The 144,179-nt window shown below is 40.5% G+C and overlaps 1 protein-coding gene across 2 annotated transcripts; it reads right to left on the bottom strand.

Annotated features, from left to right (window-relative positions):
* Positions 1–43,835: 43,835 nt before the first annotated feature.
* GIPC2 (GIPC PDZ domain containing family member 2) lies at positions 43,836–136,239 on the bottom strand. 2 transcript variants are annotated; one of them, XM_075557541.1, is made up of 7 exons: positions 135,904–136,239; positions 101,945–102,130; positions 96,334–96,514; positions 70,894–71,000; positions 67,433–67,514; positions 57,374–57,499; positions 43,836–48,797 (listed from the first exon to the last, which is right to left on the bottom strand). In XM_075557541.1, exons 1-7 carry the CDS (start codon positions 136,138–136,140, stop codon positions 48,646–48,648), a joined length of 1,071 nt encoding a protein of 356 aa, XP_075413656.1. In that variant the 5' UTR covers positions 136,141–136,239; the 3' UTR covers positions 43,836–48,645. The 2 variants fall into 2 exon arrangements, with proteins under 2 accessions (XP_075413656.1, XP_075413662.1); XM_075557547.1 differs by lacking the exon at positions 57,374–57,499.
* Between the last annotated feature and the right edge of the window lie 7,940 nt (positions 136,240–144,179).

Here is a 144,179-nt window from a genome sequence, read left to right as displayed (position 1 = left end):
TTATAGAAAAGGAAGAAAGTGGGGAGGATAAAATGGAGTACACGCAATGCATATACAAAAAGCGAGTTGCTATGCAAAATGCCATATTGGAATCTGTTTTCTTCATACATTAGCATATACCTCCATGGTATCATTTTGAATGGCTATACTGAATGGTAGTGAGTTTGAGTTATATCCAATTTTATATGTCTTTTTAATCCCATGATTTTGGATATCCAATTTTCTGTTGTTCCTATTTCTTGGGTTGTCAGGAAGAGCCAGTTCAAAAATAACAGCATCAGAAGGAAATTAGACACATGAAAATCAAAATAAAAGGGTTCACATATGCAATCCAGTGAGATTCTTGGCTCAGGAATCTGAAATTAAGCAGTTTTCCACACAGATATAGGCAAAACTGCCCCTGTGGAGAAAACATTGCTCCACAAACCTGTCTGTTTCAGGAGTCCACCGGAGCACACACTCTCATTGGGCGGGTATATCTATAAGAGAGCAGAGTGGGCAGAACCCTGGCTGACCAACTAAACAAATGGCTCTTTTTCCTCAGCAGAGATGCATGTGATGAGAGAGAGCAGAAGTATTCGATGCAGCTGTACACAGAAACAGGATGCCAGGTAAGGGAAATTACCCACCCGATGACACTTTAGAAGCAAGATTTCTTAAATTTACACCTTCTTATACTTGTCTATAGTTATAAATGTGAAAGCGGCATAGTGAAAAAGAAGAGCAAAGGAAATTTTGCTCGCTTGAAGGGTGGTGTTGATGAAGAATATCAAATAGACTGCAGACTACAAGAAGAATCAGCAATTTCTGCTTGAAGGAAGTACATCCAGAATGTTTCTTAGAAGCAAGGATCTTCTGAATTTTTGAACACAATGCTGAGAAAGATCAGTTGCTAAAAATGGACATCGTGACTGGTAAAGTGTAGGGTCAGCGATCATGAGGAAAATGCTCCACAGAATTCAGCAATACACTCAAACCCACCAACCATTGTGAGGACGGCATCGAACCAGGCAATGTTTCATTCCATTACACATAAAGCTGCCGTGAATCACAGTCAACTCAGCAGCAACGAGCAACAAAAACACCCTTTTCCTGTTACTATCCTAGGACAAATTTACGAAAGTAGGATCCCTAAATCAAAACTTAAAAGCATTTCTGAAACTCCTCAAAAGTACCATTGGATGGAAGAGCAAGATTGTACAGATTTATGTTCCCGACAGTAATGGATGAGAAAACCCATTTGCTCACACCCTTAGAAACATAATATCTCACTATTGCTTTGATTTACATCCCCTTGATTACTAGTGAGGTTTAAACTTTTCCATATTTTTAAACTTCCATTTCTCCTTTTCTAAGTTTTATGTGCATTTTTCATATGCCCTTGCCCATTTTCTGCTGAGATTGTCATTTATTCTCATTCAATTATAAGATGCAAAAATATTCAAGCAAGTCATTCTTCTTAATCTTAGAATTTCCATGCATTGGGGAACAGGTAGAATCATCACCTCAGCAAAGCATAACACTGATAGTGAGAGTGATCATTTCCACATGTATGAAAACATTTACTCATATCAAAGCAAGGGCCTATTTAAATAAAGACCTGTTTTGGAAGAAGTCAATATCTCTAAACCACAGAAGTGCTTAGAATTAATATCTTCCATATGCACTGGAAACCTTCCAAATGAAAAGAGACCTGTTTTACATGCATCTGGCCTCTTGTGTACACAATATATACTCAGTTTACACACAAAAACTGATGTTTGGTGAAGGAGAGGGGGACTGAGAGAGTAATTGTCCATCCTCTTTATAAAAAAATCACCATTGGAAATTTCAAGTCTAAACCTCCTGAATGAGGCAAGGAACACTGTTAAATGATAACTCATGCAGACATTTAGAATTAAAAGGTAGCTCCCAGGATGTTGACACAGAATTTGCCAATGATGTCTACTTTCATTTTTAACTCTTTATAGGGTGGAAGTTCACAGAACAAATCATTCGTTTTCTGTTCAACAACGGTCACTCATTGCAGTCTCCGCAATGCAACATTACATATCCCACTTCCTCCCTGTTTGCTCTGCCTTATGTTTTGGGGAATTAAAATTGACCAATGATAAACAGATTTTAAAAATAACTTTTCCTTAATTAGTTAATTTTTGTAAGAAATCTTAATGGTAAGAGGCTGAACAAACATTAACAAACATACCTTAGCAAGATATACTTAGTGCACTTTTTAAATCTACAGAATCACTGAATTTCAAATTCTGGAATTCCTGCTATTATACACTCTCCTAAAGACTTTTTTTTTTTTTAAAGACTTTTTTTTTTCTATTTCTCCACTAAATTTATCATTGCTTGGCAGTGCCCTTACCATTCACAACTATGTATTGATGCAAAGAGAATATTTTAAGAACGTATTGAACAATGTTTTTGAGGGCTTAATATGTGCTATCTAGTGAAGGCCAGGGAGACCAGTGGAAGGATGGTTACAGCAATGGACTCAAACATGGGAATCATCTTGAAGATGATGCAGGACCGGACAATGTTTCCTTCTGTTATACAGGAAATTGCCTTGAGTCGTAATCAGCTGAAAAGCAACTACCGATGTAGCTAGACTAGAACTAAGGATACAAAGACAATAATACAGTTTCTAATTTCAAGAAAAATATACTCTAAATGTTATGGACTGATGAGGAATAGAGGATTATATTTATCACTTCATAAATAAAGGCGGTAACAGAAAATAGAATGAATTATTATATGCTCAAGTACTGGGTGCTAAGACAGCACAGTAGATCACCACTACTTTATTCCAAGGATTTTCTGGATGGATTCCAATTTCCAACCTGCTAGACCAAGCTTCCCAGTTGACACACATGAGACACTTCCATGTATCTTGGGTTCTAGTCAAAGGATGTGGGAAGTAGCAGCAATCCTGCTGCTCCGTGCATGATCCATTTACGTCTGACCAGTGTTTCTCCATTGCCCTTTACTCTCTAGCTGGCTACATTGAACATGACTAGGATGCTTGTTGGAAACATGGGTTATAGATGGTAGACTCATGGGGTGAAAGAAAGCTGGATCCTTAAAAGCATGTGGTCGAAGTCCACCGTAATGGTTTCTTAGGGCTGCTGTCACAAAATCCCACAGTTGGGTGATTTATAAGAATGGAAATGTATTCTCTAACTATTTAGTAATCTAAATTCAAACGGTAGCAGAGTTCTCCCCAGGGGGGTCTAAGGAAAAATCCTTTCTTATCTCTCTCAGCCAGGGGTATCCCCCAACATTCTTTGACTTGTACCAATCTCTACCTCTACCGTAAGACAGCTTATCTTCCATGGGCTTTGGAGGCTGTCTCTGCACATATTTTTTCTTGTTTAAGAAGATGAGTCCTTCAGGATTCGACCACACACTATTCCAGTATAATGTCATGTTAAGTGATAACATCTTCCAAGACTATTTCTAAATGTCAGACCAGTTAGAATTTCAACACATGTGGAGCAGTGGAAAGGGAAGAACAGTTCCATTCCTAACAGCCATCCCCTAGGAGTGATTGCATTGACCATTGTCCAAGGGAAGGGGGAAATTTGGGGTTACGTCCCTGAGATTTTCAAGTGTATCCAGCACACGTGTAGACACAGGCCGAGAGAAGAGCACAGGCAAAGAACGGAGGATAAAATAAATGACACAGGGAGGAAGGGAAGGAAGTCCATCTGGCAGAGAAATAGATACATAGGGAGAGTGACAGAAGATTAGCTGAAAAGGCCCCTCTGAAAAAATTAAAAAGGGTTTTTAATGCCATATGAAACATCTAGACTTCATTCTGTAGAAAATGGGGAGTCATCAAAGTGCTTTTTTTAATACCTTTAGTTTAAACCTGTTCTCGTAAATGCCGCCAATAATGTGCCTTTTACGAGACAACTGAGAATCCAAACGTTCGCACACTGCTGTCCCTAGAATTGAAAATGAGACATGCAGTCATCCTGCTGGCAGTCTGTCACGGTCGATGAAAGCTGCAGCATGTTTCACGAGGGATCCTGCCCAAAGCACTGAGGACATCGAAAACCAATCACCTTCAGAGGAAAACTGAACTTGTAAGAGTCGCTTCTTTAAGAAATTGCGGTGTATCCGTGTGTGTTTCAGACATACCTTTCAGGTAATGAATGATTGTCATTAAATACAAAATTTGAAATGAGGAGTCAAATAAAGTCATATTTACCAAGTTCCTTCCATAATGTTTGTGTTATAAAAGTACCTATGTGGGAGGGGGAAATAAATGACTGACCAAATCTCCAATCCCCAAGAAACTTTGCAGATGGATTGCTTAGGATATAGCGAGACGACTGAAATCCTAGAAATGCAGTTGTTGCTGTCGCGGTTGTTGTCCTTATTATCATTGGCTGCCCGCTAGTGGATTCCAACCGTGGTGACCCTACATACAGCAGACAAAACAGTGCTGAGCCCTCTGCCACTCTCCCAACTGCTCTTATGTTTGAGCTTCTTGCAGTCACTGTGTCAACCATCTTACCAAGAGCCTTCCTTTCGCTACCCCTTTACTTTACCAAGCATGGTGTCCTTCTCCAGGGACTGGTCTCTCCTAAGAACATATCCAAAGTAGGTTAGAAAAGTCTTGCCATCTTTGCCTGTAAGGAGCATTCTAGTTGTACTTCTTGTTCTTTTGGACGTCCATGGCACTTTCAGCATTCTTTGCCAGCACCATAATTCAAATGCATCGATTCTTCATCCTTCCTCCTTATTCACGTCCAACTTTCACATATGCACGAGGCGACTGAAAATAGCATGACTGGGGTCAGCAGCACCTTAAACCTCAAAGTAACATCCTTGCTTTTTGACACTTTAAAAAGATCTCGCAACACTGAAGCTACAGCTTGGGGAGAGGGGCATGTCTGATTAAAGCACACAGGAGAAATGAAGAGGGATGCAGTATGAGGGGCCACATATCCTGGCCCACCAAGCCCCATGGATAATATTCTTGCTCAGAATAGACAATGCACAGATGGGACCCAAGAGCCGGCCTCACCACGAGACACGACACCCCTCGCTGAACCATAGCGCTATGCGGGAACAACACTGGAGACACCGTGCGGGAATTGTGCCCAATCTGACCCCATCACACTGTGATGAAACACCAAGGACATCCAACAGAGCAGCAAGGGGAGCGAAGTGGTGAAATCCCGAGGGAATATCAAAAACAGATTTTGGAGACAGAGTGTGACACCCCATCAGACTTGACTGGAAAACACTCCTAAAGATCAAAAAACAAACCTGAAACTATTGATAGGTTTTTCCTTTTTTGTCATTGGCTTCTTTGTTTTTGTTGTTACTATTTTGTTTGTGTTTTTTGCTGTAGTTGTTATTGTTTTGTTGGTTTTGTCTTCCTTTGTTGTTTTGTTTGCTTTGTCTGAGTTTTGTGCTGATTAATGTCTCTGTATGTCTATCTAGATAAGAGAGGCCAGAAAAACATCCCAATTCAGAGACGAAAACAACAGAACCGATGGTTCTGGGGGGATATGGAAAAAGGGGAGGTGGGAGAAAGGAAGAGGGAGAACCAATCCAGGGACAAGGGAACCACAAGCGAGCTAAAATCAATGAAGAGAAGGGCATAGGATGCCTAGTGGGGCTTAATCAAGGACAATGTAACAGTGAGGAATTACTAAATGCAAGTGAAGGCCGAACATGATGGTGGGACAAGAGGAAAATAAAAGGAAATAGAGGAAAGAACCCGGAGGTAAAGGACATTTATAGAGGATTAAATACAGACATGTAAGTATGTATTTATATAAGTATATATTTATATATAGTGAGACAGAAATTGATCTATGTACTTATATCTATATGTTAAAAATAAAGGGAGTAGATGGACATTGGGTCTAAACTCAAGTACTCCCTCAACACAAGAACACTTTGTTCTAATAATCCTACATTCCATGATGCTCACCTTCCTGACACAATTGCTGAAGACAAAATGGGTGCATAAACAAATGTGGTGAAGAAAGCTGATGGTGCCCGGCTATCAAAAGATATAGTCTCTGGGGTCTTACCAGCTTGAAGGTAAACAAGAGGCCATCTAGCTCAGAAGCAACAAAGTCCACATGGAAGAAGCACACCAGCCTGTGTGACCACGAGGTGTCGAAGAGATCAGGTATCAGGCATCATTGGAACAAAAAATCATATCATAGTGAATGGGGGGATGCGGAGTGGAGACCTAAAGCCCATTTGTAGGCCACTGGACATCCCCTTACAGAATGGTTTTGGGGAGGAGACAAGCCAGTCAAGGTGCGACGTAGCAATGATGAAACATACAACTTTCCTCTAGTTCCTAAATGCTTCCTCCTCCCCCACTATCATGATCCCAATTCTACCTGAAAAATCTGGCTAGACCAGAGGATGTACACTGGGAGCTTGGAACACAGGGAATCCAGGGCTGATGATCCCGTCAGGACCAGTGGTGTGAGTGGTGATACTGGGAGGGTGGGTTGGAAAGGGGGAACCAATTACAAGGATCTACATGTGACCTCCTCCCTGGGGGACGGACAACAGAAAAGTGGGAGAAGGGAGACATCGGACAGTGCAAGATATGACAAAATAATAATTTATAAATTATCAAAAGTTCACGAGGGAGTGGGGAGCGGGGAGGGAGTGTAAAAAATGAGGAGCTGATGCCAGGGGCATAGGTGGAAAGCAGATGTCTTGAGAATGCTGAGGGCAATGAATGTACAAATGTACTTTACACAATTGATGTATGTATGGATTCCAGTAAGAGTTGTATGAGCCCCTAATAAAACGATTTAAAAAGAGAGAGAGAGATGACTGAACTGTTAAACTGTAAATAAATAAATAAATAAATGAATAAATAAATAAATAAATAGAACCACCAAAAAATTATATCGTGTCTGGCGTCCTAAAGGCTTGAAGATAAACAAGTGGCCTTCTAGCTGAGAAGCAACAAAGCCCACATGGAAGAAGCACAACAGCCTGTGTGACCATGAGGTGTCAATGGGATAAAGTATCAAACATCTAAGATGTAGAACAAAATCATACCAATGTGAATTGGGTGGGGGGAGGGCTGAGGAGTGGAGACCGAAAGCCCATCTGTAGACAATTTGACATCTCCTCACAATTTTAAACTATGCAGTATTCCTTTGTTCTCTTCACATAACTTGGAGCCTTGGTGGCATAATGGTTATGGTTTGGACTGCTAACTACAAGGTTAGCAGTTTGAAATCACCAGCCACTCCTCGGGAGAAAAATGAGTTTTCTACTCCTATAAAGAGTTGAGTCTCAGAAACTCACAGGGTCCCTATGAGTCAGCATGGACTTGGCGGCAGTGAGTTTGCTTTGGGTTTAGTTTCACATAACTGCCTCTTGATCCATGCACAGATTCTGCCTGACTTTCCACAAGACTTTCCACCCACTGGCTGTGGTCTTTCTGCGTTCAGCATCATTGCATGTGTTTCATACAAGAGGAATTTATAAATTTCATGTGTTTCATGCAAGAGAAATTTGTAGATTGTTATTGTACATATGGACTAATACCGGACTTATGGATTTGATCTAGACTGGGCTGGGATGTTTTCTCAATATTCATTTGCTCTTGTATATAAAGCTCTTTCTTACACACATATGAGTGACTATGAATTTGTTTCTCTAGTCTACCCAGACAAACACGGCTCCCATTTTTCATATTATCATTGCCAGGTAAAGTATCTTATATTTACATAGAAATGCGCAATAAATGTTTTCTGAATGTTATCATTTCACTTCAAACACACTGCCTTCAGATGCTGGATCTGTATACACCAAGAGCAAGCCCCTTTTTTAAACAGAGTGTGAACTGTTGTGTGATGTTGGATGTTTTCTTAAAGGAAAGGGGAGCAACTTTCTAAGATTCCGTGGAAATGAACAGCGAGAGTGAAAACAGCGCTGCATACCTTCTTCCAAATAGTGCCTCATTTGTCAAAATTAAGATTTCAGAGACTGAAATCTCCAAAGTTTTCTTTACTGAAAAAAAATTTTGCAAAAGAACCCCTATGAACTTTTAAAATATCATATCAGCATTTTATCTTTAAAAAATCAAGCAAAGAGAAAATGGGCAGTTGCCTCCCTGTCCAATGTCAATACCATTAGCAGATGCTATCGACACGAGGGCAGCTTGGTGGGGACAATATATTGACTATCTGCACTGTTCCCACATGGTGCTGGGAGCTGAATTACAAAGACAAATCAGCATTATTCAGCATGGAATGTACAAAGCCAAAAGTAGAAATGATCAATGCTTATAAAATAATAAAGTATACAGAATTTGTTCACTAAGATCTGGAATATTATCAAAGGAGCTACACACTTCAAGTTCAAATAGGGACTGATTTAAAGTAATAGGGACTAATTTAAAGCAAAATAGGGACTAATTTAAAGTAATTTAAATCTGCACAGTTTGTTTCTAAGTGGGGTAAACTTTTTTGTTGTGAGATGCAATCATGTTGTCTCCAGCTTATATAGGTCTTATGTGTAACCAAACAAAATGTTGCCCGACCTGTGCTAAACTTAATCACTGCTGTGCTGTATCCCATTGTTGCAGTCATTGTTTCAATCCAAGGAGAAAATTTAAATGAATGAAAAAGTAAAATGCACAAATATTGTTGTAAAATAAAATTGATCATAGATTTTGATGGGAGTGATTTTCCGTCTGTTTAGTATTCAGGTCCTTGCTGCATTACAATTATTACAAGCCAAACTCAAGTAAATATACATAAGGTTCCCCAGTGGCATGGTGCTAAAACACTGAGCTGCTAATTAAAAATAAATATACATACAAAAGCATGTCGATGGATTGTACAAATGATATGCAACATATATGCTCTCCCATTTGGCACAAATAAATAAAAACTTCACTGAGGAGCAACAAGAATGTCCACCAGTTTGGAGAAAACAGGAAGGGTGTCTAGAAAGACTCACTTCCATGGCAGAAAAAAAGAGGAAAGAACTCAACTCTTCAGGGAAACAAATAATCAATGGGGGGGATGGTGATGGGGGCGCGGGTTTGAAAGATCTGATTAGAAGCAGTAGAAAATGAGGAGAAACAGCAAAATGTATCCATGCGTGTGATGACCAGTGAATACTCTCAGATCTTCAGGAAAACCACGACATTCATGAAATTCTATGTACAGTTAATTATTCATTGACAATTATGAGGGAGCTGAGCTTCTGGATTTCATTCAAGACCACTCCCAGACAGCAAACAAATGGACATTCAGGAAAGCATGCAGAATTAAAGAGAGAGAAACAAAAATATTTTGTCTGTTCAAGGTCCTGAAAATGGAGTTCAAGCTAAATTTGACCTAACTGCAAATGGCCTTGAGACCTTGGAAAATATCTGAGTTTCTTATATAAATTCACCTAGGATTATTCCTGAACCTTTTTATACTCTTTGTCATGATGTGTTTCTTCACTTACTGGACTACTATAAAACCCAAAATTCACTGCCAGCGAGTCAACTCTGACTCACAGGGACCCTACAGGGAAGGGTAGCACAACCCCTTTACTTTTACAAGACTGAAGCTCTTCACGAAAGTGGAAAGCCACATCGCTCAGTGTGCCTAGTGGTTTCAAACTGTTGGCCAATGCACAACCACTGCGCTAGCAGTTCAGTGCATAACCACTACACCGCCAGGGCTCCTTGGACTAACACAAGGAGTCCTCAAAAACGTTACAATTGTTTTTTAAAAATCAATTTTTATACTACAAGAATTAAGAATGACCAGTGTTGAGAGCAACTACTGAGCATATATGCTGTTGGATAAATAGAAACAATAGGCACAAGAAAGGTCAGAGTTTTGATCAGCAATCTAACATATATCAATGGATTGATTAAGACTGAGTTAAGCGCTGTGCTGCATATTTGCATCACTTCATTTCACCCTTACAATCATACATATAAAAAGTATTATTTTCCTGATATTAAGGATGAGAAAACTGAGGGACAGAATGCCCAAAATTACACCACTAATAAGATTCAAATACAGGTTAATCTGACTACAAAATCCAATAATACAACCAACTAGTGCATCAATCAATTGACTATTGATCAAGTATCTAACATTAGTCAATTAGTGTACTTTGGACATGTTGTCAGAAGAGCCCAGTCTCTGGAGAAAGACACGATACTTTGCTGAGTGGAGTGTCAGTGAAAAGAGGAAGACTGTCAAGGAGATGGACGGACACAGTGGCTGTGAGGATGACACAGCACCAATGATTGTGTGGAGGGCACAGAACCACGTCAGGTTTCGCTCTGTTGTGTATAAGGTTGCCGTGAGTGAGGACTGACATGCTGACCCTTAACAATGACGACGATTGAGTGTCTACACTCCCAGCATAAGGCAAGCATTGTTAGCAAATTTCTGTGTACCATATTTTAAATCAATCTCACAATCTTCTTATTTTATAATAATTTTTCATTAATGTGCTTTTTCTAATCTGGAACTTAATAGAAGTACTTTTTAGTACCAAATACTTAAAAATCCAAAATACTCTTTCTAGCAATGAATTGTGTCATTTACATGTATGTAGCTTATTATTAAACTCTAAATTTGATTTTAAATGTGGGTTTTCAATTACCGTATATATTCGTGTATATGCTGAGTTTTTCAGCACATTTCTTTTTTTTTAATCATTTTATTGGGGCTCATACAACTCTTATCACAATCCATACATACATCAATTGAGTAAAGCATCCTTACACATTCGTTGCCCTCATCATTCTCAACATTTGCCTTCTTCTTGGGTTCCCGAAATCAACTCATTTTCATTATTTCCCTCCCTCCCTCACTACTCCCCTCTCCCTCATGAATCCTTAATAATTTATAAATTATTATTTTATCTTAAGCACATTTCTTATGCAGTTTTTGTGGTGAAATTAGGTGCCTCGGCTGATATTTGGGTTGGTTTATACGCAAGTATATATGGTACTATGTTCTCAGGGAATTTCTAAATTTTCTAAACTATAAATTTGACATTTTTTCAGAGTTAAGTACATGTTTGACAGAAACTTAAGCAGAGTTTATTTTCCATATTTGTTTTTATTAGCAGCTGTCAAGTTGGTCTCCAAGCCATAGGTACACCGTGCCGTGCACGATGGAACAAGTGCTGCTGAGCCTTCCATGCTCCCCTGATCAGTTAAGGACCACTGTGACCCGAAGGATTTTTTTACAAACAATTCAGTGTCTACATAGATCTCAAAGAGTTGTGCCATCATCAACAGCATCAATTATAGAGCGTTCTCTGTATTGTTGTATCAATTATTATTCACCTCTCCCCTGTACTCCTAACACCTCTTGTCATAAGCCTAAGAAACTATTAATCTTGTAATCCCGATCCAAATTCAAGCATCATTCTTCAAAGAAATGGAAAAACTAATCATCAACTTCACATGGAGAGGGAAGAAGCCCAAGATAGGCAAAGAACACCTCAAAAAGAGCAAAGTAGGTGGTCTTGCACCACTCGATCTCAAAACCTACTACACAGCCACAGTTGACCAAACAGCCTGGTACCTGCATACTGATAGATACACCACCCAATGGATCAGGACAGAAAGCCCAGAAATAAAAACATCCACATACAGACAACTGATTTTTGACAAAGGCCCCATAAGCATTAAATGGGAAGCAGACGCCCTCTTCATTAAATGGTGCTGGAAAAACGGGATATCCATCTGGAGAAGAATGAAACAAGACCCATATCTCACCCCATGCACAAACACAAACTCAAGGTGGATCAAAGACCTAAATGTAAAACCCAAAGCTATCAGGATCACCAGTGAGAAAATTGGGACAAATCTAAGTAACCTATTATAGGGCATACACAGGCTACCAGAGATAACAAAAGAAGCAAACTCCATGACATAAAAACTAGATGAGTAGGACCTATTAAAACTACAACACTTGTTTACATCAAAAAATTGCATTAAAATAGTCAAACAAGAGTGCCAGATTGGGAATCACTTTAAATATAAATATCTTTATATTTAGCAATATAAATATAAATTGCTAAATATAAATATAAATATTTATATAATATAAATATATTTATAAATATAAATATATTTATATTTAGCAATAACATAACAGACAAAAGACTAATTACTAAAATCTACAGTATACTACAGCCTACAAAAAGAAAAAAAAAACTAACGACCCTCTGAAAAGGTGGGTGAAGGACCTGAACAGGTGATTCACAAAGGATGACACTCAAGTGGTTAATAAACACATAAAGAAAATCTCTCATGCAAGTCAAAACAACCATAAGATACCACCTAACATCCAGAACTGCAGCCCAATTTAAACAACTGAGCAAATGCTGGAGAGGGTGTGGAGAGATTTGATCTCTTATATACCGCTAGTGGGCTTGTAGAAATACAAACAGTCACCGTGGAAAGTGATATGGTGATTCCTAAAACAGATGGCAATTGAACTACCATATGACCTAGCAATACCGTTCCTGAGCATGTACCCTAAAGACATAAGAAACAGATCATGAATAGACGTATGCTCCCCCAAGCTCATTGCAGCACAGTTCACAAAAGCAAGAAGATGGAAACAGCCTAAATTCCCATCAGTCGAAGACTGGATTAAAAAAACCTCAGGTATATTCCATACCATGGAATACTGCACATCCCTCAAAACTAGCAGTGAAACCATGAAACCCCTCATGACAAGGAGGGATCTGGAAGACATTACCCTGAGCGAGTTAGTCAATCACAAAAGGACAAAGTAGAAAAAAGGACAACGTTTGCATGTCCACTGCTGTAGGAACAAGCAGCAGGATGGGCACAAGCTCAGGCTGGCAAGCCTCCCAGTCTGCCGGCAGGGGGGCCAGACAGTGTGGTAGAGAGTCTGGCTGGTGCCAATGGCCCATCCACCATCCTCTGTGAGTATGAATCTTGAAGGTCACTTTGCCAGAGTGAACCTCACATCAGCTTGGATCAATTTGCTAAGGGGGATGTTGTCTACCGAGTGACCACCATGCAAAGCCATGGCAAGGTTCCCGCAGGTGGGTAGACAATTCCTATCAGGGATACTGATTTGAAAATCAAGTCACAAGAGGGGAAAGAGCTATATTTACCTCCGTCCCGCCTCCAAATGAGGTCATCAAGCTGCGACCTGATTGACAGACTAGACTCCACCCCTTCCTGAGGTTGAAAGGAGAACTCCACAGTAGCTATTTATAACATGCATGGCATTTGAATTAGCATAGGTCTCCCACATGTTGATTTGTTGTTAGTGCCATTAAGTGGAGTCTGACCCATGGAGACCTTATGCACAACGAGGAAACACCGCACACCCCTGCTTCAGCCTCACAGTGTTCCTTTGTGCAATGCCACTGCTGCAGCCCCCGTGTCAGTCCTTCCCCTTACTGTACCAAGAAATTGATTTTCTTTCCAGAAAATACGCCCAAAGTATGTAAGACGAAGTCTTGCCATCCTTGCCCAGATGGAAAGCTAAATTCTAACACTGAACTACGATCACCCTCTATTTTTCAGATTTTCTGTTTAAATAAAAACGGGGTGCAGGAGCTGTGGGGGAGAATCCCTGAGTTGATTAAATGAGTATTCAGAGTGCAAACAAGAGAACTAGCATCTGGTGGTGATAGATAATAACAAAATTATGATAGTAGACTACGTAGATAAATTTAGAAAAAGAAGCAAACTTTAGGTCTGTGAGAATAGTGCCCAGGACAATGAGACCCCTCCTTCCAGGACAGATTTCAGGGTTCATGTTAGAAATAAGATTTGGTTATAGGTTTCAGGGTTACGGTTCCCTGCGGCTGGACTCATATTTCACACTTCGGTGATGTTGCGGGAAAGTATTTTGTTATTGTTGTTGTTGGAGGCATCAAATTGGTTCTGACCCATTGTGACCTGAACAGAAGGAAATAGAAGGGAAAAGAGATAGCTCAAATACATGATGTGTTTGGTTATTAGGTGACATGAAATCAATTTGTGACAGTCCCAATATACCAGAGTTATTTTTTTTAAAAACCCCACAGGACTTTTTACCCATGTGGCAGTTGTTCTCTTATCTTGGTGCATATAGAGCCATCTATGAGTCCGAATCAATTTGACAGACAGAATAACAATCACAGATTGCCAGATATTTTGTCCATTAGAGACACTGAGTGGGTTTGAACTGCCAACCGTTTGGTTGGCAACTAAATACTTTATCATTGCACCTCCATGGTTCCTTTTATGTGGCTTAGTTACAGGCTTATTAGGTAGAGAGTTGAGTCTCCAAGACCTTCTTCCTGGATCATTGGGAGTAGTGTTTGTAAGAAGGTTCATTTCCAATGTCTGGTATGCTTAATTAAGGTAAATCTTATATTTTTCCCTGTGGCAATCAAACATATTGAAAATTTAATATGTCTACAGATCTCCATAATCAGACTCCCCCTCCCACGCCAAAAAACTGGTTAGTAACTTTTCTTAGATCAATCTTGTTGATTTCCAATTTTCTAATCTCTCCCTTTCTTCCACCTTCCAATACCAGGGTGTAATTTTTGAAAGACTTTTTTGGAAAACACACTTGGGATCTGTGTCAGTCTCATTTATGTATCTTTAAATGTTTAATTTATATCAATCTCACTTGTATTCATTTTGAAATATTTAAGCATCTATTTTGAAACTGATTTTAGACAACAGAGAAGACAAGATTAATAATTAAAAATTCAAGGTCCGCTTCACTCTTTCCATTTTACCAATCTAAAATCTCTTCACTTCCTATCATATGTTTTCCTGAAAGAAACCCAAAGTATTTGCAATCAGTGTACATAGAGCACCAATAAACCAAAGTCATTGCCTCTAATCTTTTCAACATCAGAGCAGAATTTCTGATCTGGGATAGAGAATTGAAGATCTTTGCCTCTGAGAAAAGTGCCTAGAAATCTTTCAAATTCCAAATTCCATCCAAAATAATCAGCATGATTTACTGTGTAGACAGTGTCAGCTTACAAGGATGGAAACATAAAATGAAACTTCATTCCAATTGAGGAGTGATCAGAGAGGAATGAAAACCATTAGCCACAGCGACAGATGTTACCCAGGAATTTTTTATCCACTCTTTATATGAAGTCATAAAATCACAGAATTTTAGGACTAGAGGAGATGGCAACATATTATGTGGGTTATAGTCACTAGATGCATGACTACTTATGTTTTAGTAAATTATTTCCTATGTTTAATGAAATGTGTCTGGAGACTTGTTAATTTGGCATGTTTTAAGTTGCTGGCAGGTTTTTCAATGTTTAAGAATCTGTTTTGAAACTGATTTCTACTACAGAGAAGACAAGATTAAAGAAGAAAGAGAGTGAAAATATCACAAGCATGCTATTTCTCTGCCAAGCGATAAAATCAAGGTCACAAACATATGTCGCTGCTGGCTATAGCACCCACGGTGGGATTTAGTTATATCGAAGTCAGTGACTTGAACCTTCAAGTTCTACTAACCAGAGAGAAGACAATTTTTCCCTAATATTTCTCTATGACTCTATATTAACTAAATTTCAAAAGATGACATCTGTTCCCCTGGAATTCAAGGTTTGGTTTAAATGATGAACTCTTAGATCTTTGCCATTTCCTAAGCTTGCCTCCATCAATCAGTTATTCTCTCGTTCGGGTTCCATTAGCTAAGGCCTTCACCTGCCACGACAGAAACAGCCCTGGTGGACTCCTGAGGAGTAATGTATAGTCTGCCAGGAGAAACTGGTTTGAAAAATATGCCCTCCTTTAACAGTGAAAGTGTGCTGCTTATGTCTTTGAGATAAAGCAAAACATGAAGCAAATCACAGCCATTGTCAGGAAACCGGGATTTTCACGGAGAGTTCAAATTCTAAATATTGAAACATAGTATTGTCTAATAGGAGCTTTGTTAAATAAATTGTAATATATCATACTGGTATGCAGACATTTTAAACATGTGAGAGAAGAATATGCAATAAAAATGCTAGTAAAGTTAGTTAAAAGTCAAGTTACAAAACACTGTTAGAATATAATCTTGACATTGTAGAGGTAAGAAAAAGTCAGAGTTGGCTGGGAACTGGAAGATCAATAACAAAATAATTACAATTATATTGGCATTGTAATGTTTTGTGCTTTTTTCTTTGAGCTTTTCCATTTTCTTAACTTTTCTACAGAAAAAAGTAGCCTTATCAACATGGGTAGGTTTCAAAGACCAAGTTATCACGCAAAAGTTACCACTTGAAAAAATGGAGGATGATCACATCAGGTTACAAAGTAGATGATGACTACATCATTACATACCTGTCAAAGTCCATCATCACATAACTTTGGAACTACAATCAAGTTGACACCGTGCGACTCTCACCTCAAATCTCAGTATTCGTTTCTCTCAGGCTTACATCATTAATATGCACAAAATAGCTGGATAGCTGGGGTTTTTACTATGATCATAAATATAAAACATCAGATAAAGAAATTATCAATAAATAAGTTTGTTTCTTATTTTATTAAGTGAATTAACTATTGAAAAAAGAAAATGTAATAATTGTCAGCAATTCAACATAAAATACTCTGAAAATATAAATGATATGTTTCCTATTAGCTTCAGGATATTTTTTAGAGTCTTTAAATTTATATATGCCCTTCTTTTCTATTAAAATATACCTTGTTATCTATTACTGATAAAAATTATCCCAAAAGCTAGTGGCTTAAAACAGTACCCATAGACTACCTTGGTTTCCCTTGGTCAGAGATCCAGGCATGCCTTCTCTCGGTCCTCTACTCCATGGCCTCTCACAGTCAGTGTATACTGGGTCTGGGCCTCATCTGAAATCTCACTTTCAGATTTGGAGAAGGATTGGCTTCCCAAGTTGTTGGCAGCAATTAGCTCCTCACAGGCTATGAGACCAGGGAGTTTCACTTGATCACAGGCTGTTGGCTGAAGGTTGCTTTCAGTCCTCTGCCACACAGAAACATGCTCCATGAAAGCATGAGCCAAAATGTCAATAGAGTCTGTTAGCAAAAATGAAGTTATAATCTTTTATAATCTAATCCAAAAGGTGAGAGCCATCACCTCTGGCATATTCTACTAGTGAAAAGCAAATCACTAAATCCAGCTCGTTCCAGGGAAGGGGATTAAACGAGGCCATGAACACCAGGAGGCAAAGATCATTGTGAACTATCATAGAATATTTCATACCACATCCATTTGTCCAGTTAGTTCCTTTCTCTGATTTACCTATGAGTCAGTCATCTGCTTTTGCATCATTCAAATTCTTTTCCTTCTTAGTCTACAAATTACAAAAATCATTATAGCAAATACCATGCTTTATGTTTCAAAATTCAAAGTTTTTAGATAAAATAATTTTAATCTTGTTTTATATCATTATACATTTGTATGTATGTATGTGTACACTCCTTTAAAAGGTCTTATATTCTTTTAAAAAGAAAAACTATATCACCATGTTATAAATAATACTAAAAGATGTTTAAAATGTAAATTTTCAACATATAGAAGCTGTGGTTGTTATCAGATTGAATAATATGACAGCAATAAAATCATGTTGTATACAGACAACAACTGGATCAATAGAGTCAAATGAACATGATAGGAGAGGCTGTCAGGAAATGAGGGCCTAACAAGTGCGAAGAAGAAAAAATGTCCTGGAATTGATTATACGGATGGTTGCACAACTGTTATGAATTTAATGGAACTATTGAAATGTATAGTGTGTGAATTACTTGTCAGTGAAATTGTTAAAAATCAATAATTTCTTTAAAAATCACCTAGAATGTTTATCACACTGGAAACACTCTATTGTTGAATGAAAAAAAATCAGTATCTAAGAAAAATATAGAGAGCATAATCCCAATTTGTCAAAATATACAAGTAACAAATGAACATACTACTAGAAGTACACACATCAAGAGATCAGTGTTTACCTTTCGTTATTAAAATTCCAAGAGAATTTTTCTTCCTACACTCTTTTCAGAACTTGAATATTGTGGTAGTTACAAAATGTCAGGTCAACCTGAAGATATAAACGTGTAAGATAAGAGTCTAGCCTGTCAATCAGGTCACAGTCTGATAGTGCCTCCTTGTCGGCATGACCATCTCCAAAGAAGGGTTCTGGGAACCTCCCTCTCTCCTGCCAGAGCCCGCGCAATGTGTCCCCCACCATTGGACCACACACCTCTGCACCCAGCAGCCCGTGATCTTCCTGCATTCTGTGGCTGCGTGAGTCAAAGAGGGATTTATGGACTAGTAACTGACCTGTGGACTTGAATTAGACTGGGCTGGGATGTTTTATTGATGCACAATTATTTCTGGATATAAAGCTCTTTCAGATACATGATGACTGTCTCTGGATTTGTTTCTCTAGTCAACCCAGCCTAATACAATATTCCATGAATTAATAAATTATTTTCTTCTTCCAACAAAGCAATCATTAAAATATCGTTATTCGAATTTAAAGTATATAATTTAATAAGACTAATAATATGCATAAGTTACTATAGAATCTTTAATTAATACTTATAATACTGAATGATTCTGAAACTCAAGTGGTCTGAAAGGATTTTCAATTGAATATTAGAGGATATTACAATGATCTTACACAGTGAAGACAATATATTATCTGTTAAGCCTAAAAACAAAATGGAGAATAAATACTGTTGAATCCTTTCAGATGAAAGCTGTTTGAGACATAAGATGAGTGAATATCAATTAATAAATTTTTAACAAATCTTTTTCTTTATGAATCTTTTTTCTTAATTTTTTTGAGAGACTACTGTGTGCAAGGGATCAGGGGGAGCCCTGGTGGTGTAACGGCTTATACATTGAGCTGATAACCTCAAAGTCAGCAGTTTGAAACCACCAGCTGCTCCATGGGAGAAAGATGAGGCTTTCTACTCTCATACAGAGTTACCATATCAGAAACCCACATGAGTCACTATGAGTTGGAGTTGACGAAGGGCAGTTTGCTTGTTTGTTTGTTTTGTCTTTGAGTGATTATGTACAGGGAGGTACCCTCTTAGCTCTGAATTCACTTTGTTTGGAAACATAAAATTCAAGTTAGTATATAATTTTTTCTTTCATCTTCCAACTGTATGTTCGGATTATTTACTGAATTTATTTGTGTGTGCCTTAAACGCTTGTCAGAAACATTGCTCGCTGTTGAGTTTTCAGTAAAGCAGACTACTTTCATTTTTGTCACTTTGAGGGAAACAGACAAATAATTTTTTAACAAAAAGTTCATTAATGTTAAACATTACCAAGTAATCAGTGCTATATTTCAAATTTAGCATCTACCACAGCATCAAGTAGATAGAACTTATTTCCAAAAACAAACAAACCAACAGACAAGAACACTTAAGAAACGGAGAAAATTAAAAGAGAAATCTCACACGGCTTTCTGAAGACAAAGTTAGTCAATGAAATTGCCTATGCAACCCATTTACAAAAATAATATCAACTTTATGACATTTATCATGCTTCCATTTCTAGGATAACTACTGCCCTATTATTTAATAATGTTCCTCTGACTAAAAAGTAATACAAGGTTAAGGAAAAACACATTGTCCACTCACAGTTCATGCATGCCCAGATTTCTACCAAACAAGACATGTTTAAACCTGTCCCTACAATCAGAAACAAAGTTTTCTCAATAATACACTTGGCTTAGTCTTATTACATTGCCTTTGAAAGAAAGGGTTTTGATTTGGGTTTGGGGTTTGGATATGATAAGAAAATTGATTTTGAAGTCAGGGGTGATATAAAAATTTTAACAAAACTCAGGTGAACATCTTTCCAAATCATTAAAGCTTTGTCCCCGTTTATGGGAATACTTCCTTGTATAAAACAACTGTTGTCAGATGGATCGAGTGTTTCAGGAAGGTCAGGAAGACCTCCAAGATAAGCCAGGGGAGAAAAGGCCACCGACCTCGACCAATGAAGAAATGTAACTGAAGTCCACAAACTTCTGTGGAAAATAAACAAAAAGGTAGAATTGACGTTGATAGTTCCTGCAGTTGAGATCTCATGTGGTCCAGTCCAGCATTTTCAATTGTAAGCAAACATCTTGGCTTCAGCAAGCTTTTGGCTTCACTGGTGCCAAAGTGTTTCATGGAGATGATCTAGTTCAAAGAGCTGATCTTTCATTAGTCTTTTAAGCAAGATCAAAAAGTTACCAGGGTCCATCTGTGGGAAATTAGACATCCCTTTACAGAAGGGCTGCGGGGAGGAGACGAACCAGTCAGAGTGTAGTGCAGCAATGATGAAATATACAATTTTCCTCTAGTTCTTGAATGCTTCCTCCCCCCCACTACCATGATCCCAATTCTACCTTACATATCTGGCTGGACTGGAGGATGTACACTGGCACAGATAGGAACTGGAAACACAGGGAATCCAGAACAGATGAGCCCCTCAGAAACAGTGGTGAGAGTGGCGATATTGGGAGGGTGGAGGGAAGGTGAGGGAGAAAGGGGGAACAGATTACAAGGTCTACATATAACCTCCTCCCTGGGGGATGGACAGCAGAGAAGTGGGTGAGGGAGACGTTGGATGGTGTAAGATAATGACAATATAATAATAATTTATAAATTATCAAGGGTTCAGGGGGGAGGGGGAACAATGAGGGAGGGGGGAATGAGGAGCTGATACCAAGGGCTCAAGTAGAAATCAGGTGTTTTGAGAATTATGATGGCAACATATGTACAAATGTGCTGGACACAGTTGATGTATGTATGGCTTGTGACCAGAGTTGTATGAGCCCCTAATAGAATGATTTTTAAAATAGATTTCAACTAATAGCTACCCTATAGAACAGAGAAGAATTGTTCCATAGGGTTTCTAAGACTGCAACCTTAGGGAGCAGTCAGTCTCATCTTTTTTCTGTAGAGTAGCTGATGGATTTGAGCCCCCAACCTTGTGGTTAGCAACTAGTGTTTTACCCAGGAATGAATGCAATACCAACTGAAATGTTTCAGGTCCTCACATGGATTAAGCCTACAGTGAGTGCCCTCTGACCATAGACCAGGAATGTGCGTAGACTTGATATCATGTAGCGTGCAATGGAAAGGGGATTATGGCAGAAACCCACCGTTTGAAAAAATAAAACTTTTCAAATGATTTCACCTTTCAACTCATTTTCAATTTTCGGTTGGCTTTTAATATTTTCTGCTTATTTTCAGTTGAGGTTTTTCTCTGCTTTACTTGGGTATGATTGCTGTGTTTTGGTTGTTTGCATGTGTTCTGTCTCTAGAATCCAGGATAGATAAATCGGTAGGCCGTGAATGCGTTAACAGTTTCCTGGGGATGCGACAGTGGAGACTGCGAGGGAACGGGCAGCCCCTGCGATGAGTGCAAGAAAGAAGAAATGGCACAGATGTGGTGGTAGTGACTGTGCGACGCTCTTGAATATGACAGAACTATTGAAATATGTGCTGTGTGAATTATATAGCTAGGACAGATAAGCCCTTCAGGACCAAGGATGACAGTGGGGATACCGGGAGGGACGGGGGGGTGGGGGGGGAGTGGGTAGAAAGGGGGATCTACATATAACCTCCTCTCTGGGGGATGGGCAACAGGAAAGTGGGTGAAGGGAGACACCGGGCAGTGTAAGATAAGATAAAATAATAATTTATAAATTATTAAGGGTTCATGAGGGAGGGGAGTGGGGAAGGGGGGGGGGGAAGGAAAATGAACTGATTCCAAGAACCCAAGTAGAAGGGGAATTTTGAGAATGATGAGGGCAACGAATGTATAAGGGTGCTTTACACAATTGCTGTATGTATGGATTATAAGAGTTGTATGAGCCCCAATAAATGATTTTTTTAAGTTAACACAGATGATTTTATGAAATCAATCATAACTGGGGATGAATCTTGGGTTTATGCATGTGATCCAGAGATCAACGTCCAAGTCTGAGGGAATCTTCTAGGTCAGTTACATCAAGGCAGTGAGATCGACTCAGGTCATGGTGACTATTTGGGGAGATCACACAGGCAGGCATGAGATTTTTCTCCACGGTACAGGAAAACCATGGGGACTTAATACGAAGTTTCCATACGAAGAATGAAGGCAGCAATCATGAGTAAAAGGCCAGGAAAGTTGATCAGAGAATTTTCTTTTTCATCACAAGGCATGCCCTTCTTGAAGGGTAGCAGAGCTGTCTCACAAGAAACGCTTTGCGAAACTTGATCCCACTCACCCTGCAGCCCTGATCCTGCCTCTTCAGAGGCCTTTTTGTTCCCAAAGTTCAAAGAACATTGAAAAGGAACATGATTTAAGTCCTAGGACAGGGTCAAAATTGCCGCTTTGAAGTGCTATCAATCAAAAAGCACAGAACTCTGCAGGGAAGGTTAGGGAGCCGGAAAGCACTGCCTTCAGAATGTATAGATGTTAAGAAACAGCAGTTTCACATTTTGATAAAGCTCTTTCATAAAAGTTTCTAGGAATTTGTCGCAATACTTCTTTACTTACCTTCATACATAATCATTATAGAGAATATGGAAAATTAACAAAGACACAAGGAAGAAAACAAAACTCACCCAAGCCTTGTTTTACAACGCTTGTTTACCATCGTTAATATTTATACTATTACATGTTTGTCTTTTTGTTAACTAAAGGGGATCTGGAAGAATATTAATATATGTGGCTTTCCTTTCTACTAAATATTAAGACACTACACATTTTCTCATGATTCTAAATGTCTTCTTAAAACAATTTTATAATGCTATTCCATCATATGTATATACCAACCTTTATTTCCATGCTTGAATATTTGGGTTAATTTTTATATTTTCATAAACACTCAGGTAATCATCTGTTCCTAAATATTTATTCAATCATTCAAACTTTTATTATTTTGTATAAGTCAGCATTATGCAATATTTGTAAATTAATTGCCTGTATACATTATGATCATTTCCATAAAATAGAAATCATAAAGCAGAATTATTTGTTTCTAAATTAAAGAAAAACCTTTTTCCACTATCTGTATGTACAATAATTCGGAAGAAAAATGCATTCAGCTATTCATGTTTTCTACTCATGTTGAATCGGTTTGGGTAAGTATCTCCCCCAAAATTATTTGCTTTATCTATATATTATATATCTGTATACACAGATATAGATCTTTCTCCCTCATAGTGTCTAGTGTGCTAAATATAGATATAGACTTGAGTATATATAGAAAGCCCTAATGGTGTTGTGGTTAAGGTGTTGGACTGCTAACTGAAAGGTCAGTAGTTCAAGCACACTAGCCAACGTGAGGCTGTCTGCTCCCATAAAGATTTACAGTGTCATAGACCCTATATAGGGCCATTTTGAAGGCATGTAGCTTATTGATAAAACTTTTCTGAAGACTATGGCTGTGTATTCTAATTTTCAATATATTTAAGAAGAAAAGTAAAAAAATAGAAACATCTAGCTAGTTATCATATTTAAAATCCTCTACAATGGCTTTTGAAAACTCAGTGTCTGTGGAGGAAGCTAGACCCTCACACTCTCACGGGTCCAGTAAGCACAATTGTTCGGTTAGGATATACATAAAAATTACAGTAAAATCACAGAGAATAAGAGAGACAGGAGAGAGAGTAAAATGAAGGAGTCAGACACATTTCATGGTAGTATGCTCACCTACTGGACGGCCATGATCTCAACAGCCAGATCCATGCACAGTGCAGGCAGAAAGGCAAGAGAGAGAGAGGTATTTATTTCTAACCAAGGCTCATATATCTTTTGTAGGTGTGCAAGCCCCCAGATCACAGGTAAAGACATTTGTCACAGGAAGGGGTTATACTATAGGTGAGGTGACCAGATTTTAACATTGGTAAAGCGGGACACCATTGACTGGGAGGTGGGAGGGGAGCCTTGATTAAAATTTTGGTCTATATGGAGCAACAAAAATTTTCATAGAACGCAAAAATAGTATTGTAATATTTTTTATTTCAACATAAGTACAATTTACAAATATAATACATTAAAATTGTGTATAGTATAATTTTATTCGTTGGCATATCTCTCATTTGAGTGATTCTTTTAGTAGATTACTCTCATTGCTTAAAAGGTCATGAAATTTTTCACAAGAATTTGTTAAATTATATTTCACACATAAAATGGCTCTCAAAGTGTCAACCTTAATTGTGATTTTTCTGATGTCCACACTTTATTTACCATAGAAAAAAACGCGTTCAGTCGCAGCATTAGTTACTGATAAGAACAATGCATATTCCACAATTTTTAGTGCATTATTGTATGGAACATGGTTTGTTTCAAAATGATGAAATATTTCTAACATTTGTTCTTTATTGTGATTTTTGCTGATGCCCAAGATTTAACCTTTTCCTTATCAATATATTTTTATTAGTGATACCTCATTTAAAAAGATCATTTTCAGAAATATTACAATATTGGAAATTTTGAGTAATATGATCAAATGATTTTTGCACATCATTCCAATTAAGTTCTTGTTTTAATGTAACCCAATGAAAATGTTCAATATCATTGTAATGGACCATCCACTCTTCTAAATAATCTATGCAGTTACTATAGAATGTTTTAATGTAATTCATAATATCTGCATGATTTATTGCACCTTGTTCTTCTAGCCAGTTTATACTATTACGGAGAGTTAATGGAAGAAAATTATTTTCCAACCGCTCTGACACTGAAATTTTAAATTACTAACTTCATTTGCTACTTCGATTACCAAAATTGTGTCACCTTCAATAGCCAAATTTTTGAAGATTCTTTTTCAAAACACACTTCTAAAATTCTAGGACATTTATCCTGTGATAGAAAGTCAGATTTCAAAGGATCATATATTTTCAAAATTCTTTCGACAGCTGGCAAAAGAGCTAACCAGCGCATTATACTGTATCCAAGTATTTTCTGATATTCTACTTCTGCATTTTCACAAATTTCTTTAAACATTTCAACACACAGTATATATATATATATAAGAATATATTTTAATAACAATATTTTCCACATCTACAGGCAACAAATCAGCAGCTGTTTGAATGGCATTATGTTTTATGTGCACTGCACAACCAACACCAATAATGTTCTGATTAAGGTTTTTTTTTAATTTATAAAAAATATTATTTGTACCTCTTCTCGCTTTTCCTCCAAAATTTGCGTTCATGTTGTCTGCACAATATGCAATCATTTTATGTTTTAAATTTTTTTTTCCAAAATATTAATAATAGAACTGAAAATTCTTTCAGAACTTTCTCCAGGCACAGAAACGAAATCTAAAATTCTAATTTTTATTCCAGTTTCTGAATCAAAAGATCTAATAATGGTTGAAAATAACTTTATATCCTTATGTTTAGATGTGTCAGAATATATGGATATAAAATAATTTTTTTTCTAGATTTTTGTTTGATTCTGAAAATGCATATGGGGAAAGCACATTGCACAAAATTGCCTCGGAGTTTGTTCTCGCACAGGCAGATTTTTGATTGAATAACTTTGTGACAATTTGTGATGCACAGTCCATAGATTTGAAGGAATGGTTGTGATTAATAGCATGAAAAGACATAAGTTCTTCTGCTAATGCTAATTTCTTTTCTTCATCTCTATAAGTTGTTTTATGAAAAAATTCCTGTATTTTGGAGGAAGATGCAGCAGTATTTAAATATCTTTTATGTTTCCGTGTCTCCAAGTGCTTTGAAATATCATTCTTCCTGCAGTGTGAAATAGAAAATTCACCATTACATTTCTCACATTTTACCATGTAATCGCTTTTGTTTTTTTTAATAAAAGGAAATTCACTTCTTAGATCACTGTTGAATTTGCATCCTCTTTTCTTACTCATTATGTTAAAAACCAAAAAAAAATTTTAATATATTATAAATTATTATATACATATTACTTAAAAACACAGCAAGTAGGTACATAATTACATGAACATATTTTATGTTAGTTTATAAATTAAATTAATTTGATTGTTTTAAAGTAACAACATTTTAAAAATTATTTTAATTTTAATCCTACATTTCTTTCTAAATAATAACAATACTAACTTGTATTAATTTTTCTCTGAATTTACCGTACCGTAAGTCGTAAGTGTCACTTTCAAGGCCGGCACTAGACTTTTTGCCGCCACTATAAAATATAAATAATATGAGTACTGTCTGTCTGCTAAGTTCAAGAAAATTTATGTATTTATGAAATAAATAAATAAATGGCTTACCTAAATGATCTGAATAGCTGATTTGTTGACATCACTTGTTTAACTAGCACTAGCATGCAGTACGATGTGTATCGTCTGAGAGAGAGTTACAAAATGTTTTCATCGTTGCCAATGCCCCAAAATGCCATTGTTCATTAAGTCCAAACAATGGTGGTCGAATTCTAACTGGTCAACAATGCGAACTTTAATAAGCAGTTCTTGATAATCAGTTCTCAACAATTATTTGTTATTATTAAAGTTTAACATTATAAAATTAACAAAAATATTACAAAACGCATATCCTGGCAAAATAGCCACATGGCGGCCGAGAACCATACATTCCCTTCCCGTCGTTCTCCCACCATTCCCTAGCTTGTGGTGCATTCTTTCCAAAAATCAGAATTTTTTTAAAACACCACAGTATGCAGGACAAATTGTTAAAAATCAGGACTGTCCACCAAAACACGGGTCGTCTGGTCACCTTAACTATCGGTAATACAGTAATGGGAGGGGGCGGTCTAGAGATGTACACACTACAGGAAGAGCTGGAGACTTGATTTATTCTCAGCTTTCAGGGGAAGCAATCCACTGTCCCTAACAGTAGGGAGTGAGCCCCACCTACCGCAGGACAGACAATAGGGTCTGCTTCCTCTGGATGTCTGGTGCCTTCAATCATTTACCATTAATTGACAATCATTTACCATTAATTGCAAGCAGTGTCCTGTGTTTGACATATATTTTGGAGGAGACAACTTGGGAGAAATCTTTTTGTATCCCACAAGTGTCTGTCTAGAATTGCATCAATACAACAATAAATTTATTAGATATTTACTGCATGGCAGGTATTATGCTAAGGGTGTTAGGTAGATTAAGATCATCCTTCCAAGAACTTTACAGAGAGCAGGGATTGTTTTCCTCACGTTCAAGATGAAGAACGGAATATTGAAGAAGTTAAGCAATTTACACAGCTGTCGATGATGCAGCTGGCCTGGCAACCAAATGCATGACTCCAATCCATTTTCCTCTAACCATTACACAATATTATCTCTCATTAAAAAAAACAACCCCACTGCCATTGAGTTGATGCCAACTTGTAGTGGCACTCCCACCCCCACCCCCACCCACCTCCACACTGCGCTGTGGATTTCTAAGACTACAGTTTGCAGGAGTAGAAAGCCCGTCTTCCTCAGGTGGAGAAGCTAGTGGTTTCAAATTGCTGACCTTGTGGATTATAGGCCAACACATAAGCCCTCCAGCACAGAGCTCTCTCTCTCATCAGAAGCCATTCTCTGTTCCTCAATGTATTTCTTAATTTTAAATATTTACATGCATTAACAATTTCACTCACCTCTGACAGAAGATGTTACAGAAAATGACAGGTGCTCTGGTGGTATAGTGGGTTATATGTTGGACCGCTAACAAAAACATTGGCAGTTGAAGTCCACCATGGCCATTGTGAGGGAGAAAGATAGCACTTCATGCTCCCGTAAAGATTGACTGCATATACCCTGTTCTATAGGATCACTGTGAGTTAGATTTGTCTCAGTGGCAGTGAGGTTGCCCACAAACCCATCTCAGCCACAGTGGTCCATCTAGGTCAGAGTGAAGCTGTGTTCCATAAGGTTCCAGGGCCTGGGATCCATGCGTGGTTTCAAACCATCAACCTTCTGGTTAGTAGCTGAGTGCTTATTTGTGCCACCCAGGGACTCCGATATTAATGAAGCTAGTCAAATAATGTTATTTCAAGGTAAACATGTGGGGTGGGGGGGAACCAATCATTTTTAAAGGAAAAATTTTTAAAGTGGAAATACTTCAATTAAACAGTAAGAATAGCAAAACACAACAAAATAAAAATATACTGGAAGTTTTCTACTCAGTGAGACTCAAAGAAAATCACCTTGTTATCAATTTAGGAAGTATAGTGTATTGGAGTCACTTAAACACAGACTATTAATAGTGATAAAAATATTGTGAAGTGACATGTTTAATATGCACTCCAATTTCCTTATATTATACCTTATTGCATAATGTTGTGTATATTGCTAGGTGCTATCAAATGAGACCCAACTAATTGTGACCCTATCACACAGAATAAAACATTGCCCAATCTTATGCCGTTCTCCTAATGTATTTGAGGCCATTGTTGCATTCACTGTGTCTACACAGACCATTGATAATCTTGTTCTTTCCCACCGACCCTCCCACCTCAACACATAGAATACAGAAGTCCTCAGAAGTGAACCAACAATTAACATGATGATAAACCAAAAAAAAGGTGGGGGTTGATTCTGACCCATAGTGAGAGTATAAATCTCTACCTGAGAAGATAGCCTGTCTTTCTCCCACAGAGAGACTAGTGGGTTTGAACCACTGACCTTGGGGTGAGCAGTCTAACACCTCACTGACAACACAGTAGGATTGCAACACCATGATAAATGGAATCAATGACTAGGGAAGCAACAGTCAAGAATCCAAACTTGCATTGGGTTAATCTGTTGCATAAGGTATCTTTCAACACACACACACACACACACACATATACATACACACAAAGATGTTATTTTGAGTACTAAGGTGCATCTGATCCAAACTAGGGTATTTCAATTACTTCATAAAGCTGAACAATGAATAAAGAAAGTCAACATTTGAATTATGGTATTGACCAATAATATTGACTATTGAATAGACTGTGAGAAGCATAAACAAATATGTCTTAAAGTAAAGCCAGAGCTTGACATAATGGATGTATGTATAGATTGTGATAAAAGCTGTACAAGCCCCCAATAAAATGATTTTTTAAAGTAAAGCCAGAATTATCAAAATTGGATTAACAAGCTCTGATACATTCATAGTATGGAATATTATGCATCAATAAAAAAAACAATGATAATGCTCTTAAACACTATAAAACATGGACTGTGCTAGGCAGGGTTCTCTAGAGAAATAAAACCAAGGTGCTTATAAATATACATGTATTCTATATGGATAGGTTTATACAGTGAGAAGCAATGTAACAGCTAATTAGTCCACACAGCAGTACAGAGGGTTCAGTTCAACTCACTTCCATGGAACAGATACTATACTGGAAGTCCTTCAACTCATGTGGGCTGCCGGATCCAAGGTCAAGGAATTAGACAGCAGAGTCTTCCCAGGGGCAAGGCAAGCAGAGTTTGCCCATAGGCAGCAAGCAGCAAGGTGGGCCACCAACAGTCAGTAGCTCTGGAACTTAGCGAAGCAGGCCCAGATGGGACATCTAACACAGCAATGCAAGGTGACAGGATCCACCAGCCTCAAGCTCAAGAGATGTAGGCCACAGCAGCATGGCAAAGCTGGAGGTCTCACAGGAGCTTCAAGCTCTAGCTACATGTAGATCCTTGAGTTGGCCTGGCCCAGAGATAGTGTAGCTCACATACTGAGGCAGGCAACTAGCTACAGCAGTAGCAGCACGCACGCTCCAGCGTGCTCCAACCACCAGAGAGCAAGGGAGGGTAGGGGGGCCTTGCAGAGCCATTTATCGCTTCACCCTCAAATCCAACTGTGACCTGATTGATCCCACATGTTCTTATTGGGCAGGTTGGCACAATAAACCTAACTATCACATGGAGAAAACTAGAGAACAGTATGCTTAGCAAACTGAGTCAATCTTACCAAGATAAATATTTAATGACAGCATTGTTTATAAGAAAAAGAAACATGGTTTATACACTAGTAGATAAGACTTCGATGGCTATAAGGTGGGTAGAAAGGTGGCTATGGGTGGGGATAGAGGGAGAAACAGGGAGAAGGGAGGAAGGATATTTAAGGGGTAGAAAGGAGGAATGGGGCAGAAAAAAAACCACATTTATGGAGGGTTTATATGAAGGATTTAATGGGATATTGTTGTTGCTTCCATTTCTTTTTTATTTTTGCTTCCATTTCTTGAGATGAACTGTATAAGCATATATCATATTTTTCTTGAAAAACAAAATATTCCCTCCAAATTCCTTATCCCTCAAACCTAAATGGTGGTCTGAGTGACTTTTGGGAAAAAAAGAAACAGGAGTAAAAGTAAAATTTAAATAGACTTGGAGTCTTTAGTGACAAACAAGTTCATCTCAAACAAAAAGAAGCAAAGATGGTGAGATTTGATTTTGCTTACTTTATCAGGCAGACACAATTCCTCAAGAAGGGCATAACGCTTGGTAAATGAAAGGGTCTATCCTCTATCTATCTTGGTAAACTAAAGGGTCTACACTGCCATCAAGCCAATTCCGACTCACATTCAAAGGCCAAACCTACTGCCCTTGGGTCAACTCTGACTCCTGGTGAACTTTTGTAGGATTTCCAAAGCTTTCGATCATTGTAGGAGTAGATAGCCCCGTCTCTCACCCACACAGACACCGTTAGGCTTGAATACCAACCTTGTGGTTATCGGTCCAACAATTGCCCAACAGCACCACCAGGGAAAGGCAGAAAAACTAAAAGTGACTTTTTCCAAACTTTCTCACAGCTACTGTTTTTAGATATGCTTTGGGGGTCATTATGCACTCAAATTCAGTAGGGAATTAATGGTGAGTGAGGCAGGGCAAGTGACACTTGGCACTGATTTAGCAGAATCAGCTTTCTGACCAGGACAGCAATTTCTCTACCCAACACAAACCCAGTGGCCACTGAGTTAATTCCCACTCATAGCGGCCTCATGTGTGCACTTCATCTGGTTTTCAATTGCTGGTTTTTCATAAGTAGACCGCCGGGTCATTCTTAGGAAATACCTGCGGGGAGACTCAAACCTCCAATCTTTCATTTAGCAGCTAGGTCCATTAACGATCTGTATCACCCAGTGCCTCTACAGATAGATCCCTTAACAGCTCGGTTGGTAGCAAGGCTTTGGGAACTGATCCTGGTGACTGCCTTTTCAGGTCAGAGTCTTCTCTTCAGTTCTTCTAAGAATCTAGGGATCCTTTAGTAAACTGAAATAAATCCCTTTGCTTAAAATCACTAGCGAAGATTCTGTTCTATGTGACCAGCTAATCCAATAATTATTTTAAATTAGTTTAGAGGTCACGGGGTGGAAAGGTGGGGGGAGGGAAGGGTAAAAAGAGGAGCTGATACCAAAGGCTCAAGTAGAAAGAAAATGTTCTGGAAATGTTGATGGCAAAATGTGTACAAGTGTGTTTAACACAATTGAATGATGGATTGTCATAAGATTTGTAAGAGCCTGTCAATAAAATGATTCATTTTTTTAAATTGTTTAAAGGGTCCCAGGGCCAGAGAAAGGTCCAAGATCAGCAATTATGAGAGACATGCACTCTCAAGGAAAAGATCCAAGATTGTCAATAATTCTTCCAGAATCCTAAAAATAATGTTGGAAATAGATAGACCCTTTGACTTTTCTAGCAGGAAAATATGGCCTCTTATAGACTACTGACATACAAGCGCAACATTTGGTTGGAATATTTGGATCTAATTGAGAGATAAATGTCATACCTAATAAAACACTGTGGGAGGAAAAAAAACAGTAGTATACAAATGAGCCACAACTCAGCTATGTTAAGGAATAGAACAATCGTTTAAGGTCTGCCATTCATCTCCTAATTGTCTATGATATCTCTGGCACCAACACTAAGCTCTAGAGAAGATAAAACTCTTTGTATGGAAGCAACATGAAGAATTCAGACATTTGAAATGAGGTTAATGCCTACAACAAGGTTTTTCATAAGACAGCAAGTTTCTGTCAAGCCAATTCCTGTGTCATGTTTATCAAAGTAAAACGGTGCTTCATATTGTTTTCAATGACTTGTTTTTCGAAAGTAGATCACCAGATCTTGCTTGAGGTGCATCTGGTTATACACAAACCTCCAATCCTTCACCCACAGACCACTTCAGGATGTACATGTATTGTCATTAGGCTGATTCTGGCTCTGGAGATGCAGTATGTTACAAAGTAGAACTATTCTACACTCCTCAGGGCTGTGGATGGGCAGCTTCTCTTCCTTGGTGTTTCTGGTGGGTTCAAACTACCAACCTTTGGGTTAGTCATCTGAGCACAATCATTGTGCTCATTTTTAAGGAGCTGTGGTAAGTTCCTCATTCCTTTCGATTTCCCCTTTGCTTTTCCATCTCTGCTATTCTTACTGTCAGACTCCATTATAACATAGCCAATTATAAAACCCAGAGACAAATATTCAAATTAAAGGTATTGACTTATGATGCAGTAGCTTCTTTCATGGGCAACTCCACCTCATGCAGGAACAAAAAATCATCATAGAATCAGTGTACTGTAGAATGAGTGGTGTGGTCTACAAGGAAGAGGTTCTGTATTATTATGATTACAGAAAACTATTAAAATCCCAACTTTAAAAATCTCCTTTCTATAGCCTTAGCTATAGCTCCTTAGCTATAACCAGTTAGTTATAGTTAATAAATTTCCCAAGCAAGATTAGGTGATGCAGTTAATACACAATAAATAAAGGGTAATATCTTGTGATAAATATAAAGTATTGCGCCTCAAAGTGCTGGTAATGAAAAATATCAGAAAGAAAAAAGTTCCTTCAAGTAACCGTTGATGAAACAGTAATAATATGAATCAATTTGGTTATAATTTTATGTCACTAAACACAAAGAAGAGCTGCCTAAAGAAGCTCAGTCTGTTTAATATATTCAGACTAGATTCACAAGTAATTACTTGTTTTAAAGTTTAAAGTGTTAGATGATATCTGGAAGTTTTTAGTGTACCCATTTCATTTTCTGTTTGGCATGAAGTCGTCTGTAACGTCACAGGATATTAACCACAATCACCTCTGCAGCGCTTCCAGGTACAGTCGCTTGTCCTCTCGGGTCCAAAGGAGCTTTCTGTGGTTTTATAATAAGTGGGTTTTTTGCTCTGAGTATTCTTTAGGAGCAACTTATATAATCCCCCAGCTTCTGAGGAGAAGTTTTCTGCATATCAAAGGCACTACAGTTGTCAAGGAGCTTTTATTAGTGGGGTACCGGTAAAAATGGGAGCTGAAAATCACAGTGAATAAGTGACAAAGGATGACAAGAATATCCTGATTTTCTATGCAGGTGCTCTAGAGCAGTGGTTCTCAACCTTCCTAATGCCGTGACTCTTTGATACAGTCCACATTCCCAATCCCAACTATGTAGACACCTGCCCCTCCCCCAGGGGGACAGCACTGAATCTGCAGCTGCGGGAGAGGGACATGTCTGATCAGAGCAGATGGGAGCAAATAAAGTGGGAGGAAGAGAGAGTGGAGCACGCCCTGGCCCACCAAGCCGTGAGGACAATATTCCCGCTTACAGCAGCCAATCCACAGAGAAGACCACATGGCTGGCCCAACTTCAGAGACACGACATCCCTCACTGACCCATAGCCCTACAGAGGACAACGCTGGAGATACAGAGTGGGAATTCCACCTGATCTAATCCCACCATAGCAGAGAAAAACACTAAGGGTGTGCAACAGAACAGCAAGGGGAACCAAGCAATGAAGTCCCCAGGAAGTACTAAAAATAGATTTGGGGCCACAGCTTTGCACCCCAACAGACTTGACTGGAAAACACTCCTAAAGGCCAACAAACAGTTCTTGAACTAACTACAAGCTTTTATTTCTTGTTGTGTTTTGTTTTGTTGTTTGTCATTGGCTTGTTGGTGTTCTTGTTATTTTGCTTTATTTTGTTGCTTGTTTTTGCTCTGTCATATTTTTGTGCATGTTATTATCTCCACAGGTCTGTCTAAATAAGATAAGCTGGATGAACAACCTTGAGGAGAAAACAATGGGACCAACAGTTCCAGGGGGACATGAGAGACAGGGAGGTTGGGGGAAATGTAGTGGTGTTAACAAACCAAGGGACAAGGGAACAAGTGATCCAAATCAGTGGTGAGAAGGGTGTAGGAGGCCTGGTGGAGCATGATCAAGGGTAATGTAACCAAGAAGAATTACTGAAACCCAAATGAAGACTGAGCATGATAGGGGGACAAGAGGAAAGTCAAGGGAAATAGAGGAAAGAACTAGGAGGCAAAGAGAATTTATAGAGGTCTAAATAAAGGCATGTACATATGTAGATATATTTATATATGAGGAAGGGGAAAGAGATCTACATGCATATATTAATAGGTTTAGTATTAAGGTAGCAGATGGACATTGGGCCTCAACCAAGTACACCCTCAATGCAAGAATACTTTCTTCTATTAAATTGGCATTCTGTGATGCTCACCTTCCCGACACAACCGCTAAAGACAAAGCAGGTGAATAAGAAATATAATGAAGAAAGCTGATGGTGCCTGGCTATCAAAAGATACAGTGTCTGGGTTTAAAAGATTGTATATAAACAAGCAGTCATCTAGCTCAAAAGCAACAAAGCCCAATCAGACGAGCCAATCAGAGTGCAGTGTAGCAACAATGAAACGTACAAATTTCCTCTAGTTTCTAAATTCTTCCTCCCCCAATCCCCCACTATCATGATCCCAGTTCTAGCATACAAATCTGCTAGACCAGAGGATGTACACTGGTACAGAGAGGAACTGGAAACAGGGAATCCAGGGCAGATGATCCCTAAAGGACCCTTGGTGAGAGAGGCGATACCAAGACGATGGGGTGGAAAGGGGGAAGCGATTACAAGCATCTACATATAACCTCCTCCCCTAGGGGATGGACAACAGAAAAGTGGGTGAAGGGAGACATCAGAGAGTGCAAGATATTAAAAAATAATAATTTATAAATTATCAAGGGTTCATGAGGGAGGGGGTAGCAGGGAGAGAAGAGAGAAATGAGGAGCTGATGCCAGGGGCTTAAGTGGAGAGCGGATGTTTTGAGAATGATGAGGGCAATGAATATACAAATGTGCTTTACACAATTAATGTATGTATGGATTTTGACAAGAGTTGTATGAGCCCCTGATAAAATGATTTTAAAAAAATACAGTTCATGTTGTGATGACCCCCAACCTTAAAATTGTTTTCATTGTTACTTCATAACTATAATTTTGCTACTCTTACGAATCAGGCGACCCCTGTGAAATGGTCGTTCAACACCCCAGAGGGGTCACGACCCAAAGGTTTAGAACCGCTCCTCTAGAGAACTATGGGTTTGAGGTGACAGCCAGAGCAAGCAATGCCACCTACTGGTCATTATTATGTGTGTGGGGGCGGGGGGGAGGCGGTAGGGAGAGAGAAATAACCTAGTGAATTCATTTTGGCCACTTTGGGCAACAGGTGGAGAACTGACTAATCTGCCCCCTTCCCGCGCTTTCCTCTCCTGACCTCTGAGTCCTTCACTTCCAGTTTTGTGGAATGATATTTTAGGAAAATGGATTTTTAAAGAAGATGGAAAAAAGAAAAAATGACTGAATTATCTTGCGTATACAGACTTGGATTAAAAAAAAAACACAGCCATTTCCCCAAAGGAATGTGTCTTGCTTATTACTGACATTTGGTATGTTTCATTCATTGGAATATTTCTTACTTATTTTCTATGTGTTTTAAAAGCCTGTCAGAAGGCAAAAAAAAATTATTAAATAATCGAGATTTTGGGGGGTGGAAAGCTAATTAACTCATTTTAAAGGATTACACTAACGTGATTAACAATATCAGTCATGAAAGTGGAAAAGGAGAGTTCGCTTAAAAAGCAGTCCAATAAACTTCTAAATTACCATGCACTGCCAAAACAACAAACAAATATTTCTTGGAAGAAATATAGTCATAAAGCTCCTGGGAAGCAAGGATGGAGAGAGTTGGTCTCGCGTACTTTGAACATGTATCAAGAGAGACTGGTCAGTGGAAAAGGACATCATACTTGTAAATAGAGGGTGGGAGAAGAAGAGGAAGACCCTTGATACGCTGGATTGACGCTGCAACAATGGGCTCAACTGTAACAACAGTTGTGAGGAGTCGCAGCACCAGACAAGGCTTGATCCAACTGTTCATAGGGCAGCACGAATTGGGACTGAATGGGGGCGCCAAGCAATAATTACAAGTGCTATTTGACCCTCGAGAAAGTAATGTGACTGATTTCACTCTGAAAATCACTAGTTATAAAAGGTTTTATTATGTGTTTGGTATTAAGAGTGCTCACAAATAACACCTGTTCATCGATACACAAGTTAAATCGTTGAAACTAATCCTTTAATGGATAGGAAAGCATTGAATAGAGACTACATGAAGAGAAAGTGTAGTCATTTGGATAAACTCATCCTCTTCAATATAAAACCGGAGCTTCAGTCCCGAACTGGGGCTTCTGTACCAATATTACTTCACGAATCCTCTCAGGGAACTCAGATGTCGCTAGGAGTCTGAATGATAAGACTCCGTGTTCTCTGAGATCTCGCATGCTGGTAAATGACACACAGCATTTGGCAACAAGGTACTACTTTTTTAATTCTCTGTTATAAAATTTATAAAAGCCTAGAGAACATGAAAATGATCCCTTAATAGTGCTCTGAAACATAAAATAAACCATAATGACCCCAGAAGCAAAATATTCAGAGCCGAAGTCAAACCAATTAAACCACAAAATCACTTGAACCGGACATTTAAAGGCTTTGTGAGGTTGCTGTTTGTGGCCCACAAAAATGACAAGGACTTTTTTTTAATTCTTTTTTTAATGTTAATCGAACTAGCAAGAAATGATTGTGCTAATTACTACAATCTTTTTAAAAATCTCAGACTTAATTACACACTAAGTAAAAATTTTAACTTAAAAAATGTAAGTAGCCTATACCACTAAAGTCCTGCATCACCTGGTTTGTAACTGAGAATCCAACAATTAACCATTTAAATCGACCTCTCCTTAGCCTGTCCTCTGTGGAACTATTCTCTGACTAAGGCTGAAAAGAGCAGTTAACTGGATCTCGAACGTTTGCTCTCCTGCCTGTCCTCCCCTTCACAACTCTCCTTGGTTGAGTGACTGAGAACATTGCTCTGGTAAGATATTAACAGGTTCCGCTTTGGAGAGAATTCAAGACTCAATGTCAAAATCGGGTTAAAATGCCGCCGTTGCCACTAGCCAACTGTCTGCTTTTCAGCAAGTTACTTATTGTCTCTGGACATATTTCTTTTCCTTGAAAATGGAGATCATAGTTACCTACTTCAGGGGTGTTTTAAGGATTATGTGAGGTGACCCATTTCCTGGGACTGAACACACAGTAAGCATTCAGCAGATGTTTGTTCAAGTTAAACCAAGACTCGAAATCTACTGCCACCGAATTGACAGCCATGCATAGTGGCCCCTTAGGATATAGTAGAACTGCTACACATGATCTTCAAGGCCATAATCCCCATGGACGGAGATCGTTGTATCCTTCCCCAGAGGAGCAGCGGTGGGCTCACACCTCCTACTCTTCACGGAGCAGGTGAACGTGTAGCCCACTACAGCATCCGAGCTCTCGTAGCGCCAACTGGACACTGCTCCACGCTACGGGCTGGGGACCCAAAGGGAGCAACACAGAGCCACTCTCATCCCTAAGACACTGATACCTTACAGGAGAGTAACATAGGATAAAGACAGACTAAGAAAACCAATTGCAAATACACAGGAGTTACAGTAGTGCCATTATTGTGCTCCGCTGCTCACCAAAAGATTAGCTAACAGTCGTGTAGTTACTGTACTTAGCTGCTAGCCAAAAGGTTCAAACCATGCAGCGCAGTGGTTCTCAAGCTTCCTAATGCCGCGACCCGTTAACACAGTTCCTCATGTTGTGGCGACCCCCCCCCCAGAAAATTATTTTTGTTGCTACTTCATAACTGTAATTTTGCTACTGTTATGAATCAGACGTCCTTTGGGAAAGGGACGTTCGACCCCCAAAGGGGTCACGACCCACAGGTTGAGAACCACTGGATGATTTCTTAGAAGATAATTTTTTGTTTAAAGGAGGTTAGAAACAGTAAATCATTAGAATCAATTGGAAATTGTTTGTTCCGGATCAGCGGTTCTCAACCTGTCACACAAAATTTTTTAAAAGTCCTAGTAAGCCATCAAAAACCCTACGGAACACAGATCTATTCCCTCACACATTAAGTTGCCACGAGTCAAAATCAACTAGACAGCAACTGGTGTTTTACAGGAAAAGGAAATAAGGCGTGGGATTGAGAACACCAAGAATAAGGGAGAAGGATGGTCAAGAAAGTAGCCAATAACTGAAGTTACGGGACCTGATTATACAAAGAACAGCATGAAAGGTGTTCAAGAAAGCCAAAGTATCAAAGGTAAACCCTGAGAACTATAAGAGTTTGACCCACTGTAACAAGAGCACAGCAGCAGCGAGAGTGTGACCAGGAGCTGGGGTTAGAGATGGGCAGATAGTTAAAAGGTAGCAGGAATGGTCATTTCCCCATGTCCCAGGAAAGGGTTCTCTGCTGGTTCAGATAAGTCTCTAAAAGTTCCCCCCAGCATTCTCCCAAGCAGCCAAAGGACCACTTTTCTCTTTTTGAGTTGAAGTGTCTATGTCATGTCATTGGGAAAAAAAGGATTCTAAGTGGGAGCATTCGTAGAGATAAACCAGAAAGGGTGTCAGTTCTAAGCAACACCAGTCAAAGCTTCAGACAAAGCAAAATCCTCAGCCAATACTCAGAACAGGAACAGAGAGGAGATGAGCAGTGCTGGCTCTCAGAAGGCACAGCCTTAGTGACTCAAACTCTACCCACGACAGCGGCTCTTTACTGCCTCTGTGCAGACTAGGTGATCAAGAATATTTGAAGACTTATTCCTATCTGTCTAAACACTCCATCTTGCCCACTATGTACCTTCAGAAAATAAAGTGTAATCCTTTTGGGAGGGCTTCTCATTAACCTCCCCCAGACACATGTCCTTACAGCCGCCAATATGCATCTATCTACACCCGTCTAATCCTGTGGAAGTTCTTCCTTTTCTCTCCTCGGCTCTGTTAACCCTTTCATAGTAGATTCTATGGGGCTTTTGCAGACAAAAATTGAATCATCAAAAAACAGTACCTTTCCATCAAAGGCAGAAAGGACTTAATGCCAAACGCTTACAGAGCGGGAGAAAGAAAGAGAGTGAGGCCTTTGTGTTTGAGAGAGCAGAGCATTCCTGTCCCGCCGCAAACAGTTACAGCACACTGTGTAAAAGTATCCACGTTGGATGAGAGCAGGAGTAAAGCAGCATAAACTGTGAGAGTTTTCCCTAACAACCCCCAGGAGAAATGAAGCACGGATTCCTGAGGGGGCTGTAAAACTGGAAAGAAGAAAATACATTGGGGAGATAAATTTTTGGAGTAGAATAAAATTTTTGTTTAAATGGAGGTTAGAAACAGTAAATCATTAGAATCAATTTAAAACTGTTTGTTCTTCCTCCAAAAATAAAGGGAGACATAGAGAATAGAGAGTATTCCAGGAACAGAGTCACAATGATCCAGTTATCCTTCTCTCAGAGCTAAAATATTCCATGCTCCTTCTGATATTCCTTAAATTGGCAAGCTCTCTCTCCAATGACTCCAGAAGAGGTCATGTCTCCTGTTTTATGGGGAAGAATGTCTGGCTTGTTTTATATTTATATCTCTTTAATTTTTACTTAAAAGCTGTTGAAATAAAGTTGAATCAAATTATATAAAAATTTATCTGAACCTGCTCACCTTCCAAACACTATCAATGAAGACAAATGGGTGCATAAGCAAATGTGGTGAAGAAAGCTGATAATGGCCAGCTATCAAAAGATACAGCATCTGGGGTCTTAAAGGCTTGAAGGTAAACAAGCGGCCATCCAGCTCAAAAGCAACAAAGCCCACATGGAAGAAGCATACCAGCCTGTGTGATCACAAGGTGTCGAAGGGAGCAGATATCGGTCATCAAAGGACAAAAAACATCATATCATTGAGAATGAGGGGCAGTGCAGAGTGGGGACCCAAAGCCCATCTGTAATCAACTGGGCATCCCCTTACAGAAGGGCCATGGGGAGGAGATGAGCCAGTCAGGGTGCAGTGTAGCAACAATAAAACATACAAATTTCCTAAATGCTTCCCCTCCCCCCACTATCATGATCCCAACTCTACCTTACAAAGCAGGCTAGACCAAAGGATGTACACTGGTACAGATAGGAACTGGAAACACAGGTAATACAGGACAGATGAATCCTTCAGGACTAGTGGTGATACTGGGAGAGTGGAGGAAAGGTAGAGTAGAAAGGGGGAACCGATTACAAGCATCTACTCTTCCCTGGGGGATGGACAACAGAAAAGTGGGTGAAGGGAGACGTTGGATAGTGTAAGACATGAAAAATAGTCATTTATAAATAACCAAGGGTTCGGGAGGGAAGGGGGCAGGGAGGGAGGGGAAAAATGAGGAAGGGCTCAAATAGAAAGCAAATGTTTGAGAATGATGAGGGAAAGAAATGTACAAATGTGCTTGACACAATGGATGGATGGATTGATGGATGGATGGATGGATGGATGGATGGATGGATGGATTGTGATTAGTTGTACAAGCCCCCAATAAAATGATTTTTAAAAAATTATCTGAACCACCAAGCCAAAAACTCATATCCATCAAATCTATTCTAATTTATAGTGACCTTATAGGACAGAGTAGAACTTCCCCAATAGGGTTTCCAGGACTGTGGTCTCCATGGAAGCAGACTGTCACATCGTTCTTCCACAAAGCAGCTGGTAGGTTCGAACCAACAGCCTTCTGGTTAGCAGCAGCTGAGCACTTCGCCACTGTGCAGTAGGGAGAAATTCTTTTAGGAAAACTACTCTTTCAAAGATAAATTAGCTTACAAGATCTTTACTTTTAAAAGTCATTATACCTTGTTTCCTGTGGGTTTTAAATGGCACATAATAAAGCATAAATTGTGTTCTACATTCTATCTTCTACATAAAGGAGCACTGTGTGAGTAGAAAATCTATGCCACGAAGATTCAAGTAGTATTTACTTTTATAACTTTTTACTGTGAATTAGATCAAGGTTTACAGAGCAAATCAGGTTCCATTCAACAATTCACACACATTTTGTTTCATATCATTGACTGCGATACCCACACTACAACATCACTCATCCCACTTCCACCCTGTGTTTCCATTTCCATTCCTTCTTCTTTCCTGCCTCTCCCTGCCTTCTAAACGTTATCCTTGGGTTCTGCAGCATTTTTATAAGCTTAGCTTTTCCATAATCACAGCTTCTATTGAAGTGACGCTCCCAGAGTTGATCATATCATGCATGTCAATTCGATTCTACCAAATCAAAAAGTGTTCTTTGGAATGTGATAGTTAGGTTTTGTGTCAACTTGGCTGAGCCATGATCCACATTAAGAGGATCATCATCTACAAAACTAGACTGTCATCTAGTAACCAGAAGATCAGTAATGCATACCTATTTTTATCAATGACAGCACCAAACTGCATATAAACAAAAGCAAAGACATTTTATGGGTCTAATTGAAAGTTTTCAAATGAAGAAGTCTATTTGCCTAGTGCATGTGACTTGAGAGGCTGGAGAAGAATATTGAAAGTACTATGGATTACTAAAAGGACAAACCGATCTGTCTTGGAAAAAGTACGGCCAGAGTGCTCCTTAGAGGCAAGGATGGAAAGACTTCAACTCACACACTTTGGACATATTGTCAGGAGAGACCAGTCCCTGAAGAAGGACATCATGCTTGGTAAAGCAAAGAGGAAGGCCCTCCATGAGATGGACTGACACAGCGGCTGCAGCACTGTGCTCAGGCGTCAGAGAACTTTAAGGATGGCGCAGGACAGTCAAGGGTTTTGTTCTGTCATACGTAGGGTCGCAATAGGGTGGAATCCACACGATGGCACCCAACAACAACATTCCCCTCATGTGCTAAACCCTTCTAGACTTGTCGGGAAGTGCCACTGTAGACCCCTATTCATAACCAACTGATCTTATGAGCAGACCATTGTGATTTAGGGGCTTTTCATGGGATGGCTTGGGGGAGCCGATCTCCATGCCTTTATCCCTAGTCCATCTTAGTCTGTAAGTTCTGCTAAAATATGTTCAACCTCATAGCAACACACGAGTCTCCACAGACAGATGGTGGCTGCACTTTTAGACACAAATCCAAGTTTCCCACATAGAACGTAAAACTGCTATCTTGAATAGTGTCAACCCACTGCCCCTTTATTCTTGGGTAGCAAGTTGCCTTTAGAAAATTAGCCACTTTGTAAAATTAAGAGAAATTCTACTGTCATATTTAGCTTTTTCCCCCTTATGTTCATTTCAACACTAATCTGTTTTAGAGATTTTTTTATGTCTTTTGTACCATGATAGATTGTGAGATCTTGATGTCATATCTATTTTCCTACCCTCATGCTTGGCCAGGACTTCAAAGACCTCACAGTAAAGGTTCATGATTCATCTCCACTAAAATCATCTGGAATACCACAAAACAGGCAAATTCCTAGACCCAATGCCAAACATACAGAATGAACATGCTATTTGTAAGAATTTTTAAAAGCTACATTAGGGCCTTCAAACTACATTAAGATAATAGATAATAAACCCAAAAAGATTACAGATGTTGAGGCTATGGGCTGATATTTCTTCAAAATATTTATTCACATTATTTAATATCTGGAACCTAATGTCATGAATATTTATTATACTGAGGAACCGTGAGTTTCTTCTACCAGAAACATGTTACACTATTTTCTCTGAGGGATAGTAAAAGAGTACTACAGCAGTGCTAATTTTGTGTATTGTCACTGAATCAAACCAAATGATTTGGGGACTTTAAGAGCAAAGGTGCACTTTGAGGTCGCAGGTGGCCCTGACACAAGTCATGGTACTTTCAATCACCTTATATGCAGCGGAAAGCTGGACACCGAACAAGAAGACCACACAGTATTGATGGTGCGTTTGAACTACGGTGCTGGCAAGAAATACTGAAAGTACTCTGGACTCCCCAAACAAACAAATATTTCTTAAAGGAAGCACAGCCAGAATTTCCTTGGAAGAATGGAAGGAGAGAGCTTGTTTCAGATACTTTGGACACTATCAGGGAGACCCATCCTGAAGGACATCATGCTTTGTAAATTACAGGATCAGTGTAAAAAGAAAAATGCTCCACAAGGCAGATTAGCAAAGTGGCTGTAACCATGGCTTCAAACATAACCATAATGGGAAGGACGGCACAGGACCAGGCAGTGTTTCTTTCAGTTGTACAGAGGGTCACTACGGATCAGAGCTAACTCCGCAGCACCTAACAACCACAGGGGTCATCCCGCGGACACAATATATTGAGAAAGATATACAAAAAGACATTCAAAACAACCACATTATTTCTATCATATATTTAAGCAAAGTTTAAAAATATAAATCTCCAGATCCCAAACATAGATTTTGGGGGTGGGTTTTATGTTGGTGGTAGTGGTTGATTTGTCGTTTCTTTTTGTATTGATCTGTTGTTAACTGAAGGCAAAACCATCCAGCACTTTTTCCAGAGAAGGTGTTTTATTATAGGGAGACATAGTTCAATAACATTATAAAATTATTATAACTTCACAAGTCATTCCCTTTTATCAACATTATGGAGTATGAAAATCTATAATAGAAATACAGTTTATAATACAGTTTAGAACAGTATCAAAATAAAAGTTAGTTTGATATCTTAACATCCAAAATTTAATCTTAAAATATTTTTTAAATGTTTGCTATGATTTTTATAAAAGAGTAAACATTTCCAAAGTCAGGAGAAAATTTTGTATTTATATGACAAGTATATGAAACAAACTGATCAAAATTCTTAAAACGTTCATCTAAGGGGTAAATATTGGCCACTCCCATCTACCATGCAATCTCCAGCTTCATTAAAATTACCTTTAGAATTTTTTTAAATTTCTCCTTTGTGTTTAAAACGCAGATGGTGGCCAGCTAGCACCAAGAATACTGTCTGCGGTCTTAGAGGTGTGTCATACACAGGCAGCCGTCTGAGTGAGATGCCAGCTAAGACCACACAAAAGCAGCACACCAACCAGTGGCGTTCAAGGAATCGTATTAGAGCTTAAATTCTGCACATCTGGTTTAAAGAAAACTAAAAACAAAACCCAAAATCCATTTTCAGAGTCCCCACATGGATTAAGTCTCTAATGAATTTTCTCAAACCACTGAAGTGGGATATGGGCAGTCTTATCCACAGACAGGGTGAATTGGAAAGTGAATTACTGCAGATACCGTTTGATTAAATTTAACATCTTACCATTTGTTTAAGGACCCCTAGTCACATAGTGGGTTATATGTTTGGCTGCTAACCACAAAGTCACCAGTTCAAAACCATCAGCTGAAAGATGCGGCTTTCTACTCCCATAAAGAGTTTCCGTCGCAGATAGCCACGGAGTAGTTCTACTCTGTCGTGTCGCTGTGGATGGCAATCACCTTCGTGGCAAGCAGTTTGATATTTTGGGGTGATTGTTTTCTCTTTTGATGCATTTGTAACTTGTCCTGGTTTTTATTACTTTCTGTTTTCTTTTGGAATGAGAATTTTCTGTGTTTTATTTCATTGTTGTTCCTGGGGGGGGGGGTTGTTTCTTTGTCCTACTTTTTGTATGATTTCTTTATAGGTAAACCTATAGAGAAAGCAACTAAATCAACAGCTTCAGGGGTTATGATGGGTTGGGGGTCAGAGAGAGGAAGAGATGTTAATAACAACGGTTGCAAGAATGAAAAAATTGTTCCAAAATTGATTGGGGTGGTGGTTATACAACATTTTATGTATTTGAGCTACTGAGATGTATGATCTGCTAACTGTGTGTCAGTAAGGTCAGTAAACACGGGTTTAAGCAGAGCAGTGATTGTGCGGATGGTGCAGGCTCAGACAGTGTGTTGTTGTGTTGTCCGTGTGGTCATTATGAATCAGAACCAATTCAACAGCCCCTAACATACAGCGTAATAGATCCAACTGAAACAAAGATGTAATATTCAACTTTCACCTGCATAGCACTTAAGAGTGAGTGATTTCTTACAACTCAGTGTTCAACTAATAGAGGTATATCGTGTCATTTTGAATACTTCACAATGTTACAAATAGCTTAGAACCATGATATGTGTAGGAGCTTGTAATAACTCTGATACCTCCTTTAATTTGTGTAAAGATCACAAATGTGCCTTTCCCACAGGACACTGGTCGCTGGAGCTGTGAGTTAGTATCTCCTGCCTCTTTCATGGCTTGGATAAAACACCTAACTTGCCTTCTAGCCTGGCACCTTGATCAGAACAATAGCGAAGCTACAGGCATCCGTGTATCTCCAGCTGAATCAGAGAAAGGGATATGCTGTCATTCATTTTTCTGTCCCTTTGGTGAATAGCTGTAGTCTATTTATGAGGCCATTGTTCTTTTGGAAATACCATTTGCAGAAAAAAAAAATCATTGGGCTACTATGCAAGGAGATGGTAGCTACAGAAAACCAAGGACTCCCTCTAGAATTAATGAAGGTCTAGCATTAACGAGGGCCAAATGAAGTGTGGTTTACTTGGGAAAATGTCCATTTGCTAAAGTAATGGCTGAACATATGCTAAATGATACACCATGTGAAAAAATTGTCTCTTCAGTTAATATCAGTCATATTATAACGTTGAATATAGCCGCTTCAAGCAGGTGTAACTGATCGATTTCATAATCAAATTCTTAAAGGATTGCACATCCCATAATTATATTTTTGAAACATCACAGAAACCCAAAAGGTGCCTATTTATAATTGTCAAAGTATGTTGGTCAGGATAGAGCTGTGTCCAAGGCCACATCGAGGTCACATTTAATCACCATCTGTATTCTCTGCCTAAGCAACATTGAAGGCAGCGTGTCATCTTAGTGGTCAGAAAAAGAAAAGACTATTTTTTTACAAAGAAAGAAAACAAGAACAAATAAAATCTTATCCTTGATTGGACACACTTCCACCAGACAAGAGAAAATTATAGTCTCTCTGAAAATATCCAGTGGAACTAAGGAAATGGAATATTTTTCTTTTTCATTTGGCTCACCATAACAGCCAAAGGGAAGATCATGCGATTATACTTAGGAAAGAAAAAACTTTTTTAAGACCCTGCTTCTTTCTGAGCCCTAAAAGTTTCAAAGCTCACAAATAATTATCGTATCATGTATGGGACCAAAACGCCATAGAGAAGCTGGTCTTGGTATCAATTTCCACACCAAGCCCACTGTCATTGAGTCAACTTCTGACTCATAGCCACCCCCTGTGGGTTTCCAAGGCTGAAGCTATTTATGGAGTAGAAAGCTCAGTCTTCCTCCTGAAGAGCTGGTGGTGGTTTCGAACTGCTGACCACGCGGGTCGCAGCCCAATGCATAACCACTACACTTCCAGAGGAATAAGAGATAAGGATATTTACAAGAAAACTCTATGCGTATAGAAAGCCCTTGTCCCCCACTGAAGTCCTTCGCAGTGATAATTCCTATTGAATGTTAAAGGAGCCCTCGTGGCACGTGGTCAAATTGCTCGATCACTAACCAGAAGGCGGGCATTTGCACGCAGCAGCCTTTCTGAAGAAGACAGAGGCGGCAGTCGGCTTCCAGAAAGAGCAGAAACCTTACAGGGCGCTTTTGCTCTGCCCCAGAAGGTAAGCACGAGTAAGATTGGTTCAACAGCAATGAAAAAAGCAAGTATAATTGCAGCTGTCCGTGGATAGAGGCTCCTTACACACAGAAGTCTTTGTGAGCATAGGCCCTTTGTGAAGATGACATTCGATAGACATTCGATAGAACCAGCTCCACGTGTCATTCGTCATGCGTGTCCAAATAGGAGAAACTGACCTTCACCAATAATAAACAGGAACCCAGCATTTCAAATCTAACACGCAGTGCCAAGAAAGGCTTCCTGTTGTTCAAATGTAAATATTTTTGTGGTACTTTTAAGTCATGCAGTAACTGTCTCTTCCCTAAAACTATCACCTCTTTTTCGCACCCATCTAAGAGAGAAGGGACTGAGTATGAAGAACTGTTTGTGACCTGGGAGGAAAACCTGCTCAACAGTTACTAATAAATTACAAACTCAGCTGGATCCTGTTCTTAAAGGCGAGGCAAAAGCATTACGACAACCCATATGCTATAAGCTCTTTTTGTTACACGGAAATGACTAAAACCGCTTCTCTGAAGGCTTAAATTAATCCAAGAAAATTCGTTTCCTAGGATTAAGCTTGCCATGTGAAAGATAGGGCAACAGTTTAAAACTGAAGTTTCACAAGAAAACAATGGTTATTTGAGCACTCGCCCAGCATGAAAGGCGAACTGCTTCTGATTCGTAGACGGCGCCTCACAGATTATTATTTCTGATTATTTTGGTAGAGCATTTTTCATTTAATGCTCGAAAAACATCCAACACACCATGCTCTGCTTCATTTGATGAGTTATGTTTAAACCATCCATTTCCATTTTCTCTTACACCTGTAAAATGTCATAGAAGAGTGATGAGACAGTCAGTCAATTTACCTTCAATTTCCTCAATAATGTAAGGTTTCAGAGAGTAACTGTAAGTACCCTAAAATAATAGATTAATGTATTTTCTCAATGCTCTCTTTCTCCTTATCCCACTGGCAGGAAGGGGAGAATCTATTTCTGATACTATTTCCTTTAAAGTGTTCGTTGTAAGGGTTAATCTGTAACTTAAAAGAAAAGTTCTCAAACATACTTATTTTTTTAATAAATATCTTCAAAAGTAAAGTCTACAAAAACTATAGCATCTTCTCTGGAGTGTATATAAAAGTAACCAAAAAAGTAGCTATGAGTGAAAAAAGTAATAAAGTTTTGAGAACTACTTAAAGATCAAATGTAAGTGGTTCTACTCAACTTGACTCCTTTTTCACCCTTCTTTCATGCATGCAAAGAATCACACAAAGAGACAAAGCAATAGATTTCAACTACAAATTTTAACAGCAATTACAAAGAAATAAAAATGAAAACAAAAAAATTATCGTTTTATAAGTAGGAAAAATGGGCCATACATATTAAGAGGCCTTCGGAATCACTCTCTTCTTCCTCAGCACATCAGAAACAATGCACCCAGATAAATAATAGTCATAATTCACATTTTATTTCTAAACATACACTTTCAAACTAGTATAACAAAAGACATTACAAGGTAAATCATATTCCAATCCTAATTTTCATTGCAGTAAGATTTTGAAAAGGATTACAAACCTACTGCATTGATAACATTGCATTGCAATAACAGTGTGCAATTTTCCACATAAACGTGGAAAACAAAGGCTGGGTGTTCATAAGGAACAAAACCATCATCTATCTTGAAATATCTCAAAATTTACTTCAAAGACGCTTTTGAATACATATTAAAATTGATCATAAGCTTAAGTAATTTATGTTAAGCATACATCATAAGCACCCAGAAATCAAAATTATAGTTCAAAAAATGTACTCTACACACATAACTAAACCAGAGTTTGTAATGGAGTTTAGGGCCAGATCTTACAGGCGGCTAGTTTGTTTTTAAATGAACAAGAGTTCGACTTGTGAGGAATGGATCATCCACATCAGAGCCGCCCCTGTTTGGCATCACCAATGGCTCCCCACACGTCAAAGACAAATTCGTCTGGGAACGCAAAGTCTCCGAGAGCTTCGTCAAGTGCAACAGCAAATTCATCAGGATTCGCTTTGTCCTTTCCAGTTTCAAACATTGTGGTAGCTATAAAAAATATTTTTTAAATTAATTATAAATGAGATAAAGATCAATGTGTCAAGAAAATGACTTGTCTAAAAGTGACATGCATACCCATCATATTATTCTACTGCAAATTAAAACAAGGACACCCTCCATCACACATGAGAGTAGCAAAGGTATTTTTTAACAATCTTCCCATTGTGCCAAGTTTTGAAGATGCCACTCCTGCCCAATCTTGGAGCCCACCACTTGGGGATCCTTGGGACTCCGTGCCTAAAACATGACACTCTGAAAGAAGATGCAGCAGTAATCCTGGCGGGAGACTTAGTGTATGCTCCTTACTCTGCCTCCCCTTAGTCTTTAGCTCGCTATGTCCCCTCACCTGCTCCCTGCCCTCCGATGTGATGTCCCCTGTGCTCTTTCCTTGAAGAGGAAACAAAAGGGTCACAGCAGCTTACACTGGGGCATACAACGCAGGAGCAAGGGAAGGGGAGCAAAACAGAATTAAGCCCTCTTTTCCGGCCCCTCTCCAATCGGGGATAGAGAGTAAAGATGGTGCCTTTGTTCTGTTTTCTAAGAAGTTATCTAAGTTCCACTGTCTACGTCTCGGGCCTGCTCCAGCCCGCTAGGGACCCAGGAGGTTTAGCCAGTTCTTGCTCAGTCCCAGTGAGCACCAGAATCAAAGAAGAAGAAATATGGATATGATTTAGGATTTCAGTGAAGTTCCCTCTCTAAGCCCCAAAACTTCCAGGTAAAAGGGGACACTAACCCCAAGAGAATCGCTCTCGGGAGTCCTTCGTTTACAGATTAAGGTTTAACTAATTAAAGTTGCAGAGCCCTGGTGGCCTGATGGGTAGCGTGTTGGGCTACCAACCGTAAGATTAGCAGTTTGAGACTACCAGCTGCTTCCTATGGATAAATGAGGCTGTCTGCCTCTATAAAGAGTTATGGCATCAAAAACACAGGGGAAGTTCTATTCTGTCCCATAGGGTTACAATGAGTCAGAATTGACTCAATGCCGGTGAAATGAAAGTTATATGATTAATCTCAATGAGCTATGACACCTGGTATTCTATCTAAAATTCACTCAATAGCTCATGAGCTTTTCTCTGCTCAAATAATTCCATAAAATCATAAAACCGACTAAGGAGAAAGGAGACAAGAGGCTCATAGCAGGCACTGCCAGTCAAAGCAATGAATATGGGTGGGATGATGTGGTGCCAGGGCTCAACCTGAGCAAAGGGAAGATGTGCGCATGGTGTGCATGGGAACCCAGGTGTGGTGGGAGGACATCAGGGAAGGGGGTGAAGGAGGCAAGCTCAGAAGCAGCTACATTGATGAGAGATTGATTGTGAGCATAAGGATTGGTCATCTAAGTACAAATACTGACAGTAATAAGAGCTGAGTTTCTCATTGCCAAGAAGGAAAAATAGAAAAAGAAAAACTTTCAATCAACTCTGTGGTAGATATCGGTGTGGTTTGCATATATGCATACACATGTGCATACACATATTTAATAAGGAAAAAGGTTTTAAAACACAGCTATAACTCCATACACACAGAGAGAACCCGAGTGGTGGTAAAATTGAGCTATGTTGGTTAAGGAGGACCTGCCATGTGTATATCACAGCATCAGTTCACAGGAGGGCTACCGATCTTCTACAGAGCTTAGGGAAATCAGGCGCAACTGGCCCCCAGGTGGTGCTGGAGACTGACGTGCTCAACCCCACCCATTGGTTTGGCCTTTTTTTTTTTTTCTTTTTTTTCCATTTTTTAATTTTAAACAATTTTCGCTCTTTTGCTTTTTCTCTCTCTCTCCTTTTCATTCTTCCTTTTTCCTCCTGTGCTATGGTTTCTGTCATTCCTCTCTGGCACCTCATAGCAAAGACAACTATGTCCACCCCACCCAGCAGTCCCCCCCAAACCCTAATGGTGAGGAGCATAATCAATATCGGTCCACCAAAAAAAAAGGGAAAATCAGAAAAAGAAGGAAAAACAGGCACAGACATGTAAAGGAGACCCCAAACCAAAGGAATTTTCTGGAGAAGAAAAATCTCTGGAACTATCAGAAAAAGAATTCAACAAATTGGTGTTCAGGTACTTTCAATAGATGTCGAAAGAGCTCAAGAGAACAATGGAAAGAATAGAAAAGATAGAGACCTTAAAAGATAAACAGCAAACATTAACTCAGAAGGTAAACACTAAGATAAGAGAATTACACAACATTTCAAAAGACAGAGCAACAGAATTGAAATAATGGGAAGTTGGATTGGGAAGCTTCAAGACAAATCCCTCAACTCCCATGTATGAGAGAAATAATAAAAATTTTTAAATGAGGAAAGAAGTCTAAAGAAACCCTAAGGATTATATGGCACACCACCACGAGGAACAATTATATCTCCTTGAGATTCCAGAACAGGAACAGCAACAATAAAAATACACAAAGGAAATAGTACAAGAAATCCTGGGAAATGTTTCCCTAACAGCATGAAAGAGGAAAAATTAATTATCGGGGAAGCTGAGAGAACCTCAAATAGGACATACTCCCAAAAGAGGCATCAGGACGTATCTGAGATAAACTCTCCACTGTCAATAAAAAAGAAAGAAACCTAAATAAGTCACCTAAGAAGGAAAACAATAACAATAAGCTTGCATTTCTCAGCACACACCACGCAGGCACAAAGACAACTAACTGACATACACAGAACACAGAAAGAAAGGAAGAAAGCCAACCAAGAATCTTATAGACAGTAAGACTATCACTCAACTATAAGGCAGAAATAAGAGTATTTACAGACAAGGAGAAATTAAAAGGAATTCATATAAACAAGGCCATAATTACAAAAAATACTAACAGATCATCAATAACAGCAGCAGACAAACCTGAGCTCCAAGACAACTCAACACACTTAAAACCACATCTAAAACAGTAGAGAAATACAGGAAAAATAAACTACTAACACTACATTTAAAAAAATCTAATTTACAGCAACAAAGTCAATCAAAAACCAGAGCAAATGATCAATTGTGACTCACAGAGACCCTGGAGTACAGATACCAACTGAAATATTTCCACAAGCTGATAACGGACTGGGAGCACTCCCTCATCGACACCACGGAAACTGGAAGACACCGACGTGGGCCAACGAACCGAAAGCAACCCATGTGTGCACGCATTCCAAAGAAAGGTGATCCAACAGAATGCTCAAACAGAACACCACCAATGACACCACAAATTTTTGGAAGCCCCTTCATATATAAGTACAGTATTTCATTTGATTCCTTGGAAACCACACGAGAATTGTTACTGTGATTATTGTATCTCTTTTACAGCTGGAGAAACTGGGATTCAAAGTCTAATAATGTCTCCAAAGGCCAAAACTTTAGAGAGCAAAATGAGGATACCGACTGTGATACCTACTTCACTATGTTTACGCCTCTCAACATCCAGTCAATAATCTACTCCAAGAAAAATACTGTAGTGCACGCTGTGATTAAAATATGGTTCCTACTAGTCTTGTGGAAAATGATGTTGGGAATATTATGTGTAATACAGTGCTCCAAAAACTATTTTGAAAACCAGTAACAAGCTACACAAACTCAAAAAATATATAATAGAACAGTGGTTCTCAACTTTCCTAATGCCGTGACCCTTTAATACAGTTCCTCGTGTTGTGGTGACCCCCCAAGCATAAAATTATTTTCATTGCTACTTCATCACTGTAATGTTGCTACTGTTCTGAATTGGGAACCCCTTTCAAAGGGTCAGTCGGTCCCCAAAGGAGTCGCAACCCATGGGTTGAAAACCGCTGATCTAGAAGAAGAATAGAGTGAACAGATTATAAATTATCCCTGATAGATAAAATATAGCCATACCCACTGCTAACAAGCTGATCCTGACTCATAGTGACTCATGGGGTGTCTGAGACTCTAAGTCTTTATGGGAGCAAATAGCCTCATTTTTCTCCCACAGAACAACTGGTGAGTTCAAACTACAACCTTGCCATCAGCAGTCCACGCTTACCCAACCATGTCAGCAGACTTCTGAAAAATCCTTACAGGAGAAAGTACACTGCTTTCGTGTTTTCAGAGATTGTATCTCTGATTTAAAAGAAAATCTGTAGTTCAGGGAAATACTTCTTAGAAAGTTATTTCACATAAGTTAATGATAGCTACTAAAATGTTTTTCACCTATTAACTATTATAAATAATACAATACATTATAATCCTAGAATGCCTATTGACAATCTGACCCCAAAAAGTTCCACTGGCTACAATTTTACATTACATATACAGCGAAGTGCTGACCTCTAGTGGTAATTTTGATATTAAATATTTAAAACAATAAGGTTACTAACTAGTACACCCATTCCTCACTTGTGGACAGTTAGGTTCCAAAGACGAAGTTGTTATTTGAGACCAACATTAAGTGAGGATTGTGTCTCTCAATCACCAGTTACTCGGTATTCATTGGATACTCCTGGCGCAACACAGGATGTGGGGGTGGCATGGCAGAGTCCGTGTGGGATGGAGGGGGTGATCTGGTGTTGCTGAGCACCCACGCCCTCCATAGTCCTGCTTGTCCTTCCTCCACTCTAGCCAGCAGCCCCATGTGAATCTCTTTCCCCTCCACCCCATCACTGAACTCCCAGGAAACTGTTAAAGGGTGCTCACCTGGTCCCCCCAAGCCCACCGGCAACCTCATACCATTCTTCCGTCGCCTCCTATGTTCACCCCAGGACATTGCGGATGACCAGGAGACAGTGTCCCACAGCCCGTCAGCTACTGTCCTCATGTGACCCAATCTCAGCTGGGGCCTCTAATTTACCATTTGCAGTAGCTTATGGAAGCCACTCCAGGCCCAGCCATTTCCCGTATAGCGCCTGAGCCATCAGACGCACTCCCTGAGAACCTTCTCAAAGTTTTCTAAATACAACATGATGGATAATGAGAGGGTTGCTAAGTGAAAAGCAACCCTCTTTTTCAGTGTTATTGACAAGCTGGTTTTTGGTAATAAGGGGAGATATGTGTTTTCTCATTAAATTATAAAACACTTAAACAGTACCTTTAAGCATAGAATAACACAGCAAGGTTATTCAGGTCCTGGAGGCAGCTATTACATTAGAAAAACAGCAGTAGAATCAGGAGCCAGAGTGCGGAACTCGGAGTAAGTAGAGCTGAGTGCTTTTGAGCATGAGGCAGATTTGCAGAGAGGTAAACCTTTGGGCACTTAATTGGGGAAGCTGGACTTGCTGGCCCAAGGAAGTGGAGCTGAGTGCCTTTGGGCTCAGGCCTACTGGAGTAGGGTGCCTCTGGGCCCTTAATTCAGAGAACTGAGTTTGCGGACCCTTGGAGTTGCTTAAGTTGAGGTTTATAGCAGAGTGGTATGCCTTTGGGGCATTTTTTAACAGTCTTGCCAGAACTTTGGAACTTGTCTTGGTAATCAATTCATTTCTCACTGACATGACCTACAGCAGATTAACTTCCTTAATAAACTCTTTAATCATGAATTTTGTCTGTGAGTCTGTGTAGTCATTGCAATGGATATTATGACCCAGGGAAGTAAAATAGAGAATACTAATTAAGACAACATAATATCAACTCTGGGGTTAAATCTCATCCTTCACATCTTCAACCCTCAGTTTTCAAAGCTATATAATAGCGCATAGCAAAATTTAGATAAAGCTTGGTCATTATCATTGTTAATTTAGCTACTAATTCTGTTAACTATATCTCCTTCTATGAAAGTTCCTCTGCATTTATTTTTCTTAAGACTTTCCATAAATATCAATGATTTCAAGCAATTCATACAAGTCAACATTAAAACATAGCCAATGATTTTTGTTTTGTTTTGTATCAGTAAAAAACTATTTCCAAAAGTTCACTGACTTTTTAAGAAGGTTGGCCTGGTATAATATTTACTGTCTTGAATTCACTGGATAAACACAGTCATCCCAAGAAGAAATGCAATTATCTTTTTAGGAAAGTAGGTGAAGGGAGATATCAGTCAGTGTAAGACATAAAAAAATAATAATTAATAAACTACCAAGGGTTCATGAAGGAGGGAGAGTGTGGGAGGGCGGGGGTGGGGGAATGAGAAGCTGATCCCAAGGGCTCAAATAGAAATAAAAGATTTTGAAAATGGCAACAAATGTACAAATGTGCTTGACACAATGGATGGATGTATGGATTGCGATGAGTTGTATGAGCCCCCAATAAAATGATTTAAAAAAAGAAAAAACAATGATTAAAAAAACTTCATTATTGTATATTTTTAAGAGGGCCAAAAAGAGGTTATAGGAGAAATAATTTGAACCTGTTATTTAAATTCCTCATCATTTCTAGATCTCTTAATAAATCAGAAATTCTAAGACTGTAAAGCTGTCAGGATGATCTGCAAAACTCCTGAATCAGTGTGATCAGAATATAGCTCGATATACAACTCCACTGTTGTTTTAAATAGTCACAAAGTTTACCTGTTACAGTGGTCCAGTAAGTTAGATCAATCCATCTAAGACCTAACAGGACCAATAACAGCCTCAACCTGCATTAACACTGCATTAGTTGAAAAATCCATGTGCAGCTTTAGAGCCAAACACAGCACTTTTTAATCTTCAAGGTTATTTTCTACTAATTTGAATTATTTTCCATTTCCCAATTAGCAAACATATCCATTTTTTTCTCTGAGAATACTGTTCTATTTTTAATCATTGTATTGGTAACTGACTTTTTAAAAAATGTCTTTTAATATAAGGCTATGTTAACAACCACATAAAAGTGTGATGACAATGTGATTTGAATTGAGTTAACATTACTTAAAGTGAAGAAACACTGGGAATACAAATAATATGTTTATTTGTCAAATGAATCAGTCCTACATTTGCAATTTATATTTCATGCAAATCATGTTTGAATGATGTGAGAAATTCCTAATTTAGCGATGGTTGACAGTCCTCAAATAAGTCTTTCCCTTACTCTTTACTTCCCTGGGTGACTGATCACATTGCTATTCATTGTATAATAACTTTTCATGGCAATTGAGGGAATTTGTTACAGTTTATTAACTAACTCTACAAAGGGATTACTAGCTAATTTACAGCAAATTGTGAGGAATGTTCAATACCTTGAATTTGTCAGAGTAAAGGAAAATTGATTGTTAAGGAACCATTTCTTAATTAATTTATAATGAGGCTCTATAAAATTCCAGTCTCATCTAAGTGGAACTATAATAAATCAATGACAACCTGGACATAAATATTCAAGTATTCAATGTTCCTTATCAGTATATACCAAATATATTCTTTTTCTTCATATGTCTGATACATTACCCACAGGACTTTAGCTTTCTATTAAGTGGTACCAAATGTTAAAATCATCATAACTATGGCATCTAGACCATGTAAATAAAATATATCCCATAATATTGCCATTCATATGTACCATTTATAAAGTTCTGGTACATATATTTTAACTTCCTATAAAAATCCTATGAAAAAGATACTATATTGATATTTTGTAGATTAAAAATTTGCAAGAGTTCTCTTGGTTATAAGACCTGGTGGTGTTACTGGGTTCTTTGTCAGACTACTGACTGCAAGGAACTCAACAGGCGCTTCAAGTGAGAAAAATGAGGCTTTCTGCTCCTTTAAAGGTTTCCAGCCTCAGAAATTCAAAAGGGTACTTCTACTCTATAGGATTCCCTAGGGTCACTATAAGTAGTTCTTGATTGATGGCAGGAAATTGCTTTGGGTTTAATATGGTACAGTAAAATCTGAGAAATATATTATCTTTATTTTCATAAACATAAAATATATTTTTAGCACTCCAAAATCATTTAAATTTTGATTAGCTTAATTGCCTACAAAGGCAAATAAGACATAGCATGTGGTTGATCAAGATATAAGACTTTTTCACATACAAATGGCTAACAAAAACATGGGAAAATGCTCACAATCTCTAGCCATCCAGGGAGATGCAGACTAAAACCAGGAGATACTACTTTAAACCCACAACGCTAGCCCAGCTATTTTTTTTTAATGTGGGAGAGGATGTAGAGAGATTGGAACTTGTATATACTATTGGTGGACTTGAAAATACATGCAACCATGAAAAATGATATAGTGACATTTAAAGCAACTGGGAATTGAAATTCCATATGATCCAGCAATACCACTGTTAGGCATCTACCACAAAGAAATAAAAGATACAACATGAGTAGATTTATGCTCTCCCATGTTTAGCAGCACAGTTCACAATAGCAAGAAACTGGAAGCAGTCCAAACTCCCAACAATAGAAAATTATATAAAGAAAATATGGTACATACACACAATGGAATACTATGTATCACTAAAAAACAGAGATGGAAGCATGAAACACCACATGACTTGGAAGAACCTGGCAACCATCATGCTGAGTGAAGTGAGTCAATGACAAAAGTACAAATATTGTTTGACTTCACTACTATAAGGAGAAATGCCACTTATACAAGTCTTAGAGACCAAGTCCCAAACAAAGGGGTAGAATGTCTGCCTACTGGGCATGAACCAACATCGCCCCGATTATGTGCCCTTGATAAGAACCTCAAAAGAGGAGACCTCACCTTGGCTGAAGTCGCTCCTTCCAGAAGAAGGAAAAGGCTGAAGACCATGGATTTGATGCTGTACAACATTGAGACAGGGCTGTGACAAATCAACAGGCCCTCCACAGGAATGAGAGGAGAATCTTACTGGAAAATCAAGTAGAAACCAGGGGAAGTGAGCACCATTTCAAACGAAACACTAATACTTCTGTTGGTGGGTATGATGGGTAAATGGAGAGGAGCAAACTCACATCAGATGAGATGTTAACAGTAATTGTAGGGAACTTAAGGAGCAAATCAATCTGTTTCTATGATCCTGGGAAGACAATTCAAGTATGCTTCTACTCAACCCTTGATGAACCTTTTTGGAGTAAGCACTATGATGACCTAAGACACTGGTCTCACAGGGAATATGGAATCCCCCAAGGGCCACACCAGAAGAACTCAACATGGGAGCCCAGCTGAATGAACTTGGCCCTACTTCAAAACTACCTAAATCCTTGGAATTAAGGCTGAAATGCTCTGATTAGAAAGGAAGCAAAAGATGGCCACCCCAAGACTGTGGAAATGGTAGTCGTTGGACCGTGGGTAGGACCCCTGGCTCAGTGGGTATCCAATGAAAGGAGACCTATAAGCACCATATATTTAGTACGGCGATGCCTCCCTTGCATTAATATGACAGGTTTTCATCTGAGAGACAAGGGTTTGCTCTTGTAAGAAATGATACAGGAAAATTTCCCCATGTTCAATGTAAACAGAGTTCAATTAATTAAATCAATCTGTACAAGGAATAACTCATGGATTTCAGCTCGAAGTTGCTCACATAAATTCATATCAACAGCACCTTAAATTCTATGACATCTGAATTATTGATGTTACCAATGCAGTGACCTTATATCCTATGGGAAAAATTAGCATTTTTTTTCTGTTTCTTGTGTTTTGTGTTGTTTGTTTTGTTGTTGTTGTTATTATTGGTTCTGCTTTGGGTTTGAGGTTTTGTCATACTATGACCACCAAAGTAAACCAGTGTCATTCATAATCTGGGGATAAGCTTCCATATAAGTCTAGCCCCAGGCCAAGAATAGTTAGTTCTTAAAACATGGTCCTCTCAATACTCGACCTCATGAAGAAGTCACTGAAGACAAGGGCGCTAAAGCAAAGTATGGTGAAGAACGCAGGTAGGGCCCGGATATCAACTGGAATAGTGTCTGAAGCCATAAAGACTTGTATTCAAACAAGCAGCCATCTAAGTGAGGAGTCAACTAAGCCCAATTGGAAGAAGCTGTGTGATCCAAAACAACAATAACAAAATCCAAATATGATGAAGGGAAGGGTATCAGAGCTTAAGTTGTGAACACCCAATTTGTAGAAGAAGGCTATGGAGGGCAGTGGAAAACCAAAATCCATCTGCAGAGTATCTAGTCAGATTAAGCTGCTGCAGATCGCCCCTAGTCACAGGTGAGGGACTGAAACAGCTTTACTATCAGACAGAGGTTATTATAAACTAGACTATGGTGGATCAAACCATGATATGAGACCTGCTTGGTTCAGCTCTCTTGACCCAACCTGAATTTTCTCTAGGCTGAAATTTTTCTTGATTGTATGATGAAAGAAACTTTTTCTCTGGCTTTATAAATATTATGGTGGTTTTTTCATCCTTACTCTGTATTTTAATCATTATATTATCATTAGTTTCTTCTTTATGCTTCTGTTGTTTCCCAGGAGATCTGAGAGGAATTGAGGAGCAATCAATGAATGCAGGAGCAGGGGAGGAAGCATTAGAACTGATTGTGATGATGTATATACAACACTTTTTTAAAGTGATTTATTGTATATACTCGAGTATAAGCCAAGTTTTTCAGCACATTTTTAATGCAGTTTTTGTGGTAAAACTAGGTGCCTTGGTGGATATTCAAGTTGGTTTTACTCGAGTATATACAGTAACTAATTATGGAGGGAAGAAGCATCTGAGGATATTTCTCTTGAAGGAAAGCCCCCTCAGAGAATAGCAGAGAACATCAAAAAGAGATATCAAGGGGTCGGAGTCAAATGGCACCCAGGTAGAATCACCTGCTGGGTGCTCCTGTTGATAGACCAGAAAATTCAGAGATACGGGGGCCAATACTGGGAGGCTGGGGGCTAAAAACTGATTCAGTGTAGTAGGGTCTGGCTCAGATCTTCCACTGTGATTTTCACCCATGAAGCGTAGAGACTCGAGAACTCAATGAAACACTTTAAGTTCACTGCATCTTCCCAAAGGCTCTGCTAACCCCTTGCCAGGGCCAGCAGAACAGCATCTAACATTCCATCCTGCACCCAAGATATGAGACCTGCAGTGAGCAATAATTTGCCCAGCCTTCTGTTTAAAAGAGGTCATAATCCCAGGCTCTCAGAGAGCCTCTGAAAAACAGCCACAAGACGTCACACCAGAGTCTCCATCTCTGCTATCCGCCCTGCTCCTGCAGTCCAGGAACAGAGTCACTACATCGTCTACCTCTTTCCTCCCTAACTCAGCTCCAGGCCTGCCAGCATGGGTAATGATAGATAATTAGGTCTATATATATATATATATATATATATATATATATATATATATATATATATATATACTCGAATATAAGCCGACCCGAATATCAGACAAGGCACCAAATTTTTCCACAAAAACTACATTAAAATGTGCTGAAAAACTCAGTGTATATATGGTAATTTGAAGCAATTGAAGAACCACTGGGATATTTACCTGTGACAGAACACAGTCCCCAGGAGCACACTGGCAGTGCTGTGCAGGATAGAAACCGGAGTGACAGCCGGGGGAGAATTCAGTTCCAGTCAGTCTCAAAACCTCCGCTAATCCAGCCCCTCTTCTCTGAGGGACAGTGAGGCACAGCCCCGATACCAGCGCACCCCACAAGGCCATCATAAAATGAGATTTTTTTTTTAATAATGCTTTCAACTCCAGGTTGTGGGCCGTTGTGTAACTTGGAAGGTAAGTGAGCAGACCTCTAGCCTTTAGCACATTAACATAATAAGATAGCCAGATTTCAAATCTCCAGAGAACAGCCTAGAACATAAATAAAAAGGGAGAGGGACCTGCTTCTGATTGCTACAGCCCAAGCCAAAAACGGGCTCTACCAGTTCTTGGTTCCACAGAGTCCAGACCAGGCCCATGCCCCCACTGCAGTCCCGCCCCAACCCAGCCAGTGGCAAACCTACACGTCACCTGCCTCACCCCAGACTCCTAGGCACCCCCACCACCAGTGGCCACTGAGTCACCATGGCACCCTGCCAACAAAGAACTCCAACCCACCACCATAGTAGGCTACACGTAGTCCTCAAAAACACTCTTACCAGTCACACAGAAAAAGAGCTCGGAGCCCCTTGGTCCTCCAGAAACATGGCACCCAGTTCCAAAAGACACACAAACAGTGACATACCTCAACACACTCAACAAGAAAACAAGATAAACAAAATGCAACAACAGAGGAAGTCGTAAGCCTAATGGTGCTCATAGAAGAATGATACCAATAAATAAATAAATAAATAATTTTTAAAAAGGAAGAATGATACATTGATCTGCCACCAAAAAAAATAAATCTTTGGATTGTTGCTTGGAGTAATAAAGGATATGAGTGAAGCAACGCAGAATAAGTATGCAAAGATAGAAGAACTGAATTCCATGATAGAGATGAACCTATTTAGAACGAAAATACAACATTCCAAAACTTATGGGATACAGCAAAAGCAGTTATCAGAGGACGTTTAATAGCAATACGTGCATATATGGAAAAAGAGAGGGACCTATGACCTAATACTCTATCATAAAACCTCCAGCAACTAGAATAGAGTCAACAGAACAACCCCTCTAATAGCAAAAGAAAAAATAAAAATCAGGGAAGAGTTAAACAAGTGGGGAAACACAAGAACAATGCAAAAAAAATCAATGCAACAACAAAACGCTGGTTCTTTCAAAGGATCAACAGAATCGACTGACCACTAGCAAGTCTAACCAAGGAAAGGAAGGAACAAATATCAATAGCCAGGGTGAGGGATGAAACAGGGGAAACCACAACGGACCACAACAAGATTAAAATGATAACCACAAAGCACTATGAAAGTCTATTCTCATGAATTCAACAATGTGGAAGACATGGACAAATACTTGGAAAAACAATCCCTCCCTAGATTATCCCAGATACAGGTCAGAACCTCAACACCGATAGCAAAAGAAGAAATAGATATGGTTATCAAGAAACTACCAATGAAAAGAGCTCTCCAACCAAGCAGTTTCACAAGTGAATACTACCAACCATTTGGAGAAGAGCTGAAACCAATCCTTCACAAATTATGGCAGAGCATAAAAAAAGACGGCAAGCTCCCAAACTCATTCGCCAAATCCAGGATAACTCTAATACCCAAACAGAGCAAGGATCCCACAGGAATAAAGAACTACAGACCAATATCTACAATGAACATAGATGCAGACATCCTTAACAAAATATTGGCCAATAGAACACAAATGTATATAAAACATATCATCCATCATGAGCAGGTAGGATTCATTCCAGGGGTGCAGGGATGGTTCAACATCCGAAAATCCATAAACATTATTTGCCACATTGATAAGAAAAAAGATAAGAATCACATGATAATATTGAAAGACACAGAAAAAGCATTTGACACCATTCAACACCCATTCCTAATTATTACAATCAAGAAAATAGAAATGGAAGGAAAATTCCTCAAGTTAATACACACTATCTATGAAAAGCCAACATCATAGTCAATGGAGAAAAGACAAAAACAACCACACTGAAAAAGGGGCTCATACAAGGATGCCCCTTATCCCCACTACTATTCAACATCGTACTGAGGTTCCTAGCTAACAACATAAGACAGCGGAAGGACATTAAAAGTATCCATCTGGGAGAAGAGGAGGTGAATCTCTTGAAATTTAGAGACAACATGATTCTATACACTGAAAATCCAAAAAGCTCCACAACAGGCAGTGATAGAGGAATATCAAAGAGTGGCAGGATACACGATCAACAAACAGAAGTCTATTGGTTTGTCATATACATCAGAAATATATTGATTTTCTATGTACATCAGACAAGACCATGGAAGAGTAGATCAAGAAGGCAGTACCCCTCACAATAGCCAAGAACAAATTGCAATATCTAGGGACATATTTAACAACAACAAAATACTTATACAAGGAAAACTATAGGACACAAAACCAAAAAGCAGCAGGAAACCAAAAGCAACTTCCACACATGGTAAAATAGCCCAGGCTCGTGGATCAGAAGACACAATATTGTAAAGATATCAATCTTATCCAAGGCAGTATATAAATCAACACTATCCCAATTCAAATACCAAAAGCCTTCTCCAAAGAATTGGAAAAACTGACCACGAATTTCATATGAAGAGAGATGTCCAGAATTAGCAGAGAACTCCTCAAGAAGAAAGACAAAATTGGTGGGCTTGCCTTATCAGACTTTAACACCTACTACACAGACACAGTGGTCAAAACAGTGTGGTACTTGAATAATGACAGATCCTCAGACAAATGGAAAAGAATAGAAAACCCAGAAATAAAACCATCAGCATATAGACAACTGATCTTCTCCAAGGCTCCAAAAACTATCATGTGGGAGGCAGATGCCCTCTTTAACAAGTGGTGCTGGAAACAATGGAAATCTGTACAAAAATGAAACTAGATCCTCACCTCACCCTATGCATAAGAACAAACTCAAGGAGGATCACAGACCTAGAAGTAAAACCCCAAACTATCGGGACCATCAACATAGGTATTGGGACAAACCTAAGGACCTTTGATCGGGGAATACATAAGCTAACTACAACAGGGACGGTAACACACACCAGTGAACCTGAAATCAACAAGTGGGAAATACTAAGGATAAAACACCTTTGTGCGTCAAAAGACTTCACCAAGAGGGTAACCCATAAAATGGGAGAGGATTTTTAGCAAGGACCAAACAGACAAAGCGCTTATTACTAAAATCTAAAATACCTTCCTAGCCTGCAAAAAAGAATAAAACAGTTAACCTCCTGAGGAAGTCAGCAAAAAACCTGAAAAGAAGTTTCACTAAGAAGGAGACCCAAGTGGCCAATAAACATATGAGAAAATTCTCCCAATTATTAGCCATCAGAGAAATGCAGATTAAAACTATGAGATACCATCTAACATCCTTCAGGATATCCCAAATTAGAAAATCAGAAAGCAACAAATATTGGAGGGGATGTGCACCACACTTTCCACAGAGGCTATACATATCAGTTTGAGCACCAGCAAGAACTCTCCTCCACTGCTACCTTAGGACCCAGCTATCCCTCTACTGGACATATATACCCGGAAGAGGTAAGAAATAGACCAAGACCAGTGGTCTGCGCTCCAATGTGTACTGCAGCACAATTCACAATCGCAAAAAATTGGAAACAACCTAAATTTCCATCGATGGACATATGGATTAGAAAATATGGCACATACATGCAATGGAGTACTACACATCACTAAAAGGTACTGATGATCCATGAAGCATGTCACCTCACGGGAAGAGTTGGAGGAAAGTATGCTAAGCAAAGTTAACCAATCACAAAAGGACAAGTACAACATGAGTCCACTGGGGTAAGTATAATCAGCACAGTAGGTATAGAAGAAAAGCCTTTTATCTCACACTATATGGGTTGAGGTGTGGGGGAGAGGTCAAACCCAAAGTTGTACATGTCATTCCAACACAAACACAGGGAAAGGGCAGAGGGGGAGGGAGAAAAGGGGAGGAAAAAAAGCAGGGAGAAACAATGGCACAGGGGGAACAGGGCACTAACCCATCCAGGGGGAGAGTGTTGGTTAGGTCTCCACAGAATTAGGAGTGTGCATGCAAACCCCACCACAGCGCAGCAAACCTGGATGGCTACGTAACCACATGAAGCATCACATGAACAGAATGGGCTACAGGGCCAACCCCAATCAGAGGCAAACTGACCCCTCCCTAGAAGCAGGTGCTACAGAGGCCAACAACAACCCTACAGATTGGGGAGAGGGGCCGCATTCACATGGAAGCAAACCAAGAAGGAAAGAGAGAGAGTGAGGGTCTTCTAGACCCCATATTAGGGCACCAAGCCCTACAAACGACATCTCTGCACGGAGCTGCTAAGGCACAGAGAAGACGGTAGGGCCGACAACAGCTCAAGACATGATGTCACCTCCCTGGAGCATACCGCAACAGAGGACAATTCTGGGGACCCACGGCGGGGAGTGAGTGCAGTCTGAACCCCCACAGCGGAGCTAACCAAGAAGGGAACATAACAGATCAGTAATGGGGCAAAGGAAAGCCACAAAGCTCCTGAGAAGCCCCCCAATAGACTTCAGGCAAGTAAAGGGAGTTCCCAGACCCTCACAAGACCAGTGGGGAGATAGTTATAAAGGTCGGCAAACAGAACTGGAATTATCTGTGCTTTTTAATTTTTTTACTGGTTTTATAATTTTTTATATACATACACGTTTTTCTTTTTCTCTTCTCTTTTTATTCAAACTTTCGTGTTCTTTTAGTATTGTTATTTGCCTACCTATATAAGATAGGCATAGGAAGCAAGCCCAAGGAAAAAGCAACAGGATTAGCGGTTGCAGAGGGACTTAGGGGGAGCAGGAGGCAGGGGAAGGGAGTGGTGAACAAACAATGCCATAGACAGGGGAACAACTACAGAATTAAAATCAACAGTGAGGAGAACATAGAAAACCTGGAGGTGTTGGAGCAGCAGCAGTCTAGCTGAGAGGAATTACTAAGAGGCAGAAGAAGGGCGAGCATGATGGTGGGACAGGAGGAAGGTAAAAGAAAACAGGAAAGCTCTAGGAAGCAAAGCTATGGTTAGAGGTACAAACATAGGTGTGCACTTGTGTAAATATATTAAATCATAAAAATAGAGGTATTGGCCTATATACATATTTAAATGGCAAAACATTGAGGAATTAAATGGACTTTTGGGCCTCTTTTCAAGTCTTCCACCAAAGCAAGAACATTTTCTTCTAACAACCTGGCACTCTGTGATGCTCACCCTGCCAGCATGATCACTGAAGACAAAATGGGTGCATAAGCAAATGTGGTGAAGAAATCTGGTGGTGCCAGGCTATCAAAAGATATAGCATCTGGGGTTTTAAAGACTTGAAGTTAAACAAGTAGCCATCTAGCAGAGAAGCAACAAGTCCATATGGATGAAGCACACCAGCCTATGCAATCATGAGGTGTTGATGGAATCAGGTGACAGGCATCAAAGACCCAGAACAAAAAATACTATCAATGTCAATGAAGGGGTAATGCGGAATGGAGACCCAAAGCCCATCCGTAGACAATTGGACATCCCTTTCAGATGGGTCAGTAAGGGTGCAGAGTAGCACTGATGAAACATAAAACTTGCCTCTACTTATTTAATGCTTACTACCCCGCTATCATGACCCCAATTCTACCTTACAAATCCAGATAGACCAGATCATGTACACAGGTATAGATAAAAGCTGGAAACACAGGAAATCCAGGACTGGTAAACCTCTCAGGACCAATAATGAGAGTAGTGATACCAGGAGGGTAAGGGAAAGGTAGGAGGACAAAGGGGGAACCAATTATAATAATCTCCTTATAACCTCCTCCCAGGGGGACAGACAACAGAAAAGTGGGTGAAGGGAGACATCAGTCAGTGTAAGACATGAAATAATAATAATTTATACATTATCAAAGGTTCATGAGGGAAGGAGTGTGGGGAAGGGAGAAAAAAAATGAGCTGATACCAAGTGTTCAAGTAGAAAGAAAATGTTTTGAAAATGATGATGGCAATAAATATACAAATGTGCTTGACACATGGATGGATGTATGGATTGTGATGAGAGCTGTCTGAGCCCCTTTAAAAAAAGGCATCAAAAAGATCAACAACAACAAAAAACAAATTGTTGAGAACAAGGGGTGTCAGAGCAGAGACCCAAAACCCATCTGCAGACAATGGAGCATCCATCACAGAAGGGTCAGAAAGAAGGAATGAGTCAACCAGGGTGCAGTATAGCACCAATGAAACACACAATATTCCTCTGGTTTCTCGAGGCTTCCTCGCCCACCACTATCATGACCCCAGTGCTGCCTTTCACTACAGGCTAGACCGGAGCATGTGCACAGGTACAAATAAGAGCTCACGACACATGGAATCCAGGTCAGATAAACCCCTCAGGAATAGAAATGGAAGTAGTGATATCAGGAGGGTAGGGAAAAGGTGGGAGAGGAGGAGGGAAGAAACCATGGGGGAAGGGAGAAAGTGTTCAGTGTGAGATATGAAAATAATAATAATTTATAATTTATCAAGTGGTCACGAGGGGGCAGAGGGGTTGGAAAGGAAAAAAGAGGAGCTGATACCAAGGGTTAAATAGAAAGTAAATATTTATAAAATAATGATGGCAACATATGTATAAATAAGCATGATACAATTGATGTATGGATTGTCATAAAAGCTGTAAGAGCCCCAATAAAATGATCTTTTTTTAAAAAGTGATTTTACTATGGAAGTATATAATCTGTGACTATTATATCAAGAAAACTACTTAAAAAAAACTAAAGAAACCAAATCTGATCGATGGTGCCCAAGGGTGAGGAGGAAGAGTTTTGCTAAGGAAGCATCAAGTTTATTTTAACAGCAGTGGAACAATGGAGAAGGATATCAATAATGGTTTATAATCAATAACACTGAGTTATATATGCAGAAGTTGTTGAATTGGAAAATGCTGTGTTGTGTATTTTTTTCCAAAATTGAAAAATATATTTACGTGAATAACAATTGACTCAAAGAAGAAGAAAATGTTTCCAAGTTGATTGTGGCAAAGATTGTACAACTCTTCTTGATGATTGAATTATTGAATTGTAAGATATGTGGATGAAATGCCAATAAAACTGCTTAAAAAATAACTGTATAAAAAAATAGATAAATAACTATATAAGACTTTTAAAGAGTAAGTTCTTACCTAAATAACTGTATAAAAATAAATAAATAACTGTATAAGACTTTTAAAGAGTAAGTTCTTACCTAAGTCAGTATCTCGGATTCCCATGTACAAATCAAGCAGGTCATCAATCTTTGTAATGGCCTTTGTCTCATTTTCAGATGGCTTTATAAAAGAAGAGAAAAAGAAAACATCTTCTTAAAATACATTTTTCAGGGCTGGATAGGGCAGAGGTTATACACTGGTACATATGAGGGCTGGAGGCACAGGGAATCCAGGGTGGATGATACCTTCAGGACCAAGGGTGTGAGGGGCGATGCTGGGAGAGTAGAGGGTGAGGGGGTTGGAAAGGGGGAACTGATTACAAGGATCCACATGTGACCTCCTCCCTGGGAGAGGGACGGCAGAGAAGGGGGGGAAGGGAGACTCCGGATAGGGCAAGATACGACAAAATAACGATGTATAAATTACCGAGGGCACATGAGGGAGAGGGGAGCGGGGAGGGAGGGGAAAAAAAAGAGGACCTGATGCAAAGGGCTTATGTGGAGAGCAAATGCTTTGAGAATGATTGGGGCAGGGAATGTATGGATGTGCTTTATACAATTGATGTATGTATATGTATGGATTATGATAAGAGTTGTAAGAGTCCCTAATAAAATGTAAAAAAAGAAAAGAGGAGGAAAAAAAAGAAAATGATTAGGGCAAAGAATGTACAGATGTGCTTTATACAATTGATGTATGTATATGTATGGACTGTGATAAGAGTTGTATGAGCCCCTAATAAATTGTTTAAAAAAATAAAATAAAATGGAAAGAAAAAAATACATTTTTAATGATTACGAGCAAGGGTACTGGTGCAACCATTCATACCCCAGCTTTCCCTTTAAGCAGTGTGTGCTACGAGGCCAGTTGTTTACCCTTCTGTGCCTCAGCTCATCTATAAATAGAAATATTACCTACTTGATGGCAATGAAAATTAAATGAGTTGATCTATGTAAAGAGCTTAGGAAATTACCTTTAAAATGGAATCAATCAATGATGGTGGGGGTTGGAGGTGAGGGTGGAAGAAGCCCTGTGGGACTAGGGATCTAGTTATCAGACGTGACCAAATACCAAGGTCTCCGATGTACCTCCCTAAGAAGGGCTCTAGTCTTTATCATGCAGATCAGAAACTCCACATTCTTTTATGTTTACACAGTAGTAAAACACTTCTGAATGCATACCATTATTTACTTTTTAAATTTCATTTTACTGTATGTATTTCTTAGGAAATTATATACACACATTCACATATACAGTGTTATTGTTAGGTGCCATCAACTAGATTTCAACTCAGAGCAACCATGGGACAGAGTAGAATGGCCCCATGGGGTATTCTTGGTGATAATATTTACAGAAGCTGGCGACCAGGACTGTGTCCCACAGTGGTTGGACTTCAACCATCATCCTTTTGGCTAGCCGCCCAGCACTTAAGAAGCAAGTACACAAACACAGGGTTTTAAAAGAATGATATAATAATAAAACACTGTGCACATTTGCATTTCCAAAACTATTACTACTTTTAACAAAACAACTTGATGGACTATTTTATTATTCTATGTTCAGTTTATATTGATAGTTGGTTTTAAATGGTTTTATTGTGGCTGAAGCAATTACCCAACAATGCTAAATACACAACTATAGGTACAAGTGTAGAAATCATGATGAGATTGTTTGAAATTCATATCCCATTTAATGCTGTCACAAGTGTGTGTTGCTTTTAGTTACTTCTCTTAACCCTCACCTCACGGTTTGTAGTAGCTTCTTTTCCTGCATGTCTTCCTTTAGAGAGACGGATTGGCCTGTCCATCCTTCCCTTGCCATTACCTGGATTGTGCTTGTCTCAGTCCACACATGTGGAGTAAATTCTGAGCTATGGAATTGAAGTGTCTTTTATAGCTTTCACAATTTGTCCTAGATTTAAAGAGAATGGCTTGTTTCAAATGCTACAATTCTTCAAATCCTTGGTATTTGAAATTAGTGATTTGCATTAAATTTAATATTAGCACCAAAGTAGATTACTTTTCCCTTTACTTGTGAGCTATTTTCAATTGCCCTATTTAATGAAATGGGCTAGGCAAATAAGAACCATTTTAGATGTTGACCTTTGGATGAATTTTTCCCTAGGTCTCCAGACAGATCATAACCTCCTTCCTTACATGCCAGGATCGTGTATTTATGGCTCGTGTTACCCTACTAAAAGATGACTCTCCGCCTGTGCCAACCCTGCTTCCCTGGGGGCTGCTTTCATGTCTCTGCCACGCTTCTTCACAGCCCCAGTCAGAAAACGGTGAGGGTATTTTCCCAGCTCCCTACAACCAGTCCTATTTGCTATTCTTTCGCTCTCCTACTGTGATAGTTAAGCTTTTATGTCAATTTATATGGCCCAGGATTCTCAGTAGTTTGGAATTTAAGGCCTAGTAATCCCCCAGGGGATGTGATCTACTTCCAGTATACGTGGAATCTGTGGAAAAGCTTCCTCCGTTTTTGCTGCATCTATATTCTGCATCCAGCTGCATAATTAGCCTCCAGTTCTATAGACTGGAGTAAGAGCTCGGCCGTATTGCCAGCTGATGCTGGGAGTAATCAGCAGCTTGCCATCTTACTGACTGACTTGAATTTATTCATTCGTCTGTGCAACCAGAGCCTGACTTTAATGTAATATTTATATATATATATATATATATCTCAACCATACAATTGTGCTTACTGAACCCGCGATTAGTGGTGGGGGGCTGGCACCTCAATTCAACCACACACATGAATGTTGGACAATGACTAAGGAAGACGGAAAAAAGAATCGCTGCATTTGACTTATGGTGCTGACAAAGAATATTGAAAGAATCATGGACTGCCAGGAGAACAAAACCAATCAAGACAGAAGTACAGTCAGAAAGGAACAAGTACAGCCAGAAAGTTCCCTGGAAGAGGAATGGCGAGACATCGTCTCACAGACTTTGGGTGTGTTATCAAGAGAGAGGAAAAAGGGAAACCTTCAATGGGATGGATTCACAAAGTGCTTACAACATGGGCTCAGACACAACAGCAATTGTACGGATGGCAGGGGATCATGAAGTGTTTCCTTCTGCTGGGCTAGGAGGGAGAACTGCCTTGAGGGCAGTTCACATGAACTAAAACATGAAATAGACTGACTTCTGCAGTGGTCCTGAGACTTTCCCTTGGTTTGCAGAGGTATTGGGTTGACTTCTTTTAAGTTTCCAGGCTGGTTGAGATGTCAACAGCCTAGAAATAGTTATCTGCAGGTTGTTGAAGGTTGCTAGAGATCACAATCTCTCTACACGTAGTGTCTATGTTTCCCCTTTCATGCTTCCAGTCATTTTCCAATTGGTTAATTGGGCAGTGAATAAAATTCTCACTTCTATTAGAATGTAAGTATGGCATTTTATTTAACTTCAAGATTTTACCTTTGTTTCCAATTCTAATAAACATGAATGAATAACCACACATTTGCATGCAGAAATGGCATTAATTCACTATCACATACCACTTCTTCCACGGTGGCAGGACCTTTTGATCGTAGCCGCAGTGTCCCTCTTCCAGTACCAATTTTCCCTTCCGATGACTTCTCAGCTTTTGTCCTGGGCTCTACTTCTGTAAGTACACAATGAATGGGGTCAGTGAATATCTGGAGAAAGAATTCCAACTGATTATTATAAAAGCGAATGTAGTTTCCATTACAATGTATCTATATTATTATTATAGGTATTTGATAAGCAGTGTGCCTTTCCAAGAACAAAATTAATTCATCCTTCATCTATTATTCTCAGACGGTAGGCTCTCTGAGTGAGTCCTCTCTCTGAAAATAATAAGGAAGGAAATTTTTTTAAACTCTTGGCTTTCTTATAAAAATAATAAAGTTAGGAGAGTAGAGTTAGAAATTCAGCTGGAGTTTATCCAGATCATTAAAATAGGACACAGTCAAATAAAAAAATGGGGGGTGGGGTTGGAGAAGAGGCACTCTAAATTGAATACATATCCTCTGATTGATGTTTTATGTACAAAATAACCTTTTAGCACACACATGGTCTATGCGGTAATTTATAACCCTAATTTTAAAGATAAGGAAAATTAGGCATAGCTAGTTCTGTAATCCCAAAGTCCATGTGCTTTCCTCAACCACACCTGCCTTGTGAAAGTGCAGGGGATAAATTCTGAAGTGACAACCTGACAGAAACAGGTCCCTAAAGATAAGAGAGACAGGTCAGAGTAGGTTCAAGCAAGGAATGTCTTGCAAACGTCAGAAAAGAAAATGGGGAGAAAGAGTCCACAAGAAGCCACAGCTTTCCTTATGCCTGACTTGATTTGATGTTTTCCCTGTGTGCCGACTCACCCTTCCAGTTCACTCACAGCCTCAAGCAAAGGGTGTGGCACGGAGTGAGGAGAGCTAGGAGTCCACCTTCCAATAACCACTCCAGAACCCACTGCCTTGTATGAACACAGGCCCTATATAAGGGCTTCAGCTTTTTGCAAAGAAGCTGGCCATTAAGAGTTTACTATGAACCCACAGATGGTTTTCACTTGGGACAACTAAATATTACTTAGAAAAGATTCTAACCAATAGAATAGCCTCTGCAAAAACCTGCGGGCTACCTGTGGTAGTTACATAATCTTTTGTTCATTTGAGGATTAAGAGTGAAAGGGTGGAGTCTAGCCTGTCAATCAGGTCATAACCAATGAGGCCTCTGTGTGGGACTGGCCTTCTCCTGAGGATTCTGGGGTCTCCTGCATTCCTCCATAGAGGCAGGAGACACTCTGTCTCTCTGCTCACTCCCTGGGAGACATTGCAGCTGACAAGACACATGGAACTGCACTAGTGCCCTGAGCTGGAGAAGCCACGTGGAGACCTCACCAGAACTGAGATGCTTACACTGCCACTGGACCCACAAGATTTTCCACCCATTGGCCTGTGATCATCCTGCATTCAGCATCATTGCATGTGTTTCATAAGTTTTAAGGGTATTTTATAGATTGGTATCAGACATATGGGCTAATAACAGACCTATGGACTTGATCTGGACTGGGCTGGAGCGTTTTCTTAATATTCAATTGCTCTTGTGTATAAAGCTTTTTCTTACGCACATATTTGAGTGCCTCTGGATTTGTTTCTCTAGTTCACCCACACTAACACACTAGCCTTGCATGAGACCTCTCTGTGGCAGCAATTTGAGGCATGGCAAGACGGTAATATGATTTGTACAGAGCTCCTAATATGGCGACATCAAATAAACTGGCACAAATGTACTCTTCCTGACTTAGAACATGGATTAATTTCTTTTTCTTTTTTTTGCATTAATTTCTATCATCAGTCAAATACTGTTTTGCTATTGGGAATAGGCTCCAAAGTAATTAAGGCATTTGTATATTACTTCTAACCTGTACTTGGAGGAAGAATCACCAAAACATAAAACATGCTACCCTCTGAGAATGAAATTTTTTTTTATTTCAATAATGAAACTAGTCATCTCAGCAAAAAAACAAACAAACCTTTAGTGGGACTCCGAGGAAACTGGAAACACCCAAATGCTAATCAAGGTGACCGGATTCTCAGGAAGTGAGGCTTATATCAGCAAGTTTGCAACAGTGGTCTTGCCAGTTACATTGTGCCCCCTCTGTGAGAAGAATGCATTACTAGAAGTGAGATGTTCCGCATACAATTCTGAGAGTACCCAAGGCGGAAACAATAGGCCAACCTGCCATCAGCACCATCCAATATTGTGCACTGATCTGCAGTGACGGCATCCCCGCCCAGAGCATCTGGGCTCCAGAAGCAGAGAGGACCCTCTTAGCTTAATGGTATTTACCTCCGCGGTGTGCAACCTAGCCCTCCCTCCCTCCACACACCAACCCCTGGCATGTCACCAAGAAGCCTACTCAGTACAATGTATCTTCACATACTTTTTTTGGTCTGCCTACATAGGTATTTGTAATTATAAAGTAATGCATTGTCATTTGGACTTTCCTTCACGTCTCTCATAAATTTGGTGAGGATGATGTATCACTGGAAAATAAGAGCAGCCCTGGATATACCAAAGTGTGTGGGGCTTACAAAACTAAGGACCCAGAAGTGGGCACTCCATAGCGATCTTGACACCCCTGCTCGAAATTAGCTGGTCTCTCTAGAAGAGATGATGCCTCTGTCTTATCTTACTCGAACCTGCAACGCTGCTGTCTGGAAAGGGAAATGTTTCGGCATTTGTTTTATTTTTCATTGTCTAGTCACCTTCTTTCCTAGAATGGCATCTCAAAATTAACCACTTGGTGGCACCAAAGCAAAAGTTACCTTTGAAGTTCTGGCTTGGGGACTGCCTTCAGAAAGGCAGCTTTCCCAGAAGAGAAAACAATCACTATGTTTTCCTATGAGCCTACGACCTGTTTACACGTGAAAACATGCAGGCTGGACCTGCTCACCTGCTGGGGTAAAAACAAGTTCAATAATGGTGTTTTAATGCTTTGAAGAGTGTGAATTATTTTAGTCCAGCCTATGACAAGGGCACTGGCGTGTTGGAGCATGTGCGAACAAGCAGGGCAAGCTCTAACTCACTTCACTGGAAGACGTTAGCCCGAGGCCTTTCTTGGTACCATACTACCCTGTGGAAGAGGTTTCTGCAGCACGTGAGAAAGGAGCCGGTAGCTAGTTTGCTCTTTCACTTGACTCATCAGTGCTCCCAAGCCCTATGAATCCTTTCAGCCACATGACCACCATGGGTCCCTCAGCTCATCGGCACAAAGCTGCTCACAGAGGGGGCTTGTGTATCGCCGAAACAGCAAAGTTTGCTCCAAACCTTTTTAGGTAGTTGCAGCTGTTGCCATAAGTACATAATTTCATTATAAAGTACAAGAACGGATAAAGTACAGGGAGAGAAAATGTGACCATGAAAACTAGATAGCCCCTTCGGATTCCTTGTCCCTCAGATATAAATATTGGTCTGAGTGGCTGAAAAAGAAGGGAAAGTAAAACTGAAGTGAACTTGGAGTCTTTAATAACTTAGAAATTCATTTCAAATATAGGGAAAAAAAGAAAACTAGATAAGACTGTTTTTACAAAGACTAAATAAAGATGAGTTGCTAAAAAATAATAAAATAGGTGTGGCCAAGATGACTAAGAGATTATAAAAGAAAATTTTTAAAATCCAAGATTTCACACAAATCATTTACCAAGTACATTTACATTCTCATCTGGTTTTAAAAGATGAATTATGACATGGAGGTAACACATTTGGTGTAGTTTACAAAAGAAAGGCTTAACAGAACTCCAACTAATATGTTCTACTGAAAGAAAAAGCCTTTTCATCAAAAGTAGGTAAAAGAATATTCATTTGTTTTTAATTACAATCTGACCTATACCGTTATCACTCTTTAGGGTGCCACATTTTAACTGACATTGTCAGTGAGCAAACCAATCTCCATTCTCTGTCATGTCGTGAAGCTCAGAGTGAAAGAATGGGAAATGAAAGAGCAGGGGAAAAACAACCTTTCTTTCTTTCCAGTTTCCATTCACTCACTGACTGCATCCTAGAGGAAAGGGCCGGCAAAAGACAACAGTGCTGTGTTTTCAGGATGAGCACATGCAACATGGTTTGGTTCCACAACTGACAACAGGTGCTGCATTGGGAAAGCTGGCCTTCTCCCACTTCTGCACGTGAGACCTGTCTGGTCCCATGGTGGCTATGGTTGGCCTGGAGTCTGGAGCATCGCTTCAAAGAGCAGGGACAGAGCACGTGACTTCAGTGGGAGGTTGACACAGGTGGACACAGCTGCGTTCAGTACCTTCTCGATGGCTTAAAGATGCCAGAGGGCAGACGGGAATGTTTAGGAAAGAGAAGAGGTCAATAGGGTGCCTAACAGGGTCAGACTTCTTTAGAGCATACCAAACAACCTTCAGAAAACCTAGAAATAGTTTTAAAGGGGTGACAGAGCAGGGGGTGGATATCCTGACTGAAAAGGAAGAAAATATTTCAGTGACATTTTGGTCATAGAAATGAGACAAATCCTACTATAAGTGATTGTATCAATAAAAGTTATTATATTTTCCCCTGGGTTTCAGCTCAAAGTACAGAGATCCTTTTTATTTTACTGACTTTGCAAACATATATTATTTGCTCCTTTCAAAATGTGTTAAGGGTCTTTACTACTAAAATCAGATCATCTCTACCTCTACCCACAGCTGCTTTCTAATGTGATATCATAAAGCCTGTAAGTTTATCAATTGCATTCTGACCACTGATATCTGTATACAATGGTTTTACCCTATGATTAATATTTTTATTGAATCTGTGCTCTTATCTATAGTCTCATGGTTACAGGAGTGGATTCTGTGTTCCGAACACCTGGGTAAAACCCTTGGATCCGCCAAACCTACAGTGCGTAAACTGAGGAATGGGTCCTGGTGGGTAAAATGAGCATTATCACCCAATTACAGTGCTGTCTCAAGCATCACAAAGCATCATGTATAAAAAAGGTGCACACCCACGGGCCTAACCCAGATTACGACAGTGCTGTTCCTAGAATGTGCAGTTTGTTTCCGCGGGCACGTTCTAATCTGTCAAGAGAAAGAAGTGTTCTCCCCACACTTCCCCACAAAACCTTTTGCCTGGATTTTCTCCCTGAAAACAAGAAACCTGCCAAAGGCCCTCTTCAAAGATTCAAAAAGTTGCAATTCCAAATACCGCAGGGGAAGGCCTCGTTATCCTATTTTATCTTTTTTGGAAAGCAATCTTATTTTCTCCTTCAGTGTAGAGGAGAGTAAATAGCTCTCCCTTTGCTTCATTGCCAGATTCACCAGTGTGGCTAAGCTTACGCCCAGCCCCTCATGGGCTCACTAAGCAGTGCAGGCTGCCCAGTGTCCATCTCCTGGGCAAGGACAACTCAAAGGGAAGAAGGAACCATTGAGGAGCCAGAGAATGGAAAAGGGAAATCTCCGGTCCCGGTGGTCTCTTCCATCCCTCACCTGGCAACACATCCTAGGAGAGATTCGTGGTGTCATATGGGTTAAGTGACAAGACCTCTCCCTTGAGCACCATGGTGAGATGAACTAACCTACCCCACCAAATTCCCTAATCAATTTCAGTCATTTCTGTCTGTCAGGTGGCCTGCTGGCAACTCTGCTTTGCAAAATGTGTAGCCCAGTGGCTTGCCTGCAGGCCCAGAATCACTTACACTCTTCAGTGCTCCCAGAATTGATCCGAATCTCAGACACTGATTCACAAGAAAACAATCAGCACATTACGCTGTGAAGATGAAAACTCATGATCCTGAGGGGACACTTCACAGAGAAGGGGATATCCAAACAGGGACACGAACATCCAGAGCTAAAAGGTCAAGTGGGAAAAACTCCAGGGGAGGGGAAAGTGTTCCAGGGCAGGAGTTCAGTAAGTGAGAAGAACTTAAAAGCCAGACATAGAGAGAGTTTATGTTCCCGAGCTCTCAGAGGGGCTGGCCTCAGTTCCCTAGAGCACCTCTCCTCCTAGGAATGACCCTCTCGACCTTTCTTCCTACTGGATCCCCTGGCCTCCAATCGGGGAAGCCTGGACAATAAATATGCCTTATCTTACCACATAGAACAGCTGTCTCAAGACCAAACCCGGGGCCTCTCTCCCATGGGCTGCACTGAACAAAGAGCAAGCCCTGCTGTCTGACTCTCTACTTTCTAAGATTGATTCATGCAGACCACCACAGTGTGGGGCAACATACGAAGGAGTTGACAACGATTGCGTCCTCCTCTATGAACCTGAGGTAGGCCAGCCAGCCTGGGAGCAGATGCTAGTAAGTCAGACTGCAGCAGATCCTTGCCTGTGCTCATCTTCAGACCTCGGCTCTCAAGGTGTGGAAATGGCACAGATGGGCCCTCTCAACTACTATATGCTGCTTCATATGCCTGTGTTAGGAGCCCCGGGGTGGTTCAACAGGTAAAGGCTTGACTACTAGCTAAAAGACTGGCAGCTCCAACCTACCCAAAGACTCCTTGGAAGACAAGTCTGGCAACTAGCAACAATACTAGATTTATTCTTAAAGGGTTTTTACTTCAAAGGAATAAATATACACACACATATCTATAAATCAGCTAAGGACAATAATGTAACTCATTCAGGGAAAATAGATTTAAAGGTAATGTCTATATATATATATATATATATATATATATATATATATATATATATATATATATATATATATATATTTTTTTTTTTTTTGCTGGGGGCTCTTACCACAATCCATATGTTAGGTAGCTTAGCCTAGGTAATTGGGAAGTCCATTTACGCATGCCCTGGAGAACCAGCAAAGGACAAAGCTGGTTACACCTGGAGCAGCCAACATGGGCCAGGTGACTGCAATTCAGCCAATGGGATCGACCTGGGGTCGTTCACCACACCTCCCCAGGAACCCTTAAGAAGGCGGGAACCGAGAGGGAGAGGGTCTTGCTTGTCTTGCATGTGCGGTCTGGTCGTCTTCGTGGGAGGAGAGATCCTTGCGTGACCTGGGGCAGTCTCTGCCAGCCGCATGGTCAGAGGAATCCTATGGGTGCCGCGTAAAACCTGATGCTTCTTTGAACTCTCATTAAATTCACTTGGATCACGAGCCCGGCTTCAGCGTGAAATCTTTCTCGCGTGGAGCCAAGGACCGAGGCTGAAATCTAGTCCCGGAGAGAGAAACCTTACACATACATGTGTCCATTGTGTCATACACATCTGTACATATGTTGTCATCATCTTTTTCAAAACATTTTCTTTCTAGTTGAGCCTTGGTATCAGCTCATTTTTCCTCCCTCCCCCACCCTCCCTCTCGCATATACCCTTGATCATTTATAAATTATTCTTTTTTTCTTCCCCATGTCTTACACTGCTGTCTCCCTTCACCAAATTTCCTGCTGTCCCTCCCCCTGGGAAGGGGGCCATACATCGATTTTTGTGATCAGTTCCCCCTTCCCTTATCCTCCTAGTATTGCTGAGCCCCTTATTGATGCTGAGGGGTTTATCTGTCTGGATTCCCTGTGTTGCTCTTATCTGTACCAGTATCCATGTTCTGGTCTAGCCAGATTTGAAAGAGAGAATTGGGTGAGAGGTTGGAGACGGAGGCGCGGAACAGAGATAGAATTTAGCCAGGAATGCGGAGTTGAGAAAGATATTATTGAGGCAGGGAAAGAACTTCTGGGAGGGAAGGGAGAGCAGATTAAGGGACGGGGCATCTTGAGACCCCAGGTGGGTATCGAGGAAACACGCCTGGCAGTGAGGCAGTGGGACACAGAGAGGGCTTGGCTTGAGCCAAGGACGGACGGATGTACTGAGAAGGGGAAAAAGGCGGTGCTGCAGTTGCAGTGTCTGAGTCAGGATGCGGTCTGTGAGTAAATCATGCGGAACACTGAGGGCAGGGGCCAAACAGACCCGGCCTGGAGAGATAAGCCCCTTGGAATGCTGGAGGCAGGGACTCCACAGTCCAGCTCTGGCCTTGAATGGTGGGAGCCCCCCTCCTCCTTCCCCCCTCCCCACCCTCCGCACAGCCCAGCAGGCTATCTTTCAGAAGAGCTGGGGGAGGCAGCTGCCTGGTCCAAATACAGCCCAAACATTGGGGTCATAGTAGTGGGGTGGGGCAGAGTTTGTTTGTTTTTTATTTAGATGAACTTTCCAGTGCCAGCATCGCTCACAGCTTTGCCACTGTGAGCGTCACTCAGGAACTTTTCATCTATAAGATGGTGCTGTTGCTTTTTTTGCTTTAAGCCATTTGGTATGCCTTTCCATTACTTTCCATTGAAAGCTACTTCATTGATACTGAATTCTAGCTAAACTGTGAAGCAACTCATCCAGAAAGACCTTTCCAAATTTAGACAGACATAAAAGGCACTGTCCAGAAACAGCTTATGTGATTCCTACCCCACATGCACCCCAACACACACACACACACACACACACACACACACACACACACACACACATGGCCTCTTGTGTGCGGGCGAGAGTTCTCTCTCCCTCTCCTCTCTGGCAGTGTCTGTGTCTGTCTGTCTCTCTTTTCAGAATATTTTACAGAAAACCTAGCCTGGGTCTCAAATTTAAAGTTCTTAACTATACATTTCCTTTTTGTGGGAAACAAAAAGATTTCTACCAAGTTGTCTCCCCCAAATATATGCCAGACTTTGCTTGCTACACATGGTAAATGACTACGCACTTGGAGGTCAACAAAAGTAGATCAGGGGTTATTCTCCCTAAGGGTTATCAGCCATCTAGAGCAAGCAGACTGTATACTCACTCTAAGTACGGCCCACTCCCTTCTGATAAGGATTGTAGTCGATTGTTTCCCTAAAGGAGTGCCCAGGGAGGTCAAGCTCACTCAAGGGTGACCAAGGTTAGGCCGCCATCATGAATCTAGGGTCCACCTATCTTGCCACACGTATACCTCTAGTCCCTCCCCTTCCTATCTTGTGTACACCTCTAGTTCATCCCCTTCCTGTTACACTTATGCCCATTGCATCCCCCGTCCTATTGCTTGTATTGCCTCTTGTACAGCCCCTTCCGGTGCTGTGTGTGGTTACCTGTAATCACGCCCCCTAAGTGGGTATAAGCCTTGGTTCGCAATAAATCGCTCACTCCTGTGCTCCCCCACCCTCTCGGCCCGTGCTGTGCGTGGACCTGCACGTTGAGATCATGGCCATCCAGGAGGGGAGCATGCGACCATGGAATGTGTCTGACTGCTTTATTTTACTCTCTCTCTCCTACCTCTCTCATTCTCCATGATTTTATTATAATCTTTATATAACTCAAAAGTACGATTGCGCTCACTGACCCCGTGATTAGTTGTGGGGGGGGGCTGGCTTCCCACACACCTCTTTCCATGTGTTCTTCTTTACAAAATTTCTCAGATTTCCTTAAGTTAAGAAATGTATATCCAATAGAGTTCTATCCACCCAAAACCAAACCCATTACCATTGAGTTGACTCTGAGTCACAGGAATATTATAAGATAAACGAGAACTGCTCCATTCAGAGGGGTTCTAAAACTGTAAATCTTTACAGAAGCAGGCTTCTTTGTCTTTCTCCTGCAGAATTCCTGCTGGGTTCAAACCGCAGACCTGTCCATGTGTAGCTCAACACTTAACCAGCTGTGCTACCAGTGCTGATACCACCTGTACATAGCTTCAGTTGCGTATTAGATTAAAAGGGCAGCTCACACAAAATGAGCCCCATCAAAAGACAAATGCAATCTAAACAGTCCCTTTAATGAGATTGAACAGTGTGTGACACGTGCCAGAAGTGGAGTAACTGTACACAATCCTTCTTTCTCTTTGTGTTTCATTTGAGAAAACTAATCTGTTTCTCTCAATATGTAAGCAAAAAGAATGCACTTCTCTTAGGAGAGGATTCAGAGCTTTCCTCTAGCTTCCATTCCATTGGGGCTTGGGACACCAAAAAGGAGTATAAGCCTCTAGATTCCAATTTGTAGAGATAATCACTCTTTTTTTAAGGAGAATTAGAGATAAAATATTTTATCTTTGTCCTTTTATTTATTTTACTTTATAATATGATATCATGGAAACTGAAGAAATAAAACTTATTGTTCACCTTTTATTATTGATTTACTAATAAACATACTTTCCCAAAACCTTTAAAAATATTTTTAATTACCAAAATAGATTCTGCCAATGTAAAAACGCAAGACTACATAATGTTAAGTAGCCTATTTCTAACACAGAACCACTTATAATAATATCAAAGGAAACTCTTCAACAAGGAAAAGCATATTTTGCTTACAAAATTGTAAAACAACTATATATAAAGTGACTACATCCTTCTACTTCTTAACCTAGGAATACTAGCCTTCTCTTTTAAAGATAACTGTTCTCTGGATATGAAAGTTAATACGTTTCTTTTATAATTAAAGATTATCAAAAAACTCAAAAAGCCTAAATATCACCCATCAATATATTACCTATATTTTTATCCTATGCATTGTTTTCTAACCTGGCTTTCCATTTAATATGTTGAAAGCATTTTTCCAAATTTTAAATGAAATTGCTTATCTTCTTCTAAAAACATACTCTGACCAAATGCTGAGCATAATCCATTAAATACACTTCCCTATAATAATATAATTCATATGGTAAAAATATCCTGGGATGAGAATATGTATTATCTATATAATTGCTGTTTTTCTAATACTTTACACTGTATTCATGAGATTCAGTCATTTTAAGAAAGCTGCTTGCATTTTAGCATTATTGACTCCTTCCCACATTGCTATTTTAAGCACTAAGTTTAAAAACAGTTTAAAATGTTATCTATCTTTAACTTGCAACTGTTATTGCTTGCAAATGGTCCTTGAAACACATTATAGTTCTAAGAAACTAGTCATTATTTAGGAATTCTTGGGATTGTAGCTTATAATGTTTTCTGTATCACAGATAGTTGAAGTTTATAATAACTTCATTTTTCTCATATAAAAAGTTGAGCATTTAATTTAAAAAATTGAAATGAGCGTTTCTAAGTGGCACAGAAGAGTACCTATTTGGCTATGCAGCTTTAAATTGAAAACACATTTAACAGATACATGCAGTCTTCATGCAACACTTCTGACACAGCCCGCAAAAGGGAGCTTCACTCTGCTTTACCCACTTTCATGGCACCCTTGTCATAAATGCCAAACCAATGTCCAGGTAGATATGAGAAGACAAAACCAAATTCTGCTCCACAAAAATAAATGACTAAGTGATTTGTTCTATCCCACTCAAAAGCATCATTGTGAACACATTAAGCCTTTGACGGGTCCTGCACCGTACTCACGGTCATGGCTATGTTTTAAGTTCACTCTCACAGTCATAAGGACAACCCTTTTTTGGTTTCCGAACTCTAGGTCTTTGTATACTTCATTATAATATTTTATTTATAATATCATAATTTTGGTTTTTTGAGCTGTCCTTTGAAAATTTCGATTCGACGCTTTGACTTTATCATTTCTCCCATTTTCTTTAGCTACTCTACAACTAAGAACAAGTTTGAGTCCCTTCTGACATCCACTTTGATCTTTCCCATCTTTTTAATGGCCTTTCACTTTCTTCATGAATGGTGGTCTTGAGGTCCTCCCACCACAGAGATCTTCTGTCATTCGTGTATTCTTGTTCATATGCTCAGGAAGCATCAAAGATGATCAAGAGATGACACGGAGTCACTGTACTAAAAAGAACTGTCCCATTCCACCATTTCAGGAAGCAGCATATGGGCATGAACCAATGGTGCTGAAGGAAGAAATTCAAGCTGCACTGAAAGCCTTCACCAAAAACAAGGCTCTACGAATTAATGGAATACCAACTGAAATGGTTGAGGAAGCTGATAAAGCACTGGAAGCAGTGGAAACAAGGCAACTGACTACTTAGCCAACTGAATGGAAGAGACCCATCTATGTACCCATTTCAAAGAAAGGGGACCCAGTAGAATGCTCAAAATATCGAACATCATTGTGATCACATGCAGTTAAATTTGACTGAAGATCATCCGCCAGTGGCTGCGGCAATACATCGTCAGGGCATTAGCAGAGGTTCGGGCCAGGTTCAGAAGTGGGCTTGGAACAAGAGCTATCACTGCCGGCGTCTGATGGATCTTGGCTGAAAGCAGACAATTCAAGAAAGATGTTCACTTTGCTTCCTTGACTATGCAAAGTCATTCAACTGTGCAGATCATAATTTACTGTGGATAGCCTTGAGAAGAATGGGAATTCCAAAACACGTCATTGTGCTCAGGTGGAACTTGTACATGGATCAAAAGGCAGTTGCGCAAACATAACAAGGGGATACTGCACGGTTTAAAATCAGGAAAGGTGTGCAACAGGGCTGTGTCCTCTCACCATACTTGTGCAATATGCACACTGAGCAGATGAGCAGAGAGGTTGGATTACACGAGGAAAAGCGCAAAATCAGGATTGAAGGAAGTCCTATTAACATCCTTCGATATGCAAATGTACCATCTTGCTTGTTGTGAGGACTTGAACCACCTACTGGTAAAAATCAACAAATGTGACCTTCAGTAAATATTGCAACTCAATGTAAAGAAGAATCTTCACAACTGAACTAATAAATAGCATCATGATAAATGGAGAAAAGGTTAAGGTTGTCAAGGACTGTATCTTGCTTGGATCCACAATCAGTGGTCATGGAAGCAGCAGTCAAAGATCAAAAGATTGACTGCCTTGGGTAAATCTGCTCAATAAGACCTCTTTAGAGTATTGAGAAGCAAAGATGTTACTTTGGTGCACCTGACCGTTGTCGTGGTACTGCCCATCTCCGCATATGGACTACCAAAAGAATAAACTAATGTCTTGGGAGAAGTTCAGCCAGAGAGCTCCCTAGGCATGGATGATGAGAGACTCCTTCTTACATACTTTGGGCATGTTGCCAAAAGAGACCAGTCCCTGGAGAAGGTATCATGCTTGGTAAAGGACAGGGGCAGCAAAGAAAGAGAAAGGTCCGCAAGGAGATGGACTGAAAGACTAGTTCTAACAATGGGCTCAATCATCGGAACAATTGTGAGACTGCTGCAGGATCCTGCAGTGTTTCATTCTGTTGTTCATTCGTAAACCACTCAGTAGCACCTAACAAAGACGCTAGCAATGCTAAGCCATCTTCTAAAGCAGCGGTTCTCAGCCTGTGGGTGGCGACCCCTTTGAGGGTCGCACAACCCTTTCACAGGGGTCACATAAGACCATCAGAAAACACATAAATATTTCACAATATATAATTATATACTGTTTTGTGATTAATGACTATGCTTTAATTATGTTCTACTTGTAACAATGAAAATACATCCAGCAAATCAGATATTTATTGTGATTCATAACAGTAGCAAAATGACAGTTATGAAGTAGCAATGAAAATCATTTCGTGGTTAGGGGTCAGCACATGAGGAACTGGATTAAATGGTCACAGCATTAGGAAGGTGGAGAGCCACTAGGGCTTCCTTCTTTCTTTTGCTGCCCCTCTACTGCACTAAGTGTGACATCCTTTCCCAGTGACTCATCCCTCCTGGCACCATGTCCAAACTGCATAAGACAAAGTCTCCCAAGCCTTACTTTAAAGACTATCTGCTGTACTTCTTTCAAAAATGTTTGTGTCCACTCCTTTGGCAGTGTATTCAATAATCTTACCAACACTATCATTCAAATACATCAATTATCCTTCAGTCTTTTGTATTCATTGTGCAATTTTCATATGTATGTGAGGTAACTGAAAATACTAGGCTTGGGTTATATGTCATCAAAGTGACATCTTTGCTTGAAACCTTCTTAAATGGTCTTTAGCAGCAGATTTGCCCAATGCAATTTGTTGTTTGATTTTATGACTGCTATTTCATGGGTCTTGATTGTGGATTCAAGGAAAATGCCATCTTTGAGAACTTAAAAAAAATACCCACTTATCATGTTGTTATTCCTGGTCCAGTTAGCAGGAGTTTGGTTTTGCCTGAGGATCTTTCATCTGAAGGTGGTAGTCTTTGACCTTCACTGGTAAGTGTTTCAAGTCCTTTCCACCATAAGCAAGCAAGATTGTGTGAACTGCATGTTGTATCCATTCGTTTTTCCTTAGTTCTGATGCTGCATTCGGTTTCATATATTCAAATATCTTAGATTATTTGCATAGTACACAGACTGAATACGTATGGTGAAAGGATACAATCCCGATGTACACTTTGCTCATTTTAAACTACAGTATTTCCTTGTTCTGTTAGAATAACTGGTCTATATACAGGTTACACATGAGCACAATCAAGTATTCTGGATTTCCCATTATTCTCAATGATATCCATAGTTTGTTATGATCCACACAGTTAAATGCCTTTGCATATAAATAAAATATAGGTAAACATTTTTATGGAGTTCACTGCTTTCAGACTAGATCAATCTGACCTATTAGAGGTGGTATCCTTGTTTCATGTCCTCTTCTTAGTCCAGCTTGAATTTCTGGCAACTCCTTATCAATATACTGCTGCAGCCATTTTCTAATTATCAAGAAATCAGGTAAGACAGCAACCTTGTCAACCAATCAGAAGACGTCCATATTTGTGCATATTCCAAAGAGAGGTGATGCAACAGTATGCAGAAATTATCAAACAATGTCATTAGTGTTACACGTGAGGAAGATTGTCCTGAAGATAACAGAAACAATTGGAACAGTGCATCGACAAGGAATTGACCAAAAAAATCAAGCCAGCGTCATTAGACCACGCTACTGTCAGACAAAATGCAGTACATGCAATATTGATCTCCTCTTCCTTGACTTCTCTGCAAACCACTTCCATAGTCCAACTGCCTTCTTTCCAATTGTAGTGTCACTGTGATTCCAACTTCTGGTCTAGAAATTTTGGAGATGACATTTGCTCCTTCCAAGTCTTCTCTCTTCCCCTCCCATGCCCTCATCTCTCTCATCAAAACTACATTCTATCCTCCATTCCTTGCAATATCACTCAACCTTAATAATAAAAAAATTAAGCTCCTAATTACCATTACATCTCCTAACCCCAGTCCATATCATTTACTCCTGAACTGCTGCCAATGACCTCCTTCATGGCTTCTTCTCGAATTAAAAACAGTGCATACTGGTCTGCCATGCTTAATTCTCAAATATCCATGTCATCGTGTCTTTCCTTAGAGTCAACATATAAATCATTCCCTCTTACCTGCTAAAGAAATGTCAGCTTCTCTACCTAATTTCCAGAGCTCCTCTTAGTATGGTCCTGAGCTGCTTTTACAAAGCAAGGGTTTTTACTATTTGCCCTTCTCCTTCCTTATCTATAGTTTCCTTTCTATTCTCCACGGCCAAGTTCAAGCCCAATCTTCTGTAGGAATCTTTTCCATCTAGCTCAGACTTCTCATATTGGTCCCTTCTCTGGGCATCCACTTACATTCCTGTAGTGGATTTAAATGCTTGTTTTACAATGCTAAGAGTTGAGCCTCGGCTCCACAGAACACAGATGGGTTTCCAACTCAGATTGTTCTAATATCCCTACACCATTCTCTTGGAAGCCAATCACCTCTTATAGGGAATTCCATGTGATGATAGGATGCTCACTCCTATAATACCGTTTCCTCGAAAGTAAGACATCCCCCCCAAATAAGACCTACTTACAGTTTTGCTTCTCGCTGAAATATAAGGCATCTCCCAGAAAATAAGACCTCCCCCAAAATAAGCCCCCCAAAAGCTACCGAAACTCTGGACTCTGGACCATAGCCGGGGTATGCCGCACAGCTCACTGTTGGCCGCAGCGCAGTCAGAGCAGACAGGAAGTAAGGTGTCTTTTAATAAAACAATAAATGTGTACCGTATTCTTCTTCATGGAAAAATAAGACATCACCTGAAAATAAGACCTAGCACATCTTTGGGAGCAAAAATTAATATAAGACACTGTCTTATTTTCGGGGAAACAGAGTAGTGGCGGGACAACCATAAGCTGTCTGTCCCAAGATTTCCTCTATGGGATACTTTTTTGGGTTTTTTTCCAACAGTACCACTTTTCCCTGCATCCAAAACTCTTTAAGTCTTAAAACTCTCCTAATCTTCAGCAACTCAGCCCTCAGCTGAATTGTACATTGTTAAAGTCTGCATTATCACAGGCTGAGTTATGAATGTGTGCTAAGGAGGCAGTAACAGTACATGTAAGAGCACAAATCTTGGGAGCAAAAAGTACTGGCGTGGTACATTATCACTTACCACCAGTATTAAACGACCTTTGCACATTACTTAGCTACCCAAAGCTCAATTTACCTATGTGGAAAACCTTCCCAGGAAAGGCATCAGAATGAAGCCCAGGCATGGTAACAGTCGTCCTGGGAGAGAGGCTTACATTGAAGTAGCACAAGTTGCCACGCTCGGAGTGACCCTTTAAGACAGAGTTGAGTCAGAGGGATGAGGTTTACTGCTAAGAGGGAACAGTCATATTTGGGGGAACATAGGTACATGTCTGTTAGGGGGAGAAAAGGTGGGCTGGCCTCTAGGTGGGTGGGATGACTGAGGATGCTTGTGGGGACAGGCGGTGGGGAGTGTCTTTGGTTGGCCTGCAGTGAGTGGGCAACTTTGAATTACTGTATCTATGGGTATCCCATGAACCCAAGCTGGGTGCCCTGGAAGACTGGGAGTCTGAACCCTGGATCTGTGGGGCACATGGCATGTTCCAGAAGCTGTATCGGTGAGACCTCATAGGGTAACCCCACTGGGCGAACTGGACTCTACCTCAGACATACTTGTAACCTGAGGACTTCAGTCAGAAAACACACGGTGTCTGAGGAAGCAGAGGCAGCTGTACCAAGAGCAATGCGCTGTTGGTTGGCGGGCAAACAAGGTCTTGCTCCATCAACCCTCTGTATGCAGTATGAAGATACACATAAATCCAGCACTCCTGTGACAGACATTCTGCTTTATTTTGCTTATTCTTGTTCATATTAGGGTGTATCTCAGAGGTGCATTGCCATTGGGGTCACCTCTCAAAGTTGTGTTGTTTTTCTGTTTGTTGGTAAATGAAACCCAGGTAAATGAAATTAAGCCTATAGGCAAGGCAAATATAACCAGGGTTTTGTGGGGAGGGGTGATAGAGGAGTGGGGGAGATAAAAAGGAGATGATATCAAGGAGTCCAGGAAGAAAAAGTATATTTGGAGACTGATTATGGTAGCAATTGTACAACTCTGATGTGACTGAACTATGAAATTACATGACATATGTATTAACTCAGAAGTTACAATAAAATTAAAAGAAAAACAAAGAAACAAACCATAGGTCCAGGAATGGGTTTGGGGCTTGCACTAAATCCTAGCTCCAACTTGGGAACAATTAGTTCTTACCTGATGGCCCTGCTCCATACTCCCCCTCAGGAAAGGAACACAGAAGATGCAGGTGCGATAGCAAAATGTGGCAAAGAATTTAGATGATGTCTGGCTATCGGTTAAAATAGTATCTTGGGGTCTTAAATGCTTGTCTCCAAACAAGCAGCCTTCTAAGTGATATATCATTTAAGTCCACCATAATCTGTTACCAAAGGATTGGGATCCATATAATCCGAAGTCAAAGGAGGGGCCAGTATCAGAGCCCACACTGTTCGCATCCGGTGTGCAGAAGGCGAGGGATGACAGTGAGCCCAAGATTCATTTGTGGAACCCCATAGGGAATACGTCTCCAGAGAACTCCCGCGATCTACAATTGTCTCTACACAGAGTGCTTGGGAGAGGGGAGGATAGAAGGTCAAAGGCATAAATCTGACTCGAACAGTTAAAACTTTGTAAGTAGATCCTGCCTTTTCTGTATTTTGGGTGTGTATTGTGTTGCTTGCTTTTTGTTTATTCATATGCGAGTGTATCTCAGAGGTGTATGTCAATGGAGGTCACCCTCTTAACGCTGTATCATACGCTGTTCTGTTTTTCAGTAGATGAAATGCAGGATTGATGAACCTATAGCGACAGCAAGTAGAAAAAGGAGTACAGGGGGAGGGGGTACATTGGTGGGGGGGTGTAAAAGGGAGATGATATCAAGAAGTACATGTAGAAAAAGAATGCTTGGAAACTGATTGTGGTAGCAATTGTACAATTCTACTTGATGTAATTTAAATATTGAATGATATATTCTTAATTCCTAACTATTAAAAAAGTTTTAAGAAGTAGAACTTCCCCTGTGGGCTTCTGGACTGTTAACTCTTTACAGGAATAAAAGACCTTTCTTTCTCCCATGGAGCAGCTGGTGGTTTTGAACTGCTGACCTTGCAGGTAACAGCCCAACGCACAACCACTATTGTCACCAGGTGGCTCCTGGTTTTATGAGAGGCTATAAAAAGTGTATATGTGAGTCAGACTTGACTTGATGGCAGTGAGTTTGGTTTATCTGGTTTATGTGCCAAGCACTAGTCTAAGGTCCTGACATATATTAACTCATCAGTCTCACACTTCATGGATAAATTATCAGGCACTGAGAGGTTAAGAAACTAGCTGACAAGCAGCTGAGACAGTAATTAAACCCAGGCAGTTTGGCTCAGAGTTTGTGCTCTGGTCACTATACTACCTTATGTCCAATGTATTGGTCGTTATTACTATTATTAATGGAATTACTTCCTATCTGCCTCTTTGGATACACTAGAAGCTCCTCAAGGACAGAAAATATACTAATTAGAGAGTGGATTTCAGAGGCTGACTATATAGGTTAGGATTCCAGCTCGGTCACTCACTAGCTCTAAGACCTCAGGCAAACAGCTAAATCTTTTAGCAAGACTCAGAGGATTAAAGAGTTCAAACCTAGGAAGTACTTGGGAAAGTGAATGGCATACTTAAAAAAGCAAACAGCAGCTGTTACAATATACAATATATTTCATCATCTGGGATATGATATTATTATGATCTGTCCTTCTAGAATCTAGAAAATAATCAGTTCTCAGAAACATAATCTCAAATCACCAACCCACATGTATCAAATATTCCTGTTCCATGGGAATTTGTCTTATTTCTAATATTATTCCTTATAAAAGTGGTTCTCAACCTGTGGGTCGCAACCTCTTTGGGGGTCGAATGACCCTTTCACAGGGGTCGACCAATTTACAACGGTAGCAAAATTATAGTTATGAAGTAGCAACGAAAATAATTTTATGGTTGGGGGTCACCAGAACATGCAAAACTGTATTAAAGGGGTGTCGCATTGGGAAGGTGGAGAACCACTGCCTTAAAGCAACAATACTACACCTCCAGAAAAACAGTAATAATAAGTTATTAATTTCTAAGATTTACTGTGTGCCAGGAACTGCTCTATGCTATTTTCATGCATTTAATCAGTTAGTTTTCCTGTGGTGTATGTTATGATTATCTTTACTTTTGTTAGGAAATCCAGGCACTGAAATGTTAAATAACTTTTCCAACGTCCCATTATCAGGCAACCAACATGTGACAGAGTCTGCATACTTAACTACTATGTATCACTTCTTTTCATATTGCCAAGTGTTATTTTGAAGAATTCAGTAAGTTAAAAATATCTCAGTAAAAATGTGTTTGTTGAAATGTTTCACTAGAAATAGCATTAATATTACAAAGCACTGTTTTAATGTTTGAAATGCCATCTACAAAGTCCTACGAAAGTTAAAATCCAAAAGCCACCGCTCTCTAGTTGATTCTGATTCATAGCAGCCCCATAGGGTAGGGCAGACTACAGCATAGGATGTCCACTGCTGTGAACTTCATGGAAATAGACCGCCATATGTTTCTCTTGCAGAAAGCAGCTGGTGGATTTGAACCGTGGACTTTTTTGTTCGCAGCCAACCACTTTAACTACCGTGACACCAGGGCTCATCACAAAAGTTAAAGGCTGAAGTTTCTCCATTAACATGAGATAGGCTTAGCCTGTGGAAATGAGTATATCAAGTAAGCTGAATCATTGAGGTATGAGTTTTCCAGCTGTGAATGACTCAAAGGACCAAGAGATACTTCACATGCTTGACATCCTGTTCTGATGGATACAGAGCACCGAAATGAACCTCTAAAAGACCTAGCCCAGAGTTCTGTTACAAAATCTAACCACAAGTACAAAGGCTAAAAATGCTTTTGAAGATAAGCCTTGTCATTCATGTCCCGTTTGGACTGCTAAAACCCCGAAATATGTTAGCTCTCCCTCTATGAACTTCTTTCCATAAAGGGAAGCAATTTAAAATTACGGAAATTCTCCAAGATAAATTAAGTACAGACTCATGTAAGAAAAAAGTGAAACAAAACATTACATACTTCATAGCTATTTTTCTGCAATTAAAAGTCTCAAAAGAAAACAAATCAGTTGACCTACTCTGGTCATAGTCATTGACATGGAAGAGTGGGTTTCCAGAGCCTTGAGAAAATCTAGGGCTACAGGGCTACAGGGCTGGGCTCCTTATGGAGACACGCTCCTTTCACTGGCAAAAAGGAAAGGAAGTGAGCCATGCCCTAAAGAGCACCACCAGAGGCATTCCAACGGATATTGATGATAAGGTCTGGAAGGTTGCCATCAACTCAAAGCTGGGAAAATTTGGGCCAGAATGCAACCAACCTGGAGAAATCATGTGAACTCTAGAGATTTCCCACTAACCTACACATTCTTAAAAAGTGAGGCATTTGAACATATATCTTTTGATCTTACTTTTTAACTGTGATGTACATTAACAAATACATACATTACACTGTGACCTGCGAATATACATAATCTTATCAGAAGAACCTTCACAAAAGGTTTTGGGAAAAATGGGATTAAGAGATGATCGAAATTTTCCACGGATTTTTGGGCATTTTCTCAGATATAAAACTGAAATATATATTGCAGTATACTGAAACAATAACCAAATCAAACTCACAGCCATCGACTCAATTCCAACCCATAGCAACCCTATAGGGCAGAGTAGAACTGCCTCTTTGGGTTTCTATGACTTTAAGCCTTTCTCCCGTGAAGCAGTTGATGAGTTTGAACCTCTGATCTTGTGGTTAGCAGCTCAACGTGTGCCCACTAAGCCACCAGGGCTCATAACTGAAACAATACTTACCCTTAGTACACACAGAGGCCTTTGAGATGTTCTGCTCTATTCTACTTCATGCTCCAAACACACTGATGGAGAGAACTCCTGGTGTGAAAACCAGTGATTTAAACTCTGTCTAGCACAGGAGACCCTGAGGGCATGTTCTAAAATGAACTTTGGTCCTCACCCCATAGCCAACTTAGGACAACTCAGTGGAGCATCTGCTCTTAGGACAAGTGACTCGTTCATAAATGTTTGGGCAAAAGTCATCCAAAAGAGAGTCTCACCCAAGTCTGGCCATTCCTTACTGTGCTAGCATCCTGCCTACTCCTTAATACTCTGGCACCACCTCTGTGCGTGGCCCTTGTGTCATATCATTATGAAGGAGTATATCCATCTCCATGGTTTCCTATATGCTTGAATGATACTTACTCATAATCTATCTCTCCAAATTCCAATTCCTAACATTCACCTGCGTTTTACAAATTTCCACGTGAATTGTTCCATGGATTTCAAATTCAGTCAAAAATTGCAGTTATATTTTAATGTCTCCCCCCCCCCAACTCCTCACTGAAATTTACTTATTTGCTCATCTTATCTCAAAGAACGACACCACGCTCCAGTCTGTTCCTGTGCTACCTACATATCTGTGGGTCATTTTAAATGTCCCTTCCTTTTGCCTCTACATTCAGTGGATAACAAATTTTGCTTTCTCAGGACCTAACGGCAATCAGGTAAACATTTAACAATCAGCTATCCAGGGGGAGAGCTTGCAGGGTAGCCTATATCTTTGATTTAAATATCTTTATCGTGGCCAATTCCAAGCAATGATCCTGAAGTCACTAAATAGGGGTCAAAAGGAGAGGTGCACACACAGGCAGCTGCAACCACTCAAAACAATTTCCTTCTTTCCATGTCAGTCTTCTTCCTCCGAAATTAATGTGATGGACTCTTTATGAACCTCCTGGTCTCCATTTCATATTCCTTCCCTCAGTCTGACACACTATATCTTTCCAAACTCCCTGCCTCGAGTCAATGCCAACTCACAAAGACTCTGTAGGAGAGGGTAGAACTGTCCCTGTGAATTTCTGAGACTGTCACTCTTTACAGCAGTAGACAGCCCATCATCTCCCAAAGAAGTAGTCAATTTGATTTCTGTGTATTCCATCTGGAGAAGTCCATGTGTATGGCTGTACTATGTGTTGTTGAAAAAGGGTATTTGCTTTGAACAAGTCATTGTTGTTGTTGTTTTTTTCTTTCAAAATTCTATCATGCTGTCTCCATCTTCATTTCTGTCACCAAGTCGATATTCTCCAACTACTGTTCCTTCCTCTTTGTTTCCAGCTTTCGCACTCCCGACACCAATAATGATCAATACATCTTGATTGCATGTTTGATCAACATCAGACTAAAGCCGTTGGTAGGGTTCAATTTCTTCATCACGAGCTTTTTGAATGGTGCATAAATGTGTGATAATTATGCTGATAGGAGTTCCTTGAAGGTGGATAGATACACATACAGAATTGTACCTCATGATTGATTTGTCAGTGTCTTTTGACAGTGGATGCAACACCATTCCTCTTCATTGTGTTATTCCTGGCACAGTACATCATATGCTTTTCTGACTCAAAATAGTCCATCCAAGCCCATTTAAGCTCAGTAATGCCAAGGATGTAGACTTTGTGTGTTCCGTTTATAACTTAAAAATTTCCTAGATTCATCTTTCACATATTCCAAGTTCCAATCAGTAGAAGAGATTTGTATCTGTTTCTCCTTACCTCGAGTCATGCCCATCGGCTAATGAAAATCCAAAGGCTGCATTCCCACAGGCTTTCTCTGACTCATGTCACCAGAATTTAGGGTGTTAAAATAATATATCCCTATTAGGAAAATCTGATCCATGTTCATGGAATTCATATGAGGCAACCAAGAGCAGGTTCAATTGAAGTCAGATATATTAGGCAATTAACTATATCGACATATGTGCCTCCAATAGCAAAAGAAATCATCTAAACATGGAATTTACTATTACTAACTAGTTGTCTTCAAACCAATCACTACTCACAGTGACCGAGCGATGCAAGTTAAAATATGCTTCAAAATGTTTTCAGTGGAAGTAGATCATCAGGTCTTGTGTGGGGGATACCTCTGGGCACACTTGAACCTCCAACTTCTTAGAGCATTAACCATTTGCATCACCCAACCAGGGATTCTAAATGGAAAGCACTGACCACTGCCGTCAAGTTGATTCTGAGTCATAGCAACCCCGTCAGGCAGAGCAGAACTGCGCCATTGGGTTTCCAAGACTGTAAATTCTTCAGGGGCAGACAGCCTCTTCGTTATTCTGCAGCTCAGTTGGTGCGTGTGAATCATCGGCCTTGCCGTTAGCATTCCACATCCCATTATGTCACTACTGGTCCTCCAAAGCATGGAACCAAACCAAGGCCAAACTCACTGCCACTGAGTCAGTACTGACTCACAGCAACCCCAGAGGGCAGGACAGAATTTCACCTGTGCGTTCCTGAGACTACGACTGTTTATGGGAGTGGACGTCCCAGCTTCCTCCTGAATCATGAAACAGCAGTGGCTAAATAAAGCAAACGGCCTCTGGACCATCGAAGACCTAGCATTGCAGTTAAGATGTCTCAGCAACTTTCCACAAAGAGGGAAAAACGGGAAAAAGTATTAACTCTGGGAAATAAATGATGCGGTGCAGAGAAATATAGAAAGCAATCATATATTAAAAGAATGATTTTTACTTAGAAATTCATAAAGTCAAATAAAATATTTACTTTAAATAGCCTACAACTTACAACTTTATACATCTACTCCTCACTTATCAACCATCCCCTTCTCCAATATTTTACATGCATGATAATTGCAAATGTCCGGGGGCAAAGCTGAAGAAACACTGGCTATGATGCATGTGTCAATCTAGCTAGGCCATGCTTCTCGGTGTTTTGCCAGTTAAGGAATGCTGGAGTTATCCTCTATTTTGTGATACGATGTGGTCATCTTCCTTTTTCACATGGTGCCAATTTGTCCCCTCTCAACCTGGTCTTTGGACCCTTACCATGTCATAAGTCAGTCAGGAGCGAGAGCAGTCTGTAACACCTAGTGGTGTGGGTTACCGGGTGAAACCAGCTCAGAAAAGGCTGCTAGACAGAAACCTAGCTGTGTCAGACTTCCTCTGTGGAAAGCACCTCAGACGCTCAGAGCCACAGCAGTGGCTCCTAAAGCGGTCCCTCCAGGAGCAGCACCGACATGAGGCATCGCTCTTCTTGGATCTTCTATGAAACGCTACCTCCACAGGTAAGATAACCTATCACGTATTTCTGTTAAATGGAACCGAACCTTTGGGGAGCAGAGAATAAAATTTTATAAGGTTAGGGTCTGTTGCCTGCTTGCTAAGAGACAGAAAATTATGGTTCTTCAGACCACTCCATCCTTCCTCCATTTTTATTAACTGTCATGAGAACACCTGTTAGAAAGAAAGAAATTTACGAGAGCCAGAACTCTACCAGGATGGCCATTGTCTGTCCTGGTCTCACACGTTTTCTGCCTTTGACAATGTGTCATATCACTTTTTTCTCTCCTTACGGTGAAAAATATATGAGTATTCCTTTTCTGACAGCTTTCTGCCTTACATCAGCTCCAGCTTTTACAAGCTGTACTGTAGAAGGAATATTTATTTCTGTGAAGGCATAGTTTTTACTGTAGAAGGAATATTTATTTCTAAGGAAGAACAGAGGGTGCATAGGGATGTGGGTAGGTGATAGCAGGCTGGGAATGGTTTTGCTGAAGCTATTTGAACACTGATGGACATGGGCCTTCCCTTGGGCTCATTAAAATAGTGCTGGCAGGGAGAGGGAAGCTTGCACATTTGCCACAGAGGAGATGGCCCGGGGGTTGGACAACAGTTGGGATACAGCTGCCGTGCCTAAACCTAAGCAAGTATAGACGTCACACCAGAGTGGAAGTCATCTCATACCATTCCATGCTGCCAGATGTAAAAGGCCAATAGAGGGGAACTATTGGTGAGGGATGCCTTTAAAAGAAATGAGATAACAACTTTAATATTAATTCCATATATAACTAAAATTGTTGCTCTTGAAGTCTATGAAAGGCAACTCTTATGGGGTCAAGAGCTCAATCACTTTTTCTGTTACTCAGCAAAATGAGTGAAAAGAACACCAAATTCAAAGTCACTGAACTTCTTTACTCCAAATGCCTTTAGGTTTTAAAGAAAATGTCCTTTACAAGGCAAATTCTTTTCCCTTTATTTTCCTTTGATATTTCTTTTCCCGATAAGAAGTACTGCCCGTGATGTTTTGTATTCAGAAATGACGTTAGATAAGAATATGTACTAGCACGTAACACACATTCCTTAGAAAGGTAAGTCAGAAATAGGAACATTCCGTGGGGGGCCGAGGGCAGGGGCAGGAAGAGAGAGCACTCACCAAATGCCTTCTTGGGTTCTATTAACTTCAAGGTAAATTGTTCCTCCTTTTTCAACTCCTTCAACTTCTTGGCAACATCATAATGACGCCATCCAACAATATTTTCTCCATTTATAGATTCAATATGATCTCCCACACAGATTGTTTTAACTGAGTCAATAAGGCTATCAACTTTGATTCCCTGAAAAAAAGAAAAAATACTGTAACATATAATATAAAAGAGAATTAACTTTTAATTACATTTTTCCATGAACTGCTTGAAGTCCCCTTATATGAGTATGGAGGGGAAAGCAACTATAAAAGACTAAACAGGAAAGATGAGTCTTTTTTAATTTTTAGAATTTATTATATACCCAAGCTCATAGCTGGTTTCTATATTCGTTGCCATAGTAACTGTTAAGATGCTTTATGCAAATGATACAACTATGCTATTTCAAGCAGTGCATGCAATCTGTCACCCCAAACCAACCAAAGTAAACCCACTGCCACTGAGCTGATTCCAACTCATAGTGATGCTCCAGGGCAGAGTAAAACTTCCTCCTTAGCGGTGCCAAGACTGGGAATCTTTACAGAAGCAAACTCTTCGCCCTTCCCCCACAGAGGAGTTGGTAGGTTTGAACTGCCAACCTCTTAGTTTGTAGCTGAGCATTTTAGACACTGCACCCCAAGGGCTCAACTTACTTGTCATCACAAAAAATTACATTTCAAGGAAACCACAACTTTCAAAATCTGACACTACTTTATTATAAATCTTTATCAAAGCCACTGCCATCAACAAAAACAATGATACCCATAATATATCACTTAGTAAAACTAGAATTTCTAAACTGTCACAGAAAAACAAAGAAAGTCAAATAAAAGGCTAGTGTCTAAAAAAAATTATTCTAAAATCTCTTAAATATTCTGTTACCTAACCATTGTTAAGACTTTGAGGGGGGAAATGTTTTAAAAAGCTATATTTAACTTTTTCTAATTTATTCTTTAGTCCACTATACTACATAAGTTTCTTGTCTTGTTACATGCATGAACTCTATCAGTGGATTCAAGGTCAGCATAAAAGGAACCTAGAGTCACGCCAGCCTGCGAGCAGTCAGAAAGGTCACCAGAAGGATGTCTATGCAGAGAAAGGAAAGCAGTTACCAGAAGTCTGAAGAGACACAGGGTGAAAATCCAGATGGACAAGAGAAAAGACAAAGCCTGTGTAATTATCAGAAGCAGCAGCTCAGGATCTGGGATAAAGAAGACAGGATGGTATAAGAAACCAAGAGACGAGCATCATAAAGTGAATGACATAGAAGAAAAGCTGGAGCATTCTAAATACCCATCTATGGGTTTCCTGAGCTTCCGCCTTCCGAGTGGGCAAATAAAGCCTGAAGCAGCAATTTACAAAAGTTCTGATGGGTAGTGAAATTTGATAACCATACCTTATGAGAAATTAATATTATTGCTAAATGTGCTACTCAGGTACAAAGTGCTAAGAAGAAAAACAGATATATTAATATAGAAATATGGGAATTTTACATATATTTACGGTACTACATTTATAACAAATTTCTAAAAACATTTATGAACTTTCTCTTACCTGGCTTTCCACCTTAATGCTGCAAAACCAGGAAGAACCGGTTATCAAATATTCTTGAAAGGCAATATTTACATTAATAAACCTGAAGGGTCCCAACCATTTCAGAGATTATAGTATCTCCCATCACATTCATCCCACGTTTTTAGAGACCCCTCCTCTTCTCATGGCAGTAGAACTGCAGGGTGGCAGTATCCATGCTTCAAAGCCTTGAGCAAGCGGCACAGGGGTTGAGTCAAAGGTCTGATTGGCATGCCAGGCAACTTAGAGGTCTGAGCTGCAGACCTCTCGCTGCCCTCTAGCTTTGCTCGTGATAATAGACTAACATTCATATAACAATCGTAAACACTGTAAATAGTTATCCCACTTAATCTCACCACAGCCCAGAACTTGCTGCCAGAGTAGAAACGCCCCGTAAGGTGCTCAAGGCGGTGCTACTTCTAAGCAAACGGATACACCTTTTTCCTGTGGAAAGGTTGGTGAGTTCACATTAAAAAAAATAGACGTAAGCCTATCTTCAGTCCCGTCACTTATTGATATACAGCGCAGCCAATCAGATGCAATCTTAGGGTGTCAAGCGCGTACGCAAACAACTGCGCTAAATGCAGCAAACCTGATGAGCGGTTATCGCCAATTTTAGACCATTTTTTCTCTTAAGTGTAAGAAAGGGTATTAAAATGAGTGGGGAAGCTGGGCCAAGTAAGAAGATAAAAACGTATCACTTTCATGCGGCATGGGAGATTTTGACACTACAAGCCGACATTCAGCTGAAGTCCAGAGCGCGGGAACAGTTCTGAAACTTACTCGCAGAGGGAAAGTACCCAAACATGGGAAAATGTGCTACCTCCCTGACGGCATCATTCGGCTCTGCTTATTGATGTGAGTCCACATAAATATCACATAAAGATCATTAAGTCCAAGTACCGTTTCACCATGACTGGTGATCATTTGGAAGTGTGCTTGAGGCTGGCTGTCAGCAGCTCCTGTCCGGACTATGCATCCTGGCACATTCCATTCAGTGCAAGTCATCAGAGTAAACTCAGGTAAGGACAAAAAATGCACATAGTTAATTGTGTTGTGCAATATGGACTCATGCGATTATGCAAGGTACATAAACATACATTGCACATATTAAGAATTCTCTATGCATTTATGAATAAATTTAATTAATAAATAAATATAATTATGTTTTGCATGTTTGTCGTTGGTAAATCATTTTGCCTTGATCATTTTAAAAGTAGCTTGCATGCTGAAAAAGTGTGAGCACCCCTGATCTATATCATGACTACTAGATCTCACACATTACCTATTTCCCTAGCTCAACACTTCCATGCTGATTTTACCTCCCTCTGTTCATAGATCAGGCCCCCTGGTGGTATAATGACTACACAATGGACTGCTAACCTCAAGGTCATTAGTTTGAAACTACCAGCTGCTCCTCGGGAGAAAGAAGAGGCTTTCTATTCCCATAAAGAGTTACAGTTTCTGAAACCCACAGAGGCAGTTCTATTTCCATAAGATAGTTATAAGTCAGAATTGATCAGTGGCCATGAGAGTCCATAGATCATAGCTCTCATCCTGTCTCCTTGACCTCCTACATTTTCAGTCTTGCTGGTTCTTAGCGCTGGATAATTAAAGAAAGGTTAGGAATATATTATCAACATATTTCTAAGAATGAAAATCGCTCTAAGCAATAATTAATTTTAGTTATACTACAATAAAATATAGCAAATAATAAAAACTTTTATAGTAAAATATTTTGAGAATGAGATTTTTATGGTTATTCATAAGGTATTTCCATTAAAAATGAACTCAACCCTTCAAAAGTACAAATTTAAATTCCATTTTCCTATTATGCTATACACCTTATTTTTATTCTGAAGCTCAAAGTATAAGTCTTTTCTCTTAAACCAAGGATCAGTAGATTATGATTACAGACTAAATCTAACCATTACCTGTTTTTATTTAGTTAAATAAAAAGTTACAAATAACTTTTACATATTAAGTGGTTAAAAATCATCAAACAAATATTTGTGACCTGAAAATTATATGAAATTCACTCAAATTGAGGTATATCCTATAAAAGATTGTGTGGAACTGTACTAGATTAAAGAAGACTACAAATACATTAAAACCAAATGGAATGCATGAACTTGACTAAACCTGTGCTGAAAATGTAGATGAGAGGTATGTCATAAAGGGCATTATTAAGACAAATAATGAAACTGCAATAAGAACCATAAATTCATTTTTAAATATTGTTACCAACATTTGATTACTTGAATTTCATGACTGTGCTGTAGGTAGGAGAATATCTATATTCTTAGCAAATATACATTAAAATATTAAGGGCTAAATGGGCAGAATCCAGAGTAAAAACAATAAAGTCAATACTACAAAATGGTAAAAGTTACTGATTCTAGATTAAAGAATATAGAACTTCCTTGGATTATTATTTTAACTTGTCTATCATTTTTTAGATTATTTCAAAAACTTTTATTATATCACTCTTATACACTACTATACAAGTACAGTATTCAATTATCTCCTAAATAGGCCCATATGTTAGGCAGTTTGACTTATTTTCCACTCTCTCCTTTGCCACCATGTACCCTGTTTCTCTAAAGGGATGGTGGCTCGTACCCTGAGGCAGGCACATGTTTGACATGGCATTGAAAAGAGGGTGAGAGAAACACAGCTTTGGACATCAGATGCCAAGCTCTAGAAAACCCACGTATGTGGGCAAGCCTTCCCTGCTAACATTAGAAAGGTATTGGGGCATGTGCCTCATGTCCTGAGCATCCCCAGAATAATCCTACATGACTTTCCCAACTCTCGGATTTTCCATTTGGTCACCTTCTCAACCTTCAGCACAGACTATCTTTTGCGGAGCTAAAAATAGCCAATGTATCATGTGGGAAGTTAAATAAAGTACCATCCACAGTTAAGCAGATAAGTTCTCCAAGAGTATTTCTTCAATAATGACAAAGTAGATGCAAATGGAGAACTTATACTAACACATGAAATTCTAATACCAATTGGACTTTCTCTTTGGCATAAAGTCTAATGCCGGTTCTTAGCTTAGTGGTTAGGAATGATGGTTTGGGGAATAGAACACTTCATTCAAATCCTGAATTTGTCTAGTTGTATAACTTCGAGCAACTTATTTGACCTTTTAGACCCTGATTCTACATCAGCCAAAAAGGAATTGATAATAATATTTACACATCTATGTCTCACAGACATCATGGAATTATACATGCAGAAAGTGTTGGATTGATGAGTGTAGGTTTTGCTGTGTATATCCCCAATAATAACAAAATTAATATTTTTACTAGTTCATTTTACCCATTAGTTGCACTTGAACAAAAATCAAGTAAAAATAAACAAAGCAAAGCCCCACCCAAATAGAATTATTCCAAGGATGAAATGAGAAAATCTATACAAAGTTTGTAGTATACCGTAGGTGCTGTTGTTATTAGCACAACTACTTGTTACAATAATACTACTTATTGTTGGGAGTGAGTCTGCACTTCTTTTAATCACTCTTCAGTTCTTACCATTTTTCATACTATTTTTAAATGTCTTTTTCTAGCCTTACAACTCTATATTGCTATTTGAATTTGCTAGAGGATAATTTTTAGGGCAACATATAAAATAGTCTAAAATATGTGCAGGTAGAAATAATACTAAATCAGCATGTAAGTCATCAGATGTTATTGGGCTAGAGACTTAAAAGAACCTGCATGGATAGTAAGTAGAGACTAGGACCATTTTTTCCTTTTCAATATATTCTAAATCACAGAGGAGGTTTAAATTGAAGGTAAGAAAGTAAAGAAGGTGGAGAACAAGTTCGGACACATCAGAAGCATTTTAAAAGAAAGTGCCCATCCCGTCCAACTGAGGGACTCACACACTGATGAGCATTGCTAACTTTCGCTGACATGGTAAATTTTCGGAAACTTTACTCTGTTAGATCATAGTTTTGTTGGTGGTAGTTTTTGTTTTGTTTTGTTTTATCCAACAACTTACCTTTATAAAAGCATACCCAGCACCATTGTCTGTAATGGTGAGGCCAAGTGAATCCTCAGATTTATACACATTCACTTCTTTTTCAATTCCTTTCACATGGGCAAATATGAAGTCTTCAAGACCTATTTGTACTCCTAAGAGTCTTTGCATGTCAACTTTTGGTGTGTTTAAAGTACAAAACAAAATCTGCAGAGAGAAAAAAATAGATATATTTATTTTAGGTCCATTTCCATCAGGAAAACATTCTAGTCATTCATTAATGTATTGAATCACTATTGAACGAAACTGCCCCCAATTTATTATGTAAGTGGTTACATCACAAACTGTGTTTGTACGCTGGTTAGGAGACTCGAGGGCGCATTTTCTTTCAATGGCATTAGGGAACACCTTGAGGAGCCCAGTTGCTAGCCCAAAGATTCGAACCTATGAGCCACTCCATGGGAAAGAGCTGGCACATTCTACTTCTGTAAAGATTGTGTCTTTACAAACCCTGTGGGACAGTTCTCCTCGGTCCTACAGGGTCACCATGAGTCAGGTGGGCTCGACAGCAGTGGGTAACATAGACTGCGTGCTAGAGGAGAGGCTTTACACTAAGCACTTCACATTTATTATTTTACCAAATCATCACCTAATCACCTCATAATTTGTAAAGTCACTATTATTCTCATGTGGTTGTTGTTCTTAGACTCTAGGATCTAGTTCCAAATCATAATGAGCTTATATCTAACAAAACAAAATGTTGCTAAGCCTGTGCCATCCTGACAATGTTGCTGTTTGAATCAACTGTTGCAATCACAGCACCCATCTGTCTTGTTCAGGGTCTTCTTTTTGTGGTGAGTTTCCCGAACACCTTGAGGGAATATGTCCTGGGGCCTAGGAGCCAGAACTGTTATCTTAAGGGAGACCAAGGTCAAGTAGTTCTACATCTTATTTAGGTGAGTAGCAACGGGGAGCCTTCAAAGCTCATGAGCAACTATCTGAGGGGAAACCACTGTTCTCTCCTCATCCAGAGGAAAGAAGAATGGTGGAAATATGTGACTAGTGGGCTAATGGACCCAAATATCATAATATGTTTTATAATATCACGTGCAAAGAACTGGAGTTAGAAAAGCAAAAGAGATGGCACACTCAGCACTTCTCAAGCTTGAAGAGCTGAAGAAGAAAAAATCAAGTTTTGAGTTGCAATAGGAAAGAGTGGTGGTACAGTTTTCATTTCCTCAAGGTGTTTGGGTATGTCTAGGAAAATTCATAACTTTGCCTTCTGTGTATTCCACTACTTTCTTGAAGTTGCATATATACACACATATAAATATCCTCTGTTAAATTATATCTATTTGGGGGTGTATTCCACTCTCCTTTCCACATCTGTTCAGCCTGCATGTCTGACATCTAAGCATCTGTTCACACATCGGCACTGCTGCAGGTTGTGTATACATATATAGTATTTGCCTCTAACTCTTGGAAACCTCCCAGCATCTTGTCTCTATTTTCACAGTAGGATGCACATCATGTGTTTATCTATGGGGAGACACTACTCCAGAGTGGTGGGTGAAACCACCAGGTAATCCAAGAACCAAGATGAGGGCTTCTATTCCCACCCAGCAGTTCTAGCCTGGCCCACAAGGATGCAGCGTCGGCGTGGACTCAATGACAGTAAGTCTGAGTTTACTCAACTGTGTTACTATTATTCCTGGAGGACAGGTGTTTCCTGAGCCCTGATGTTCTTGTTTACACCCGACAGCTTCATAAATTGCATGATTTTTCCTTTGCATATCAGACTTTGCTTCTTTTAATATCAAAACCAGGATGGGTTTACTTTTCTATATCAAGTATATTTTTCTTCAATTTATTCTAATTATGCACTTGTGTTCCAAATCCTACTTTGCTCAATATTTTTAAGTTCTTACCATGTAGCTATTATTACTCACTTTTAAAACTCAATGTTAGGATGATAAAAATTTGAACCAATGCACAGAAATATTAATATAAGTTAATACTGTTTTTACTCTGAAAAAATAACACTACTATCTATTCCACAAACATGCTTTGTGAATCAGGATAAAAGAAATGATTCGGCATTAGTGTTTTACAACATATTGTGGTCTACAAACAGATCATCAAATCTTTCCAAAAACATATAAAATTCTGTTTTTAACAACTCTAGGAAGTAAACTTCCAGCTTCCTTTTGTTTGATGCTTTCCTTAAACAGGAACCGAATTTAAGCATTCCACATAGCTAGCCTAAAGCTCTCTGAAAGAAGCTATCGGATTCGATGGAGGGAATTCTATTATTTGTACATGGGATTTTAAATATAAGCAACTGGAAGGTACTTCATGGCACAGTATTGCTAAATTCTGAAACGTAACTACTTTCCTACACCTGAATATACTCCAAAACTATTTCTTAGTTTTTAGATTTTATTAAAAATACACACCACAATGCCAATAAGCACTATGGCCACCAATTTTTAAAAAGGAAATAAAGCTATTATCCAATGTTACCATAGAAAGTAAAAAAAGGACAAAGCATGTAACAATAAACCTAGCAAATTAGTAAAACCATACTTTCATCAAAAGTTAATACCATATCTCCCACACACCAAAACGATTTAAATTGTTTTCTTTGTTAATGAGTACAGTTTAATTTTATTTAGAGTGTTCATAGTATCTATCTCAAAATCTTTTGTAGTAAGAAAAAGAAAGTTAGTTTACCTATGTCTGGTTAAATGTCTTTAAAATTGCCCATAAAAATTAAAGCCTAAGATTAAGAATAGAAAAAATTAAGAATAGAATAAATACTGTGGGAAAGATTATAATTGACTCTGTTGCTTACGCAGAAGGGAATAGCCCTAGGCAAGCTGCAGGGCAGACTTAATGCTACTTGAAACACTTTCAAAGAGCTCTGAACATCTTATGCCACATGATTCCCCCCAAATATTTGGTAAATGTGTTTTATAACAAGAGTTTTTTTATTGGGCAGTCAAGGGACTTCTGTATAAATACCACCCCAAAAGGCAGCCAACTCCCACCTTTTCACAGCTCTGTCATTCTTAAACAAAATAAAATGAAATACCTGATATGTAACTCAAAAAGGAAACAAAAAACTCCCGGGCCAATCCATCAACTATGTCCACGGAGTGGGACATCTGCTAATGGCTCTCCTAGCACACAGCAGGAACAATGGCTGCCCCTTCCAGTAAAGCACTGTAGAAACAAAGGCACCCAAGGAGATAGGGGATACACGGTTGAAGAAAGAAAAAAAGTGAAGGTCAAAGAAACATTTACTGATAGCTTAGGTGCACCATGTACCTTCATGTCACCATGTTACCTGATTTAATCCTTAGAACAGCGGTTCTCAACCTGTGGGTCGCGACCTCTTTGGGGCTTGAATGACCCTTTCACAAGGGTCACCCAATTCATAGCAGTAGCAAAATTATAGTTATGAAGTAGCAATGAAAATAATTTTATGGTTGGGGGGTCACCACAACCTGAGGAACTGTATGAAAGGGTCATGGCATTAGGAAGGTTGAGAACCACTGCCCTAGAACAATTTGGTATGAGAGGTATATTACACCTTTTTTTTTTACATATTAGAAAATAAAGGCTTAGTGATATAAAATTTCTTGCATAGTAACACATTTGCAGTATTTAGTACAACCAGGACTCCAACCCTGGTTTTCTAACTTCAATCTCTTCTCCCTGTAAAGTCCCCTCTTTAACACCTACTATCTTCACAGGGACATCATCTAAGGTCCGGAAGAGTTCCTAAATCCAAGTAATCCTAGGGAGTTAGGCCAAGAGAGCAAGTGCCACGCTACAGAGGAGAAAACCAGCTCAGATGTGTTCAGTGACTTGCCAAGGGCACATGGCTAATGAATGACAGACCAAGAACTCAAAATCTGACTTTGAGTGTTTTATAACCCATTATACTGTAATTATGATGAAAATATAAACTCAGCTTTGAATTTAAAACTCCTAGAAATTAGAGACTTTTAGGGACCAAAAGGATAGAAAGCTACCTACCGGCCATGAATCATATGCACCGTCTCCCCTTAGGTGCACTTCACAAGAAGCACCTTGAAGGAGGACACCTCACAATGGCAGGGGTCACACCTTCAAGGGGGAAGAGGGAGAAGAGCAACCCCTTGATGCTATACAACAGTGAGACAGGCTGTGACAAATCAATGGACCCTCCACAGGAATGGAAGGAGAACTTTGTCTGAAAACCAAATGAAGACAGGAGAGGGGGGATCTATATTTTGGAGGATACACTGATATTTCTGTTTGTGAGTATGATGGGTGAGTGAAAAGAAGCAATCTCACATTGCGAAGGGATGCTAAACAATGATTGTAGGGAACCTCGAGGGAGGGGACCATATTTCATGTTCCTGGGGAGACACCACAAATGTTTCTCCCCAACCCTTGGTGAACCGTGTCATTGACTAAGCCCCATAATGACCTTGGACACTGACCTTGCAGGTACATGGCATCCCCTAGGGGCTGCACCAGAGGTCAGACTGAATGAACTAAGCCCTGACTCGACGCTGCCTGTTCCCGTGGACTGAGGCCTGGGGTACTCTGATGAGAGAGGAAGCAGAGAGTGGCCACCCCAGGGCTGTGTTAAGTGGCAGTCATTGGACCTTGCATGGAATCCCTGGTTTGGTGGGTGTCCAATGGAAAGGGACCCCAAATCACTATTTAGTTCGTATCTCAATGGCCCCCACACATTGATATGACAGGTTTTGATCTGTTGGGCAGGCATTTGCACTTATAAAAATTGATCCAGGAAGTTTTGCCCTGGCACCAATAATCCCCATGCTTAGGATAAAGAGAGCTCAACTGAGTGGGAGATCAAACTGTGCGGGGCAACAGCTCATGGGTTGTGACACAGATAGACTCCTCATACCGACAGTGTCTGGAGTGCTGTATCGCTGGAAAATTGTTGTTATCAATGCAATCACCTTAGACCCCAGGGAGGTGATTGACAGATTTGCTTGTTGTTGGATTCATTGGGTTTATGGTTTTCTGCCTTTTATCTGTTTGGGAGTGTTTTTTTGGGGGTGGGGGGGTGGGGTGGAGGTTGGGTTTGCTTTGTTTTGCTTTTTTGTTTGCTGGTTGGTTTGTTACTGTTGTTGGTGTAGTTGGTCTTGCGGGATTTTTATCTTGTCGTAATACAACTGCCAAAGTAAGCCAGAGTCACATACAGCCAGTGAACAAGCAGATGGATTCTGGGCTCCCACTGAACGCTAGCCCCAAACCAAGACCATTTAGTTCTAAGAACATGGAAATGCTTGATAGTCACCTTCATGAATTGATCACTGAATATACGGGTATTACAGCAAAGTGTGGTGAAAACGCCAGATGGAATGGTGTCTGCGGTCTTAACAGCTTGTATTTAAACACGCAGCCATTTGAGTGCACAGTCAACTAAGTCCACATGGAGGAAGCACACCAGCTTCTGTGATCCGAAGACGACAATAACAAAATCCAAACATGAAGAAGGGAAAAGTGTCAGAGATTAAATAGTGAACACCCTATTTGTAGGAGGCTACGGAGGACCGTGGGAGCCAAAAAGCCCATCTGCGGAGTATCTTGTCGGATGAAGCCTCTGGCAGATCCTTTCTAGCCATAGGCAAGGCTCGCGAACAGTTTTACTATCAGGCAGAGATGACTGTAAACTTGACGATGCTGGGTCGAACTTGATGCTAGGTCAGTTGACCTCCCTCTTTACCCAACCCGAATTTGTTCTAGGCTCAAATATTTCTTGTTTGTTCCATGACAAAAATGTCTTCCCTGGCTTTTTAATATTGATAGTGGTCTTTTCTTTCTATTTTGGATCTTTATCTTTATATTATTACTATTATTTTCTCTTTACGACTTTTTCATTGTTTCTGTTTCGTTTCCTAGTTTGTGAAGCACAGAAGTAGATGCATAGAGATAATAACTGGTGCAAAGGTTTATCAGGGATGTGGGGGTGGGGTGGAGAGAGAGGGTGAGGGGTTTGCGGGAGCAAATAATGACCGCAGGAGGTTGGAGGGATCACTAAAACTTCCTGTGATTGTGTATATACAGCTCATTTTAAAGCGATTTAACCATGGAATTGTATGACATCTGAAAACTACATCAAGAACCACACTAAAAAAAAAAAAGAAAAATATGATCAATGAGTATCATAGGTGATGGGGAAAGAGTTGTTTGGCAGGGGGCATTAAGTTGTGGAGGTGGGAAAAACGGATCTGTTCTATAAACCTTCACAATTCACGGTAAAAAGTGGGTGTTAAAATGACACCAAAACTGAAAGCGTACAGACCTAAGTGGAAGAGATGTCACGAGACAATAGCTTCACATTTTGACGTCTCTGGTTCATAAAGGTTTCTGATATTCAGCGATACTTTTTGACTTATCCTCATAACGATGCCTTGTGACAAAGCTTGTATTCCCTAAAGTTTTATATGTTGTATTTGTTTTGTAATACTCATAATTTTGTATCTATTGTAACTTAAAAAAAGAAATCAGACTTTTAGGTTTTATATTCTATATAGTGCCAAATACATCCTAAGAGAAATTAAAATAGCTTATAAAAAGGATCAATTTGAAACTGGATTTTAAAGGCAAAACACGAGATGACTGTTGCTGCTGCTGCTGCTGTTGCCGGGGGCCACGGAGTCAGTCCCAGCCCATAGAGCCTGGGAGCACAGCAGAAGGAAACCGCCCGCAAGCGGACCATCCGCACAGTGCCCGCGGCTTGAGCCCCTGGTGGCAGCCAGAGCCCATCCATCACATGGAGGGCCTTCCGTCTTTCGCTGCCCCTCTGCTTCACCAAGCCTGATGTCCTTCTCCAGGGATCGGTCTCTCCTGACATCACGTCCAAAGTAGAGGAGGCAGTCTCGCCATCCTTGCCTCAGATGATTAATACATGCCAAATACCATTAATATATTATGGATCAATCTGATTCACTATATCTAAGTAATTCTGAAATTGTTTCTTCTAGTTACATAGTTTTAAAACTAATGAGCTAAATTTATTTCTTTGTATTATAAGCAGTCATTTAAAAATTATGCTTATTATTGTCCCAGTGTAAGACATGTATAAATTTCCAAGTTTTAAAACATACACTATTTTATATACTCAGTGCCTTTGCTTTCACCTTGTCAGTGGCTCAGAGTCATCAAGAAACAAGTGTCACCGTTTGAAAACGATAAGTTGGCAACACAGCAGATACTTAGAAACCTGATACTGTGTGCTCTATTTAGACCTTCATGAGGCTATTGTACAAAGCGCAGCCTGGAACTGTGTAGCGCTTTCTATAAATGAATCACTTCTAAATTAGCTATCCTGGGTCAACAGTGGCAAATCATAAATCAAAAAATATGAATCATCCTTTGTAAGACTCTTCCTTATCCATTACAACTACTTTTTTTCCCTACTATATTAAATAAGTTTAAAAAAAAGATACCTTTGTCCTCAAAAAAGAAAATATACAGTTGAATCCATATTGTTTAATCCACCAGATGACTTTCGAGAATAACCAAAGGAGCATTTTGTTTTCTTTTGTTAATGAAATCTGATTGAGGCAACTATGTATCAAATTAAATTAAAATCCCAAATTATTATTGAGACACAGAAAGGATTAAAAGGACACAGGAATGTGGGATATAGAAGGAAGATTTCGGTTTGGCCTTTGTGGACATTACACATAAACACTTTACCAAAGAGGAACATAAATCAAATGTGTATTGCTATATATATCATCCTCTCCCACAAGATTCTTCCAGTCAGAAGTGATATCTGAGCTTTGCCCCAGTTGAATAACGCTGCAAGGTTATATGACAATCCTAAAGACATCATAAATCACTGCAATTCTCCCGTCAATGCGGCCTCATATTGTCCAGTGTTCTGTGCTACTTATCTTCGTAAAAGCATTGTCGTGTTCGACAATTAAGACGGACGAGAAGCTAAACCGGCCAAGAGAAACTCTACCAAGGAGACATGTTATGTTTTAGCACAATATGATAGGGTCATTTAATGATACCTAAGGTATTTTCTAAATTATAATCGGTGGTAAATAGAATTAGGAATTAAACTTTCCAATTTACTGACTAAAATTAACCACTACAATGTGTAAAATATTAAATGGACACTAGGTCTCTAAAGTGTCCTTCAACAAAAATTTTAAATTTGTGTTTAGCAGGATGTTCATGTAGTACTGGGTACATAAGAGTCCAGGAGTAAGTTTATAATCTTATAATGAAAAAGAATGTGATATTGAAAAGCCACCCAAGTGCATCAAGGAAAATTGGAAAGCAATCATGGTGAACCACTCATGTGGTTATGGGAGTTAGGAAGCTATGGGTGAAAATGGAATAAAAAGTTTAACAGAAAAAGAAGGGTTCTTTGTGAGAAAAAAAACATGGACCATTCAAGAAACTCACTTTGAGACAAAGAGAATCAGAAAGATTTATTTTGATACTAAACTAAGGCATCTGAAACACATTAGGAACATGTTCAACAGGATTCTCTACACTAGGAGTGAGAAAGGCTTTGGGATAGAAGTAGGGGTAGGGGGCTGGAGCACTTGACCCCACGAGGCACTTACATTATTCTTTAGAAAGTTTAAGAAGCATAAGAAAAACTGACCTATGGGTAAGGTCAGTGTGCCTAATGTACAGTGAGGTTAGCCCTAGACCGGGAGATGGTGTGAGGATTCTTCTGGACTTCAGGCTTTTCCAGAAATAGTACAGAGAACAGGAAGGAACAGGGCAGAGCTGCCAATAACAATTCTGTCACAGCCTCAGAGACACTTAGGCACAGCCTCGACTGAAAGACTATTACCTTATCTCTGAGTTGTTTATTACTCCCTCCCAGCTTTCCACTCTGACTAAGCAACTTCTTCCCAACCTCTGCCGGCCAACTTACATGACTACCACCAGAGGATTGGGGGCATATCCATCATACATCACTACTGCCACAGGTAGTGCAGGATCAGGAGGCTTCCTGAAGACCCTGGCAGGGCTGCATCCTCAACTCCCAGGAATGCTTCACCACACCACAGTCTCCTGGCCTGAACTTGGTGTTGACATGATGCCCTTACTACCTACTTCTATTTTTATCATGACACATTCTCTCCTTCCCTCCCTTGCCCAAATGCTATCATGTAATAATTTCATAACTGCCCAGAACACTAGTTTATATATTGTTGGTACTTAATTAGCAAAAGAACTATAAAGCTTATCACATCATTTTTTCTTCTTTTTCCTTTTCTAGTGTGCAATTTGATTACAGTTCAGGTGACTCCTAGTACCAAAGGTGTCCCAGTATAACTATTAATAGTGTACTTTTCACCCTCTGAAGTGTCTGCATTCAAAACGTAAATTATATGATCACTAATTTATAATGTAGCTACTATTACACTGATCAAATAAGCATGCTCCCATTTCAGAACACTGAGATAAACCAACCAGGGATAAAAAGGTATTCACATGATTCAGATGTTAAGGACAAAAATAAATAAATAAAATCCTCAAATTCACTATCATCCATTCTAACTAATAGGAACTCTCGAAGACAGAGTAGAACTGCCACTGTGGAAGACTTTAAATATTTATGGGAGGAGAAAATCTCATCTTTCTCCCAAGTAGTGACTCATAGTTCCAAACTGCGGACCTTGGGGATAGCAGCCCAACACATAAGTCACTACCACATCAGTATTCCATGTTAAGGCTAGATAATGTTAATGTCCTTCCTCGGATATTCAAGCTATCTCCAGATGAAAAGATAGCAGTCTCAAGACTTGAGTATAATTACCAAGTCTCTAAGAGACTTCATGAGTTGAGTTGAGAGTAGAAAATTACCTCTAAAAGTTAAATGTGGTGTGGGGTTAAAATAACCAAGTCATATGTAGAGGCAAAGTTCTCTCACTCACACTCGCTTGAATACTTCTCTCTCAAGTAGTCTCACAGGTACTTCATGCCTAGAAATATTACACAAAGGCACATGTATATTACTAGTTAATTCTGACTCAAGAGAAAGACGTGTTGGCAAATATAATACAAAATAATTCTGAAGAAATTGGCATTTAATATTACTTGAGATCTTGACTTTGTTGGCTGAACGGGTTTATTATGCTTATACTTAATTTCATTGAAAAGAGAACCCTATTCAGGAGGGCCCAGAGAAACAATGAATTCCACACCATAGTACTGCAGTTTCAGAGTCATGTATTTTCAATTAGTTTCACTGTTTTCTAAGGTTAGCCAAGGGGTAGGAGAAGGAACATGACACAGATCTGGTATAGAACGCTATAAGGAAACATGGCCAAAACATTGTCAAGCATCGTTTTTTAGGGAAAGAGAACTAACATGTATTAAATCATTGTTCTAGATGCCTAATGTGCTGTTTCACTTAGTTTTCACAAGAGGCCTATACGGTAGATATTTGTGTTAGTCCAGGTAGACCAGAGAAACAAACTCACAAACACACATATGTGTGTAAGAAAGGACTTTATATACAAAAGCAGCTGAAGATTGAGAAAGCATCCCAGCCCAGTCCAGATCGAGTCGTCTTCAGACTCGTGCAACAATATGCAATGACATCAAATGCAGGACAATCACAGGCCAGTGGGTGGCAAGTCTTGTGGATCCAGTGACCATGTAAGCATCTCAGCGCGGGCAGGGGTCTCCACAGGGCTTCTCCAGCTCAGGGCACTAGCATAGTTCCATGTGTCTTGTCAGTTGCAATGTCTCCCAGGGAGTGAGCCGAGAGAGAGAAAGAGAGAGAGAGAGAGAGAGAGAGAGAGAGAGAGAGAGAGAGAGAGAGACTCCCGCCTCCAAGGAGGAAATCCAGGAAGGAGTTCCCATAATCCTCAGGAGAAGGGAATGTCCACCCAGAAGCCTCATTGAATATGATCTGACTGATAGGCTAGACTCCACCCCTCTACTCTTATTCCTCAAATTGACAAATGATTATATATCTATCTTATTTACACATTTTCCTGATGATAGCATTGGGGAAACAATCTACTAAAAGTAACACCTTAGAAATTGGCATCTCCTGGGATCAAATCCACTACCCTGCTACTCGACCTCTCCTCTCCATCCACTGATTTCAAAGCCCGTGGCTTTCTATTCGGCCACCCTAACCCCTTGTCGACCACAGCAAGTAGACCCAACAGCGTGTAATGTTTCATGATATTATTAAAGCTTGGACCTTCACAGATTTAACATGCCAACTACCTGTTCCACTCTCTAATTGAACTAAGGTACAAAAGGACTGGAGTCCTTTCTCCTTTCCTTTCTTGTTGCTTTTCCCATATCTTTCCTACTAACATTACAACATAGAGCAATTACTTAACCTCAAACTTCCAGATGTACAATGATGATGTGGGAGAGTGAAATATTGGTCCTTCTGGAAGTGTTCGAAATGTTGTCATGGCAACATAACCATGATTGTATGATAGCACTGGCATTTATTTGGAGGAGGCGAGCAGAGACTGGGATACTGTGTGAACTGCAATGCTCAGAAGCCCAGCTCAATGAAGAACTCTTTGGGCATTCCACATGGCTTTCAAATGCCTAAACAGACATTCCTGTTGGGGGTGGGTGGATGGATGGAGACTGTAAACATAAACCCTACCTCTGTGTTGTGTTGTTGTTGTTGCTGCTGCTAGTTGCCATCAACTTGACTTTGACTTATGACAATTTTACATACAACATATCAAAATAAAATATTACTTTGTTATATGTTATCCTCATGACCACTGGCATGTTTGAGTCTACTGCTACAGGAATTGGGTGTTTTGAGTGCCTCCAACCTAGGAGGCTCATCTTCCAGCACTGTATCTGACAACAGTCTGGTGTGGTCTGTAAGACTGTCAATGGCTTAAAGGTTGGCTTATAAGAAGTAAGTTGCCAGACCTTTCTCCCTTGTCTGCCCCAGTTGAAAAACTACAATGAAACCTAGCTGGTGACCCAAATACCATTGGTGACCCTGCTGGTATTTGAAATGCCAAAGGCATAGGTTCCAGAATTATAAAAATACCCAAGGCAGTAAAGCACGACAAATTGACAGACACATGGTGGAACTCTGTGTTACACATGAAGTTAGGGCTTTTTGTTTGTTTGTCTTTGTGAATTTTCCAGGACTGCTTGCCACGTTTGTGCAGAATCTTCCCATGAGCTGTTCACCATATCAGAAAATACAGCCACTGCGAGCAATATTATTCTCATAAATTTTCAATCTAGTACATTTATATTCTTCTATTTCTGTTTGTGCATTATGGTGATTTTGTGAACATTTACAAATACTATTTATCCCATGTTTTGAAGTGGAATATACATGGGTAAGTAAAAAGTATTGCTTCTAGGATCCCAGTTCAGACATGCATGGGTTAATTCCAGACGAAACATGTTTAAACATGGCTGCAATCTGTGGAACGCTGTGGACAAGTTCTCTCAGTAATACACGTGCCTTAGCTTCATTAAACTGAACCAAACCAACGGCCAGTGAGTTTATTCCAACATCGTGGTCATAACTCTGGGTTCCAAAGCGATCCATCTTTTTCTAAGAGCAGGCTGCCTCATCTTCTCCCCTCAGAGCAGCTACATTCTGGTCATTGACCTAACACGTGACCCCAAGCCCCACCATGGCACCTTAGTGCCACAAATAGGCCCAATCAAAAGAGTGACTGCTGAGAAGCTCTACTGGGCGAGTTACACTCAAGCCGAGAGGTCAACTCAAAAGGCTGTGGTAGCTGTTTCTTGGAATTCCAAAAAGGTAAACTTGATCCCTATTCATTGAGGGTCGGTCTTCATTTTTGCTGTCCTTCTCCAAGGGCTGGTTCCTCCTGGTAACATGTTCCAAAGTACAGATGACGTCTCGCCGTCCTCACATCGCAGGAGCATTGTGCTATACTTATTCCAAGATAGATCTGTCTTCCAAATTCACCAACATCACAAATCAAATGCATTAATTGTTCTATAGTCTTCCTGCATTCACATCCAGGTGAGGCCATGGAAAATACCAAGGGCAGGCCCACCCTTGTCCTCAGAGTGACATCTTTGTTCTGTAACACGTGCAAGAGGCCTTTAGAGCAATATGCTGTTTGATTTCTTGACTGCTGCTCCAATGGGTGTTGATTGTGGATCCATAAAATCCTTGACAACCGAAATCTTTTCCCAATTATTAAGTGGTTTTGGGGTCCTTGTTTTCCTTCCATTAAAGTGTAAGACACACTGAAGGCTATAGTCTTTGATCGCTGTCAGTCATCTGCGTATCACAAATGTTAAGGAGCCTTCTCCCAGTCTCGCTGCGGTGTTCTCCTTCATGCAGTCCGTGTCCTTGGACTAGTTTCTCAGCACACAGGTTGAATACGACGGTGAAAGGATACAACCTGAATGCATACCTTTCTTGATTTTAAACCACGTGGCATCCCCTTGTTCCGTTCAGATGACTGCCCTTTGGTCTACGTGCAGGTTCCATAGGAGAATAGCTATGTGGTCTGCAAGTCCTATTCTGCTCACCGCGGTCCATAGCTTGTTCAGATCCACAGGTCTGTGCACAGTCAGCAAAGCACATGTCAAAACCTTTCTGGTAGCCTCTGCTTTCATCCCAGGTCCATTTGACATCAACAATGATATGTCCCCTACCGAACCCGGCTAAAATTTCTGGCAGCTCCCTTTCGAAGAATTGCTGTAGTTTTTTGTTTTGTTTTTTTATCTTCAGCAAAATTTTACTTGCCAGTGATATTGATATTATTCAATAATTTGCATACTCTATGGAATCACCTTTCTTTGTAGTGGGCATGCATATGGTTCTCTTCTAATCAGCTGGCGAGGTAGTTGCCTTCAAAATTTCCTGACATAGATGAATGAGCCACTCCAGCATCCCACTGCTTGCTGAAACTTTTCCGTTGGTATTCATGCAATTCCTGAGGCCGCGTTTGTCACTGATGCCTTCAGTGCAGCTTAGACTTCATCCTTCAATCCCATTGATTCTTGAACGTATGTTCTTAAAGCGCTTGTACATCTACGAATTCTCTTGTGTCCAAAGACTCAGTACCTTCCTCCCATCTTCTTTTGATTCTTGCTTCATCAATATTTTGCCCATAAACTCCTCCAATTTTTCAGTTCAAGGCTTGAATTTCTCATCACGTCTTTCAACTTGAGAAATGCTGTGTGTTCTTTCCTCAGCTTTCTAACACATTTCATTTAGTCCCCTGTGCCTCTGTGTCTTTGCAGACAAAAGCATTGCAAAATGACTTATTTGTGATCTTGCTACTAAAAACATCGGAGAGATAACTCAGTTATTTACTATCTCTTTTAAGGTTCTTTTGAATCTTGCATATCCGTGTGATTGTCTTAGAACATAGTGCTTTTATTATTCAAATGTTAAGAAAGTGTGACTAGTTAAGTAACATTTGCATAGATAAGAGTTTAAGAATGTTTTTTTAAGTTCTTTGATGTTTGTGTTGTAACCAATCCCATGTAAGAAGAGTATAAAAACCAAGCTTCAAATATACTCGGTACTTCAGTCCATCAGACTGTCATCCTCCAGATCCCATACTTTGTACATATCTCTTTCTTTTCCTTTCATCCGCACGCCTCATTTCGGGTCGGACCCAGCTTGATGTGGATGGCTGGTCTAATCACCCGCACTTGATGAAGGTTAGGCTTTGTTGTTGTTGTTTGGTTGGTGATTGTCTTTTGTTTGGTTTGGTGTTTTTGTTCTTGTTTTTGTTATTTTGCAGTTTGAGGCCACAATTAGGTGAGCTGCTCTGCAAGAGAAAGATGAGACTTTCTATTATAGTAAAGGCTTTTGAGCGCACAATCTGAGCAAAACTGACCCCACCCTAGAAGTATTTGCTACAAAGGGCAATACTAAACCTACAGGTGAGGATGAGGGGCCAGCATGCCATGCCCACACAGAAGCAAAAGAAGAAGGAAAAAGGGAGAGTGAGGGTCTAGACCGCATGTCAGCACACCAAGCCCTGAGGACAACATCCCTGCATGGAGCTGCTAAGGCACAAAGAAGACGGTAGGGCTGACAACAGCTCGAGACATGATGTCCCCTTGCTGGAGCATACCACAACAGAGGACAAGGCTGGGGACACATGGTGGGGAGTGAGTCCAGTCTGAACCCCCAAGAGTGGAGTGAACAAAGAAGGGAATATAACAGACATGAATGGCAGCAAAGCAAACCCACAAAGCCCCTGAGAAGCTCCAAAACTAGACTTCAGGCTAGGAGGGGAAGTTCCCAGAATCCCAGAGGACCACTGGGGAAAGAGTTATAAAGGTCAGCAGACAGACCTGGAATTATCTATGCTTTTTCTTTTGTTGCTGTTGTTGTTGTTGTTAGTTTTTATTTTTCTGTATACACATAATTTTATTTTTTCTCTTTTGTTTTCTTTTTGTATTGCCTGTTATTGGTTTGCCTACCTGTATTAGATAGGCATGGGAAGCAAGCCCGAGGAGCAATGGGACCAGTGTTTCCAGAGGGGCTTGGGGGGAGCAGGAGGCCGGGGAAAGGAGTGGTGAGCAAACAAAGTCATAGAGAGAGAAACAACTAGGGAATTAAAGTCAACAACAATGAGGACATAGCAGTCCTGCTGGTCTTGGAGCTATAGCAATCCAGCTGAGAGGAATGACTATGAGGCAGAAGGGTGAGCATGATGGGGGAAAAGAGGAAGGTAAAAGGAAACAGAAGAAAGAGCTAGGAAGCAAAGTTATAGATTGAGGTATACACAGGTGTGCACTTATGTAAACATATTGATTCATAAAAATAGAGGTACTGGCCTATGTACATATATTTATATGGAAATATACTGAGGAAGTAGATGGACTTTGGGCCTCTGCTCAAGCAGTCCCTCAATTCAGGAACACTTTGTTCTAACAACCTAGCATTCTGAGATGCTCACTCTCCCAGCTTAATCGCTGAAGACATGATAGGTGCATAAGCAAATGTGGTGAACAAAGCTATTAAAAGATAGAGTCTCCAGGGTCTTAAAGGCTTGATGTTAAACAAGCAGTTATCTAGCAGGTAAGCAAAAAGCCCACAGGAAAGAAGCACAGCAGCCTGTGTGATCATAAGGTGTTAACGGGATCAGGTAAGAGGCACCAAAAGATCCAAAACAAACAAAACAGAGAGAGACCCATCTGTAGACAATGAGACACCCCTCACAGAAGGGTCCCAAAGAAGGAATGAGTCAACCAGGGTGCAGTATAGCACCAATGAAACACAATATTCCTCTGGTTCCTCGAGGCTTCCTCGCCCACCACCATCATGACCCCAATCCTGCCTTTCACTGCAGGATTGATAAGAGCTCATGACACATGGAATCCAGGTCAGATAAACCCCTCAGGAATAGAAATGAGAGTGGCGATACCATGAGGTGAGGGGAAAGTGGGGAGAGGAAGGGTTAGAAACTGTGGGGGAAGGGAGAAAGCAGTCAATGTTAAATATGAAAACAATAATAATTTATAATTATTAAGGGGTCACAAGGGTTGGAGGGGGGAGTAGGGGAAAAAGAGGAGCTGATACCAAGGGCTCAAATAGAAAGTAAACGTTTGGAAAATAATGATGGCAACATATGTACAGATAAACTTGATACAATTGATGTATGGATTGTTATAAGAGCTGTAAGAGCCCCCAATAAAGTGATCTTTAAATAAAAAAGATTTACAGCCTTGTAAAGCCTCTATGGAATTGATGAGAGTCAGAATAAACTCAATGGTGGAGGGGTTTGGGGCTTGTGACTTAATCAGCTTAAGAATCACTTGTATAAATAAAAGAGCATGGTCTTTGGAGTCTGGAAGACCTAGACTCAAACATAGTCCTCTGGATTGTGTGACTTGAATACGTTATTTTCACTCTCAATTCCAATTGCCTCATCTATGGGTAATAATGAATGAGGATTCTGGTAATAATTGCCATTTTAGATAAAAGAATGTAAGTTAAGGGGAAATACAAAGTATTTAACAATAGTTTTCTTCTTAATTCTCATGATAGGCTTCCCTGCCTCACCTAAAAGCAGGATATGAAGGAAGGATGTTCGAAGCCCATAAAAACAGCAGGGGCACAACCAGAATCATGACCAAGCCAGGAACACACTGCTAGGATCAAATGTGGAAAGCTTCGGAAGGATAAACTAAGCTTCTGGCCCTGGATCACGAAAGATGCTGTGTTAACACCCATGACATAACCATTACTAAAGGAATCCCAGGTTTGTATATGGGTGGACACAGAATTATCATTTCCTCAAACTTGTTACTTGTCTCACTTGGCGGTCATTTTAAAGCTGGAATTTAAGAACCAAAGACTTCTAAACCTAAAATGCAGATCCTGTATTTTAGCCACTTTTTAAAAACAGAGCAGTCCCTCTCTGTGGGCTTTGGTTTCTTTTCAGGGAGCTATTCATACATAGAACAAATATACTTCCTGAGTTGTTGGGTTCTTCATATTCTTACCCACCACTCCTGGGGGGTGAGGCACACTTCTAGAAAGCAAACACTCAGCACCGATAAGCGCTAAAGTCCCTTCTTGCCTTCCCGATCCACAGAGCAACAGAAAAGCACTGGAAACAGTCATCTCCAAGCTTCAGCTTCCTAGCCCGCATGTCATCACCAATACCTCGCAATACCGCATGTCATCACCAATACTCAGAGCAGCCCGCACAGCAGGGGTACACTTGCTGAGATGTGTGAGGGGGAAAAGGGGGGCTGTTTCTTGCATCCCAATTCAGTGTACTAATGATAGACACATCCGCCCTCAGTTAACTCCTCCTATTTATCTCAATAAATTTCTGGTCCAAAGATAATTTTTTAATCGTTTTATTAGGGGCTCATACAACTCTTATCACAATCCATACATACATCAATTGTGTAAAGCACATTTGTACATTCGTTGCCCTCATCATCCTCAAAACATTTGCTCTCCACCCAAGCCCCTGGCATCAGGTCCTCATTTTCCCCTCCTTCCCCACTCCCCCCTCCCTCATGAACCCTTGATAATTTACAAATTATTATTTTGTCATATCTTTCCCTGTCCAACGTCTCCCTTCACCCACTTTTTTGTTGTCCGTTCCCCAGGGGGGAGGTTATATGTAGATCCTTGTAATCAGTTCCCCCTTTCCAAGCCACCCTCCCTGTCCCCTCCCGGTATCGCCACTCACACCACTGGTCCTGAAGGGATCATCCATCCTGGATTCCCTGTGTTTCCAGTTCCTATCTGTACCAGTGTACTTCCTCTGGTCTAGCCAGATTTGTAAGGTAGAACTGGGATCATGATAGGGGGCGGGGGAGAGGAAGCATTTAGGAACTAGAGAAAAGTTGTATGTTTCATCGTTGCTACATCACACCCTGACTGGCTCATAGCCTACAGGAGACCCTTCAAAGATAATTTTTAACAAGTTACCTGTCTCTGAACTAACAGTTTCAAGGAACCTCTTTGGTTACCTCAGAGAAGCCACCAAATTACCAAGCAATACACTTGATGCTGGGAAAAAAGAAAACATGCCTCAGCTTCTTCAAAACGACAGTCACATTTCTATTAAATATTGAATTGTGTACATGGAATTCTACTTTCCAAAAGTCTTCACTGAGTTGAAAAACACTTCATCTTCACTATCATTCAGGCAAGGTGTTTGTTCGTTTGTTCTTATGTTTGCTGCAAGGGGAACTTTATTGTTTCCGCTTGGTCCAGGGCTTTGGAAGGGCTGCGGGTCGTTAGAAAGCTGCATCTTGACTGAGGGAAGAGACTTGCACAGAAGCCTGTGCAGGACGTGGATTCTAACCACACAGATCCCAAGCATCTCTGTGACTTTCTGGAAAGCACTTCAATTGTAAGTTCTTAATCAAACATTCCTTACGCAAGAAGGATTTGATTGCTAAATGACTGTATAATACACCAAGGTCTCTGCCAGTCCAAGGATTTCAATTGTCCATCCATCTACTCACAGAGAGGAAAGAACTTTTGCTGTTTTGTTTAGTTTTCCAGCCATGTAAAAAACAATCTCTAGCTTGAGGTCTGTTTTTCCTGCTCTGGTGCCACATTTTCCTGTATATTTGCTGTTTGGCATTTATAGAAACAAATGAACATGCTAAGTATATACGTTGACCAGTAACAGTGCGCTTGGCTGAACATTTTGGTGGTCTTCAGGACTGTCTCTACCAGATTCCATCTCATCTTCTTTGACCTCTGTCTGCTCTAACCCCATCTACATGCTGTTGTTATTGGGGACGGTCAACTGTTTCCAATTCAGCGTGACCTAACATGACAGAGGAGAACTTGCATCCGGGATTTCTGAGACTGAAATCTTGATATGTGTCGAGTGTCGAGTCCTTCTCCTGAAGACCTGCAGAGCCACTGGTGGGTTCAAACGACAGGCCTTTGTCACACAGCCACGCACTTAAGCCTGGTGCCACCGCAGCTCCTTCCCCTGTCCTCTTAGGTATCAATAGCAATACTGTTCATATTCTACTTTGTATTGAAAATATATGTGTAGGTGGGAGATTTCTGGGAAGAAGATGACATAAATAGATCATTGTTCTCACCCTCTGCAGAAATAGAAGAAAATTCTAGCAGTTTTGAGGAATTATTTATTAGGAAGCAGAGGCAAGGAGCAGAGAAATGCAGACAGGCAGTAACTGTCAAGTCATATACAGTATGATTACCGCTTCTCCCATTGTCCCTGTCACACGTGAACTGATGGCCCCAGAAAAAGAGCCAGAAAGATGGCAAAACTGACCCACACCCTCTATTACAGTTTTACACACCCTTTTTGCATGGCTCCCCCCAATTATTTAGTGGGACTTACAAAAGCTGTGAATAGAAGAACCATACCAGGTATTGTCACTTACTCGAACATCTAAGGGAATAAAATGCCTCCGAATAACAAGGCATGTGCATTATACAATGAAAACTGAAAAACGCTACCAAAAGATATGAAATACAACCTAAATGCAACTGGAAAATGCTGCATTTTCATGGATTGGAAGACTTAATTTTCTTAAGATGTTGTTAGTATTCAAAGCAACTGTAGATTCAGTGCAATTCTTATCAAAATTCCAACAGTCTTCTTTTAAAGAAATAGAAAAACCAATCCTCACCTTATATACCACAGCAAAAGACCTCAAATAGATTAAACAGTTTTGAAAAAGAACAAAGTAGGAGAGTCATATTTCCTTATTTGTAAAATAATTTACAACTACATGGAGCCTATGAGTCCGAATCAACATGATTGCTGTGGGTTCTGTTTGGATTTGAAAGTCATCCTTGTGACAGGCCCCAGGTGGTATTGTGACAGACAGGTAAGTGTTGTAGTCTTGACTGCAAGGTCAGCAGTTCAGACCCACCAGCTGCTCCACAGGAGAAAGAGGAGGCTATCTGCTCTGTAAAGATTTGCAGTCTTGGACAGCCTATGAACGATCACAATGGGTCCGCATCAACTAGATGACAGTGGGTTTTTTGATTGTACTATACTTGTAGCACAGTGCTAATCAAAAGGATCAACAGTTTGAACCTACTAGCTGTTCTTCAGGACAATTATGGGGCAGTTGCTTTAGTAAAGATTATAACCTTGGAAATTCTATGGGGCAGTTCTACTCTGTGCTACAGATAGCTGTGTGTCAGAATCCACTGGAGAGCAACACACTTCATGTCACACATATGACTACAGATACATTACAAAAAGGATACGAATGAAGAGATAAACAGGGCAAGGTGTGGGAGGGTTCCCAATACAAAGCTTCCATACCAAAAAGGAAGCACTACTGATCCAAGAGCACATGTTCCCATCAACCAGGAAGCTCTGTATCAGTCAGTCCTGCACGATCAGCTAAATCATGCCTTCTGAGGCTAGTCAGTACCAGCTTCCCGGGTGAGTTCTGGTCTGACCAGCCCCCTCATCAGCACAAATTCTCAGTTATGATCTAGAAGTCTCCTACCAAGGTACCCCAAACACTCAGGATTATTTCACCAGAGCCAATGACTCCTTAGGCTAAACGTGGGACCTTCACCCAACACTATGTCTCAATAAGGGGATTTTCGAAAGAAAATACATTTGTCCCATGTTACATGGTTTGGGGAGAGGGTTCAAGGAAGAATATATTGAATGTTGCCACAGACCAAAAACCAGATGCCATCAAGTTGATTGTGATTTAAGGTGATCCCATGAGTGTCAAAATAGAACTCTGGTCCCTAGGACTTTCAAAAGTATGACTTTTCACAAGTATAATATCAGGCCTTGCTTCCACAATGACTCTGGATGGATTTGAGTTGCCAACTACTTAGTTAAACTGAGCTCTTAACCATGTGCATCACTTAGGGACTCCAACCTGTCTATACAGTGGGAGAATTTATCAATGTTAAACCTGTCTATACAGTGGGAGAATTTATCAACGTTAAAGCTGTGACTGACAGTGGAACAGCAGTCATTCGTGTTAGCCAGGACAGTGGCACATCTGTTCATTTGTGGTTTAAACAACGCTCATATTTTTTTTCTGTATTTAGACATGACAGATTAATCTTGGTGTTTTTTTTTTTATCACAGTCCAAAAGTTGCTTGGTCAAATGCTGATGTTCTATGAGACTCTTATGTTCAATCATTTGAGATCCTAAAAGGGCAAAATTTACCCAAGGATAAAGTTCAGGAAGGTTAGGAAAGGAAGGGGAATGGAAACAGGAAACACAGGGAGGAAGTGGGATAAGTGATGCTACATTGAGGGAATTACAATGAAGGAAGTTAAACAAAATGTGCATGAATGGCTGAATGTAAAATGATAAGCTTCTCTGTAAACTTTCACCCAATTCATAATTATTAGTTTAAAATTTTTATTTTAATGAAATCATTTATATTCAATAGGAGCCTGCCAAGGCCTGGCTGATAGTCCCTGGCCAGTTCCCAAAATCAGAAAATGCTTTCTCTCACTCAAGTTCCAACCGAACTTATGCTGAACTTGCTTTAGAGTCCCCCAAGGTCATGGGTGAAAGTCACACCATAGTCCCAATTCCTTTATTGTTCATGATTGTGGTTGTTTGCTTTCCCTGAGGGAGGCCGTGTACAAGGCAGTGAACCCATTTTGCTGTATTCTTCCCAAAGTCCTCATTTGTGAAGGAGAAAAACGCAGTTCTACTTGCCAAAGACTGCAGAATCTTTCATGTTTTGCAAAAGTGCCACAAAAATACAGAAGATTGACTTTCATAAGAGCTCAGTGACTGTGCCAGCAAGTTAAGAAAGGAAAGCGGGTTCCGGGAAGCCTCCCAGGCAGCTCCCCCACACTGCATCTCATTTAGGAAGTGGCTTTGCTTGCAAACAGAGCATAAGCATGTCTGGAACTTGTAGCCATGCAAGCATCTGGCACTAAATAACCCTGTTACGTAGCTTCCCAGACTCTGCACACTGCACCCTCTTAGTCCTCCTCCTCCTCCCAGATATGAGTGAAGCTCCTCATCCCTACATCCCTCCCCCCAGTAGAGGTAATCTCACTTTCCTCGCATTGCAACATAAAAATATTAACACCTACCCAAGATGCCAGTACTGTAACCAGTACTAAAGCTTTCAATTAATGATATATGACTTTAAATACTGTACGAGGATTATCTTGTTCAACAAATATTCCTCGAGCACCATCTAGGTTATTTGTACAATTGCAGGCCATTGGTACTACGTCGGTACATGAAACAGCCCCCAAATACTTGCCTTTGGGGGGATTATATGTGTAACGGGTTAATGGGGAGAGAAAGACAATAAACATAATAAATACTTTTTTTTTTAAGTAGGAAAGAAAGTTGAGGAATTCGGGAGCTGTGCTTTTAAGTAGGATGGTCAGGAATGACCTCAGAGGGGACAACTGAGCAGTCAAATGCACAGGAGGAAGAACATTTGGCAGAAAGAGCGTCCTGGCAGAGAGGACAGCCAGGGCTTAAATGCTGGGGCTCCAATGTTCAAGGAATAATCAGTCTCCAACCAGACTGGCTGGAGAACAAGGGATTTCTGTTAGAGAGATAATGGCCTGCAGGTCATCACAAGATTTGGGCTTTTGTAATAAGTGAAACGGGCAGCACCAGAGGGTTTCCAGTAGAAAGATGAGATATAAACTGTAAAGGGGCAGGGGCAGAAGCAAGGAGACCAGAAAAGAGATGCTATGATTATACAATGGTAAACCTTTACAGGCAGGGATGAAGTATGAATGAGGGTTTAGAGGGCAAATTAGAGAAATGAGGTAAGAATCTGGGTACATATTGAAACCCAGAGTGCTGACACTTGCCAGAACTTATTTCTCCCAGTCTCCTAAGTTTCCCATCTGTGACAGAGTAAATCTTCCTACTTTCCAAAAATATTTGCATGTCTTTTCTCTGACAGGGTTCTGCCGTACAGTAGGCCCCCCGCTGTCACCGCTTTGAATGTATTTTGAAGACTAAGACAGCAGGAAGTGCTGATACACTGGCTGTGACTGAGCTACAGCAACAGGGGTCAAAGACATTTGGCTTAAGGAAGATGAAAACAACTAGGGGCAGAAGGCATAAAGAGAAACCAACACCTAGAGCTAGCAGATTGATTCGGACAGGGTAAGAGTAACGGCTCCGTGGGTCCGAGTGTATTTTTGTGGCTAGCTGCATCTTTTCCCTCAGTGAAGCATGCTAACCTTGTGGTTAGCAAACTATGTCCAATCCACCCTGTCACCAGGGCTCCTTGATGGTATGGGGTGGGGAAATAAGTCATTTTAAATATTTCCATCTCAACATGTTCAACAAAAGGTTGAATATGGCAATATCAATTTTAGGAGAGCGGTACATGTTGGAGAGAAATTTGACAGTCTTGGGAGTACTTAAATGATGAGTCTGAACCAAGGAAGTAAATTTACATAAAGAAGACACCCAAAGTCTGAGCCTTGGGCAACACAACATTAAGAAGTCAGAAAGCAGAGGAGAAACCAGCAAACACGAATGGGGGAAAATCCGCTCGATAAAAAGAAAACCAAGAAAAGACGCCATTCTGGCGGCCAAGTGAAACAGCTCCAAAAAAGGGAGTGATCGCCAGACAAAAGGTCACTGGTAGATCAATTAAAGGAAGGCCTGAAAATTGATCTCAGGATTTAATAATTCCAAGCTCTTCAATAAGGTTAATTTTGGTGGAGTGGTGGGTCAAAATTCTGGTAGGACAAAGTTTGAGAATAAGTTAAGTGAAGATGGAAGAAGTGTACTTTTTATATATATATATATATATAAAAGGGGAATGGAGTAGTAATACAGGCGTTAGGGATAGGTATCATGAAATCACAACTCTTGCCTTCTGCTTCCCAAGTACACTGTTCTATTTATCAAGGCAGACCTACCCCTATCTGATTAATTAATTCATCCAGTCAATGAGCTATTCACACTCTACTACTGAGCACAAATGTGAGCCCGAGTAGCCCAATAGTTAAAGCACTCGTTTACTAGACAAATCTTCAGTGACTTGAAACCCCCAGTTGCTCTGCAAGAGAACGATGTGGCAGTAAGCTTCAGTACACATCTACAGCCTTGGAAACCCTCTGGGGCAGTTCTACTCAGCCCTATAAGGTCAATGCATTGAAATCAACCAGGCAGCAATGGATTGGGTTTGGTAGCATACACAAATGAGCCTTGGTGGTTCAAATGTGCTTGACTGCTAACTGAAAGGTTGATGGTTCAAATATACCCAAAACATCCTTGGAAAAAAAGAAATGTTAATTTGCTACTATAAAGATTATCTTCTAGGAAGAACTAGGCAGACATTCTATATACACATTCTACAACAAAGACACGAGAAACCAAATGAAACACATAGAAAAGTGGATTGAATGCTGACTGGGAGAAAAAGATGAACAAAAGGGGTGAGAGCAGAAACAGCCGAACTGTCAGCTGGCTTGACAATGGGACAGCCATGTCAAATTTTGTAACCAGGATTCAATGCAAACTGTTGTCAGACAACACAAATGCATCCTGGTGGCAGACAAGAAAAATAGGATCCTTCCTTGTTGCCTGCACCTTCCTGTTTACGAGAAGTATGACCAACCCTCACACACCCATCTAGCAGCTGGTAATATTCCCTATATGCCACGTGGCACCTGCCCTCCCAGTTCTTTTGATTTGGCTTCTGGTGCACCACCCCTGCATCTGCAGGCCCATAAACTCCAGCCATCAGACCAGCGGAACTCACAGTGCCAGGTTCCTCTCTGGAATAAGCGCCATGACCTCAGCTTCCATCTGAGCCAGCACAAACCACTTCCAGTTCCGGTGTCTTCATACCAGACAACACCTAGGCTGGTGGGAACTCCATCTGGCACTGGGTACCCACCCTATTACTCCTCTTGGCCACCGACAGCTTTTCCTTCCCTGCATCCTGCTCCTGCCCCATTTCCTCCTCTCTTTGTTGTTTGGTATCTTCTCTTTCCTTGTTTTCACCCTTCTTTCTCCTTTTTTTCTCTTTCTCTTTTTTAACCTTCTGTTTCTTCTCTTTCCATTTTTATTTCGTATGCTCCTTCCTTTCCTCCCTCCCTTGTATTATTTGGGAGAAGAGCAGGCTTTCTATTCCCACGAGGAGGTGCAGGCTCGGAAAACCACATGAGCAGTTCTACTGTGACCTGCAGGGTTGCTATGAGTCAGGATGGACTTGATAGTAGTGAGTTGAGAGGGTTATTTATTGTACTTTTTCTTTTCTCTCTTTTCTCTCTCTTTCAGTCCCTTGTTTGTATTCCCTTTTCCTTTTTTGTAACTATTAAATTCCTTTTTCTTACTGTGACTTTACCAGCCTTGTTGTTCTTCTTCCCTTTTTTTTTTTTTTTTTGCTCATTTGTTTTTGTGGATTTCTCTTATCTTTTTAGTTTAGTTTGGTTCTTGTTTTTTTCTTATCCCACCAATGGGAGATGTGTCCCATGGTCCAGCCACACCTACTAGGCAAGGGCCACTGCCCACCTCTGTACCACCTGATGAGTGGACAGCAGTCAAAACCAGCCAAACCTGCTCCCGACTGTGTTACCCTCACAGCAAAGAGAGGACTGCAAACACACTCCCATTCTAACACACACCAGGAGACAGGTGAGAAGCCCCCAAGAACACACCAACACACATCATCAAGGCAATGTAGACAAGGCAATGCCTCAGCAACGACAAACTGTATCCGTCCACGCAAAGAAGCAAGGCAAAATGACCAAAGGACAGAGTCAGATGGTCTTCTGACAAAAGAGTGGCACTGGAACTGCAAGATATGGAATTAAAAAAATAAAATTGAAGATCTTCAACAGACTGAAAGAAAGATCCAGGAAGCTACAGGGTGGGGAGAATCATGGAAATACAAATAAAAACAAAACTTTAGGATAATTGAGGAAAACATAAAAATTATCTGATAAAATAAATAAAAAAGTATAAATCATACAAGAACAGTAAATATAAATCCAGAAGCTTAATACTAAATTTTCAGACCTAGGTAATACATTAAAAGGGCAAAAGTGAATTGAATTAGTCTAAAGCAAAACTAGTGAGCTTGAAGAGCAATCTCTCGATACTAACCTATCACACCAGAAAAAAAATTAAACATCTGAAGAAAGCCAAAGAATTACCAACATACCATCAAGAGAAATTGCCTACACGTGATCAGAATTCCAAACTAGGAAGAAACAACTAAAAGCAAAGATAACTGTCGAAGAGATGTTGGCCAATAATTTTCTCCATAACATCATAGATGAGAAAATTCAAGAAGTTGAAAAACCCAAAACAGAATAGACCTCAAAAGAAATCGAACGAGTCATATCATAATCAAACTATTCAAAATCAAAGACAAGGAAAGAATCCTGAAAGCAGCTGAGGAAAAATGAACAATTACCTACACAGGAAACAAGTAAGACTAAGTTCTGATTACTCAGTGGAAATGATGCATGCAAACAGGGAATGAGATTACAAATATAAAATTCTGAAAGAAAAAAAAACGCTAAGCAAGAATCATATATCAAGAAAAATTGTCCCTCAAATACAACAGTGAAATTAAGACATTTCCAGATCAAACAATAAAGGAATTTGCAAAAATAAAACCATCCTTACAAGAAATACTAAAAACAGATTCAGACTGAAAACCAAAAACCCAGTAGCAGTAAACAGCAGGAGACAATATGAGATTACAGACATGACATCACCATCACCAATGCAAAGAAAATGAAACCTACAAGGCTGAACCACATATACAGATTTGTAACAAAAACAATTATAAGTCAGGGATTCAAGGGGGAGGGGGAGAGAGTGGGGAAAAGAGGTGCTAACACCAAGAGTTGTAGTAGAAAGAAACTGTTTTGGAAGTGTTGATGGCAACATATGTACAAGTGTGCTTAATACAATTGACTGATGGATTGTCATAAGATTTCTAAGAGCCCCCCTGATAAAATGATTAATAATAATAAAATATTATAAGGTAAAAATAGGGCATAATGTAGTTAGAGAACTTCTAAATGCAGAGGAAGTCAAGTTTGAATTAAGAGGAAGGTAATGGCTGGCAAAAAATGACACAGTCTGGGGGGAGACACCGCGAAGAGAATAGGAGTGCAAGGCAACACAAATGAGTACTGTTACACACAATCCTGCAAAACAATGATCTATGCATGATGGACGCAGAGGGTGAATGGGTGTGGAAGGGAGAAAAGGTGTATACCCACAAATACATATAGGTTGACGGGACACTTATCATTGCTGCAAATATATCCACTAATGTAGTACAGCATGCAGAGGAAAACATCATAAAAACATCTTAAACAAAATAGACTTCAGGCTAGGAGGGGCAGCTCCCAGAATTCCGCCAGGACCAGTGGGAGCTAGTCGTAAAGGACAGACCTGGAAATATGTATGTTTTGTTGGTCCTTTTTTCCCGTTTCAATCTTTTGTTTTCTTTTTGTTTGGTCCATGTTATAATTGGTTTTCCTACTTATATAAGCTAGGCATGGGAAGCAAGCTTGAGGAGAAAGGACTGCTCCGACGGTTCCAGAGGGGCTTGGGGAAGACCGAGGCAGGGGAAGGGAGTGGTGAGCAAAGAACGCCACAGACAGGGGAACAACTACAGAATTAAAATCAACAAGGAAGATGTAGAGATTCTGGGGGTGTAGCAATGTGATAGTCACCTAATCTGGTGTCAATTTTAAGGACTGAGTGTAGGGGTGGAGTCTAGGCTGTCAATCTGGAGATAGCCAATGAGACTTCTGTGGGCATGGCCTTCTCCTGAGAATTCTGGGAAATCTGGTACTTCTTCCTTGGAGACAGAAGACACCTCTCTCTCTCTCTCTGCCACTCCCTGGGAGACATTGCAGAAGACAAGCCACATGGACGCACACAGACCTTGGAAGCCAGAGAAGCTACAAAGAGACCCCTGCCAGCGCTGAGATGTTTCCAATGACCCTGGATCCAAAGACTTTCTACCCACTGGCCTTGACCTTCTGCATTCGGCGCCATTGCATCTGTTTCATGAGTCTGACGAGGGCTTTATAGATTGATATCGGAAATATGAGCTAATATCGGACTTGATCTGGACTGGGCTGGGATGTTTTCTCAATGTTCAATTGCTCTTATATATAAACCTCTCCCTTATTTACATATGTGTGTCCATGGATTTGCTTCTCTAGTCTCCCCAGACTAACACAAGGAGTAACAGCACACAGGAAGAAGGTAAAAGGAAACAGAAACGGTCTAGGAAGCAAAGCTATGGATAGAGGGAAAACCATACTTGTGTACATATGGAAATACGTTAATGCATAAAAATAGAAGTATTGGCCTATGTACATATATTTATATGGCAATGCACTGAGGTAGTATATGGACTTTGGGCCTTTGCTCATACCCTCCCTCAATACAAGAACACTTTGGTCTAACAAACTGGCATTCTGTGATGCTCACCCTCCGGGCACAATCACTGAAGACAAAATGGGTGCATAAGCAAATGTGGTGAAGAAAGTGGATATTGCCCAGCTATCAAATAGAGATATAACATCTGGGGTCTTAAAGGCTTGAAGTTAAACAAGTGGCCATCTAGCAGGGAAGCAAATAAGCCCACATGGAAGAAGCACACCAGCCTGTGTGATCATGAGGTATCGATGGGATCAGGTATCAAAAGAGTCAGCCAAACAATTATATTGATATGAAAGAGGGGGTTTGGGTGGAAACCCAAAGCCAATCTGTAGACAATTGGACATCCCTCCACAGAAGGGATACAAGGAAGGAATGATTCAACTCGGGTGCAGTATAGCACGGGCGAAACACACATCATTCCTCTAGCTCCAGAATGTTTCCCCACCCTACTCCACTACCATGACCCAGTTCCACTGTACAAATCCGGCTAGACCCAGAGTACAAAGTACAGATAAGAGCTCTCAACACATGGAATTCAGGACAAATAAAACCCTCATGAACAATAGTGGGAATAGCAATATCATGACGGTAGAAGGGTTGGGATGTAGGGGTGGAGGAAGGGGGCAAATTTGGTGACCCCATCATAAAATTTGATATATACCTCCCACCCCCGCCAGGGAGAAAAATAACAGAAATATGGGTGAAGGGAGACAATGGACAATGTAATACATAAACTAACAATAATAATATATCACTGATCAAGGATTCACAAGGGTTGGGGGCAGGAGGGGAAAGAACAGGAGCTGATATCAAGGGCACAAGTAGAAAGAAAATGTTTTGGAAATGTTGATGGCAACCTATGTACAAGTACGCTGAATACAATTGGATGGATTGTTATGAGATTTGTAAGAGCCCCCCAATAAAAATGATTAATTTTTTTAAAATAGGGATCAGGATCATAGTTTTGAATGACCACAAGGTCAACTGGCATGAGAGGCCATAAAAACAATGGTTTACATTCTGCTTCCGTGTGTGGTCACTGGGACCTTCAAGCTCTTGAGCAATTATCTGAGGGGTCTCTACTGTTCTCTCCCCATCCAGCAGAGAGGAGAGCGAAGAAAATCAAAGACACAGAACAAAAAACCTTCCCAGAGTGAATGAAGGGCGAAGTGCAGAGTGGTGACCCAAAGCCCATTCGTCGGCCACTGGAGATCCCCTTGCAGAGGGGTTTAGGGGAGGAGATGAGTCAGTCAGGGTGTGATGCAGCACCGATGAAGAATACAGCTTTCCTCCAGTTCCTAAATGCTTCCTCTCCGTCTCCCCGCCCTCGCCTCCACTATCATGATCTGAATTCTACCTTGCAAGTCTGGATGGATGTACACTGGTGCAGATAAGAGCTGGAGGCACAGGGAATCCAGGGTGGATGATACCTTCAGGACCAGGGGTGTGAGTGGCGATACTGGGAGGGTAGAGGGAGAGTGGGTTGGAAAGGGGGAACCGATCACAAGGATCTACATGTGATCTCCTCCCTGGTGGAACAGACAACAGAAAGGGGGTGAAGGGAGACGTCGGACAGGGCAAGATATGACAAAATAATAATTTATAAATTATCAAGGGTTCATGAGGGAGGGGGGAGCAGAGGGGGAGCATAATGAGGAGCTGATGCCAGGGGCTTAACTGGAGAGCAAATGTTTTGAGAATGATGAGGGCAATGAATGTATAAATGTGCTTTACACAATTGATGTATGTATGGATCGTGATAAGAGTTGTATGAGCCCCTAATAAAATGTTTTAAAAATAAGAAAATCAAAGACCCATGGAAACAATTAGTCTAAACACTAATGGGTCTCACAAATATCAGTCTCCAAGACTGTGAGAACAGAACTAAAAGTTACCCAGCTACCATCTGCTCTGAGAGGATCACATTCAAAGGTCCTGGGTAGAGTCGGAGAAAAGTGTAGGACTCAGTGTCACAAAACTGCCATTTGAGTGTTGAACCCCAAGACTATCTCCCTTAGCCGCTCTGTTAGATCTCAAAAGGAACTCACCACCATGACTCAATTTTCAGCTAAACTACAGTCAGGCCTAGAAAGGGAACAATAACACTAAGGAGGTATCCAACCTTCCGATAATCAGCCATTTGAAAACAAAGGAACTGCATTTATCCAAGGACAAAGTTCATAGGGTTCGTAAAGAAGGAAGAATAGAAACAGGAAACACAGGAGGAAGTGGGATAGAGATTGTTACACTGAGGGGTTACAGGTAATGAGATGAAATAAAATGTTGAATGCAAAACTAAAAATCTGTTCTGTAACCTTTCACTTAGCTAACACACACAAAAATATACTCTTTTAAGTTACAGCCTACAAAACCCTCTATGGTAGGTCTACCCAGTCACATGGGATAACTGAGTCGAAATCAACTGGACAGCAGCTAGCAACAACAACCTTGCACATGAGGTTGTGTTAATATAACCAACTCACAGGAAAGCCTTTCTGAATTCCATAAACAGAGTTTTCAGTTTCTAAGTACTTAAAGCTTCTAAGTACAAGTGATTTACTTCTAAAAGATATTTATTTCAAATCCATTAGCTTTTCATATTATCTTTCCACATAAGGATTAGTTTAAGAAAACATGCCATGACCTGAGTTCCATATGAAACAATTACAATATTCAAAATCCCCTTTTAACAAATTTATGATTACAATCCACAAGTTTAATGATTAACTCTTTTATGCAACCTGAAAAATTTAAAAGATGGTATTAAACTTTCTGTAAAAGTGTCTCTGCATTTAAATTATGAGTTAAGTGCTCCTTCAGAAAAGATAAAGCTATTTTCTTTTTATTAAGTTGCTCAGTTTTCAGAGAAAAAGTTGTACAAAAATCAGATATAAGTGATTTTTGTACAACTGGCCATATACTTCAAGGAAATGATCATTGTAGACTTCACCCTGCGTTGCTATTATTTAAATCCGAAATGATTCATGAATTCATTAACTTCCTCCTTCAGGGATTATGGAATAGTTGCAATCCACAGTTGTCAGTATCTCAACAGTATTTATTGAGGCAACAGGTATTTTCATGGTGGAGTCTGAGGCTTACATTAAAATTTTCTGTTTAAGGAAAAAGTAGTCGTTTCCCCAGACTTGTATTTGAAATGTTAATGCTATCTCTCTAGAGAACACGTACAACCCAACCTCTGTTGTTGAGTTGATTTCAACTCATACGGACTCTACAGGCCAAAGGAGAGCTACTCCTTAGGGTCTTCTGAGACTGTAGATCTTCATGGGTGCATCCAGCCTCCTCTTTTTCTTGGAGCAGCTGGTGTGTTTCAACCAATGACCATGCAATTAGCAACCCACTTTGCCACCAGGGCTCCTGGTGAGAAAAGGCAGGTCCATTTAAGAGTTAACTATCTACTTACTCATGAGAAGGGGCAGGGAAAGACTTTGTTAGGAACCCACTGACATCTCAAAAAAACATTCATGAATAGGATGAGAAATGAGACTTCATTAGTGTGCTTTTATTTTAATAAGTCACTTCTGCTTCAAAATTAACTACTAAGTTACTTATGACATAAGTAACGATGATAACCAAAACTTTATCGTGGCCACAGCCTGGATTTATTAACTCTTTTAAGTCCAGATGAAAAATTTACATTCACCTAATATATTATACATACACATAATTAGCATTAATGTATCATAAAGGTTACTTATGAACTTTGATAAAGCACACTGAAACACCTTGCATTTTATTTCGCAAGTCAGAGCATCAAAAGCTAAAACCATTGAACAGCTTCCAAGCTACTCCTGGGACACTAGAAAACTTGGGAAGCAAGATACCTCCATAGATTTTGAAGTCCGGAATCAAAATCTGGATTGAAACCAAGTTCTGGCACTGTCGAGCAATTCTGCACATCAAAGCCCTCCATGTTCTCTCTGTGGAATACGCATACTAGAGACATTTGGAAGCTTGTAGAACCTGGATTCACAAGTATTAAGAGTCTCCAAACTCAGTCCTTCACTCCCTAACCACTACCTGCCCAGCTAATTGTCCGAGAGAAGGTCTTTTTGGTGAAAGTGCTTTTTGAATTGCAAAGTTCTGTACAAATGTAAAGTATTATTATTACTTACTACAATATATCCATACAAATAATCAATTAAATGGGTTTATGATTTGCCGTTTAGTGTCTGAAAAACCTGAAATAACAACGTACTACACTTTCAGCTTTCTTTCATCTCTTCTTGGAATTTTGCCCTGGCCCCAGTTTCACTTGAACAACCTGATAAACAACATGAAGAACAAGAATCTGCCGCGTATTTCTGCATGCCTCCTAGCAAGGCCATCTTGGGCTGTGCTTCCTAGGAATGTGGGCAAAATCTAGGGCTTCTGCTCATTCCTCACACGTGCATTTGCAGCTCAGTTGGTGCATGTACAGTGGCCTCACAAGTGTGCACTTTGAAGAAACATAAAAGAGCGCTTTAAAGATCACACCTAGCTCAAAGTCCATTTCCAAGCACTAACGTACGCAGGAAATCTCATTGACGCAAATGTCTTTTTTTCCAGGGTATGATGTAAAGTGGCGAGCTCATTTCGGGATTATCCCCCCACCCCGGAATTAGGCCAATATAAAGTGTGATTCTCTCTACTGTCCACCCTTAGAATCATAAACACCTTGGAACCACCACAAAGCGTGTCCAGGGGGGGATACTAAAATCGCAGGCGAGGGGCACCGTGGGCGTGGGTGTGGTATCCACGGGAAGGCGCTAGGACACCTGCGCACACAAGAGCTTAAAGTCCAGATGCCGGGAGGGCGTTGATTGCCACCACCTGCCCGGCTGAATCCGGGCATCTCAGAGGCACCAGACGGATGCACTGGGAAGAAAGCTTCCCAGAAGCCCGATCTCCCCGGCAGGAGGATGTAACTTTGTCTCCCCGGCCCTAGGACTTAACCTTTACTCCCCACTCATCCTCTCCCCGCGCCCCCGGCTCCCAGCGGACCCCACCCGCATCGCATTTGGGTCCGACCTCCCTGGATCCAAACCGAGGCTGGAGGTGGGGGGCGGGGCGGGGCGGGGCGGGAGCGGGTCTGGGGGGCCGAGGCGGCGCCGCAGCCCCTCACCTCGGCGGGCGCGATCCCGAAGGCGCCGGCGATCTGGGCGTAGAGCTCCTGGATGCTGGCGAAGTTCTCCACGCGGCCTGTGGCGCTGCCGTGCGCCAGCTGCGCGTAGAACTCCAGCCTCAGCCTGGGCGCGCGCTCCGGGAGCCGCCCGCCGCCCGCCCCCGGCGGCTCGCCCTCCACCAGCCGGGCGGCCTCCTTGCCTCTGCCTTTCTTCTTTCCCCGCAGCCCCAGCGGCATCTTGCGTGCGCGGAGGCGGGCGCCCACCGGTCCTGCGCACTGCCCTCTGCTGCGCCCCGCGCCGCGGACTTTGCGCTCCCGCCCGGCGCCGCCGCTCAGGTAAAGGCGGCCGAGCCAATGGCAGAGGCGCTTCCGCCGGGCAGCGCCCGGCCGGGGCCCCTGCCTCCACCCCGAGCACCCGCAGCCGCCGCCCTCCCGCCCTCCCGCCCGCCGGGAGGTCTGGAGCGAAGGAAAGGTGGGCGCAACCCCGCACCTTCCAGCTTCCTCTCCATTCTTTTTCAAGGGACTCCAGCTGTAAAGGCTTCGGGCCGTGGATGCCACAAAACACACGGCGTAGAGAACACACCGGCTGGACCCTCCGGCGCTTTTCCGCCCCAGACCTTCGCGCCGCTGTGTCTAGGGCCCGGGGCTAGGGATTTAAAAGAAGTCGGCCTTCGCCTGTTTTTTTTCCGCCTTACATCCCAAATCGGGGAAATCGCGTCACCTTGAGATTGGGGGCGCATTAAATTCATGATCAGCACCCTCAGCAGGTTCCCCATTAACTCCCCCCACCTCCACCCCCTCCTACTTGATCTCCTCCTATACACTCACGTCCACCCTTCTCTGAATCTCCAGGGAACACAGACTTCCTGAGAAATCGAGGTCGTGAGATGTGCGTGGTGAATCCATTCATCCCCACCTCGCGACTAACAGGGCACCTCGCTCTGCCAAACTCCCGAGAGATCTCTTTTTACCCCATGGTCTGATCTGCTCCCCTCTTCTTCGACGCAATCTACTTTTAAAACTGCGTGTAGACTCTTCTGATCCTCCTTTCCACAGTGTCCCTGGGGGTTCCACCAGTACGATCTCCTACCTTGACTGCCTGTATTTTATTCGTGTTCGCTCTAGTGGCGTATTCGAACAAAGCAAAAACAAAAAACAATCCTCACTGCCCTCCAGTTGATTCTGACGCATGGTGACCCTGTAGGACAGGATGAGAGTATTTCTGTGGATTTCCTAGGCTAAGGATAGAACTGTTTCTGTAGGGATTTCGGGAGTAGAAAGCCTTTCTCCGGCAGAGCAGAGGCGAGTGGTTCCAGAACAACCGACCTTAAAGCCTAAGCCAAAGCCACCATACGACCAGAGCCACCCAAAACAAAAGTCTCCCAACGACTAACTGCGGTTCCTGAGGTCCCTTCACTTACTGATCAGAATTTGCTTCAAGGCGTCACTAAAATTGTTCTGATTGTGTCTGCACTTTTAATAACCAATTACAATAAACTATTGACATAAACCTTGTCCTATTTATCTTTGATCATCTAACTCTGGTGATCATTCATTCCTCTTCAATCGGTATCTTTTGGTTTCCTTTCCTCTCAACTGGCCAAGTGGTTTTCTAGGAACCGTGTTGCCCACGACTATTGTTTCTTCCCCAGCTTCTCCTAATATGCACACTGTTCCCAAATGACCACATTTATTCTCTTGAGTTCCACAAAAATTCAAATACTACCAAATTCTTATCTCCAGTACAGTCTACCAAAAGTGAATGTACACACAGAACTCATTATTTCCCCTCCCCCTTTTGTTTAATCCTCTTGGGAAATGGGATCACCGTGCATTACATGGCCCTGAGAAAACACCTGTGAATCATCATAGCAAGCTTGGTTTTCCTTAACTTTCCACATCAAGTCGGTCCTGAAAAAATCTGTTTCTCAAATGAAGGCTAGCAGTTATACCAAGAATTATTAGGATAATTCTTTAATGTTGTGTTTTTTGTTTCCATACTGAAAAAAAACCCACTTTTTTTTAAGATAAGCATCCTGCGTCATCTGGTTGACTACCTGAAAACGAAACACGGCCACAGAATCTCAGAGTTAGAATTTGCTATTGTGTTTGTCATTGCTAGGATACCAAATACATTTTTATCATCTTAGGTTAATGAAAAAATAAAGAGAAAACAATAGTTAATGATGCATCAAGTGGAAACCAAATAATTTCATAACACACCATATGAGTATTGAGCTCAAAAGTTTGATTGAAGAAAAGTACAAAGAGGATGGGTCATCACCTTTATACAAATTAAAAAGAGGACACTCTCTCAGAGAAGGTTATTTTGAAACAAGTAAGCCAATCTGGGTAGACATAACCCCTTGCCAAGCCATACATATGTCCTGGTAAATTCCTAGAGCTAGACTTCAACTCCCACTTGTCCCTTTAAACAAGTACCTTCTACGGTGCACAGACTGCCTAGTGCCTTGGGTAGAGGGTCAAATGCAAAGAAACTGCCGTGGTGTGTGTCAATACCAATTCCATATACAAAGAAGCAATAGAGATTCAGCGAAATGTCGTCTGGAGTCCCTGGGTGGTACAGGCAATGCCTTCAGGTGGAAATGGCATGGGGCTCCTGCCTGACCTCCTCCCACTTCATGGCAAAAAGAAGGATCCAACTCCACACCAGCCCAAAGCAGTTTCCACAAAGCAGGGGTCAGACAGGCCTCCACATCATCCACCTTTCCCTTACTCTGCCACTAACTCCCTCTCATTGAACTCTACTATACTTCTCTGCTGCGTTTTATAACTCACTGCAAGGGCCACAGACAAGAGTCGCAGTTATGGTGGCTCATTAACAGGTTATAACAAGTCAGGATCAGAAAACCCTAAGGACGCAGTCCTGCCTACAGCTGCACCTCTTCTGAGTCATGCCAGCAGCCAGGCTTCTCTCTGGCCCTCAGTCTCTCAACCACAGGGATGGCAAGTGTTACAAAACCCTTTATGAAAGGAACCCACTCTGCAAGTTAGCCTTTTGTCCAAAGACACCCGCCTTTAATCTGAAAGCACACTGCTTTACTCATTCTGTGAGCCAGGGGAGCCTGCCGCTCACCGAGTCTTCATGCTGCTCCTCTGTTCCATCTCAGGGTGTCTGCGCTGTGGCATCCGGTGCCCCTGCTGCAAACCCCACTTCAAGCAGGGATCTCACACAGGTCCTGCTGATAGCTCTTCTTTCTTGATGGTTGTGGGATCCCTGCTCCTGTTTCTGAGGTGGCTCACTTTTATACCCAGAATGGCAAAACCAAGCAATGCTTGAGTTAGACAGTTGGACACCTTATTTTGGAACCCTGGTGGCACAGTCCACAATGTGTTGAACTGCTAGCCACAAGGTTAGCAATTCAAAACCACCAGCCACTCCACGGGAAAAAGACTGGGCTCTCTACTCCCCTAAATAGTTATAGTTTCAGAAACCCACAGAGGGTCGCTGTGAGTCGGCATTGACTACTGCATGGCTGTGATTGATTCTGGTTTTTCTACTCCACTAAAGATGTGTAGTCTCAGAAACCCACAGGGGCAGTCCTACCCTGTCCTATAGAGTTGCTGTGAATCAGAGTGGACTCAATGGCAGTGAGTGAGTATAATATCTTATTTTGATGTCCCCACTCAGTAATTGGGTGAGAGTTACAAAGACTAGGGAAGGGAGAGCAAAGGACTGTCACTTCACTGCACTGCAGCTGCTAACCGAAAGGTTGGAAGCTCCAGTCTAACCAGAGATACCTTGGAAGAAAGATCTGGCAATCTACTTTCAGAAAATCAACCAGTGGAAACCCTGTGAAGCACAATCTGACAGACTTGAGATGGCCAGGAGCCACAATCAAATCAGTAGCAACTAGCTATGTTGGAAATATCATCTGCTATATTAATGTTCATTTTAATTATATTCACTGTCTACCTATACTACATTTAAAATTGTAATGGTTAATAAGACCTGTGTGCCTAGTTTTGTATTTACAGATTTAATAAAGCTTTCAGTGAAATAATTCATAAACCCGAGGAGCCTACAAGGATTATTGTCTCCTTTAAAAGAAGTCCATAACCACTATTTCTATTTCATGAGCATCTCTTGAACCTCCTGTTCTCCAATCCCACTATTACTGCCTTAGCTTATACACTTTTCACCTCAGGACATGTGGCCTCTGCTCTAACACCTTCAAGTCACCCTCCCATCAGTCAGGCCCGTGTCATTATGTCAATGCTAACATAATGGCTTTGGATAGCTCTTCATCTTAAAAAAAAAAAAAAAAGAGACAGTTTGAAAATTAAAGGTCCTGCCTTCCTCCAGACCACCCAAGAGGAGCAAACTCCCAAAGGCAAGTGTAGTAGTAGCACTAACAAGAGTACCATCCTTTGGTCATTATGTAATTTCATGTTAACTTGATGCATAAGTGTAGGGGTGGAGTCTAGCCTGTCAATCAGATCACAACCTGATGATGCCTCCTTGTGGGATGCCTTCTCATGAGGATTCTGGAAACTTGCTGTCTCTCACTGCTTCGCCTTTCTGTTGAAGACACATGGAGCCACACGGAGACTTGCACCTGCCTTGGAGATGCTTTCACTACCACTGGATCCACAAGACTTTGCACCCACTGGCCTGTGACCTTCCTGAATTTTACATGATTACATGCTCTGTGTGAGTCTGAAGAGGAATTTATGGACTAGGATCAGCCTTATGGGCTAATTTCAGACTAACAGACTTGCTCTGCATTGGGCTGGCATGTTTTCTTAATATACACTTACTCTTTTAGGTAAAGCTATTTCTTCTACATATAAAATTTGTTTCTCTAGTCAACCCGCTCTAACACACATCCCAAGGGGAAGATCAGATTCATGAAACAAGTCAGTGATCTGAGGTCAAGAGACCTATTTCCACCAAGGAAATGTTAATTTATAATAATATAAAGAGGTGTAATAAAACAAGAACTTTTTTATTCCTAAAAATGGGAGAAGGCAGTCAGGGTGGAGTATAGCACCAATGAAGCAAACAACTTTCTTTTAGTTCTTTAAAGCTTCCTCCCCCCGATTATCATAATCCCAATTCTACCTTATAAATATGGCTAGACCAGATCATGTACACTGGTACAGAAAAGGTTTGGAAACACAGGGAATCCAGAAAAGATAAACCCTTCGGGACCAATAATGAGAGTAGAGTAGAGATACAAGGAGGGGACGGGGAAGACAGGGGAGAAAAGGAGAACCAATCACAATGATCTACATCGAGCACCCTCCCTGGGGGACGGACAACAGAAAAGTGGGTGAAGGAAGACATCGGGCAGTGTAAGACATGGAAAAATAATAATAATTTATAAATTATTAAGAGTATGGGAGGGAGAGAGGGAGTGAGAGAGAAGAGAAAAAATGAAGAGATAATACCAAAGGCTCAAGTAGAAAGAAAATGTTTTGAGAACAATGATGGTAACAAATATGCAAATGTGCTTGACAAAAGGGATGTATGCATAGATTGTGATAAGAGTTGTATGAGCCCCCAATAAAATGATTTATTTTTTTAATGGGCAAGGTTCAGAAAGATAGTAAAGTTAAAACAGCAAGAATTAAGGATTAACCAATAGAGAGGTCTATGGGGCTGCCCCCAATCCTAACTACATGTACATGTCAGTCCCCCCCTTCCCCCTACCTGAAGAATGAACTTCAGAGGACAGAACTGAAGCTACAGCTCAGGGAGAGGGGCATGTCTGATCAGAGCACACAGGAGCAAACAAAGAGTGAAGGAGAGAGTAGAACACATCCTGGACCACAAAGCCCCAATGCCAATATTCCTGCTCATAGCAGCCAGTGCATAGAGAGGACCATAGGGCCAGCCCTACCATGAGACAAAATGTCCCCCATTGACCCATAACACTCCAGGGAACAACACTAGAGGCACAGTGCAGGAATTGTGCCTGATCTGATCCCACCAACTAACACTAGGGGCGTGCAACAGAGCAGCAAGGGAAGCAAAGCAATGAAGTCCCTAGGGAATACCAAAAAATAAACCGTGGGACCAGGGCATGGGATCCCATCAGACTATACTGGAAATCACTCTTAAAATTCAACGAACAGACCTTAAACTATTTATAAGCTTTTCTATTTTTTTCTTTGTTTTTTTGTTGTTGTTTTCTTCTCTTTGGCTCTGTCTTGTTTTTGTGCTTATTATTGTCTCTGCATGTCTATCCAGATAGATAGGTGGCATAAACAATACAGAGGAGAAAACAACAGGACTGACAGTTTGGGGGGTGGGGGAGACACAGGAAAGGGGAAGGCAGGGGAAAAAGAGTGAGTGTTAACAAACCCAGGGACAAGGAACAAAAAGTCATCTAAAATCAATTGTGAAGAGGGTGCAGGATGCCTGGTGGGGCTTGATCAAGGGCAATGTATGGGAGAGGAATTACTGAAACCCAAAGTAAGGCCAAACTTGATAGTGGGACAAAAGGAAGAAAGTAAAAGGAAATAGAGGAAAGAGCTAGGAGGCAAAGGACATTTATAGAGCTCTAAATACAGGCATGTACATATGTAAGTATATTTGTGATGATAGAGAAATAATTCTATGTATATATATTTATAAGTTAAGTATTCAGGTAGCAGGTGGACATTGGGCCTCTACTCAAGTATTCCTTCAACACAAGAACACTTTGTTCAAGTACCCTAGCATTCTGTGATGCTTACCTTCCCTACAAGATCTCTGAAGACAAAATGGGTGCATAAGCAAATGTGGTGAAGAAAGCGGATGGTGCCCAGCTATCAAAAGATATCGAGTCTGGGATCTTAAAAGGCTTGAAGATAATCAAGCGGCCATGTAGTGGAGAAGCAACAAAGCCCACATGGAAGAATCATATCGGCTTCTGTGATCATGAGGTGTCAGGTATTAGGCATCAAAGACCCAGAACATAAAATCATATCAATGTGAGTGAGGGGGAGTGTGGAATGGAGACTCAAAGCCCATCTGTAGACAACTGCACATCCCCTTACAGAAAGGTCACAAGGAAGAGACGAGCCAGTCAGGGTGCAGTATAGCACCAATGAAACATACTTTACTCTAGTTCTTTAATGCCTACTAGCCCCACCCCCAACTATCATGACCCCAATCCTACATTGCAAATCTGGCTAAACCAGAGCATGTACACTTTTACAGATAAGAACTTGTCCGTCCCACCAGAAGAATTTATTTCAAAGTACGGTATTGAATCTGCAGCTCCGGGAGAGGGACATATCTGATCAGAGCACACGGGTGCAGATGAAGGGGTAGGAGGAGAGAGTGGAGCACATCCTGGCCCACCAGACCTTGAGGACGATGACCCCAATTATAGCAGCCAGTCCACAGAGAGGACCACATGGCCAGCCCCACTATGAGACATGATGTCCCTCACTGACTCACGACCCTGGGGGGACAGCACCCGAGACACAGTGTGGGAGTTGTGCCCGACCTGATCCCACCATGCAGAGGCAAAGCATTGGGGGAGTGCAGCAGAACAGGAAGGTAATGGAGTGGCAAGGTCCCCAGGGCATGATGAAGGTGGACTTTGGGGCGAGGGCATGGTGTCCCAATAGACTGGACTAGAAAACACTCCTAAAGGCCAACAAACAATCCTTGAACTAACTACAAGCTTTTCTTTCCTTGTTGTGTTTTGTTATGTTCTTTGTCAGTGGTTTGTTGTTTTGTTGTATATTGTTTCTTGGTTTTGCTCTGTCTTGTTTTTGTGCATGTTATTATCTCTGCAGGTCTGTCTAAATAAGATAGGCTGGATGAACAATCTGGAGGAAAAACAGCAGGACTGACAGTTCCAGGGGGAAATGGGATAGGGGGATGTGGGGGGTAAGGAAGTGGTGTTAACAAACCCAGGGACAAGGGAACAACAAGTGATCCAAATTGGTGGTGAAAAGGGTGTGGGAAGCCTGGTAGAGCATGATCAAGGTTAATATAACAAAAAGGTATTGCAGAAACACAGTTGGGATGCAGCATGATAGTGGGACAGAAGGAAAGTCAAGGGAAACAGAGGAAAGAGCTGAGAGGCAAAGGGCATGTATACAGGTCTAGACGAAGACATGGACATCTGAAAATATATATGAGGATGGGGAATAGCTCTATGTGCCTATATTTATAGGTTTAGTATTAAGGTGGTGGAAGGACATTGGGCCTCTATTCAAGTACCCTCTCAATACAAGAATACTTTCTTCTATTAAATTGGCATTCTATGATGCTCACCTTCCCGACACAACTGCTGAAGACAAAGCGGGTG

Source organism: Tenrec ecaudatus, chromosome 1, assembly GCF_050624435.1.
Source record: "Tenrec ecaudatus isolate mTenEca1 chromosome 1, mTenEca1.hap1, whole genome shotgun sequence".
Classification (NCBI taxonomy): Eukaryota; Metazoa; Chordata; class Mammalia; order Afrosoricida; family Tenrecidae; genus Tenrec; species Tenrec ecaudatus.
This window is presented reverse-complemented; position numbering and strand designations above follow the sequence as displayed.

Coding starts and splice junctions, on each gene's coding strand:
- GIPC2 (XM_075557541.1), bottom strand. CDS start 136,140: ATGCCGCTGGGGCTGCGGGGAAAGAAGAAAGGCAGAGGCAAGGAGGCC. Junction 102,131..135,903: donor TCGGGATCGCGCCCGCCGAG/GTGAGGGGCTGC, acceptor TTCTCTCTGCAG/ATTTTGTTTTGTACTTTAAA. Junction 96,515..101,944: donor CTGGGTATGCTTTTATAAAG/GTAAGTTGTTGG, acceptor TCTTTTTTTCAG/GGAATCAAAGTTGATAGCCT.